The sequence below is a fragment of the Vanessa cardui genome, chromosome 1 (assembly GCF_905220365.1).
Source record: "Vanessa cardui chromosome 1, ilVanCard2.1, whole genome shotgun sequence".
Lineage (NCBI taxonomy): Eukaryota > Metazoa > Arthropoda > Insecta > Lepidoptera > Nymphalidae > Vanessa > Vanessa cardui.
In genome coordinates this window covers 7,229,833-7,351,728 of record NC_061123.1, presented here as the reverse complement: position 1 = coordinate 7,351,728, position 121,896 = coordinate 7,229,833, and the positions used below count along the sequence as shown (strand labels likewise).

At 32.3% G+C, this 121,896-nt stretch overlaps 6 protein-coding genes and 1 long non-coding RNA gene across 19 annotated transcripts; 4 read left to right on the top strand and 3 right to left on the bottom strand.

Moving 5' to 3' along the window:
* The first annotated feature begins 22,252 nt into the window (after positions 1-22,252).
* LOC124535139 (major facilitator superfamily domain-containing protein 12-like) lies at positions 22,253-59,013 on the top strand. 3 transcript variants are annotated; one of them, XM_047111340.1, is made up of 10 exons: positions 22,253-22,329; positions 54,149-54,318; positions 54,809-54,892; positions 55,380-55,602; positions 56,488-56,599; positions 56,681-56,880; positions 57,047-57,233; positions 57,346-57,457; positions 58,061-58,211; positions 58,807-59,013. In XM_047111340.1, exons 1-10 carry the CDS (start codon positions 22,313-22,315, stop codon positions 58,949-58,951), a joined length of 1,401 nt encoding a protein of 466 aa, XP_046967296.1. In that variant the 5' UTR covers positions 22,253-22,312; the 3' UTR covers positions 58,952-59,013. The 3 variants fall into 3 exon arrangements, with proteins under 3 accessions (XP_046967296.1, XP_046967374.1, XP_046967218.1); XM_047111418.1 differs by having other exon boundaries at positions 22,255-22,382; XM_047111262.1 differs by lacking the exon at positions 22,253-22,329 and adding an exon at positions 53,512-53,784.
* Positions 57,669-61,032, bottom strand: LOC124535063. Its single transcript, XM_047111139.1, has one exon. The coding sequence runs from the start codon at positions 60,726-60,728 to the stop codon at positions 59,013-59,015; it is 1,716 nt and encodes a 571-aa protein (XP_046967095.1). The 5' UTR covers positions 60,729-61,032; the 3' UTR covers positions 57,669-59,012.
* Positions 61,033-64,839: 3,807 nt separating this feature from the next.
* On the bottom strand, positions 64,840-66,022 carry LOC124535318. The gene has a single exon (XM_047111543.1). The coding sequence runs from the start codon at positions 65,842-65,844 to the stop codon at positions 65,074-65,076; it is 771 nt and encodes a 256-aa protein (XP_046967499.1). The 5' UTR covers positions 65,845-66,022; the 3' UTR covers positions 64,840-65,073.
* A 3,762-nt stretch (positions 66,023-69,784) lies between these two features.
* On the bottom strand, positions 69,785-75,771 carry LOC124530573 (CD2 antigen cytoplasmic tail-binding protein 2 homolog). Of its 3 annotated transcripts, none has more exons than XM_047104813.1 (4): positions 75,640-75,771; positions 71,627-71,798; positions 70,475-70,787; positions 69,785-70,396 (listed from the first exon to the last, which is right to left on the bottom strand). In XM_047104813.1, the coding sequence occupies exons 2-4, from the start codon at positions 71,636-71,638 to the stop codon at positions 69,903-69,905; spliced, it is 819 nt and encodes a 272-aa protein (XP_046960769.1). In that variant the 5' UTR covers positions 71,639-71,798; positions 75,640-75,771; the 3' UTR covers positions 69,785-69,902. The 3 variants fall into 3 exon arrangements, with proteins under 3 accessions (XP_046960769.1, XP_046960761.1, XP_046960752.1); XM_047104805.1 differs by lacking the exon at positions 75,640-75,771 and adding an exon at positions 73,709-73,833; XM_047104796.1 differs by lacking the exon at positions 75,640-75,771 and having other exon boundaries at positions 71,627-72,043.
* On the top strand, positions 73,893-74,424 carry LOC124530592. The gene is made up of 2 exons (XR_006966475.1): positions 73,893-74,066; positions 74,139-74,424. It is a non-coding gene; the product is annotated as an uncharacterized LOC124530592 (long non-coding RNA).
* Positions 75,772-80,332: 4,561 nt separating the features above from the next.
* Positions 80,333-93,287, top strand: LOC124533029 (chromodomain-helicase-DNA-binding protein 1). 8 transcript variants are annotated; one of them, XM_047108219.1, is made up of 24 exons: positions 80,333-80,750; positions 81,638-81,723; positions 81,804-82,154; positions 82,305-82,484; positions 85,670-85,845; positions 85,997-86,326; positions 86,407-86,657; positions 86,758-86,871; positions 86,971-87,135; positions 87,228-87,508; positions 87,618-87,975; positions 88,157-88,531; positions 88,620-88,871; positions 89,002-89,169; positions 89,283-89,403; positions 89,522-89,712; positions 89,799-89,970; positions 90,059-90,221; positions 90,297-90,669; positions 90,785-91,003; positions 91,089-91,391; positions 91,472-91,692; positions 91,858-92,253; positions 92,338-93,287. In XM_047108219.1, exons 1-24 carry the CDS (start codon positions 80,742-80,744, stop codon positions 92,543-92,545), a joined length of 5,463 nt encoding a protein of 1,820 aa, XP_046964175.1. In that variant the 5' UTR covers positions 80,333-80,741; the 3' UTR covers positions 92,546-93,287. The 8 variants fall into 8 exon arrangements, with proteins under 8 accessions (XP_046964175.1, XP_046964161.1, XP_046964168.1 ...); XM_047108205.1 differs by having other exon boundaries at positions 81,798-82,154; XM_047108212.1 differs by having other exon boundaries at positions 81,635-81,723.
* Positions 93,288-94,984: 1,697 nt separating this feature from the next.
* On the top strand, positions 94,985-102,810 carry LOC124533781 (agrin-like). 2 transcript variants are annotated; one of them, XM_047109296.1, is made up of 16 exons: positions 94,985-95,139; positions 95,444-95,580; positions 95,788-96,024; positions 96,108-96,323; positions 96,406-96,618; positions 97,053-97,265; positions 97,593-97,693; positions 98,276-98,390; positions 98,934-99,173; positions 99,531-99,862; positions 99,976-100,117; positions 100,276-100,536; positions 100,861-101,007; positions 101,080-101,343; positions 101,681-102,248; positions 102,344-102,810. In XM_047109296.1, exons 2-16 carry the CDS (start codon positions 95,511-95,513, stop codon positions 102,501-102,503), a joined length of 3,279 nt encoding a protein of 1,092 aa, XP_046965252.1. In that variant the 5' UTR covers positions 94,985-95,139; positions 95,444-95,510; the 3' UTR covers positions 102,504-102,810. The 2 variants fall into 2 exon arrangements, with proteins under 2 accessions (XP_046965252.1, XP_046965261.1); XM_047109305.1 differs by lacking the exon at positions 94,985-95,139 and adding an exon at positions 95,220-95,310.
* Positions 102,811-121,896: the final 19,086 nt, after the last annotated feature.

Below are 121,896 nucleotides of genomic sequence, written 5' to 3'. Positions count from 1 at the left end.
CTACTAACCTTGGTTTGCGCATGCTATTTAAGCGGTCAATTTAAAAAAACGTATAGTCTTTATGAATTATACACTTAAATACGGATTTTGTAACTTAGGTTATATTTGACGACTATTGATAGCTTACTATAAAGTAATATGATTTGACGTTTGATTTTACTCTGAAATATAAATCTGACTTGTGTCTCTCAAAGTTTTTATCATATTTACTCAAGTAATTCTAGAGAATAAACCAAAATAGAAGTGAATGACGTTTCAGCGTCGCCATTGTGTCAGTCGCTGTCACTCGTATAATAAGCCGGTCGAGCCGCTTATCTCGATTCTTGAGCCCAAACGTTACTTGTCTCTCGAAATGGTCAATAAAATATCATACCTTACAACGAGATAAGCTTCGCAAACTCTTAGTTATAGAAGGTTATGGGATATCTACGCAAATGAACCGCAGTTTACTGACAAAATAACCTTAAATTATTAATTAAAAATATGACTCGTTCTTTGGTTTATTGAAAAGCTTATAAGGGCGTGGCTTATCAGTTTCGAAGTCTTAGAATTAAATTCAAAATTAAATTCCCGGTCAAAGTTAAAATGTATTTTGTTCTTCTGTCTAAAATATCTCTGTAGCAGTCCAGAGAGCTTGGAAGTAAGTAATGTTGATACTCCCGTGTCTCGGAAAAAACTTAAAGAAATTGGTCGATTGCCTCTCTCTTTTGGTTGAATTATGAGAGCGACAGGAACAGATGATAGTTCTGGGTTTTCGCACACTACACAATTGTGTAGGTAGAATGATAACTCCTGAACAGTTGACTAGTCCTTGAGATTAAGCTCTGGCCGATAATCGGTCAGGACTTCATATTTATATATATATATAATAAGTTTTACTACTTTTAATAAAAAAAAAATATATTTCATGCAATCGTACAAAGTGGCAATGCGTATATTGCCAGATACAATACCATATTTGTGGTTGTGAAATATAATGTTGCTTAATAACTTCATGTGACACAGATATTGATTACGAGTTAAAATAACTGAATTAATGTTACTTGTTTTTTTATTAACCTAAATTATATAACGTTACATTACTAGTTGTAAAAAATAAATATCACGGTACTATATTAGTAGAATTACAAAACTAAAAACCAAACTGTTCTTATGTATACTTTCCAGTTATCCGTAATAATATTACAAATGCGAAAGTAGTTTTGTCGGTCTGTTTCACGCTTGACTGATTTCGATATAACTCGATGTGAAGATAGATTCAACCTCGAGGAAGGAAAAAGTCAATATCAGTCAGTCATAAAAACAATCTCTAAGTGATAACAATATAAAACATAAAATCTAAAGTTAAGAATTGTTATGAATAAATTTAAATCGTAACAAAAACGATCGCGACAACAATAAATAAGTACACTGTTTAATGCGAAAATGTCACCTAAATAATTTGCGCAAACCACTAATGCAATCAACTAAACAAAAACAAACCTCACCAATTAATACACTGTCCGAATTCAAGGTCTGTAAAATGAAAGGCCAATTATATTTTAATTGCAATATATTTTATAGATGTAATTGGGGATATAATTCATAAAAAAATTTGAAAAAAGAGCATGAGTATCGTAACTCATTATGATTTATTAACTTCTATTTTTTTTAATTATATAAAAGACAAAATTATAAAAGACTACAATTTTAAATGCATTCAATGTTCATATTCTTTTCATATCTATAAGTGTAGGTAAAAAAAAAGATTACAAAAAATGAACCTCCCGAGGTCATGAAAAATATTCTACACCCCCAAACACATCTACAAAAAGAGACAATATAAAAAAATAATCAAAATAACTTTTTTTATGGTATAGGTTGGCGGACGAGCATATGGGCCATCTGATGGTAAGTGGTTACCATCACCCATAGACAATGACGCTGTATATTAACTATTCCTTACATCGTCAAAGTGCCACCAACCTTAGGAACTAAGATATTATGTCCCTTGTGCCTGTAGTTACACTGGCTCACTCACCCTTCAAACCGGAACACAATACTGAGTACTGTTATTTGGCGGTAGAATAACTGATCAGTGGATGATACTTACCTAGACAGGCTTGCACAAAGCCCTACCACCGAGTAATTAACAAATAACTGCGTAATCATTTACAATATATGAGCCTGGAGTAAATGTATTAATATTGTTGTTAATATGTCATAGATTTCCTTGAACGATTACAATCACAACTGAGACCTTGAAGGGAGCCTAAGGCAGGAAATAACAGCTGATCAGGGCATGACAGATGAAGGGCAAAACAGAACATCAAATACGCCTGTCAATTTTACGTCAAGAGATATGATATAATTTAACATAGTAATTATAATTAAACGATTAATGTTATTTGTTGAAATGATACCTATATTTAATAAATAGAAGTCAATAATTTATAATATCAACTTAAAGTGAATTATATAAGCCTAAATTTTGATCCCTAATTTGTGAATACATATGTACAAGTGTCTATACGAGATATTGCATTTTTTTAAATATTTTTAAAACCTATTATACCTATATAATGTTACATTCAAAAAAGAGTTTTTAGTATCTTATACAATTTACTCGTTTACAATGAAAGTATAACAAGAATAAAAACACACAGTTTTCCAATTTCAAATCCACAAACAAAATAATCAATATTGGTTTGCACCAATTTGCTTTTGATTGCTTGTCTCTGTACTAATATTGTCGCTAACAATTTGCAATAATTGGTTTAGGACTAACATCAACAGTGAGGATTGAACGTTAAGGGTTTATGCCAAATTATAGTAATCATAAGCTACGGCGTACAGAAAACATGTCAAGAAAACAATTATAAATTTATTAACATACATTTTATAACTTTTTCGAGGCTTTGGTTTATTTTTGGTTTGGTTTTGGTTTATTTTATATACTAATTAAAGAACTTTAATACTTTAAATAAATTATATATGATTTAATACTTTAAATAAATTAGATATGATTGAGAATATGATTAATTTCTTCTGGAACTCAATAAAGGTAACTGGTATACCGCTTCCTGGTAAAAGTTAATAACGTAGTAACGTTTTCAGTAGAATTTATCCTTTGGTTTCTATGGAATATTTTCGAATGTCGTATATAAAAAAACAATAATAATATATGTGTGTCGGAATTCGGAGTATCTATGCTACTGTTATTGGTGAGGTAAAAACGTCAGCGGGATTGACGAATATATAAAAAGTCCCAATTACATATTTGTTGTATAGTTACTTGTTACATTTTGTGTGTTAACTCAAAATAAAACAATTATCTGAAATATTTACCTTACCATACATTAATTAAACAGATTAGATCCACAAACAATGAAACAATTAATGTTCAGTTACAGATACAAAGGCTCGACCAAAGAGATCGATTACAAGTGTAATGTTGCCAGATCGCCCTATACGAATTGAAAGTCACGGGCAAACCAACCCTGCCAGTTCTCTGTTTCTCATTTTGTAACGCTTATCTAATAATTAAACACATCAAATCAATAATATTTTGTTTACAAACGACTGCTTATTTATATTTCTGTATGTCCAAAGATAAAAATAAATGATAAAAAAAATTAAAATATACTTTCTTTAATATTTTTATGAGTTTTAACTGTCAACAAAACAAATTAATCAATAATAATTTACACAACAATCCGCCATGATGTGGCAAGAAATTCATTTTTTTTAAACGAAATATAATATCAACTGATTTTGGAACACACAGCCTAATTACAATGAGATTACAACACTGCGCGCTAATTGGTAAAATCAAATAGCGCTGAAATGCCGGTTACACACTCCCGTCCCTTATCACGAAATCACCCCCTTGCGATAGAGAACAGACTTCATACATCAAATATCTTTAAATAATAACTATTAATTATTTTATAATATGACAAGCTATATAACAGAACATGTAATATACTTTGTTTGTTCCAAGAATTCTTGGACAAACAATTAATATTCCAAATGAATGATTTCATAATAAAATTAAATTTCTATTACAAATATATTGGAAACAATACAGATTGTACGATATTATTGCTCACCTTCCAATTCGAAACCAATTGATAAGTAAAATTTAATCTATGTAATGGATTTTCAATTCACTGAACAAGTTTAATTTGCTTAATCAAGAGGAGGACGAATAAACTCTTGGTAAAAATATCGATCGTTTGAGAAACTTAAATTAATTAAAGTTTTAACCGCACTTCCTAAAAAAAAAAGCAATTCAAAATTTAGTGTATTATTAAGAACAAAATATCGATTTTAAAAGATCGATCCTGCTATGCTGCTTTACATTTATTATATTTAAGGTAGTCGATAAATGAAGGCTCAGTAACATCATATGTTCATATAATAATAATTATAAAGCCCTTTTTATTTGCTTAACCTTCTTAGAAAAGTAAAAGACATAGAATACATAAGGATACATACATTTACATTTTTTTTTCTCTTTAGACCTCCTGCCATAGTTTCCAGGTTTTCCTTGACTGTGCTTTTTTTTTGACCTGTGTTTTCAAGCATTTTTTTGAATTTTATCTTCCCATCTTTCTTTAAGGCGTCCACTGCTAGTAGGTAATGTGATCATATAGAGAAACATAAATACTCGAAACGTTTAAATTTTATTATTATTATGACAAACACAGATTTTAGTCTTAAAATATACAAAAATCGGTGTGATTCACTCTAAAAACATAGAGAGATTATTGTTACACTAATGTATGTTGGAATTTTAGTAAAACGTCAACTTTGTACATTTCGCCGCAACTTTTGCAAAGTATTCACCGTTCTACAAGACATTGTTCAAGAAAGACACGCAAAGAGCTCGAAAATCCGATAAGTTAAATGGCAAATTCACACAAAATAAACAACATTAATCTAGATAGATATTGTCTACCCGTACTTTAACATGCTTACTTTATACGTTCACATTAATCTGTCTCACCGAAAACTCACAAAAGTGTATACGGGCCCAATCGATGGATAACAATGAGGTTTCCTGTGGCCTGGTTGATACGTTCGTGATGTAATATTGAAAAAAACAAATTTAAAAAGTAAATAGCTCAAAGAAAGCTGTAACACGATTCTGAGTCGAAAATTACGTAATGTCCAAAATGTAAAAAAAGGTTGACAAGCAAAATTTCATGCACGAACAACACTAAACGAGTGCTTGGTATTGATTTAAAAGAAGTTTCCGTAGTTAGTCACGCGCCGAACAGTCATCTATCGTCTTGCCGTCACTTCGTTCTGTTAGTCTAATCACAAATTAAATATAACGTGACTTACATAAAACATATTTTATTTATGTAATGTCTAATTAATATATTAAAAGTTATTAACACTTGCGGAAGAATATAAATAAGAAACTAAACTAAGCCTAATAGCTATACGCTCTTTCTTCAGAAAAAAAATTCGCAACAAACAAAGTTTTTCGCTTCGTTTGTAACGATGAAAATAAAATCAGATAAGTGAAAAACAAGCCTGTTATCTTCAATTAGTTTCCGAAGAGAGCGGTCGGATCAGAATCATAAAGAGAAGCAATATAGGCAGGAGGCACTCAAACGGGATACTGTAAGGAAAATACTCCCCTGATAGTATAGCGGCATGTAGTGTCTTATCGCTCAATATATCTTGCTACCTTGGAAGTCAAGAAAACGGGGAACGTCGTAGACGGTACAGATAAGGGAGTTTTATGCACTTTATAAAAAGAAATTGCGAGAACGAGACGGGTAGAATGCTCGCATTCGACGACTATGTAGTCTCTGTTTGGTGTTGCATATTCTGTAGTAGGTCAGCTTAAAGAAACACGCTTGCGTTCCATCGGCGAACCGAGTTGTGGATAGCAGGACTGGATTTCTTATTGCTCAACCTCATCATGATCACTCGTATCGAAGATTGACATCGTTTAAAGAAAACAGTTAAGAAATTCCTAGACAATAACATAACATAAAGTCATTTGATTTGAATTTTACATCACTATCTATCGACTTTAAATATTTTAGTAGACTTAAAAAATCATTAAATTGGTACATCTAACAATTACTCGTATTTTAATTAATTCGACGTGCATGCCGTCACAACAAAATTTCCATTAGAAAATGACCAATTACTTTCGATTGTAATTTGTCAAATTGATAAAATTAAACGTTTATTACGATTTTATTTTAATTGACAGTGTAATCATTATAATAAAGAATTTAATTACATACATAAGTAGTAATATATATAAAGCATATTGTGTCACGTGTATTACACACCACTTTGTAAATGAATTTCTCCGCCATTTCGAAAGTTGTAAGTATGAGAATTTTGATTCGCAAGACTGAGTTGAGTCACGCGCGACATCTGTCGGTGTTACCACGTATTGTTACTAGGAGACATATTTTTTTGCTGATTCAAAGGAGCCAACTTTAATTCATTTCACGGTAAAACTGTGACTCATTGAAATTATGACTAATTCCACGCTATAGTGAGTAGTTCTACCTTATTTCTATAATTCTGATTTTGATAAAAACCATTGATATATCTACATATCATATGTATTGTTTTTCAGACTCCAGTAACGTGACATGACGGAGTTTGTCCAAATCCTTTTGAAGTTGTGAGTATTTTTTACATATCTTAGTGTTAACGCTTTCCTTATGCATTGTTGTGTTAATGCATTATTGCTTATGAGCCTCCAAATATTTTGTAAATAATTACTAAATAAACACCATAAAGTAAAGTAAAGTAAAGTAAAGTAAGCCTGTAAATTACCCACTGCTGGGCTAAGGCCTCGTCTTCCATTAAAGAGAGGGTTTGGAACATATTCCACCACGCTGTTCCAATGCGGGTTGGTGGAATGCAGAATTTCGATGATATGATGATGCAACCTGCATGTGTCTAATTTCCTCGCGATGTTTTCCTTCACCGCAGAGTTCGAGATGAATTATAAACACAAATTAAGCACATATATATAGTGGTGCTTGCCTGGGTTTGAACCCGAAATCATCGGTTAAGATGCACGCGCTCTAACCACTGGGCCTTGTCAGCTCTAAAACCATAAAATGTATACAAATTGAACCATAGCAATTTCAATATAGCAGGTTGTAGTGTATTTTATATTACAAGTAAAAACGTTCACGTAGCTTACCTTCAATAGTTTCTTATCCTGTTCTTAATAAGAAGTTAATGTTTATTAGTCAAATAAGGTTCAATTAGCTTAAGTAACTAGATTAATGACGTAAAACTGTAGCTATAAATTAATCAAAGTAGTCCTTAATTATCCGGTGAACTAGCACACAAAACGCGTGGAGACAAAACTAGCTTTTTATAAGTGTAACTAGTTGAACCGGCAGTTTTACTCGTGTTAATATTTATACAAATTTACGTAAACCAACACCCATTTTATTCCCTCGAGGGATGAATTAAAAAATAGTCCTTCCCCGGGACAAAATCTCCATAAAAAAAAAAACATTTCAATCGGTTCAAAGGCTTAAGCGTGAGGTAACAGACAGAGTTACTTTACTGATCCGACCTGGCTTCGCACGGCTGCAATCACTGATACCAAAATATACTTCTTCTACACTCTAAAATTATCCGTGATTCTTTACTATATTGTCCATGTACAACAATATGTACAAAAACCTTCCTCTCGAATCACTCCATCTTTTAATAAAAACCGCATCAAAATTCGTTGCGTAATTTTATAGATCTAAGCATACGTAAGAACTGACTACGGTAAGTAGTCTTACCACTTTGGTTTATACAATATAATAAAGTATTTTAAGGCATTTCTTCGCTCTGTAACATAAACCTTTTCATTATATAAATAAAAAAAAATCAGTTTGGACGACTTCTTGCTTACATAAAATAATGTGTATTTAAAAAATGCAATTTCGTGTTCTTTTTTAAATTGAATTAATAAATTCTATCAAACCCGCCATTGGCAATGACATATCATATGTCGTAAGTAAGACGAATCGTCGAGACCTCGACGAATCATAAATGATGAAACGTAATTTACATAATCTATTAATTATTCTTTTAACATCGATTATTGTGCATAGTTTAAAAGCAATCGACTAAAAATCAATAGTATTATTAAGCGAATTTAATTATCTCTACGGACCGAATAAAACTCGGTATTCGATTAGATCGAAAAAAGTAAAAATTTGTTAATAGAACGTACGATACGGTTTTCACTTCCAAAAGTCGCCAGAACTTATGTTCAATTTTCATTGTACGGGTAGCTTTAGCACGCACCGTGTGCGCGGGATGGCGGCGGCGACTAATTACTGACCCGAGGGGTTACGTCCGACCGGTATCGAAATCAGATTAGCGATTTATAATCGACTGCCTCTATTAAAGCTCTCATACGTTACACTTCCAATATTGGCCATTTTTAAACTTGTTTTTCTATCCAACGCAAACAAAGTAAATTATACTACTTCTGATTTTTTACTTGGTGGTAGGGCTTTGTGCAAGCCCGTCTGAGAAGGTACCACCCACTTATTCTACCGGCAAACAACAGTACTCAGTATTGTTGTGTTTCGGTTTGAAGGGTGAGTGAGCCACTGTAACTACAGGCACAAGGGGCATAATATCTTAGTTCCCAAGGTTAGTGGCGCATTGACGATGTAAGGAATAGTTAATATTTGTTACAGCGTCATTGTCTATGGTCCATCAGACCATATGCTCGTCCACCAACCTATAATATAAAAAAAAATGATTTAGCCACTATATTTAAATCCAATGAAATTTTGCCAAGCATTTTTGTTGAAGATGTTTTTAATACAGAAAATATACAATAAAATCTAGTTCATCGATTGAGACGGATTTAACAAACTTTTAATTGTAAGCTATGTGTTTTTATACGATTGTAGTAAAAAAGAAAATTACTCTTAGACTGTTCTAGATCCATCAAAAAGAATTCTGTAACGACCCGTATAATACTTTTACGAAACCGTTATCAAAGACATTGTTATCTCTGTTAATAGAACTAACTTAATCAAGAAAAATTTCATAAAAACCTTTCAAATAAAAATCTTATTTATAAGTCGTGCAGTCTTTTAAAATTCGAATTACTTGAGTTTTTCAACAAAATTGTATCTAATTAATCTTTTTTAGCGTTAACCAGTATCGCTCCGACTAATTTAAAGGGTAGTTAAATGCGAATATATGCGAATGGATAAAAAATGTAACATTGCCGATTGCCGCCATTGTCGGTCCCGAGTGTATTGTTAAAGTCCACGATCAGATTACATTTAACCTTTATTGTCCACTATTTCTGTCCAATGTGTTCGTGATACTGTCTGGCTAATTCTTTACAAAGTAAACAAACGCTTAACATCAACAAAATTATATACATCCTTAAGGATTTGTATACACGTACTATCTTAAAAAGTAAAGTAAAGTAGTAAAGTAACAGCCTGTACATTTCCCACTGCCGAGATAAGGCCTCCTCTTTCATTAAGGAGAGGTTTTGGAACATATTCCACCACGCTGTTCCAATGCGGGTTGGTGGAATGCACATGTGGCAGAATTTCTATGAAATTAAACACATGTAGGTTTCCTCACGATGCTTTCCTTCACTGCCGAGCACGAGATGAATTATAAATACAAATTAAGCACATATACACATATAGTAGTGCTTGCCTGGGTTTGAACCCGCAATCATCGGTTAAGATGCACGCGTTCTAACCACTGGGCCATATCAGCTCTCAGCATCCTCTTAAAAGTATTAGGTCTCATTTTTGCGAAGCTCATTTGTCTATTATCCGATATGACTTGCTTTAAATAGTCAGACGGTGCTTAAATGTATACCAATAGCCACGGCGGCGATGCGATCGTTTAACGGTATAGAAGTTGATGTGCTGCATCGTTTAGTGTTGAATTTTAAGTGGATACTAAAAAACCTTCTCAATGGAAAAATACACAGTGCCAGTTTATATAGTAAGCAGTAAAACGGTGTCAAACTCATGTTAAACGGCCACGTGTTTGTTGTCACCTTTGCTGAGGTATCTGTATACCCCTTAGGCAACATATCCAATGATCTTGTGGCGTCCGCTGAAAAGTCGGAAAGAGTACCGCTGGTTTTTTAGTGGGTATTTCGGTGTGCCGGGGCGCACTCCGCGTCTTAGGCACCGACGATTCCCACATACGCCCCACTTCACGTGGGGGAAACAAGTAGTTTTTCCAGAGAAAGACAAGGCAAGCATTTCAAGCACAACATCTATATTTAAAAAATTCTTTATGTATTCGTTTGTGAAATACGTATAACTTTAGGAAGAATTTTCGCAAATATTCCGTTTTAGGTTTCATCTCCTTTGCAAAAAATCTAATCTTTTTCTATTTACTGTGTTTAAATAATGTTTGAGGATATTCTACGCTAATTAGTTTCACAAGTAAAATAGTTTTACAGTTAATTGGTATTTGAAAATTAAAAATTTCTTGAAAATTTAATTTGACAATAAATAATATCACTGCAATGTTTAATTAATCAATATTCACACGTATAATACATAAAATTGTTCATTAGTAAATGTCCGCATTGCGCAAATATTTACTATCGGAATCATATCTATATGTTTTGAAATCTCGTAAAATTTAGAGCTTTGTAATAAAATACTCTTTGATAAAATAATAAATGTATGCACAGATCAAAAGAACGATAAAAACATAACGTAACTATGGGTACATATGTTAAATGTACTCATTTATAATCAAGAGACGTAGTTCTTCAAAATAACCAAATATATATTCGAATACATTATTTATATAATACAGTAAACATACGTGAGTAGAAATATAAAGTTCAATGAACTTTGTAACCAGACAATTGTTCGTTTTTTTATGTACATCTTGATGAAGTAAAGACAGGCTAAATAATTAACGGACCATGCAATCGGATGCTGGTTACTCGTCTTACTCAGTACTTAGGCTATAAAGAAACAATCTAAGAAGAACTAAAGCTTATCTTAATAGATAGAAGTGGCTTAATTAACATAAAGTGCACAAACGAAGGGGTTCTGTGACTTGTTTATCGGTTGCATAATAATCGCCAAGCGTTTGCACGAACTAATGAAGCTGTCTTAACAATTTCTGGCTCAAATTTACACAATTAAATTGAACGAAATGTAGGTACTTCAATATTTTTTCATTCGTCATCGTTCTATAGCTTTTAAACTTTTGGATTTTTGGTATTTGGGACATATTTCAAATTAATCAATTAATGAAGGAAAATAATACTTCATTTTAATTTTGTTATAGTGATTTTTATAAATATTAAAACAAATATAGTATACGAAAAAATTATTTTCCTATAACTTTTAAAGAAATATTTGTTATTATTTCTCTCGAATTAGAATATGCTACCTCGATAAGTAATCGAGAATGACAATTCTAGTGTTCAAATTACTGGGTCAAGCGAATGATCTTAAGTACTGGCAATTTGAACAAATCATCGTAACTAGGACACATTATTACATGATGACCGTGTCAGATGCGCAGAGTCACCTACATTTTAGATTTATAAACCGTTAGACAAATTACATCACTACGGTTGTATCAGGTAAGCGGTGCTGAGCATTAATTGAATCAAGAATGCAAAGTGACTTCGATTAGTTAAAACATTTTAATCCAATCAATTAATCTAATACGGCAAATGGATAATTGACTAATGTTGGTGCAAAAATACATCCACGTGCTATTTATACTTCTATAGTAATGTTATAAATGTGAAAGTGACTCTGTTTGTCTGTCGCTCATTAACAACCAAGCCGCTGAACTGAATTTGATAAAAATTGGTATGAAGTATACTTTAACTCCAAAAAAGGACATAGGCTACTTATTTTGCCTAACACGTGACAACCAATCCCTAAAATGCGGGCAATAATAGCTAGTTATGATATCATTGACTGCTAACTCCGTTGTAACACCACAAGACATCTGCAAGTAACGTGCGTGGCTCCTGTATCAGTTACTAGCAACGAGCAAAGATATGGTATAATGAAGGAGTAACATGCGCTATTTCGCTGTACATTAAGTACTAGATCTAGAAGATTGGAACAGAGCAATGACGCAATTATCTGCAAGAACTACACCCAAAAAGCTATACATACATTCAATAAAGTTGGAGTGTCCATTTGTAATATTAAAATACCCTATTTTTCTAAATGCATATCTGTAAATGGTACTACATATACCTGAATAGATATTTTTTCAATTTTTATCTGTCTGTTTGTACCGTCTAATCTTTGGACGGATTTTTATGAGACTTTCACTGGCAGAAAGCTGATGTAATGGGTAGTAATTGAAACTACAACAATAGTTTATTTGTTAAATTGAAACTCGCGCGAAGTCTCAGGCACAGTTAGTAAAGAATATAATAATTCAATATGGACGTAGTCGTGTCGTTGTTTCATTTATCTTAAGTATAAACTCATTGCGTTATTCTTGAGCTTCTGTAACTATACAATGGCCCTCATTACTGACCCAAGTATTAAGTATGGAAGGCGACAAACTTTAACAATGAACAGTTTTCCTCGCAGTACAGGTTGCTATTATAAAATGCATGAGCTACCTCAAATCCATAGAGAATTCATATGCAATTCGTCGAACGCAGATTGTTCGTGTTAGCTATATGAATATTAATTAGTAATGATATGGCTACTCCTGTGTCGCACATTCCAAATACGATGTCTCATGGCCTTTGTTTCGTGTCCTCCACAGCCTAACATGAACTCAATAGCCACTTCCTGGGCTTTAATTAACATTAGTTAAACGATTATGTGCATAAATAGCTGAAAAAAATACAGCGACGGAACCTGAATTTCGAATGCGATAGCGGTACTTAAGTGGTTCAGCTGTTTGAATATTTTAGTAATGCGACCTCATTATTACTTTTGAAGTGAAAGTTTAGGTATGTTTAATATTTTTTCCTAATTAAAACGACTGAATCAATACAACGTATACATATATGATATGTAGGTATGTATTGCCATCAGCAAGGCTACGTTCAATTCAATTGAACTCATGATTGCTGAATGGAATTACGTTGACGTACCGTATTCATGTTGCTTTTAAATAGTTTTTTTGGAACTGCCTTATGTAGTCTGTCTGTGTTGTGTGTGAGTTGGTGTCGCATCGGATTATGCGTGTGAGGAAAAAGAGAGTGCACCTATTGAATATAAACACATTTCGCATTTGTAATATATTTCTAAAATCAAAAGGAATACTTCATTATCATGGAAACTTAAAACGGTAACTCATTGGTAACATTAGGAGGTACACCAGACGAAATTCTACCCACATTTTTTTAATTAAATCATAAACCACTCAAAATAAAATATTACAGTGTACAAGATGCTTATGTAAACTATAGATAAATACAGTTTATGTTAAAAATAATGAATATACTTAAATTTTAAAGAAAATGATACAAAGCCTGGTTAAAGACTTAAGTTTAACAAAACTTATGTACGGATTTAAAGTTTACCGAGGATTTGGATTTAGCTTTGATTTTAACTTCGGATGAGTTTGGAGGTTCTTCGCAGTCTCTTCGTCGTCTGTGCTGTTAGTATTCCTAACTTTACATGGCACTTACTTAAGTACTGTATCAATTCCAATAAAAAAAACGGAATCAACTAATCCTTCGTGATATAAATAATACAGAAAAACAACACAATTAAATACCAATATATTTTTTAAATATTATTTTTAATACGTCTGTCGAAAGATCTTACTAATGTAAGATTGATATTTTATTAACAGTAATAAAACTAAGGTGATTTAAAACCTGACAATCCATCTTCTGATGAGACAGCAGTTTAGATAACGCAATATACAATCTTCACAAGAAAAAGTCCATTAACACTCAAGCTAAGTGAATATGATAAGAAAAACATGAGTCGTATTCAAATGATGAAGATTAACTAAGAATAAATCGATTATAGAAAATCAAAGATGCTTTCGGTTTCAACGTTCTATAAATAAAAACAATTTATTAAGTGTTGGCGTGTTTTACGATCATTTTTATTTACATTAAAAAAAAAGTTACAACATTTTACGTACACAAAATTAATTTGCATAAAAAATGAAGAGTTCATCAAACGTTCTATTGCAGGTGATTGGCCGGCGCCCTCGTAACACGCTAAAAGGACATCTAGCTAGACCTATGAGCTCTATCGGCAAAGCTAAACGTTTTCTATGCCCATTCTTTTCGTCCAATGACCCCTGTAAAAACAAAAGCCTAAATACATCGCCTAATCTAAAACGTAATTAATTAACACTTCGCAGTGTACCTTTGTATTATTTTAATTTTGTTTTCGTTTAAATGAACCTTAAATAACTGAAGTCAAATCAGAATTGCTACATTACATACATATACATGACGTACATTATATGTGTGAGTTCGAATTAATAAAAATAATTATATAGTTTTTGTATGTAGACATTGGCTAACTTTTAACGATTATACTTACATAAAATATAAATTAATTTTGTTGTAATAATCAGTTATTACAAATTAATATTTCCTTTGAATCTCAAACTAGACTTATTGGTATTTACAATGAATAGTAATATCAATCTTTGAAAATACTGCTAAACATTGACCCACATCACTCTAGTCAATAGTATTCAAATTAGGCGTCAGTTTCATAGCAAGAAAATATTTTTTTTTTGTACAGAGATATAAATATAGCATAACGCGTATGCACAACTAACTTTTTCGTGACTTAAAAAAATACAATAAATACTTGTAAAAGTTGAATTGCATAATAAAATTTAAAATAATGATTTAAGAAAAATTAAATAAATTTATTATAATTATATTAATACAAGCTATTCCTAGAGCATAGGAAATGTTGTTATACTTCTATGCTAATAAACCTTAGATATAAAGTATTAATAGATTATCTAAAAATTTGATTCCGCTAAAGCGATAATGAAAGCAAATTTATAGTTTATTTCGGTCTACACTGGTCTTATTGGACGTAAATTATAATTCGCATCTCGTAAGTAAGTATGGCGTCGATTTGATTGAAACGGGCATGGGGTCAGCTAACTGACAAGTCATGCAATATAATTATAAAACCTCTTTCTCATTGAGACATTGGCCAACCATGAATAGGATACTCTAAAGTATTTACTCGATTGAAATGTGTTTTCGTGTACATTGCAAGTTTATTAAACATTTTATTCAACTTTATACTTCAGCTAAATGCACAGTCTAAATTGCACGTTAAAAGCAATATCAAACGACTACAAGTTAAACTCTAGATTTTTTTGAAATTCAAATATTACTTCACTATGGTATGGATTAATTATTAAGTATGGAAAATTAATTAAGTACGGATTAACACGTGTTTTTAAAAAAAATCCCAAATAATAGTTACCAATTTTGTTTTAAAATTGTGCCGTAGAGTACTGATGCTCGTCTTGAGTTGACAACTAATGTAAATCTTCCTTAATATTTAATTTGTTATTATTGATTATATATTAATATATTATTTAAAATTTCATTGAAATTCATAATTTACAATCATATTATTTACAATCTGCTTGAGAGTATATGCTAAACAGATCTATGATTCTTTCCCATTGCAAACACAGGGCACAAAGGATATCACATCTACGTGAAGTAAACGCATAATCGTCAGTCAACGACGCCTATATAGCCCTCTTTCAAAAGGTCTATTGAGCTGAGAAGATGATATGTTTTAAATCCATTCAAACTGAAAAGTTTCAGAAAGATGAGAACCACGATTCTTAACCGACGAACACAAACAGCTATCTTTAGAAATTTTCCAACATATAATCATATATAATCTCTAAACGTTTCACGAAAGTGAGTTTTCCACGTGTGTATAATAAAGATATGTAGAAAAATAAAAGCTGTATAAATTATAATAGTTTAACATTTATTTGAAGAATTTTTTGATTTATAGAATGCATTCGATCCATTTGCCTTATTGATTTCCAAGAGAACAATACACGCTTAAAAGGAAACACTGCGGAACCAATTAATCGAGAAGATCTACGATTATTTCCTATAAGAAACTTTACAGACTATAAATTAAATTGTATATAAAGTATATAATTGAGACAAACAGAGTAAATTAGTGTAATAATGCTAAAGTAAACAATAAGATAACATTACAAACAAGTAATAACAAAAAAATATGTATACACGTTCAAAATATAACTATAAAAAATCCATTTGAGTAAGACTTTTTCCGTCTATTAACTATTTTCACAAGCTTATCTTAAATGATGAGATCTAGTTTCGGTCTTTTGGACGACTATTTCGCACAAATGATTCTTTTCGATCAGAGAAAGCTGCGACGGCCTGCCATCGGTCCCTTCCGACGCCATTTCAGGGATGTCGTAAAATCGAAACTTTATTGTAGAACCTTTTCCATGTAATCGTTCATCATATATTGTATATGCATTTAAACTGAAAATCATATAAGTGAACAGAAATATTTTACAGTATTATATGACATTTTTTTATCATACAGAGATGCACATATCAGACAAGTTGTAACATCAGATAAGTTGTAACAGATTGGTTTTAATTTTTTCCTAAACATTTTTTTGTCATGATGATATAACAAATGAATTTTGTCGATACTATATAGACTATAATGTGAAAGACTTATTGTTTTACTTAATCTCGTAAGATTATTTTCCAAAGCGATATTTGCAACTTTTCCAATATTTATAATCTCGATTTAAAAGTTTATTTCAATAAATATAATTTTAGTAAATAATTCAATTTTCCATGTTATCCGTAAATTAAATTAATAAATTACAAATCCGATTCAAATTACACTTTTGAAATTTTGACGTAAGCATTGTTCATCAGAGAATGTCAATAGAAAGACTGAAAAAGATATCGAACTTACTGCAAGCAAGGCTTGCGTTTGAACACAATTATACCTTATGCTAAGTACAGATGTAGTATAAAATGGAACGCGCTTGCGTATATATACCCATTCACTATTTAGTCACAAACGATAGTCTATGAATTTGTTGGCAATCTACGTATCAAAGATAAAGCATAAAATGAAATAGTGCCTATCGATCAATCAATGTTCTTAGAATGTTATGAACTGCAGTTCAGAAAATATTTACATTAATTTACATATATTTTCTTGATAAGTAAGCGAGAGGCGACGACAATAGTTAAAGGACCTCTATAGAAACTTTGACGATTATTTTAGAACGTTATTTATTTAAATAATGTTGGTAATGAATAACACGACCAATAAAAACATTTACAAATGGTTTATTTTTGTGAATAGCTTTTTAATTTTAACTCCTATGGTTCTGATCTGTAATGTACAGTTATATACAACTATTCTAGTTTCACAGAATTAAGTTTATAATCCTGTTATTGTAGTTAAATAGGGTCCTATCAATAATATTTAAGCACTATCAATGGAACTAGCATAGTGAGTAAAATTTGCTCACTGAATTACTATATTATGTTAGTACATACATATCTATCTTAAAATATCTGATATAAATTAATTTCACATAATTATAAAAGGAACCCAAAATTGTTGAAGGTAAAAATAAATTGCGGTAAGTTAAATTGTGTGTAATCGTTGGCAAAACTTCAGTGCGGTTAAAAACCTTCGCAATAATCATGCCGCAAATAAATACAGAAGGGATTAGTGCAGTGGGCTGTTATGTTGAACAAAGGGGTAGAGTAGAAGTGACCGGGCTGTCGCCCACGCAGACAATGCACTGTGCAGCGCGGTCAAGTTCGGTAATTCAGAGGCAGCGGGCCGCGACTGTGTCTATAACGACCGGTGTGTGACCTACCCGACCTAGCCATTTTAACCTCTCATTACCTTTTCAGTTAAAGTACACATTAATATATCGTTTCTTGGAATTTGCGTGAGATATGTTTATAAGGTGGGTTACTTGCAGTTTTGTGTCTTCTTTCGAATGTCAAATCATTGACGACAAAAGGAAAGAAATCGATATTTAACGAAAAGTCGGTTAAACATTATGTATCAATAAGGGCCTTAATGTTTTAGGCTAATTTAAGATACAGGTCTTGAATATTTATTATAATGTGTATATACTAACTGTATGGATGTAAAATTAAAATATTTATTACGTCTCTTGTTACGAAGTTTAATATAATTAACTCTCAAATATAATTTTAGATTTGATTGATTAAAATTCTGTCAAAATAAATACATGTAAATCTAAGATTTATCGTAGTTTAATTCAATTAAATTCCAATATGTACGTGTACGAAACCTTGTAACCAGCCATTGTTGCGCATGTTCAAAGATCATTATGCAAAACGAATAGCAGGCGTAAATAACGTTTCTAATTATTGTCATTGTAAAACAATACGATTCGATACAAAGTAAATACGAACATTACAATGTCAACGCGACAATTCAGTTCTCTGAGGAATAAAAGTTACTTTTGTTGTTTGTTATTTGTTGCTTTCACGATAACTTCGAAACATGAGTTGAAAATATTCTCTACATTGGCAATAACGAGAAATAAGACACATCGAAATGTTCGGTCGCCGTAAAGTCATTTCGAAACGCGGAAGGAACAAATTTTTAAATTCATAAAAATAAATAGGTTATATAGTCTGGCTCCTGCGTCGCTCGGAACGACTGCTGCTCGTTATTCCTGTTTAGACCATATCTAATTCACGACGTGCGACGGGAGCCAGATTGTCGCGATGTGCCGACGAGGAAATGTGAAAAGTTCGCGAGTTATCCGATATCTGCCGCACATCTGCTTAGAGAACGTGCCAGAGAGACTATTGTATATGTGATGAGATGACACTTATAAGTCTGCTCTGGTCTACTCGCCCGATTGCGACTCTTGACATTGTTTTTAAATTACACAAACGCTTTCATATTTATTAAGCCTGCAATGTAAATATAATCACTGTTTTTGTTTGCAGTCAAACTACTGGTACAATAAATTGACTATTTCTTGTTGAATAAAATTGACGTTACCACTTTAAATTTAAATAAAAATAAACAGCATTAGCTTTGTAACAATTTTATATATTATTTGTTTCCAAACATTCATTTAAAAGTTCAAACGGCCTAAAAACACGTCAGACACAAAAAATATAATAGTAACATTTTATAATAGCGTTAACGATAAATATAAGAAGATTTAATTACGTTTATAGATAAAAATATATATTTACATAATACATATATTAAAGCACTGTATTGAATGTCACAGACACTAAGTCATTATTAAAAAAAACTTCAGTTTACCTAAAAATAAGTACCTCAAGCGAAACAGTATTTATACGAAAATTAAAATATTTAAACATTTTTTTAAGAACTGAATACTGATAAAGAGTTAACGGGTGAACAACATTCAGTGTATTGGATCAAGTTTTTGTTAAATACCTTATACACATGGTTGAAATACTTGTTAAGAAAAAACGCCTCGTCTGGACTAAATTACCTTATACAGCCAAAGGTATTTATTACGCGAAAGCGACATCATTCATTTTGGTTAAGCCGAGTGTAATTGAACTCCTGTAGTTGTTTTATTAAACGATTCCATTTAATTTATTATACACTAGACTATGCCTCGAGCTTTTCGTCCCGTGGGTCTACATGCTGAACTGATGCTGCATAACCACGACCCGAGGCTAACCTAGCTATAAATAGAATCTTGTTATAACGTATAACTTGTCATATATTTAAAATAACATACATTCTATTTATAAACATTATTCAAATCACGTTTTGATACAGTACTATCTAAGGAAAGACTGAATTCCCATATGATATAATTGATTTGAATTATTTCGATCAGTCGCTTCCATTTCGCATCAAACGATGTAAATATTGGCATATGTGAGTGATATGGAGGTCGTAAGTCTAAAAAAGGTATTTTAGTTGTTTGAAGAAGTTAAATATATGAACTAGCAACAGCTGAATGTGGATCAGTCAAAAAATCTCAATCAATACTAACAAATTTTGCTTTATAATATATATGTAAATTAACATTCACATTGGATTCCATTTATTCGCACTTCAGTCGATACCAGTGTCAAATGTAAATTAGTCGTTATATCCCAATTTGTATAAAAAATAATAATAGTCTGTGTCTACTCGTAAACACTTCGCTTGAACAATCTTGAGCGTCGTGATAAGTAATAGATCGGGCTAATACACTTGATTGGAGGAATTAAGTGGGAATATAATTTAGAACTGACTGAACCAGTCTTAGTTCCTGAGTCAGCTCCAATTTGTCCACCCACCGTAAGATACATTTTGCAATTGAGTAGATTGTTCGCTTATGTTAGTTTCCTTTTTAGAGACAAAGAACTCGTCTATAGCTCCGTTAAAACCAGTACATTCTGTGACCATACTTGAATATTATTGCAATTTATTGTGGATTAGTATGGTAGCACTGTGTAGCGTTATTATTAAACTAATTATACAATTATTTTTCTTAATGAAAATATCTGTAACAATACATTATTTCTAGGATGATATATAAAAATGTTATTGTACTTTACTAACATACAATGTAGTTTAAATGGTGGAAAAGAGTAATTATAGAGTTTCTTGCGGGATCTTCTCAGTAGAAAGAACTGCTTTTATGAGCCTTGACTAAAGAGTATATTGTTCTTTTACGTACATGTACTAGGATGGATGTTACTATAAATCTAAACAGAAATCGAGGAATTATTATATTTAAAACATGTGCGGTAGATAAACCTACTGTCGTGTGTAATAATAATAACAAAATAATATAATAATAATAACACGTGTAAAGTAATAAAAAATAATTTTGTGTTCAGCACATCAAATTAGCTAACCTGATATTTTCTGATAATAAACTACACTTTGGCGTATTATAAATGATACTTTAACAGATCGATTGAATGCAATTGAGAAATGAGTGCAATCCGCGAGTATTATCACAGCTTCTTTAATGCCCCCTCATAGCTTACCTACATTGTGAAACGAAGCCTCACAATTTTAAATGCATAGTTGATAGCTTCATCTGTTTTTTTTTATTTGTATACTAAATAATTGTATTGTTCATTTATATATACATAACGTAAATTAACACTACAAGTATTTAGTACGAGCTTAGAGATTAATACGAGTATTTAGTAACTTGTCAGTTAATTTAATTCCATTTTAATTAATGTAGCAACATGGACATACCACTTTGTATATAACGTTTTAATAATAACTTACGCTGAATAATGATGAAAAAAAATTCCTAAATTTCACTATATAAACTGTGTTTTATTTTGTAGCGATTTTCGCTTTATTACAGATTAGACGAATTGATGATCACATTCGAATTCGTCACGAAATTACTTGAATTTGACATCTTAAACTACGAACCTTTTTGCTACAGACTATTTTTTATAAATATACATTTCATTATAACGTTCATAGTATAATAACTCTTTGTATACTGACTAAAAGAAAAACAATATTACAAAGTAGTAAATAGTCGGTCTTACTGCTAAATAGGAATTTCTACTAGACGATATAAATAGGGAAGAAGAAATATTGCTACAATAAAGACAAAAGAGGACGTTACATAGTGGCTATTTATAACAAATATTAACAAGATACACAAATATTAACAAGATATATAAACACGTAAAATATACTAATAAATAATCTATTTTTGCGTATAATATGGCATACTTAATTTAAGAATACATAACCAGACCATATATATATATATATATATATATATATATATATATATATATATATATATATATATATATATATATATATATATATATATGTGTGTTGAATTAAGAATTATATTAAATAAATAAATCAATATTTTGAGATCGTCTTATATAAGCCATGTATTCTATTGAACACTTATATTGACATTGAAAAATATAAAAAAAGGTTTTATTACTGAGCCTATTATATACTCTATGAAATTATTACGAATATGTACAATATTATAATTTAAAAATAATAGATATACTTAATGGGCAATTATCAACGCTATCTTCTGTATTTATAGTCATAAGTATCATATTATTCTGATTTCTTGTTATCCATTCACTTATCGATAACATCATACGGTATCTTTAAAAAAAAAAGCATTATTAATATTATCGTACGTTTATTTTCAATGATAAAATTAAAACATATTATTATACATTTAATTTTAAAAGATTGCTATCAAGTATTAGTATTAGGAAGATATGTATGTGCCAGTGGACGTGTAACAATTGCTTTCTTTCCAAGAAACGATATACAAGAACGAATAAATGCAGTGCTTTTTGTGGTGGGTGACTTTTTATTGATGAGAATGCAGACGAGCAAATGAGCTAAATAATGGTTTGTTGACTGGTCATTACTGACAATTAACTTTGTCAACGTCAGAAGTAGATATTGCAAATTCCGTTTAATGTAAAAGCACTGATAGCCACTGTTCTCCGCTGTGCAGCTATTACAAAACTGTTAATTTAGTTTTTTATTACAGTGAAAAATTATACCTGAGATATTTTATGGTATTTGGTAATAACTGTGGTATGTACACTACGAACATTTCTTGTTTAATATTTGTATTTAATGCAATACTATGCCACTTAACTTTTATTTCTTTCATTTTTACTGAAAAACTTGCGATAGCTATCTCAACAAATTTAATTCGCCATTACATACTAATTATATAATGCCTGTTCTAAATCAAAGTGGTTTATTTATCTTAAATTCTTATTCTATTGGAATAGGATATGAATAGATCCTTCATTGTTGGAAGAAACTCTTCGCTTTTTTAATGATTCCATCACAGTAAAAACATTCAATCTTAGTACCAAATCGACTTTATATTTAGTTCGCAATCAACAACAAATTACTCTATGTAGCTGAACAATTTATATGTCATTCTTATTTAACTTTTTGTTCTCAATTTAAAATAGATAATTAAGCGGGAAGATATTCGTTTAAAGTTTAATTATCATTATAGCATGATATGTACGGATACAATCTTTTAATAAGTATGGAGACTGCGATACGTTATTTTTTGTGACCCTTAGAATTAGAAAAGAAGGTACAAAAACGTGCGACGAAAGCAATACTATTGTTAGGAAGAAATAAATTCGACACTCAGTATCTAATAAGGCTCTTTAAAAACGAGTATCACGACACTTATATGACATGAAAGATAAAATATCGCAAATGTTCCCAAAAAAATACCTCGAAGAAAATCTTTATAAGATATATATTCAATAACAGTAAATAGGCATATCATGCTCGGTACATACATATTAATAATAATATAAGAACTATCAATATATCAATGTTAGTTCTTTATACATAATTACATAAACATTTATTTATTTATTTATCGGTCTGTATGCTCGCGATAAACTCCAAAACTGCTGAATGGTTTTCATGCAGTTTTCACTAATAGATTCATTCATAAGCAAGGTTTAAATATATCATCTATTATAGCTTTTGAATAAATATGTTGAATAACAACGTCAATTGTTAAACATGTCGGAAATAGCAACAAAAATATATATAAAAGGTAAAAATATAAAAAACTTATGTCCATCCGTGCGAAGCCGGAACGGTCTGCTAGTACGTTTACAATTTTTCTCTGTGAGCGTGTGTGTGAGCTTTATTTATTTTTCTTTTATAATGTGTCTATTATTATATTATATACAACCATTGTCGTTTGTATACGTATAATACTGTAAGGCGGCCAAGAAATCTGCGTTGGAAACCAAGAGCCCGACTTTATAGGCTTTTATGTTGCCAACACAAGCTGAGTGTCTCTATTTGTGAGACCATACTGCCTAGTTTCATGTAACTTTTTATTTATGTTTTATTTAGTTTCAATTGTTGTATATATTAAAAGGCTTAAGTATGTTTTCACCGACACTGTCAATAATAATTAGTATTATGACAGCACAAAAGTTTTCCTTTGTAATTAAAGCCATTTATTTATTATGCATATCTCATACATGATACTATAATTATTATCAATTGTTCTGCTTGTTTGTATATTACATGATAAATGGGTCATGTAATATACAAACAATCGTTTCGATGATTTTTTTATTTCCTTCTCATTTTGTTTAACAAAATATAAATTGATCAACAACGTAAGTGACCCATAAAATAACACTTGATACTAGAAATATCCTTTTTTTGTCATAAACATATTCAAAGTTAAAAAAAATAAGACGAAAATATTATACGGACATCCCTCAATATACGAAATGTGGAATTCCCACGATCTTATAAATAACTATTGGGATATTTACATTTTTATTGTGTCCAATAACAATTTATCTTTCGAATTGAAGTATTTTTACTTATAGAAATTTGACTTTCGTGATAGAGTAGTAGGAATCTCCATAGTCGTGGGGGTCGCTTATTGAGTAATCGATGTTCGTCACGATTCGCCCAATCAGCAACGACTCTCGACCTAGGGAATTCGTTTTTTTTTAATTGAAGCTTGAATTACTTTGTGTTGATGAAATTTAACAAGAATACTTAACATTTAGAAATTACTGGACGATATAACTATGACTTAAAATTTTATTTTCGACCTGTAGATATATTTTAAGATCGTTCATGAAAACCCTTTTATTTCTAGTAATAAAAAGTATCCTAGTTGCAACATAGGATAAAAGCCAAGTATCACGCTGTAAAGTTTAATGAGAATCCATTCGATGATAATGATAATCCTGGCCAATTTTGGCGGCCGCTCTCCGGGGAGAATAGCCAACTGCATGTTATAGTGATTAAAGTGTGTACGTATACTCAAGTAGTACTGTACTACTTCTTCACTTTTATAATAATTGGGACTGCAAATTTGACATTCGCCATCCCGGACATTGAATCTGCTTCCATAAAACTAACCACTAGATAAATGCAATATTTTGGAGACACCTTTTTTTCGATCTTTTTATTAAATATTTTTTAAAAGACAATTTTGTTGTATAAAAAATATCTTACATATTCTTAGTGGATTTATTGTTACTTATTATTAATACTACCTATTTTGAATTTGAGTTTGAAATAATAAAGAGACGCGACGTACATTAGAAAGAACATTTTGCAAGCAACGAATTATTCGTTTGAATTTATCTCTAAGTATATGTCCGCTGCAGACTATCAGGTGGCGGAATGATAATTCAGTGCCACCCCCGACCGAGCGAAAGCACATGTATTAGGGAATAGCTCTCGATGGTCTCGGGAATCTGCAGCTGAAAGCTCTAGTACTTTATGGCTGTGGTCAAAGCGCCGTGATTTCTTTTTCGCTAACGACCCGGGATGTTCCAGACGTGCAAGTCAATTGAATTAATTTACCACGCCAATATACGGAGAGACTACAAACACGGAGTTTACTTTTTTGATAATTGCTATTACTATGCTCGTACATTTATAGAATTTTATGGATCGATTTTTAAAATTTAAATGTTAAATGGTATCTCGGCGGGACTTTGAAAGCAATAACAGTTCGAGTGGATCATTTTTAGATTTATTTTTGCGTTGCCACCCGCGGTTTTCACTTCGTCTAATTCAGCATTTACAGTAGGGATAGTGTGGATAGAATCATAAAATGCTCTATAAAACTGCTCGTATGTCTATTCTTAAACGACCTACTTTATGAGCTCTATTTCAGATACGCTGCGATAGCCTTATTTTTAAAAAAAAGAATGTTAGTAATAATTTCTAAAGGTTACGCGAATTTTTCGACAACAGAATCAAGAGAAATTGTTGTCCGTTAATTTAGTTGTGGCCTTAATGGAATTAATTTCATTCATTTAAAACAAAAATTCGCCCATGAGCGCTCCGAAGGCACCCCAAGTCACGACACGGACCGGCTCCTCCGCTCCAGGGAGAGTTAACCTCGTTACTTGCGGGCACGATGCGCCGACTAGATTTTGCAAGCAAGCAATGGCTCAGTAATTCATTACCCACAACCCGCGCCGAGCGACTGATCATTTGTGCGCACTGCGCCCGCCGCACCACCACGTGATTACGAGCACACTCAATGGGAATAAATAGATTGCAATCTGCGCACCACAATCTCATTGAACACCGCTTTCCGTGCACATTACGACGTTTAAGTACAGACTTTATAAATACAGATCACAGCTGCTGTATCATTTCTCGAATAATGGCTATCGTAACATTGTCATTTAAATATCTACCTTTTTTACGTTTATATATTTTTGTCTGGATTTCTTGTTTTTCGTTAATTGCTGTAAATTGTAAAAAAAAAGAATAAAAAGAGTTCACGTCGCATGCAAATGACAGTGTATCGATTTGCGGTGCAGTTCGCAATCAGTCGCATTGACACAGGCGCCGCGCGCTGCGTCGCCTCCACTGTCGCGACTACATTTTTCATCCCCCTGACATCCGCTCTGTTAGCGTCAGCGCACTCGTAATTTATGCCAATGTAACTCATGCGACGGATAGAAATAGTGCTCACGTTATTGCTGATGAAGGGTTCTATCATCTATAGAATCGATTTTTTAAAATAAAATTTGCTTGATTTGCATACCAATAAAAATAGTTAAACATATCGAACGACTATACATATTGTAATATTGTTAGTAAATACATTATGTTTGAAAAGACAAAAGACAATTCATTGACATATATTAAATTCCAATAGATTATATATTGGCTATAAAAGGCAAGGCGGCATAAGTGCTTTCAAAAGTCATTGAATTTTACCCAAGAGTTAAAGTCTAGCACGCAGGTACTACTTAGTCCTGTCACGTCGATTACGTCAGGCCCTGAGTGCCTACAATATTTGATAAACGCACGTACGATCATAACTCAGGTATTAGAAGTTAATATAATAATAACACAATCAAATACTCCTGACATGTATAGAGGACTATTTTACGCGTACGTGGGCAACGCTTATTTCGTGAAATATTGCAATTGTCGTGCATAATTGATATGATGTGTTAGATTGAGAATAAATACACAACATGATATCATTTAAAAAATAAATCACATTTAATTGAATAACATCGTTAAAAAATAAAAAAGCAACATGCTCAAACAACTTTTCGTTTGATAGCTTGTATACATTTAAAATAAATACATCATTACAAATATGTATGTAGTGTATCATAAACATAGTATAGTATAATTTGCATGTTTTAATTGTTATGATTATTTTCGTAATTTAATAATACAAAGACAAATATATAAACGATGCTTTTTATTGTAACAAAAAAGCATCCAATATAATCGTAACGTGCTCTTTGTTGTGTATCTAAAATGTCCTCAATCTCATTTTAAATATTAACACTTATAATTAAACCTAACCTAAATTAAGTCCAAATTAAAACGTAGAAAAATCATTATTTATTAGTACATCTAAAAGTAAACTATTACATTGAAATTCAAATTTTCAAACAAATAAAAATTCAACTAAAAAATATATACTATTTTTTTGTGGAGCTTGTTTATTATTTATGTATACGTTTACAAATGTAACAGATAAATTAGATCATGGCAGATCGGAACAGAAAAATGAAATGAGTTTTTGTTTTAGCTATATTATTAAAAGTTGTTATATTTCTATTAATGAATGTACCTATATTTCAAGAATTAATGTTTCAGTTTATAGCTTCGAAGTCTTTAATAAGATTCCCTATTTTATTAAACGGTAATTGAAGACCTCGGCAAAGTTTACTCTCTATTTACAATTACTTTGATCGTTGCTTAATAACATAGAACTAAAATATAATTATGTTTATCTATATAAATATAATTATATTTATATAGATGTAATGTACAGTTCGATTTTTTGCACATCTTCAAATTATATCTCCTGAAAAACGAAGTTTAGCTGGAAGAGAACGTTTTTAGTATTAGACCGCTCTTTGTAAAATTACAATCAATCAATCCAATTTAAAGTAAAGTATTGTATGTAATGATAAATAAGAAAATATATTTAAGTGTCATTTCAATTATCAAAAAGCTGATGTCGGAGTAGCATTAAACGTGATTTTCTAAACATCTTCGCCTCGTCTAATTGAATTTTGAAGTTGTAATCCATAATAACGATGACAAAGATCTGGTCGTATTTTACGTTATGAATTACAATGCTATTAGATTTGACTGTGATTAATTACTTATTCCATTCTGACATTGTATTAAGTTCAGCGAAATAAGCGGAGTCACGTTACAGGGGATATACGGCGAGGGTGAGCTTGATGGAGAAGGCGAATAATGGTTCGTGATAGTTTTAATAGCACTTAATGCAAGTTGAGGCCAGAGCTTTGCAAATACAGCTAATATGTATGCACTGATGATTGACTAATTCAATTACATACATAGAATGGTTACGGTATAATACGACACAACTTAGATGTAGCATCGGCGAAATTCGTAAAACCGATCACATCCGAATTATGTACGGTATCCTAAATTATCAATATTTATTTCTTATGTGAATACAATATAATCTTTACAGAAACGTAGCAACTTGTAACATCATATGTCCTAATATAATCGTTAATTTGACACGTCGATTTACATGCACTTGCATCCTCAGGTTGAACTGACGCGAGAATCAACAGCGACGAATAGCGTGGAATGGCGCGAAAGGGAGCTATTTCTATAGGTCGTATAAATTGACAGTCATCGGTTTTGTTGAATTTACCAATGCTACATCTAAGTTGTGTCGTATTATACGACTCAATTCAAATTTATCATCGACAAATAAAAAAAAATTTAATCGTATATTTGGCGAATGTATTTGTTTACATGACATTGCAAAATATTACGTTTGTGTAAACATCATTTTCGCATAAATAAATATTGATGATTTCGAAGTCGGTTAATTCGGATGTGATCGGTTTCACGAATTTTACCGATGCTACATCTATGTTGTATACTTTATGGTTGACGATTTATGTAATAATACCATTTTACGTAAACACTCAATGAATTTAAGTTTTTCAAATTAATTCCATAATAACAGAATTATGTTCTCTTCGTTATGTTATATTTCACTTGTAATATAAACATTCACACAATGGCTAATCATTTAATTAAGCTGCAGCACTTAGCTAAGCTAATTATGCAAGCTGAAATAAATTTATCTCTAAATAATGTTTCTAGAATCAAAGTTTATTATTGATTATTTATAATTGACGACGCGTTCAATTATTGCCTTCATGATTACTATTTACAAAACCTTATTTACTATATAAATTCTATAACTATATATTTCATAATCCATCTCCACATTTCCTTGTTGCGATAACATGAAAATCCATTTATTAGAAGTTTGAATTTGTATTTCATTAATGCTTGTCAACATTCTATTAGTTTGCGAACTTTATAAGTAACCCTCTTTGAAACGTTTAATTTTAATCAATTATACTACATAAATTTTCGTTATTATAATAAATTATTTTTTAAATGTAATTATAATAAAAATAATTTTAATAAAATTAATGATAAACCCAAACTGTGCACAGACTGTAACTCGCCAAATGATCTTTAAGTTTAAAGTCTAAATAATATTTAAATAAAAAATCCATACAGATAGAGTAATAACAAATATATTTCGTATTTAATCTTAAATACATTTCGAAATCGACAATAAAATAACGGATGATAGCTAGCTTCACACAACATTGTACTTATGTTGCATACCTGTTATATAATAAATAACTGTCTTTTTGATTGGCAATTACCGCATATTTTTATGCTCGAGTTATACTTTTAATAACTCGCGTCCGTATTTTACAGCATTAACTTGTCAATTACAAAACATTCTATTGCGATATAACGATACAGCGGCGACGTTGAACAGAGAGCCGTCCGCATTATCACCGACATTAAAGTATCTACTATCTCATTACGAGATTGCATCACTTTACACGCTTCAGAACAAATTACATGGCACTGGGAGCTCCCGATTGATATAATATCCGCCATGTTTACGCGGCTTATTCAAACAATTGTCTTTCAATATAATATAGGCCTAACTGTTTAGTTCGTCTCGTGCCTAGATATAAAGTCGCTTAACCCGAGGATGAAAAGTCAAATCATCCGGATTCCAGACTTCAATTTCCAGAAGTTGGACGTGTTCATACTCCAGTGTTACGAAAGTAAGAGAAATCTTTATGAACGTATCGGATTTGCCGTCTCATATGAGATCTAATAGACTCACAGAATACCTGTGTTTGCGCACACAATTGTGCTCTATAATTTCCTTTTTCAATGTTTAGCCTTACTTTAGAATGGCTAGAAGTGAACAAATTAAACTATATCTATCGCGGTAAATTCGTTGGAGATCATTTGCTCAATTTCCTAAGCTACTAAACGAAACGAATTGTTTCAAATGTACATTTTACGAGATTGCTTAAGCTGCAGTTGTATTTCATTTATACGTTTCTTAATTTAAACGTTTTCAAGAGAAAATAAGGAAATAGATTATGCCTATCGAGGTTTCTGTGTTAATTAAAACCACGTCTAATGAATTGATTGCTCAAATTTGCATTTATAGTCTTCCATGCATGTTAAAGATCAAGACAAACAACAATACTGGCTACGATCGTAAAATGGTTACAAAAGTCAGCTTCATTGCTTATTGTTATTTTATTAACTTTAATCGCTTGTTTATTTAGTCGTATAAAACAAAACTGTATTTAAATTTATGACCTATAAATATGTGTTTGCTATTATTACTTGTTTGATTGTATCGATATTCAATGGATAATTAACTTAATTAACTTTAATAGTCCTATGATGAATTATAAATTTTAGTTTAAATATTTCTTCTTAATCAACAAGATATACCTATTTATATGTTCGCGTCTATAATATATGTATACTAAATATGTGTATAATATCACTGTTAACAGTGTATCATTAGGACTTTATTTAAATAAATATTAAAAAAATCATAATCAAATAAAATGTAACTTTAGTGCGTCCTAAGCAAGAACTGCCAACAACTTGAACCTTTTACCCGAATATCATAAAAAAATATTATAGACCGCGTCAAATGCGAGGTCGTTAACTTTTTAACAAGCTTACTTAAACGGGGTTGTGGGATGTACGTCAATAAACTTTTATAATTCAAACATATTTCTACTCTCCTATGACTTTAAAAACGATCTTTATTATACTTATATTTATACTTAAACATGCACATGTATAAATATCATGTAATAATTCCGTGTCTTAAAAAAGTTTTAGTAAATCAAATGATTGTGGTATTTGTGTGGCAACATAAAAATATTTTTATATTTTGATTTGATGATGAATTTATGATAGATAATGCAACGGATATCTCCATGTAAGCCAGCATTTCAGTTTTCGCTGAGCAATGTTATATTCGCAAACCGTAGCAGATTTTCTTTTATTAAATATTCTGATATGAAAAAATATGCGTTTGCTACATATTAACTCGCCCCAGTTTGTAAGAAATAACATAAAGCTATCTTTAGCAAAATTACATTAAGTGTATCGCTGAACGACCATATAACGTACATACATAATGAAAAAATACCGTTTTATGTCCGCATGTGTCGTAAAAATACTGTCTCGAAAATTATGAGAATTAAGAGAGTTTTATTTCCATAATAATACATGAACCTAAATACATAGAGTTTTATTTAAATTCGTTGAGAACCTGTAATTTACATAACACTTATCATTTCGATGTGAAATACGAGTATGTCCCGCTGTTCTCGTATAACGTAGCCGACTGATTATCAACTCTTTCACAACGACTCAAACTAATACCGAGGTTCGTTGTACACAAACAACTCTATGTAAATTAAAAGGTAGCGTTGAAGCGCTTGAGTTGAACTCGTAACGGTTTTTTCTAAATGATGCAACGAACATAATACGGTTTAAAAAATTCATTACTTAACATTCATAAAAATGATTATTATAATAGCCGAGCTGAGCTTTTTAAAAAACGCCACCGTATTTAATTATAATTTTTTTTTATCTTATTAAGTAGTTCTAAACTAAATGCATATAAAATGTCTAGAATGAACTATGTTTTTTTAACAAAACGAATGAGTAATAATTGTTTATATTATTATTAGATCAAATTAAACCTTTCACGAATATAAATATTAAAATTAAATTTGTTTAGTCGTACGAGTAGTATAGCAAACAACAATTCTTTAAGGGTACATATTGATGAAACATTGTTTTAAATGATTTGTAGAATAATATGTAATCAAATTTACGTTATCTGGTTATGTGAATACAGACAACAGATTTCAAGTGTTTCAAATAGTTATTTGATATCTCCCCAGGAGGAAGTACCGCCGTAATATCTAAGTACAAAATTGGCTGTTGATGATGCTATTGTAATCGAATCGTGAACTTTTTAGCCTTATCATCTTATTACGTGACTCTCCAAGTACTCGTTTTAGTCATATTCTAGTTGATCATGTTCATGATCTCTCTGATGACTATCCATATAAATTTAACTTACATAATCTTGGCTAGCCTTCATAAGCTTTAGGGTTAGCATGCATTTCACGACGACATTCTCTGATGTTGAGATTTGCTGAATGGCAGCCAATAATATCGACAGGTTTAATCCCGAAAAATCAGCAACAAAGATCCGCGTAATATCGTGCGACGCAGTATCGCTACCGGTTTTAGTTTCGTCTTTCTCATCTCTTAACGATATTGTTGTCACAAATATCCCACTCTAGACATCTAAAAAAAATAATTATGCTGTGGTAGCAGTGACTTCCAACTTCCGACACCAAATTATACTTATATGAAGGACCTAATTGTAGTCGGTCGGTAAACATAAAATTTATTTCAAGTACAAAAAAAATTATATCTATATAATGCTCGGATGCCTTCGCTACAGTCTTACATATTTTCGTTTTTTACTTTCCAGATAAACATTTACTATCGCTTCTAATGTAAGCTGTTCCTGACGTCATATGGCTTTTTATATACAGCTACTTTGTTACGGAACATTTTCATTATACGTAGAAAAAAAAACAAAGTGTAATAATAATGTTCCGCTAATTTAAGTTATATCATTACATTCGAGACACTTTATATAACTCCGCAGGACAGACAAAACTGAACTTTGATACACAATAATTAAGTCCATATTAGTTTGGGATATTTCAAAATCATCGAACTATTGGAAAGGGTAGCAGAGGTGTAGATCGGTTGTTTTTATTACATGTTAGGATCAGTTGATCGTAAAAGTATTGAATTCTAATTCAATAACTAATTAGCCGATATTGGCTCGAGTTTATTTTTAACAATTCGTCATTTAAAAAGAGAATATACAACAAACATGAATTTATTAATTATAAAATAATGCGCTTATTCTGTAACAAAAATAAATATACTCAACTTATATATTTACGGTTTAAATAAACTTTTTTTTGTGTAATTGATGTTAACATTTGTTAAACTTTTTATATTACGAAAACATTTTATTTCAAACCATGTTTTTAAACCCCAAATGTATGTGGGAATATATTAGGCCTTGTTAATTATTATGGGCCCGGGTAATGCTTGTAATTTGTACCGTCACCCTTAACTAAGTAGCTGCGGTGATGTACCGTGCAAATTAGCAAATAATTCCTGTAATGAAAATGCAATGTTCTACTTAAATTTATAACCTTCCCGCCATTAAGAACAATAATCATTACAAATACTTCATCCCTTCATCCACAGGAAGATTTGTAAATACGATTTGATTTTAAATTATATAGGTAGAATATAGCGTTCGAAAACGAAAAGCACTTAAGATAATTGTGTTATGAATTTTCGACGTTTATAATAAACCACTTTAATTTCGACGTTCTCTAAATAGAACCTTTTTACATTTCAAGCGTAATTCGTAAGAAATAATTTGTGAATGTAATTTTATTTTTGTCGTTTTGTGTTATAATAAAATTATATGTCTATATTAGCTAAAATAAATACGACTCATAAATTTTTCGTTTATTGAAATCAATAAAAAAGTTTAAATATTATATATTCCCTTTGGTATATCTCATTGCCTATTACCACAAACCTATATTGCTTATTTTCTAAGAGGTAATTTTTAGTCACCAAAATGATTGCACAAAATTGTGAAGTTTATTCGACTCGATTTAAGGAATATGCTTAAAATTACTGGTTGGCATTTATGTTGGCAGCATAAGTACCGTGTAATAAATGATTCAAGCTAAATTTGGCATTACTAATTTACCGTTCTTTTAATTAGTCTTAGTACATCTGTACAAGTTTTGGTGACGTTCGCGACAAAATTTTTAATTTTACCACGCTAAACTGTTATTTTCAACAGCGTAAATTCGGATTCAGCGAAGGTTGAAATATAACTAGATAACTTTGCTAGACTGTAACGTAGTTTTCAAGGCCAGTTCGTCCTTACATGAAGGCTAATTAGGCAACATATCTAAAGCAGATGCGGAATATGTTTTTATGTCAATATTTATATTATTACTATTTTCTGTGCTGATATTTAAGACTTTAATATCGACCTTTTTAATAATCATTGAGTTTGTTTAGCATAGTTCATTTGAAAACCACTTAAACATTAAGAAAATCAACGCGGGTGTACTTTATATGTTTACTTTATTTGTAACGAAAGTAACTATCACAACTCAAAAATGAAAGAAAATAAATCATAATGTTTTAATTTTATCTTAGCTTTTATTGACTTTATTCACTATGTTATGTGAAGGTTGATTCATAGCTTGTGATGTGAAATTAAATTAGAAGTATAACAGTTATATTCCAATCTATTCTTATTCGATGTCATTCTTAACAAACTGACAATACGTTATTTTTATAATATAATTAGCAAAAACAATTATTGCTTAAAGTTCCATAAAAATCATCCTAACATAGAACTATTAACATGGTTACCTAAAACGACTATATTTCTTAATTATGAGGTATTGCAGAAGTTGACCTAGCTACTAAAGTTTCATAGTACTTAAATAATAGTACAATTTTGTGTAATAATATGGCATTATTAGCATTCCTATCGTTTCTAAATGAAGGTTGACGCTCGTTAAACACTCAATAACACCGGCATTGACAGTCTTACTTACGTACTTACGTACTTAAATACAATTCGAGCTATTTACATCCACAATACTTACTTAACATCTTAATGTTTAATGACAAAGGAGTTCTTTATTAAACCAAAAGAAGTTCTTCATTAAACCATCATCCTCCTGCCCTTATCCCAATTTACTTGGGGTCGGCGCAGTCTTCTTCCATACTATCTGACGTCATCACAAAAGATTAAATCATATATTTCATGAAAATTGTTTTATTGTGATAATTTACAGTAGTAAACGGCATTTAGAAATTCATTAATATACTAGCGATATTCATTATGTTATACATTATAGTATTATGTAACTACATATTGTATTTTACTAACGAAGGTAAAATAAACTTCATATTATTATAGTCTTGTTATAAGGCTCGCGGGTACAGGAGCGGGCTTAAGCCAGTTTTTCTAGTATGGAATGCAGTTTAAAGCACCTGCCGTGTAACTAGTGATTAACACTAGAAGTTATACATTAGTTAATGGTATAAGTGTACGCTACAAAATTAAATAGGTCCCCAATAACTAATAATAAGTTCGCAAAAAAACAATTTTTATTTGCAAAATATCAAACATTTATATTATTCTTTCAATTTTCAAATTTGTAAAGTACCATTTTACATGATAAGGTACGGCATAAATGATAGTCAAATCGTCAAAATTCCTATTCTTTTAAATATAGTTTGAAGGTCATATAACATCAATGTCGAAGAATAAAGTTCGCGAAATCGTAAATAACGCACGATATGTTATTGTTAAACGCACCTTGAATAAAAATCGCGTGTATTTCGCTTTTATATTCAAAGAATAGCCGACACGAAAAGAGTTCATTGATATAAAAACAATCGCTTCAGAATATCCCAGAGAAACAATAAACGTTTTCTATACTATATTTTATAAGATTTAGGAATAATTATCGATAATAGTAATGATTTGGGCCGAGATTTCATAACATAGAATTAGTTAGTGCGAGTTGAGATGAACTGAACTATCATGTGACGTAAAAAATCGCGAATAACAAGGATCGCATTTGAGTAGCGTAGTGAAATAAAGTCCATAAGGTTCTCTTAAATACAGAAGAGATTTCGAACAGCTACTTCGTTTTTTACATCATCATAAGAGAAGAGGGAACTTTTGTTCAGAAGTGGATTTTTTTGGGTTTAAACGTTTTACTTTATTGCATAATGTTTGTACGAGGCCTAATCCAATTTACTGGAAAATATTTCATTTCACATCGCCTTATCTTTGTTGATAATATTTGCATGAGCGAATTGCAAACGTTTAACTATTTTCATTTCTATGCAAATGTTCTAATAAATTACGCATTGTTCTGTTTCATAACGTGGATCGTTTTGATTAACAACACTAGCTCACACGAACGATATATGGACCTTCATTCAGATAAACAATAGGCCTTTTTCTACGTTTTTTTACATTTCGGTTGGATACACAAGCCGTCGATAAAATAAACGCTCAAAAATCAACAAAATATTCGAGCGTTTCGAAGGATTAATGGGACAAAAAATATACAACCGTCGAAAGATTTAAGCGCTGTACCGTACTATACTATTGTTTTATTTCTTATTTTTAACCTACGTAACTTTTTTTTAATAGTTATAAAAGTAATTCGGTATTAGTTGCATAACATGATACATTTCTCTAAGGCTTATACAGTCCTGCTATCAGAAAAACAAAACTTGCAGAATAATGAGTATTAAGAGTTTATTATGAAATATTATGTACGTGAATAAAAGTGTCGAGAATACATAATACTTCAATTTCTTTGAAATTTTTCTTTTGACATTGAAAAGTTTATTGATGCCTCTTCAACTGAAAATTAACTGTTGATAAAAAAATCTAAAAAGAGTCATCAATCATATAGTTAGCAGCTAAAGCAAAACATCGTAAGGAAGCTCGCACTTTTCGAATGAAAATCTACAACATTTCTACCTACCGTTCGGCAAATTATATTGAGAAGGATGAATAAAAAAATTTAGGAGTAATTTTTATTTAATGAAATATCTACATCACTTTTTTTAAATGAAGGTAATTAATATTAACTATGAACGCTTACATATAACAACGATGGAAGCTTCTAATCATAATATTTGTTCTTGTTTATAATAAACTTTTATTTCTGTTTTATTCACCTTAAGCTTTTGGTTTATTGATAGCCAAATATAAATTTTCGGTCACTTTCTACAGATTTGATATGTATGTCACTATGCATTGAGTTCAACCACCAATTTATATCACCAAATAGGTATAGGTACTTTACTTCTCGTGTGTGTAATGGTTGTCGCTGTTTCAATTAGACTATTTTCTATTATTACCTGAGTTTGAACTCTGTCTAACACATCCCAGATGGAGGCCCGAACATCAAGGTTATATATAGACTATTATAAATAGAATGATGTTTATTTACTTCACAAAATTATTATCACTGTTCTTAGAAAAATATTTATAAACCTATGATAACATGCTTTTATAATTTCATCATCAATTTTCTCTCTATTAAATAAAGTAAATGTATTTAAGATATAAACGTGTTTAACAATTTAACGCTATTATTTCGTAAAATAAAATGTTTTAATTAAAGACCTTCAAACAACTCATTCCAATCTTCTCTAATTCGTGCCTCATATCCTTGGCTTCGGATGCAAATTACAATAATTGTCAAATTTGCTACGAACTCGAATCGTCTTCTAAGAAACCTACATTTAAATATTGAATCCATTACGTTAATTCGACGGAATATTTTATTGTGTTCTCTCAATAAAATTTGTGATATCCATTACGATATTGATTCCCTTTAGCCGGTATAATATAACAACAACCATATTCCTAGCATTATACGGGGCACATACAGATACATACATACATATTTGTTACGTGTTAAATTTACTAATTACTTAATTTTATTCAACTATAAACTTATACAAAAAAAGTAACATACGTAATATAGGAACTAATTAATATATATTTTTTTAATTCGTATTCGAAGGTTAGATTAGCAAATGAGGTACGACTTGCATGATGTTAAAATCTTACTTTGCTTATAGATATATAAACTATTTGTTACATTGCAAAAGCGACTCTATTTATATTATTTAAGCTGCAATGATCCTTTTTTATGTCATATGATTATTTGATAATATTAATTTTAACATTTTAAACTAAAAATCTATAAAAATTGCGACTACACATGATTTGATATTGGTGATATTGTTTAATTAGGTTGCTTATCAACAATTTCGTAACTCTGTGGTTCCCGATGCTACGATGAGAAATACCTTTGGAGAAATACCCTTGGCATTTTACTTGGCGTAACGAAGCATAGGAACAGCATGTCTGTGCTTTATGCAGGTGGGGTGGAGGAACTTCTTTGCGCCGATGGTTTAAAAAAAAAACAACATAGAGGTAGAGTTAACAGAATAGATGTTGTGTCAATTTTGACCAGTCAAATATTTAAGGCTAAGAAAAGCTTTCATCATTGACTATTTATTCATGATTTCGTATTAGTTGTGTCGAAAAAACTAATAATTACTCATCATTCAAACCGGACCACACCAATACGAAATGTTACAACTGGGCATTACAATAATGGTGAGTAGGTGGTACCCAGATGTATTAGTCATTAACTAGTCCATGTAACCTCCAATATGTCACCCTATAGGTCATCAATACATAGTATAAAACAAAGTCGTTTACAGATGTCTGCCCCTATGTATGATTAGATCTATAAAATTACGCAACGAATTTTGATACGTTTTTTTGATAGTTTGATTCGAGAGGTAGGTTTTTATATATAATACATGTACAAATTATACAGAAAGACAAATAATTTTAGGACCTTCTAATGTGATGTCGTAAATAAACATTCTGTACTAAGTATATTTGGTATCAATATTACACTCGTGCGAAGCCAGGGCTGGTTGCTAGTTAACCATAAAAATAAGAATAGGAAAAAGGACGATCTTTTCCGCTCGTGACAATAAGCTGCGATAATGCTTATACGTATTACCGAACGCCTCACCTTTTTTTCCTCATACGTTCTATTATAAAACTTTTAATATCACCGAAACTGGGAATTCGAACATGAAAACTCGTGTAAGAAAAGGACAATAACAATACGTAAATGTACCATTGCTGAGCAACGGTTTTCTCTCCTTATGATATTAATACTTACTACATTTTTTTATCTGATCTGTAACATTCTTGGCATAGAAAAAATAAAGAAACCCATAAAAAAATACTTTATTCTATATTTTTTAAGTATATAATTTGTAAAAATATACGTTTTTATATTGTTATAATGTACCTCAACCATCAAACCCTCATTTAGAGCTAAAATATCACATCTTTCACAATCTCTGTTCTTATAAAACCCTCACAGGGTTTATGGAGGATGGACCCACCGCGTATAAAACAGGTCAGACTCGTTCTAATAATAAACTGTTTAGAATCGGACTTTTATAGCTCTACTGTACGACAAGATATTTTTATAAGATTATTAGGTAATTACATTTTGTTTAGGTAAAAATACATGTTAAGTAACAGATATTATAAGGTAATGGTAAGTGGTCGTCTCGGATCTGACGTCACCAACGCGTCACTCGAGGTACTTGGCAACAGCTGATATTGCAAATGAAACAACCAGACTTGAGATGATACATCTGTTGTTTTATATTTATGTTCACTCATTTATAGCTATCATCCTAATTGAACATATTTACTTGATGGGCAAACAAGAAACAAAACTCAGACACCAAAGTAATATGGAAAAATAACTATTAATTTTAGTGTAACTTGCACCCTTCAGTTAGAAAAAGTACTTCATTTAATCCAGTACAAAAAACAGCCTACTGTTGTAACCGATGAGTGACGGCAGTAACTGTTGAAATAGAAAACAAATAAAACTAATGGTATTATTTTGAAAGTTATTCGCATTAGGCACACACCATTTAAGACGTGAAATTAAATGAAGCTGTTTGTAATTATGTCACGTTCGAAGACCCTCGTTTGAAGCTGTAATCATGTACGTATCGGTAATTACGAGCTGTATAACCAGGCAGTTATAAAAACATTATAATGTACTAACAGAATCTGCACATCGTCTGTTTTTTATAAACTGATTGCTTTATCTCTATCGAGATAATTTTCTGTTTCATACAAGTTTTATTTAACCGAAGTCAAACTTGCAACTTAATTTCAAAACATAAGAATTGCACATACTTTTTAAGTTTATCGTAGTATATCGTATAAAAAACTGGAAGGATTTTTACATATAATATTAATAATATTTCCATAATATCATATATCTAACTTTAACTTTTATATGTAATTAATTGATTAATACATATTGTTTATACACACGATTAACAAAAATTAAATAAGTCAGTATTCAGATTGAATTAATTATCGATTATTAGCATAATATTATTTCGTTTTGACATCATTTAAAGTAGTTAAAAAAAATCAATTGCATACCTTCTTATAAAATAAAAACTAGTGTTGCCATACAACTTTATTATAATTTTAAAAGACTCGAACAAGTTACGCTAATACGTTACGTTCATTTTAAATATAACTTCTATGCGATAGAGTACAGGGTGAAGTTTTAAATAATCATTTGTAAACAAGTATATATGTACAAGTACAAGTATATGTTTACATTGAATAAAGAAGTAACATTCGACAAGTCTACCCGTGACCACGAACGCTGTAAAGTGCTCGAAACGTCGGGATGTCCAAAATAATTAATATACGCGATTAAAATCCGTAATAACTAGTTTTATTTAAGAAGTAACATTTATAATGAGATTTGTAGAGATTCAAATGAATTGCAATTTTTAACAAGTTTTGCTTATTTGTTGTCTGTTTACCGCGTAGTTGTTTATTTCTGTCATAAAATGAATTCGTCAAATCTTATATCAAAGGAGGATAATTATACTAAGCCTAGTTTTGTTGATCTACTAATAGCAAACCGAAATTCAAATTATTTATTAGTAACTGAAGACTAACGAGAAGTCTAATTATTCAACAAGTCATACCTATTATTATCTTGTCAACACTAAAGTAAACCTATTAATTACATATTAAAAACATATTAATCTGAAGATATCAACATACATCTATATATAATGGAAGGCAAAGGGATCCACACTTATATTATAAAGTTGAAGAGTAATCTCAGGAACTACTGGTTCTTACTACTGGTTTAGGTGTTTTGTTTTTCATTTGTCGACGAAGATTTTATGTTTACCTAGCAAAAACAGTGGAATATTACGCCTTTTGAGAGCTTTGGATCCAAGAGCTTCGTAAACGATTTAATTTTCGCCAAAATGTGACATACATATAGGTATGTAGCATATCCGAACGAAGCCGGGACGAGCAACTATATTTTTTTAATATTCAGTTTAATAAGTTACCGTAACTACTTGTAATGTTCACATGTAAGGTCGATTTACCAAATAGATTAAATAGATATTATATTTAAATGTCAGCTCGCTGTGCACACACACCTTCTTCAACGCGCGTCCATTTTTATATAATTCTCTGTTCCCGCGCTTTTGCGACGTGTGTCACTTGAGATGACAGGTGCATAATTACACAGATAATATAAATGTATACAAATATAAATCCTAATATTCGTTAATATTTTAGTATAGATCTATGTATGTACACTACACTACTTATCATAATTAACACTTATAATGCTATAATATAACCACTAATGAGTAATATATTTGAAAATACTTGCAATATAATATAAGTACAGAAATTTGGTTTAGAAAAAAATAAATCAAAATCATAATATTCTTTATTCAGTAGACTTATAAAAGCAATTTTGAATCATTATGTTACAGTATTGAATTATAAGTAAAATTACCACCGATTCAGAAAAAAGATTCTATAGGTTGCCTAGAATCGTGATGAACTGGCATAAATCTAAGTACATTTTCCACCATATTAATTGCAATCTTTACAAATACTGTTTTACGTCGAACTTTATCTTTAAAACTAATACAATACCAAAAATTATTGTATAATACTTTAAAATTATTTATTACGTGATCAGATCAAAACCTGAAAGGTTATAGGACTATTCGAATTTGGCACACAGAACAGTTTATAAATTACAAGGAAAATAGACATAGGAAATAACTCATACTTTGAATTAATAGAAAATAGTAAAATATATTTTATTTATGATAAAACATTTCAAACTGTTCGGATTTTTTTCCACTAATTATATAAACGACACGCATTCTGTTAAAGTCTATTTTAGAATTTTGGATATTCATTTATAATTTATATATTATATTCATTTATTTAGAATAATAAATATTTCACCGAATATTTTACTTTAGTACATTTTAAAGTTAATGAATTTATTTTTATAACAATTCTGATTGTGCCGTTTATTTTCATTTGCAATTACTACGTATTTCCATTCGTTTTGTGACTTGACTTGTCAATAAGATAATACTTTCTGTATGACATTTAAGAGGTTTTTCTTTTACTTTCATGCATGATATTTTTAAATTTCAATGTCATAACAACGTACATAATCTTTAAAACCCTACTCTAAAAGCCATTGCTGAATTTAGCGTAGGTGTGCACTTAATGTGAAAATAATAAACATTAAACGAATAACATTATTTATTCTCCATCGAAACTTCGCAATTATTGAAAAGAATAGGAGTTTGTCAGTCACAATTTTCTTTAATTTTGTCAAGGTTTTAATTTTTTTTTTTCTTGTACAGCAGTAGTGTCGCTCTCTAACCGGCCAGTAACTTTCTTCCGCTCTGTAATATTAAACCTTTGTTAAATCACAACAATTTAGTGAATTGCAATCAAAAATCCTCTTAATTTTTTGCACAACTTTAGGTAGAGTTCTTCAAAATAAGACCGTAACCAATTTTCTATGTGCAAGTTATGTCCCATAATACCTGGGACAAAAATCGACTTTGTCAATATACATATAAAATACGTTCAAAAACGTTTTTATTTAAATCTTAAGGTACATATCTATCAGTTATTAAGCTGTTATCTTTATGTAACTTCTGTAAGAATGAAATGTCATATTTTTTAATAATAAACTGTATCAATCATGAATCTAATAATAATACATTTAAACTACCTGATGGTGAGTGCACCAAATTGTACCCCCATGATTAATGCGCCAACTGGCGTGTGCGTAGACATTCGTGGTTTGCTGCAGTCCCGATAATTATAATATCATCGTTCATTAATGCTGCCATGTATAAAACCGGTTTTAGAAATATATGCTTGTGTGAATTATATAGACTGTAATAAATATTATTTATATGTTATACGTATGCGTTCATACTAAATAAATGCTGCATAACAACATTATTTTAACAGCAAAATTATCACTAAAATTGGACATGTACGAGTACCAGAGATCTAAGCTGGTTGATAATTTGAAATACGAGTGACATACTTTCACGATCATCCCTGAACACTGAATGAATCATAAAAACAATTTAAGTCTGTTATAACACAGTAATTCTTGTCGATCTTTTCTGAGATCTATAAGCTATGTTATCGCGGCTTATATTTTACTTGTCAATCGCGTTGGATTGATTAGTCGACAGGAGTAAGTATAAAAAAGTTCCTGGATGTCCAAGATTATATCATATTGATTTCTTCAAATTCCCTTCAATGGCTTAGCCGTGAATGCGTGACAGACAGGCAGACAGACAAAGATATTTACGCGTTTATAATATTACTACAGACACATAAACTAAACTAAGTTAAATATATTTAAAAACTTTTCATTCTTCACAATCACAATTTAATTTAAACTTCGATAAAATTAATTAAACCACAACTATTTTTAATAGCTTTTTCTGCCATCTAGTAGTAAGTTCTTAAACTTTGGCGTTTGTAGGTATTTTACATAACTATAGTTCAAGATATATCGTAATACACAAATAATTTCATAGATGGCGTTGCTCGTAGCTTGCTCATTGTATTGTAACCATGAGTTAAATACACCTTATCATTACTAGATGGCGTTTGCTAAAGCTTTGCTGAATAATTCAATATAAAAAACTTTTATAAACCTGTAAAAGTTTTTTATACTTTCAATACAACTATACAACTTTGTTAGTCAGTTTATTTAGATGAAATCTTTCAAGCTGAATTAGAAAAGTCATCTCGATCTTCCCCACGAATCTGAAATTTTGACGAGAATGTATTTTTATAGTAATGAATTATGATATGCCTTGGTTTGATGTCTGTGATTCTCCAGATGAAGAAACTTCTCAAAGATTATCATATTGTATAAGTACTTCATTATGCCCAAGTTTAATGACCTAACTACCGCGTTTAGGGTTGGCTTGCGACGAACGAACTTCTCTACGACTAACTACTCATTGTGATAGTCCATTCTAAGTACTGCTACATAGAAGCTGCTAAATACAAGGTTGGCTCCTGATGATTGCACAGCGCCTCAACATTTAAAAAACACAAAATTACGTAGGCTTTTCTGAAATGTACAGAAAATGTAGGGGTTTATACCGTAGATCACGCCGTTTTCTATTTTGTCTTTTCGATATTAACCTAGCATATATTGCTATAAGTAAGATCAAGGTCTGTTTGTTGAAATTGTTGTAAATAAACAGGCTGGAGACCGGGCAACAATGATGCACAGATTTAAATACATGTCAAGCGAAAACTACTAAATGAATTAATGTGTTTGATATATTCCGACCTTTTTTTTAAAAACAAAAAAAAATTGAAATTTATACTTAGAACATTGTGGCAATTATGTATATATACGACATTTTTTTATATTACACAAAATTGTATAATGCAACTAAAGGATGAGTTTGGTTTACTTGAGAGCTCATTTCATCTTTTTTAGATCTATTAAATACAATATTGTTCACTTATTTAGCCCAAATTGACGCCTGTGGCTTCGCTAGTCTTGTAAGCCCTTGTATGTTCCCTTGCTTGCAGTTCAAGCTTTCTACGTACCAAAAACCATCAAACTATGTTCAACGGCTTTTACCGGGAAGCAACAACAGACAGTCCGAGTTATTTTTTATAATATTAGTATTGATGATATGTTTTTATTATACATATCTAATATCTATAGTCGTTTTTGAAATGGATCAAGCTACAGCTGTTACCAAAAAAATATGTAAGTAGGTATATAACTTTAAACTGCCTTTTTAACAAAAAGGGGCTGGCGGAGATGTACGAAAAAATAGTGCTACGAAAACCTAAAATTGAAAAAATACACTATTTTACATTTAACACATACACGTTAATCTACATATGTAGTACTTAATATTTAATATGAAATTTTCATAGTTTACGTTCATGCGTTCACCAATGACAAAACACACGTTATAATTTTTTAAATTATGGTATCGTCCCATTGAGCATTATTTTTCGTACGTATCAATATTTTTCACTATTACCATTTCCGAGCTAGAATAATGCAAGAATATTAATTAGAAACTAGAGCTTTGAACTTTGCCATTTCATAAAATAAATAACTTGAATAACTAAAAAAAATTAAAAAAATATACGTATCAGTGGCAACAAACAATTTAAACTATTATTTATCGTTCAAAAAGTTTTACTGCGTCTAATTTATTAGCCCTCGGATTTACTTGCCTTGTAAGGGTTGGTGTTCGTCCGTTGGTTTTGGGTATAAAAATGAAACTTATGTATCTTGGTTCCAGCTTGCTTTATATAAATTTTATCAAATTCAGTTCAACGGTTTGGCCGTGAAGCAACAGGCAGATACAAAAATAGACTGACCACAGATTTAATGAATGCACCGTATAGTTAAATAGTTGCTATTTCCATATTCGCATATTTGATAAGTTCAAATATTATGATATCTTTTAAAGCGAAAATGTTAAAAGTTGGGCATAAAAAGGTTAAATAAATATTTTATAAACATCCGTATGCAATTTATATGTGATTAGGTACTAGATTGCATTTTTGCGAGCATCTCCATTTACTTATCCGGGAAACTGGGCTAAGTACTACTATAGATTATTCTGAAGGTCTTTCTATATTATTAGATAAAAAACTTGAAAAAAATATTTTGTATTCTTGTTTATTTCATTTTACACAGAAATATTATATTAACATGTTTATGTATGGTCTGACAAAAAACTTAGTAGAGATTGATGGGAAAGGTGGCCCTCAAACACCACAGACTCACTACTGCTCTAAGAGGCGGCCAAACTCTTACAGCATTTGTTTTATGATGTTCATTGTAATTCTTGTTAAGCCCATTTGATGTAGAAATTGTGACTTTTTGTGCTTCATTTATCGATTTCATATTTTCAGATTCATTCTATACAAAACAAGTAAAAATTATTTTATTGCTTCCTAAAATAACATCATTTACCGAATTTTCATCTTTTTTAGTTTGTTTTAATTTTTGTTTAAATATTTTTCATCTGTACTGTTCCATCCAATTTGTTCTTTAACAACATGTATTTAGGGTATTCTGCATCCATCAAGACGTCAACCAACTAACCGTTCCCCGAAAAATACAATACAAAATCAATAACTGTAATAAAAATACAAAGTCCACGTGACTGCACAAAACGTTCATATTAGGGCATGAAATGGCTTCATTTAAATTACATTGGTTATTTTTCTTAGTAACCGCTACTTGAAAAATTTAAAGTAATATGAATATAATTACAGGGCCAATGTCTATGTGCGCTGGTACCCAGTTGCCACCTGGAGCCTCATTTGTCCGTCTACATACCCTTATATAAAAAAATACTAAAAACTAAGGAATTTTGGCGGCTCAGCCAAAATATGATAAAAAAATTGTTCATAACAATAATTTTTTCATGGAATATTTTTAATTACAATTGCTTCTAGATGGTCACTAAAATAGTAAAGATTTACAATGATTTTGTTCAGAAAAGATCTGAACAAAATCCCTGTTCAAATTGTCGAATTCTAGGGATCCTGCAGTGTCTCTCGTACAAATTTTAGTTCAAAATGCATCGTGATACAATATACATTTACTTCTACATTAAGGTCTTAAAAGAATCCCAAATTAATAAGTTTGCTATTTTTCCTGGAAAGGTAACACAATAACTATAGGATTTCCATAAAAAAAATATTTAATAAATGTTGTTTACATTTTGTCCCTACGATTTAATATCAGTATCCTGTGCGCTGTTGAATTAGAAAATATTCACTAGACTATTTGCCATGCGTCTGTCATCGTTCCGCTGAGTCGATAGTAACTACAAAATAGACAAAGAATGTAATCTAACTATTCTCACCTAACATGTAGTTTAGTAAGTACAGTGCGTTTGGCGAAGTGCGTCTGAAGAAGAAACTGCCAATGATGTCGTAGCATGTGGAGTTAATGTTACTAACCTAAGTTTAGTTCTATTCAAAATCTGGACTGGTGTGACACTTTTTATCGTTTCTAATAGTGAAATTGAAGAGATGAAAAAACTGATACCTTACACACTAAAAGACTCAAAGTCCATCATTCTGCAGTATCACGGCAAATATTTAAAGACGTCTTCGAAAGTGAGACGGAATCAAAGGATCAGGTAGATGATAAGAGCGCAGCAAGCGATCTTACTTTAAATTTGGAAAACCCAAAAATTTTAGCCACGATGCCTGATTAGTCAGTTGACTTGACTACTATCTTCCCAAAACTATCACAGGAGCCAGTAAGAGAATAAAGTAATTAACGAAAAGTTAAAGAAATCGAAAAACCAAAAACGGAAAAAAGAATAAGCGGCTAATAAAGCAAAAAATAAGAAAAATAAGTTAAATTCTAAAAAACTAACAGACTATGAGAGAGGGAAACTTTCAATACTCATTTTATGATTAATGTTCCCGTAGAAAGCTAGAAAATTAGTATCTAAGCCCTTTAAAACTACTCTTTGTTTTTAGAAAAGATACTTTGATTAAATCAAATTTATGTAAAGTGGCAATTTTTTAAATATTGTGAAATAAATTATTGATCGCGAGTGATATTTGTTGTTTTACTCAGCTTCCTGATGACACTCTCAGTTTCCTGTGGCTCGATTTTTTTTAAATGGTCAGAAATAAAAAACAATATTTAATATTTTGACTGTTCCCTTTAGGACAAGCTAAAAGACACTGTACTCTTATTATTCTTCTGAATTCCTCCACCCGAAGATATAAAAAATGTCAGGCCCAAATCAGACTCAAATTCTTTCATAATTTGTAGAACTACCCTTATATCTGTGAAAATTATGTATGTTAAAATAATTTTTGAGTAAAAAAAACGCCCAAAATGTAAATGAAGGTAAAAGAAAAATAAATAAAAAATAATTAAGTCACTTTGGGCCACGCCTTTCAAGAAGTATGACGAAGTTCCAACTCCAGCTCTACGGATGTTTAGTAAATATGAAAAATCGTAAATCGCCACACCTAATAAAAATTAAAAATTTAAATAAGGCTCGGGCAACTACCAGCACTAGTAGTTAGTCACTTTACTTCGGAAATTACGCCTAATACATAAACAATTGAGTATAAAAATAATAACAGATAAAAATGTGTTTTGTGTGTAATACTTATTTAATTCTAAAATTGAAGTGACCACCAAGCACCATAGTCATTCGTTCATTACTATTTATCGTCCGTGGCTTTGCTCGCTTTACGGTGTTAGGTTTTAGATTCCATGAAAGATCAACAGCAAACAGACAAAGGCTAATTTTTGCTTTTATAATACATAAATATTTAAAGTGGAACTACAAAACTATTCATAAGACTATTCCCAGACGATGCAATTCGTTACGAAAAAGGTTTTAATAAGTGCATAATTTTATTACAAATAGCTGCGATTCGCAGTTTCACCTGCTGTTAATAAAACCGGCACTGCAATGTTACATTTTTCCTGTTCTGTTATTGGTTATACTAGTATAGTCAATTAAAAAATAATTTTACAATTATAAAGAAATTGATAGGACTGTACATTTTTACATTATACACCAACATACAAGACTTCATTTGTATAGTCTTAGCCCATTTTCCGTCTGATCATTTGAACTAGCAAACTAAGAGTTTCTACGAATCTGACCGGAAGAACCAATACAACTCGTAGCGACACTCTATCATAAACGTAGGAGTATACTTAAATGGTAAGAAGTCAATTACGGAGGAGATTTTGTAGTTCAGAAGGTAGATTTAAGTTTTCCTTTTATTTACCTCTAAATTGGGCAATAAAATGATGATGAAAATGATGATTGTTCTAACGATTAAAATGAGAAAAATGATCGAGCTACAAATTTAACAAATTGATTCAAATAACAAAGAGAAAGATTTACGATAATTGTTACTATACTATGATTTCAACTTTGGCAAGGTACACCAACTTTAATAATAAGCTACTTGATTAAAACATTTATTCTATATCATAAAAAGTTTTTTTTTTTTAATAGAAGACGAAGTCAGAGCTAATGATTAGTTGTTAATTATAAGTAGATAAGAAGAGGCCCGTGCCCAACCGGTTTTCGAGGCCTCCACTATTTTGATTTTTAATGGATTATTTTGCATAAATTTAAACAAAAAAAAAACATTAACCGGCACGCGTATATTTTGACAGATAAAATATGACATCACATATAAGATAACATAATGTTTTTATTAAAATATCATTAATGATACTATGATACGAAAATATTTTGTTAACTTATACGTAACGGAACTTATACCTACAATGTTAAAAAAATAGTTTTATTCCCAGTGTCAGTTAAGTTGCCAGTTTACAATTTTGCGTTAATTTTCATAAAAGGATATTTCAGAAATGTAAGGAGGAGACTGGGGGCGAAAGTAACGACCTGTTGAAAGTAATAAATGCTTCGTTAAATTTTCTAATGACTAAAGCTATACTAACTATCGAGTAACAGCTTGTCATATTCCGTCGTTGGGATATTAAACTATAATATATGAGCAATTTTTAATACATTTACTGGGATTTAGGGGCAGGCAACCAGGGCAACTGGCCTGGGGCCTCCCTCCCACAACAGAGATTCCGACGAGTTAACAAATACCTAGATATAGTCAAAATATAATAATGGAATTTCTTAATGTTTTAAAGGTTACGGATACCAGTAAATAAATCAAAGCTTACTGATTGAAATTAAAACCAAGATCGCATTAATTAATAATATGATTTTTAGGGTCTCCACGCTTCTTTTGGTCTAGTGCCTCAACTGCTTTGTGGTCCGAGGACCTTTAAATCCGACTCTGCTTAGGTATTCCGTATCAACAACACTATTAGCTTGAATTTTTAATTTGATTGTATTATTTAGTTATGATTTTTGTGTTGTACGTTTTTCCGACTTTCCCTAATAATATACCACGACCAGGACGAAAGTAACTAGAATAAATATTTTTACTTGATCTTGTATTTTATCCTATATGTTTACTTTATTTATTTATTGACGCAATACTCCGCAATACTCCGCAATACTACGCACGGCACACTGTCGTACAGAATGATGCAGGTACTTACTGGACATGGATGCTTCGGTAAGTACCTGCACGGGATAGCGCGGCGGGAGGAGTCACCCTCCTGACACGAGTGTGGTGCGCCAGTGGACACGGCGTACCACACCCTGTACGAGTGTGCTGCGTGGGGGTCCCAGAGGCACCCTTGCGGCGACTATGGGCGGAGACCTTTCGCCACCGAGCATCATCAACGCCATGCTCGGTAGCGAGATGGGCTGGTCAGAGATGCACTTCTGCGAAAGTGTCATGTGGCAGAAGGAAGCCGCGGAGCGGGAGCGGGAAGAGAGTGCCGCCGCTGACTCGCTCCGCAGAAGACGACCGGGGAGGAGGAAAAGGCGCTACGCGCACCTTCTCCCACCGCCTCAATAGGCGCCGCAGGGACTAGGGGGGTCCCAGTACCCCGGGAATCACCCCTAGATGTAAGAGGCCCGCATAGGTGGGCCGACCGTCAGGGCGTCACGGTAGCATGCGTAAGCGATCCCGTGGCGTCCATCGAAAAACGCAGAGGGTACCGCTGGTTTTTTAGTGGGTAAACCCGGCGTACTTAGGCGCACTCGGCGTCCAGGACTCCGGGGAGTCCCACACACCCCCCCACTTTCCATCACGTGGGGGAAGCGCGTAATGCGTTTTTCCAGCGAGAAAAAAAAGTACATTACCTCCCCATTGATTACTCTATTTTGTCTTGCTAGTGGTGATTAGAAGTAAATGAATAGTATTTATATCATATTATATTTTTATTTTCTTTACAATATTATCTATATCGTATGAGCCATTTGGCTACCTGATAGTAACTGGTCACCACCACTCATGGAGAATGGCGTTGTAAGAAATATTAACCATTTCTTACATCACCAATGTGCCAACAACCTTGGGAACTAAGATGTTATGTCCCTTCTGTCTGTAGTTACACTGGCTCACTCACCCTTCAAACCGTAATACAATAACACTGAGTACCGCTGTTCGGCGGTAGAATACCTGATGAGTGGATGGTACCACGAAGACGAGCCTACAAAAATCCGTACCACAAAATCAAAATAAAATGCGATTACATGTTTGAAAATAAAAATACTATAAAATATTTCTATGAATATTTCATGAGTAAATGAGTTCAGAAGTATATTTTATGGGTTTATTTATATTATAAAAAATATGGTTATAACTATAAGCTACGGTATATAAGATGAAAATTAAAGAAAATTAAAAATGTTACTTTTGTGTTCGGTCTCCTCTACATTATGTAAATACAAACATGTAAATGTATAAGAATTAAGGAAGATCTAGAATGTAGGCGAAAACTAGTTCTTTATTAATGAGCTAAGAATCAAAGTAAATATACATACTTAATAACATTATAGTAACAACTTAGATGGCTTTTAACACTAATCATATAATAACCGCAAATCATCAAAAACCCTTACGAATAAACAAGTCTACAAAATAAATTATTATTAATTCATTATACAAAAAGCAATAAATATAAATTATCGTTAAATAAATATATCGATCGTTAGTAGTTAATTCGATTTACACTGTTCCCACTTATTATTTTTATTGGTATTTTTTAAAATATATTGTGATTCTTCTAAGCACGTCGTACGTAGTACGTCATAAGCATTTAATATTAAAATTACATGCAAACTTATGGTCAAGGTGGCCTTCATACAGAGAGGTGAATGAATTTTAAGATTCCTGCCAAAATATTTTTAAAGAGTCATTCATATGAATTAATCCAGAGTACATTATAATATATTATCGTACATAACAAATAACTTCGTAACCTTCAATCTCCGTGAACAACTTACTCTTGATGGCCTTGTAAAAGCCCGCTAAGCAGCAATGCTTTAGTATCGGATGAGTGAGCCAGTGTAACTACACAAAAAAGACATAGCATCTCAAGTTGGTGTCACATTAGTGATGTAAAGACTGGGGACTTAAATCTACGGGCAGTTATATCAGGTGCTCCATTTGGCCGTCAACGCACGCAATGACATAAAAAAAATACTGAAGCTTGTAGAAATGTAACATAGTAACACGCAAGTTATTATAAAATAATAATAACAAAACAAAGACTCACTTGTCTCTACCACAAATATGTAAAATAAAATTCGAATACCTACAGTATAACGTATTTAGGTCGCTGATACATAATCCCCGTAACTCGAGCGATTTAATGACACTCAATACGAGCGATGTCTATGACTATGATGAAAAAAAATCGACGAAATATTTAGACGTTCCTTTCATAAATCATTCACTTCAAAGTTGTTTTTTTTTTCGACTAAGATATGAAAATAGAAAATATTATTCTAATGTAATACAAAAGTAATAATGACTTCATAACATATTATTATATCTTTCCATAAAAGCTAGATCTTAAAAAAAAAAACAAATAAGTACATAAATATGAAAGTAGCAGGAAAGCAGAAATTCTTCTTATGATATCCTGGTAGAATATTTTTATTGATAGATATTATATCAACATGTAAATACATAAACAATAAAACCGGAGGAATATAAACATTTTTATATATTTTGTAGAAACAAATATTTAATTTCTAAATTTTAAATATTTACACTCAAAATAAAATAATTACATTTTCATTATTTAACGTAAAGAAATGGATCAAAGTGTAACGTACATTGTAATCAAACAATTTATCCCATTGAACGTTCTAAAGAGTCCATAGCTTTCAATAGCCAGAAATTGATTGAACGACAATTCAACAATAGATTAATTAAGCTTTACCGCAGATACAACTCAAATAACCGTACTTATATATCAAAGTATATTATACTAATATGCGGAACAACATTGTCTAATATATGTTAAATCTTTATTAAAAAAAATCGTATGTTGAACGGATAAGCCTACTAGTTAAACTCACATGACCGTAGGAATCCTTTCAAGCCGCACGCGTCGGTTTACCTGTGAAGTGTGATATTTGATACGACCAGTGTCCCCAATAAAGTGAAGTGAAAATGTTATTAGATTTGAATTAGTCGTAATAGAATAAACAAATACGTTTAAATTAAATGTATAATTATAATCAACGCAAACATGAATGGTACATACGGAGCAACGAAATCAAATGTTACAGTGAAAAATGATGTTCAAGACAATATTAATGAGGATATCGATAAAAGGTGATGTGTCCTCAGAAATCAACATAAACGACGGTATTTCCGCACAATTTGCAATTCAGACAATTTGTGACACGCTATTACTAAGCAGGACACAAAACGAACATTATCAGTCCTCATTACAGAAGATCAACCCATCCTGCTCTGCAATTTTAGCATTGTTACATAAAGCCTGAGTTACAATTTTTCCAAATGAAAAAAAAACCAAAGCAAAACACCACTATTGAATAGAATACTCACGATAAAATACTTAAAAATTGTCTATTAGTCTGCTCGTTGACAATCAAAAAACATTATGCGATTTTATTAAGTATTTATGTAAATATTTGGTTTTATTGATATTTTAAAGCTTTGTTTTTTCTTCTAGTATACCATACAAACGACGACGATGGTGGCGAATAAATCAGAACCTTTTATACGGGCTAGGTCATATGTACAATGATCTATGTGCAGCGATGTGGTTCTCCTACATGATGCTGTTCTTCCAGGCGGTACTTGAAATGAGGGCCGTTGTTGCCGGTGCCATGCTTCTGCTGGGTATTAATTACACTTGTCACTCGCTACTCTTAAATTTTGATGTCTTATATACCCATATCAAATTCACATTCTAAATTACATCACAAATCTATACATATAATAAAATTGGAGTGTCTGTTTGTAATATTTAAATAACAGCTTTTTATTAAAAGCATATATACAATTTTGGGATGTTGTTAAATTCAAACGCAATTTTATTATTATAAAATTCAAATGTTTACTCATATACAATATATTTCGTCATACATACAAGTATATCTCTATTAGTGCTCTTTAAATGCAGAATCCAAATTGCTTACAAATTTATTACAATGTCTATCTAATCCTGTATAATGTTTTACTTATTAATAGTTTGAATTTTAGTTTTCCAAGATACTTTAGTTAATTACTAAAACGCAAGCAATCGTAAATTTGTGATATAATTTTTGAAAAATATTTATTCGTCAGGATTTGATAAGTCTATAACATTTACAAACATCTGATACTACAGGTCAAGTCGTGGATGCGCTCGCTACGCCAATAGTTGGGATATTGGCGGACAAATATAGTACAAAGAAGGCTTGGCATTTAACAGGTACTGTATAATTGATTTACATAATATCACTACAATAGCTCTACTTCTACAGTTACAAACAACCGAATTAGCTAAACTGATGTATAATAAACAGGAGTAAATAGTAACCATAACTGATCTTCAATACGCCATCGACCCTGGGGACTAAAATTTTACCCTTGTGCCTATCGTTACATAGACTGGAGAGTATGTAACGACAGGCATAAGGACTGAAGTCTTACCTACTCATTCAAACGCGAGTACGACGAATTTGAATATGTATTGCTTTTTGACCTGGCTGATAAAATTCCCTTACAAGAGATGTTATAACAGTCAACCCTGGTTTTATCAACGTACATAATATATATTAAAAAACCTAATATCGTTTTAGGATCTATTGACCGGTGACAATTACATTTATGTTATGTCTCTGTATTATGTTATTTACGATCTTGTAATTTTAATGCACAATTGGCGTATTACATATTTAAATAATATATATTTACAGGGTGCCTATTAGTGACGTGCACATTTCCACTGCTATTCGTAAGATGTTGGAGCTGCTGGCCGAATAAAAACTACGAGTATTTGAAGTGGTGGATGCCTTTATACTACGCTATATTGATAACAATCTTTCAAATCGGCTGGGCTGTAGTTCAGATATCACATCTAGCAATAATACCATCTATCACTGACAACCTGCATGTACGATCCGAATTAACTTCTATAAGGTGAGTCTCTTTGTTTTAGAAGAAGTAATGTTGATAAAATTAATTCTATAACGCACCTCAATATAGCTTTCAATTCCCTTTTAGACCGAGTAGGCCAAGGAAGGGAACAATTGGAGAGAATTTTTTTAATAGTCTTCAAGAAGAAACCCTTCATTAGACACGTTTCAAAAGAAAGAATGTTCGTACTCGCAAAAATAAAAGCTTAATTTATATATCTTTGAAGTTTTCGAGTTCTATGGAACCGTTTACGAGTTTCAAGATGAATAAAAGTATAAGCCTTTCTCCATATAACGGTTATATGGGTGCCTAGTACACCGAAATATCTACTAAAATCCTAGCGGTACAAAATCCGTCTCTCGGGGACCACGGGCATCACGGGATCACTTGCACACGCTACCGTGACGTAGCTTCCATAGGCATATAGCAGCCATGTTTTCAAATTCGCCTATTGTCAAACGAATATATATTTCCAGATTTTAAACTACTTTTTACTTCAAAAAGTAATTTCAATGTTGTATTTAACAGCAAAATCTAAATATATAGCATCCTCGAATACAACAAAACTTCATTACTCATGTAACAATTAGTAAAAGGAGGTAATATAAACATAAATTTAAATATACCTACACATAATTTATATTTTTAACGTGGAAACGTTAATTTTTTTAGTACTTAAAACAATGGCTGTTTAATCGGACTGGATAGACTTTCAAACTAACATTCTAGTCTTTATAGAGGCTTGGACACCTCATACCTGCTCCGCCAGCGTTTTACCCCCATGGTCAATAAATCTCTAAACCTTATACTGAAATAGAGGGGAAGCCTTAACTCAGTAGTAGAACATTTTATTACTTAATTATTAAATGAACAAAAAAATTCTTTCAGATATATGGCTTCGGTTATATCAAGTCTTGCCGTCTATTTCATAACGTGGATTGTTTTGAGGGCAACAAACTACAGTACTTTTATTAGACCAACGGATGATTATAAATTTCGGGTATAGAAAGTCCATACAAATTAACTGCAATATTGTTTATCTTCATTTAAATTTATATTATATTAGATTATATTATTATAGGATGTATCACTAATCATATCTGGTATTGGAATACTATCATATATAACTTTCCACATTTGCTTCAAATTGAAACCGTACAAAGAACCTAAAACAAACGGACATGCAGGAGAATGCGGCGAAAACGAACCTCTTCACTTGTTAGCAAAGTCAAAAATAATGCATTTTTTACAAATGCCCTTACTATACCAGACCAGCTGTTTGTAAGTATTTAATTTAAAAAAAAATCACTAACCAAAAAACATATTTTTAGGTGTAGTATTTATATAACATGTATGTATTTAAATTAAAGATATGTAACTTTTTTAATGAAATATAAAATGAAATCAATGGATATCGCAATAAAATTTACCAAACTGAAATTTTCAGGTACGTATTTTCAAGATTGTACTGGGCCTTGAGCCTTGTGTACGTACCGCTTTTCCTCGAAGAACGATTATCAGTTAATCCAACTGAAGGTTCTGAATTAGTAGCCAGCGTACCGCTCGTTCTTTATATCTCTTCACTTGTCTTTTCATTTCTTTTGAAGAGTAATATTAACAAGATAGGACATCAGGTAATATAATATTTTTTCTGTACTTTTTCTAGTACTCAATCTGGATCATCATTTAAATATCGGTAATGTAGTTTGTTTTTATAATTTTTAAACATGCATCTCAATATTATAGGTGGCGTATTTTATAGGCAGCTTCCTTAGTCTAATTAGCTGCATGTGGATAGCCCTAGCTATTAGCCCAGAAGCAAATGTTGCACAAATATATTTAGTCGCAGCATTGATAGGTAAGTTAAATCTTCACAAATTTTTCTTAGCTTTCGACACCGGTAGGCCATATTATTTACAAATTAAATGATATTTCATTTATAAACAATTATTATTGTTTTTGATCTTCTGTTTCTACTCATATTATTTTATCAAGACGATATTATGTGTAGACAAAAATAGCTGCACTTATTTTATCAAGGAACTAAGTAAATAAAAACAGTAAACAAATCATATGATAAGAATATTATATTTGGCTTAATATTACTATAATTCAAATTACAAGTAATGTACTTTTGTCGTCATACGAAAATTAAACCAAAAACGAAGAGATACATTTCCACAGTTGCATTCTATTTTATATTATTTTCGTAATATTTTAAATGTCTAGTTACGATTATTGTAACTCATATGTACATACATGACAAGAATAACTGAATTACAATAATTATTTGCGAGATCTTACACACATTTGCCACTAACAGTTTTGTTATAATGTTTACCTACAGATACGAATACAGATATGTATATTAAAAAGAAATAAATGTATCCGAAACGAGAACACAATATTCAATTTTTGCCTGTTTATAATGTCTTTAATGAATTACAATCTTTTGTATCAGGAGCTGGAAGTGCAATAACCCTAGTATCGAGTCTGTGCGTAACCGCAGATTTAATAGGGCCTCATTCCCATCAGGGTGCTTTAATATATTCGATTGTTACATTCGCCGACAAATTAGTTACCGGAATAGCCGTAATGGCTATTGAAAACTAGTAAGTACAAAAAAAAATCTTTCTTTTCATAAATCAAGTTAATTTAAATTGTCTTAAAATAAATGAGATTTTTCCTAAGTAATAAATAAATAATTAATCAAATCCCATTTTAATAGACAAATTTTACGGTATGCACAGGAGACAATAATCATTTTCTTGATACCAAGTTTTTACAAGTTACCTGTTTTTGTACACACAATATTAGCATTAAGATATTTGTTCACTATACCTTTAAGATTTACAGTTATGACTTTTTATAAACATAATTGCAACTGAACAAATAAATTGGTTTTAAAAATGGCTATAGCAAAAAAGGCTGAGATTTGTTCTAGCTTTTATGGAATCCTTTTTAGTCTTTATCTCTAGTAACTAAGTTATTTTAAGATCCTCAGTTCAGCAGTTTTTGTAGGTACATGTATACAATTTTTACAAATAAATTTAAAAATATATGATTTAATCAATATATTTTCGCCATTGTTTGAATTTTTGATAAGGTTGCGTAAACCATGACTTAAAATAAGATCCATGTTTATTCTTTACAGTACTGCAGGCATTTGTATATGTTATTTCAATTAATATTTCTTTTTTTTTTCAGTAAATGCGACAATGCTATAAGCTGCCCCCAGTACTATAGAGGAGTATTGACCTATGCTTGTGGTGGCAGTGCTGTACTTGGCATATTATCCCTATCAATAACAATAATAAGTACCAAACACAGCAAAAGTAAACCTCAAACATAATTAGTTAAATTTAATTATTGTAACAATACACATAGTACAATAATAAAATAAAATACATTGTTTATACTGGTTTTATTGGATTTAGTTTAAACACATCTATAAATGGGTCATAAGCCAAACGAGAATGACTAAAAAGATTTACTTTTATATGTGTCTTTTGGCATTTTTGTTTGGCTCTTTTCAAAATTTGTAACTTTCTATTCCGAGTCTTATCAGACACAGGTCCATAAGCATACAAACAATATAATTTTTCACATTTTTTAAACAGTGTTGATGGATCACAAATATCAAATGAATTAGATGACATTTCACATATATTAATATTCTCTAATGTTTTACATTCACTCAATGATGAAAAAAGTAGCTTAAAATCAATTCTTTTGTCCACTAATCTTAAATTTTTAAGACTTCGACTGAAGGAAATATACCTTGATATTGCTGCATAGCATGGACATATGGGAGGTGCTTCTACATTTAGTGTGACAAGCCTATCACAGGAACTAAACAATATTTCAAAAAAATTAACACAGTATTTGACTTGTCCACACACACTCAAATAAGTTAATTTACTTAAATACGAACACTGTGAAGGAAATGATACACCACTTCTAATTTCACCATTAAATAGCAAACTTAATTGTACTTCACGCTTTTCTTCGAGCTGACTGTCATAATTTAAAATGCAATCTGGTTCAACAACTCTGCGTTTTTTATATGAAAATCCACACAATTCACTTCTGTATGCAGAGTCTGAATGAGTCGGAGTAGTATAGAACCAGTCATACTTCACAGGCACCGGTGTACTCCTTGATGAAATAAATGGACAGGGGAACAATGGTTTTAACTTTTTTGACAAATGTTCAAAGAAACTTTTGTCAAAATTTGTTGTACTTTTATTCCAAAGCATTACAATAACATTACCAAAAATAGATATGGAAAAATCTTGTATAAAATCTACATTTAAATCGAAATTATCAACAAAAAAATTTTTAAACATTGGTGTTGCATACAACGAGGTACTCTTTAAATTTAAACGAATTATAATAATTACTTCGTATTTTTGAAAATCCAACATGTTAAACAAAAGCATTTCATGCATAAATCCATAATACACACTTGAATTCTTTCCATCTAAAAAGTATATTGAGAACTGATCAAATTGCACTTTTTCCTCACTGTCTTCGTTTTCATAAGTAGTCATATCACATTCTATCACTGTATATTGCAAAGCTTTCAATCTGCTCTTGCATAAAATAAATAAAGGTAACTGTGAATATATTAAATTACTGAGATTTCCTACAAAATTAACAAAATCTAAATTTTTGAAAACTTCTTGACATTGTAATAATGAGTCCTTTAATAACCTAACCCGGGTAGTTTTACCAAACATAAAATTAATACTTATATTTTTTATACTGGGGCAATTTTGATAAAGCTCAACAAAGTCGAAAATGCTGATATTTGTATAAGAAACATTTAATGTTTTTAAGCTCTTCAGTTTATTCATAGCTGGCAGAAGTAAGTTTTTAGTTAAGTCAGATATTCCACACAGGTTCAACTCTTGAAGATGTCTTGAAATATCTTTAAAAAAGTTCAATTTAAGTGACTGCACTGTAGCCATCGTGTTTAGAGATAAATCACATGTTTTAACAACTCTGTATACACTAATTATATGACGAATACGAAAACAAGCCGTGTATAAATTGTACAAAGAAATTGTATCCAACTGTTTTATAATAATGATTAGAATCTCTTCAGGTAAATTCACTATATTCATATTTAAAATTTTCACGCTTTTCTCTTAAAAAACCACCAGACGAAAAACAGCAAATTTACTGTTATAACAATACTATAAGTATGGACGTTTTATCCTATATTTGTTATGAATTAGGATTTTCCTTCATAAATCTTAATATTTTATAGCTTTCATTTCATTATCATTTTTTGACATTGAAATACAAATTGTCAAACTCTGTACTCTATAGATTACTCTATCCTATTAACTTACTCTTTGGTTAAAACGCGTTTGCAGAAATAGTGGTTCTATTTGTCTATCGCGCCATAAAGTGGATTCGTTTATGTATTTTAGACATTTAATTTTATCACCAAGATTTTAAATATAACAAAAGTCATACTTGTTTCAGCTTTGGTATCGTTAATTACTTTTTTTTTTTTTTTTAAAAATGCTTTATTGCACAACACACGGAAAAAAAAAGGGGAAATATAAAACATAAAATAAGTACATGGTGCGCAAAGGCGGTCTTATCGCTTATAGCGATCTCTCACAGACAACCTTTGGTGATAGGAGCTTAGAACGAAAACAGGTAAGTGAAGAAAAATATATGAAAAAATGAGGAAAAGTACAATATAATAATATTTATACTAAGGTATAGTAATAAACTACACATAACTACATACCAATAATACATACATAGAAATATAATATATATTAAAATATACATACATATATACATAAATATAAACTACATATTATTACATACTTGCATACATTATTTAGATATGGATAGGTAATAGTTTCTCAAACGATGCTTAAATATTGCCAAGGATTTAGACTGCCGTATATCAGTGGGTAGTGCATTCCAGAGTTTGACGGTTTTCACGGTGAAAGAGTTGCTGTAGGTTTGTGTCCGACTGCAGGGTGTGACAAGTTTGTTGTCCTCACTAGAACGCAGGTTGTGTGTGCTATCAAACCCAAGAAATTTGAAGCGTTCTTTAAGGTAAGGTGGTGTATGCTCAACATATAAAATAGCATAGAGAAGAGATAAGGCGTGCAAGTTTCTTCGAAGCCTGATTGGCAGCCACTTCAACTGAGACCGATACTGCGAAACGTGATCATACTTACGCAGGCCAAATATGAATCTAATGGCCAAATTTTGCAGCCGTTCTAATTTATTCAGAAGGTCTTCAGTTAAATCAATGTAGCAGGCGTCGGCATAATCTAATATTGGAAAAAGAAATGCATTGGCTAAGCTGATCTTAGCCTTGATGGTTAGTAGATTTTTCCATCGCCTTAAAAAACCAATGATGGCATACATCTTACGACTCATTTCTGCAACCTGAGGTACCCAGGATAAGGAAGCATCCAGAAGTAGTCCAAGATTTCTAACTGTTTCTTGCAGCGGTAGTGTGTGGCCATCAAGCATGATTGGAGATAGGATTTTGTCTTTGACCCTCGACAGAAGCTTAGGACTGCCAAAAACAGCTACTTGCGACTTCCTTGGATTCAGTTGGAGACCGTAAGATCTACACCATTCACTGATCTTTACCAAATCATTATTCAAAGTTGCAACAGCCTCGTCGATACCGTCCAAGGGAGCGGTAACATATATTTGAAGATCATCAGCATATAGATGATAGGATGAAGAGATAAGTGTAGAGAGAGTATTAATGAAAATAGAAAAGAGAAGAGGAGAGAGTACACCACCTTGCGGGACACCGGAAGGGATATCTAAAAAAGGTGAAGACCTACTGTTTGCCGTTATGCATTGCTGTCGGTTGAACAGGTAAGAACGGAACCAATCAACAGCAATAGAACCTATGTTTAGAGATTCAAGGATTGCCAAGCATATGTCATAGTCGATAGTATTAAAAGCATTCGAAAAGTCAAGAAGAGCTAGTATAGTTACGCATTTGTTGTCAATTCCGTTACGTATATCGTCACATACTTTGGTGAGAGCTGTAACTGTACTATGGCCTTTTCTAAACCCAGATTGGAAAGGGCAGAGGATTTTATTTATAGAGAGGAATTGGCTTAGTTGAGAATGGACTACACGTTCTAGCACCTTCGAGAGAAAAGGAAGCACAGATATAGGTCTAAAATGAGAAGGTAACAAGGGATTGGAAACTTTAGGAATAGGAATCACTAGAGCTTTGCGCCAAATAGAAGGGAAAGTACCAGTTGACAGGGAGTAATTAAATATATGACATAAAATAGGTAAAATATTGTTGAGAGTAAGGAGAATAAGTTTTCGACTTATTTCATCACAGCCAGTTGAGTCTGATTTAATACTAAGGATGTGCTTCCTTAACTCGCTAATGGTGACAGAGCTGAATTCGAAAGGAGGGTTATCAGGAATAGGCAGTGTATGAAGAAAGTTGATTGTATTAAGTTTGTCACACATATTTATAGAAGAAGAAGAAAGAAAGTGTCTGTTAAGATCATCAAGTTCGATATTAAAAGAAATGGTTTCCCGCTGACGACCGATTCCCAGCGATTTCAAAAACCGCCAAACCTTGGATGTACCGCTATTATCAATAGCATTTGCAATAAACTTACGCTGAGCATCACGACAGAGTTTATTGCAACGATTTCGTAGATGTTTATATTTTTCCAAGTTGTCAGTAGTTGGATTTCTTTTATATTTGGCCTTCGCAGCATTACGCTTAGCCATGAGTGCTCTAATATCCTGAGTTAGCCAAGGAGCCGGTAAGTGCTTAAGCTTAATAGGTCTTAATGGGGCATGTACATCCAATAAATCGGTTAAGAGAGAATTAAATATGCTAATTTTTTCATCAATTGAGCTGGCATTATAAATAGCATTCCAGTCGATATTGTTTAAATCGCTCATGAAATTGGTGTTATTAAGCTTTTGAAAATTACGCCGCATCACTATAGTTGGCTTCGCTCGCGGAGGCCGAATTCTATAGGATAAATAAATTAAGTCGTGGTAGGAAAAGGCCTCTGCGGGAAACTGACCATGGACGTCAACATGACTGAGAGAGGAAACAAACATTAGGTCCAATAGTGAGGGAGAACAATTCGGAAAAAAATGAGTCGCATTCGTTGGAAGTACATTAAGGTTACAGCTATCGATTATATTCTTAAGTCGTCGGGCACGTTGGTCGTCTTTAATCAAGCAGGTGTTAAAATCACCCATAATTATGGTGTGATCGACAGAAGTTCTAAATTGATCTAATAACATTTCAAAATTATTAAAATAATTAATATTGAGTGACGGACTATAAAATACGCCCAGTAGTAGTTTGAGATGACCGAATAAGACCTCAATAAAGATGTGTTCCGATGACTCAGAGTATTGTGAAGGAGATTTACTTAAAATTGTAAAGGGGATATGACTGCGGAGGTATATTGCCACACCACCACCACCTTTACCTGTTCGGTCGTTCCGGATCAGATGGTAGCCAGGCAAACAGTAAGACGTCGAGGGTAAACTTGGTTTCAAAAAAGATTCGGATACAAGAATGGCATGAATATTTTTACTGTCGAAGGAGGACAGGAAATAAGGGTAGATGGAATACTCTGCGCATTTATATGCACTACATTAAAGTTTCTAGAAACACCGGAGAAAGTTGAGTCTAAAAGAGAATTAAGAGGAAGAGAAGCACTGTGAAAACTATCATCAGTAGATAATACTGAGTCACTAAGATAGATACTATTATCATTCGAGTCACTTACGCTGTGAACGCTTGAAATCATACTATTAATGTAAATACAAGTTAATATTATATATATGTAAGTAAAAATAATTAAATAGTATAATAATACCAAAATAAATCAAAATACTAGAATATTGAGTTCTAATAAGCTACTCCTCCATCCCGCCAGCCGTTTGTGAGTAAGCAATTACAAGGATATTTTTATCACAAATATAGTAAAACATAAGAACCGGATACAACATTAAAACAGAAATAAAAACAAGTTATAAATCAGTGTTTAGCAAAGCACCACACTAAGTAACCAATAAACAAAATAAAAATACGATTTAAATTCTAATAACATTAAATATAAAAAATAAACTAGTAAGTAGAGAGAAAAACATAAAAAAAAATTGAATTAAACTAAAAACAAAAAACTACCTCATAAAATCAAAATGCTAACTACATAGGCAGTAGTTAGTTTTATCAATGCAGTTACTAAACGCAGATCAAACGTCAGATTGTTGACAATTGACATTATACCTTCAGTCAACAACATAATATAATTATAACTGAACTGAATATAATAATACCGACATGTTAGCAAATTAACACTAATTTTATCCGAAATATAATTATAGTAACTAAACAAAAATAGATGACATAAATTAATAACAGAACAATCTAATGGAGCGACGACAAACTGCTACTAATAAAACGAAAACTTACTTTTTAACGGTTCTCTTACTTCGCATAACCTGAGTGGAGTTGGACGATTTTGAAATTGAGTCGACACCGACAGTACTGGTACCAGCAGCAGCAGCAAGATTAGTTGCCGAGGGCATGTAATTCGGCTTGCAATTGATTGAGTTAAGCTCTGCTGTTGTGACGATACGGTGACGCTTACCGTCAGACCCCGTAACGATAACAACTCCATCCTTCGTCCAGCATTTTGAAATTCCGAACTTCTGTCTTGCAGACATAAACAGGTCATGCCTTTCCTTGGTAAGGAACTCCGACAGAGTCACGCCTGTGCTTTTAAGGGACGTTTTTGAATACCAGATCTTGTTTCGAAGCACTACATCACGAAATTTTACAAGGATAGGTCGAGGCTTATCCCTAGAGGAATGACCTAATCGCTGACATCGACTGAGCTTCTCTATGGTAAATTCTGGTACCTTAAGATGGCCTGATATAACACCTGACACTATGACTGGCAAATTTTCTTTTTTGTCTTCAGGAACTCCGTGGAACAGAAGCATCTTCCTTCTACTTCGCATTTCCAGCTGATTGTACTGCTTCGATAATATTTCCACTTGCATCTGAAGGCCTTCTAATGCAGATAAAACAAAGACTCTGAAGGTGTTAAATTGAGCCGCAATGTTGGAGTTTGGACTAGTGGCTGGGATGGAACCCTGAAGAGATTTTTGAAACTCAGCCATCCGTGTGTTGAAGTGCTCAGTCAGGTCCTCAATTGAGTGCTTAATGGATTCCATAGTGAAGTTATTACTTTTCACTCAACTTGTTTAATGTTTTTGTTTTTTTGTTGATTATATTGGTGTTATGGAGATTAGCTGGCAGGTAGGAAACACATTTAGCACATATTAATTTGTATAATTATTATTTTGTAATTTAGATAATTAAAATTAACAAGAGCTCATATAAAAGCGTGTTGTCTTTTTTTTGTCACCTACCCGAAAAAATTACTTTTGGTATACGAAAAATTTGCTTATCAATACATAGTACAAAACAAAGTCGCTTCTCGCTGTTCGTCTGTTTTTGTTAGCTTCATGTCTTTAACGGTAACAGATTTTGATACGTTTTTTTAATGCGCATTAATACATACATATTATAGTAGAGAAATGACTAGCTACTCTCTCTTCGGGATGTTTTTAACAAAGTGGGAATACTCACTGTTGCGTCGCAATATATTTACAACAATATTATGTATATTCACAGTAACATTGATCACTTTGATAAAATCAGTGATAATCATTGTATGTGCACTAGGAGTAAGGATAAGCTTATAACGCCAAGTTTCCGACTCCGCAAAGTCCTTCTTGGGGCAAGGTATCCGTTTCTATAATAAAATTCCGCAGACTTTTTTAACTTTGCCGTTTAATAAATTCAAATCGTTTGTATAAAAATACATTGGTAGAAAAAGCATAAAAAAGCGTGGAGTTAATACCTGTTGACTTCCAAGCAGTATACATTAATTTAAATAATTGTATTTAATTAACATGACTTTGTATTTTATAAATGTTAAAAAAGAGTAACTACTGAGTTTCTTGCCGGTTCTTCTCGGTAGAATCTACTTTCCGAACCGGTGGCCGGTAGCTTCACTTAATTGTAAAATGACGATTCAAAAGTGCTTATAAAAGCCTACTTGAATAAAGTTTATTTTAATTTTGATGATTTTGATTTTAATGCTGATTATTTTAGAGTTTTCTAATGTAGGTACTATCGCAAATAAACCATTTGCAAATTCTGGCAGAATTCTACGAGATAGATCAAAATAATGTACTACCTAAGATCTAGTATATTTAGTATAAGCATTGCATTCGTTCGAAGCCTGGGCAGGTCGCTAATAACATACATTTAGAAGTGAAAAAGTGTTCAACAGCATCATTAAATAGATCTGTTCTCCAATTTAGTTCTCCATCGATTATTTTTGTTTGTCAGGCATGTGATGTTACTCCGTAACTGTAATCGAATGCAACAGATATCCGAAACATAAATCTATCCGAAAATATAGCCGAATCCGATATTATTTTAATTATAATTCAATTTTCGCATTTTTAGGTATTTTTTTTTTTGTTATTATTCTTAACAACAAAAAAATTGTTCACAAACAAACCATATTACCTTATAATATTCTCTTAAAAAACATCTAATATTCGTAACTAAAATTATTTGAAGTCATTTCGTATCCATAACTGTATCTGAAACCGGTAAAATATTATTCATAATCAGGATTCAAACTTGAACCCTAACGGAGGAAATAGGTTACATAGATATACAATTACATAAATATATAATATATACTTATCACCTGACGACCAACCCCTATTACATAAGGAAAGCCGAGGGCGAAAACTAATATCTATATAACTAACAAATTTCCCAACCAATCATTCACTTCAGTACTTACACCCCATAGACCGGGAGATGATAATGACATATATTAATTAAATATTTTTTCATTTGTACCAGTATGGCGGTTCTTCAGGGGTCTAATTACGTAAAGGCAAAAAGGAAAATGATGGTCATAGCGTTCGCACCGGCGGCACAATCGAATGGGCCTTAATCGAACGCGTCGGAAAAATAACGAGTGTCGAACTATTTGTTCCACAAAAATGCTTGTATTTTCAGATAGACGAAAAAAAAAAGAAGTAGGCGATAGCGTAATGCCATACTTCTCCGGTGTGGCTTACAGCCCGCCATACCGACGCGATTACATTAATTTTAATAAAACAATTCAACCATTTGTACCAGGCTAATTTTTGGATAGGAACCAGTGGGCATTACGCAATATTACACGGGTTCACCTGGTGTAAATCGTAATAGTACGCTGTTGCCAGTTAATAGGTTATTACGGCCAAAAGGGTCATAAAATTTAAGAAAATTGTCTATATTCAACTGCAGGAATCATTTCAACTTTTTACCACCTTTATTGTTTCTTTTTTTTTATTTAATTTACTACATCCACAAGCTCGCAGATGCCCGTGCCTTTTTTTTTACATTTTATACTAAACATCAGCAGATTTTCGCTGGATTTCATTCTTGTCGTCTTATTTATTGGGAGACGTGGCCCACACTGAATATATATACATAATCTATAATAAAAATATGTAGCAGTATATGTGTAATTCGTATTACCACAATCCAGCGGGTCCTGGTCCGCGCTTGATCAGAGAAAGCACAGGCTCGGCGACTCTGATGTCGCGTTTATGTATAGATAGATGTCTTGAGGCTGTGCTCTAGGATGGTCCTTTCTGAAGCACCCGCCGCTCGGCCAATGAATCTGCCGATAGCGTCGTCGCCATCGTCCGTGTAGTAGACACAGCTGTTAGTGTGCCTAGTAATGGAGAATTTTACTAGGTATGCCAAATAACTTGAATTTTTTTTCTCAGTAATACCTGTTTGTATACCTAGTAGTTTTGATTTTATAGACATTCAAAGTTTCGAAAAATATCGAGTCCCGCTAACAGCCGCGCTAGTGCTGTGACGTCATTTCACAACACGCCGCGCGGGAAGCGTTCCGCTTAGTATCACTTTTTATCATAACTCGGTTCCCTATCGAGATATGATTTTTTTTATGAAATACTTTTTTTGCTTTTTGTACGATCTACAATTAAGGTCCTATACCTATATCGATCATCGTTATCGAGATTTCGGTTCGGAAAGTAGATTCTACCGAGAAGAACCGGCAAGAAAATCAGTAGTTACTCTTTTTCAACATTTAAAAAATACAATCATATTAGTTAAATACAATTACATATATATGTATGTAATGTATCCTGCCTGGAAACAGGTATTAATTCCAAGCTTTTTTATCATCTACAAAATCTTGTATCGAATAATATGCCTTTTTAACCAAAGTATTTTTTATAAAAGATTTGAATTTACGAAACGGCAAAGATCCTTTTTTCTCGTGAAAGGTATCGAAAAATTACTGTAATGAAAATAGTAGTGTGTTCCGACCTATAAATTCGTAATAATTACTCATGGTCATTTTTGTGACACGTTTTTCGTCTTTTTCATTAACTCGCTAATAGAAAATTGACATTAGTTGGAGTTTTCTTTCAGAAAGGAATAAATTACCTCCATCGCCTCGTCTACTTTGTCGACCATAGGTCGTCCTTTGACTATTCCTCTCCTCAGGTAGTGCATGATATAGATGAGAAATACATGTTCGATGGTATCGAGCTCTGCGACGAGATACGAGTATATGTACTATGAATATAAATATTGTAATCAATCTAATCGCTTCATAGCTTTTATCAATTTTTTTCGCGTTTTAACATCTTTTGGATTTCGTATCGGTTCAATAAACCGGCGAAAGCTTGTTTCATAGCAAGGCAAAAAATGTCTTAATAATCTCACAGTTGTGGATTTTTGGACATCTAGGTGCTGCGGGTGAAACTTGGAATTTTGACAACATGTTCAAAGGTGAAATTCAGTAGCGGGTATTAATCCAAAAATCTCCATGGAAAAATCGCTGTGAAAAATTTTGTGGAAAGCCAAAGGATCAAACAGATCAACACTCTATGTTGGAATGACCTGGTAGTGCGAAGCACTAGCACAGAGGAGGTGGTGGTTAAGGATACTGGCAAGTACTGAGTAGTAATGTACCATAAACTTTTTTATGTTAACTAACTTATAGTTAAATGTAGAAATAACTTCTATATAATGGCAATAAAATAAAACATCACAGAACGTTTATTACATTTATTGTAAGTAAACAATAGTAACCAACAGAACAATTTTAGTTCCTTAAGTAATAAAATCTATAGAGCTATTTGCAAATCTGTAGTTCTGGGTAATGTATAAATTACATATATAGTTCAAAATCAATTCTATTTGAGCTATAAAATTGAGAATCTTCCCCATGTTTCCTAACCCAGACACCATTTTTGAAATAGCCTTCTGCGGACCATTTATTCATTTGTTCAGTTGAATGTGGGCCAGAAATTTCAGCACTATTCTCTTGTGTCCATTTAAATTCCCACTGTAATTTTTTTGATGTAGCATCATCAGTACTACTTTCACCAGTATCTTGAGGTTTACCACCAATGTTAAGTTTTTCTTTTTCATCAAAATCATCTGCATACATATCTAATTGGGGATCCTTATTCTTAGCTGTATCTTTTGCAATTATATCATTTATATTTTCATAAGTTTCTTGGTAAATATCCATGTTACCTTCTTTAGTCAAAATTTGATTTGCAAGTTCCGTAATTCTGGTAACAGTTTTACTACTCTCATCTACTATTCCTGCTTTCTTCCTTCTCCAACGTTCAGCACTAGAGATTTTAGAATTAGCACCTAAAACAAGATACAAAATTAAGTACTATAATTACATAAAATTAGATGTTTAACAATAATAATCCTTTCTTTTCTCACCCAGTCTTTGTAAGCATTTTGCAATACTTTCTTTTGGTTTCATAAATTGTAATATCTCCTTATAATTTTCAATGATATTATACTTCTCATTTGTTTCCTCCTCTTCTGAATCAGAATCTTCAAAATTACTGTTCGCTTTATCTTCTTTAAATATTTTGTATTTATCCTCTGGTCTTCCTTTAATTTTAACCCAATCAATATTATCTAACCAACCATCTCGGATCTCCTTTTCTTTTTTCCAGTGGTAGTGTCCTTGTGCATCAAAATGACCTTCCTCAAGTTCTTCTTTCATATTAAAAGGAGTTATAGTAACCTAAAAATGTATTCCATATTAACATTGCTTTTATTCTGATTTAGTTATTTTAATATAACAATAAAAACAAAAATATAAAAATTATCATACCCTGTAGAAACTATTCTGTACATGATTTACTTTTTAACAATCTTTCATACTCACATTTGCACTATTGTTGTATCAATAAAATAAAGATTTTTCAGTAATGTAAAGAAACCAATATTTTTCACCGTTATGCAAAATCTTAGTTTTATTGTCAAATGTAAGTTTGCACAGCAAACTTTTTTGCTTTATACAACTTATACTTTTTCCATGGGAACTTCACAAAAAAACTACATTTACACATTATAGCACTTCTGTAGCTCAAAATTTTGAAATGGTTTGTACATATAGTATGTTATCATTTAACTATGTCTTTAGATAATTACTAAAAAAGTATAATTAAACACTAAGTCCTCACACTAAGTACTCAAACACAAAGTTCATACCCTATTTTTATAGAAGTACCATAAACCACTCTTATTTGACTCTTTATTACTTTCATTACCTTCTTTAATGAAACACAGTCATGTTCATATTCAAATGACTGAACAAATAAGATTGTCAAAATTTGTATATTACCATACAATGCATTTTCTAATTAATATTTAAAACCTATTAAAAGAAAATACCAATGTTAATATTTCTATGAATAATAATATACATGTAAAATTATTTACTGATACAGGAAATTTCATTTTGTATTTGTCAATAGATTAATATTAAGTTAATAACCAATATTACACGACTTAGTATATAATTATACGTCTCTACTTATTATGTTTTTGATATAAGATGGCCTTAAAATGTTTACTCACTTCACCTTCCATTCCTGCAACTCCATCTTCTTCGCCTTCTATGTCATCCGCATTTAGAACATTTTGCTTTTCCTCTTCTGCTGCGCTATCTTCTTCGTCAGAATCTAATGAATGCTTCTTGCCTTCTTTAGATGCTTTTCTTACATTTTCTTCAAAAGCGACTGATGCTACTCTTTTGGACATTTTGAAACTTGTTAATGAATCTTTTAAAACAACTTGTTATTGTCAGGATGTTATAATTTATATATTTTGTTATAAATATGAATCAACAGTCGATCCGTAGGATTATTTTCGTTGAATCCTGATTTCCGAATCAATAATAATAATAATAATTAAATATATCACTTATCAGATACCACAGACTATAGAGTATAGACTACCGTCTAGCATAATTCCACAGACTACATATGAATACCTACCTACGTAATTTGTTATTCGACAGATTATAATTTATACTTTACATTTTACGTTAAGTTGTGGAGCTAAAGCATTAAATTAATGTATACAGGACTGATTTTCTTGTGTGTTTCAATTATAATATGATATTTGTCTCAGATTCGATTCGTACTAAAGAATTAACAACATTAAATGCTTAAATATATATATACAAATATGAACTAAAACTAGTTACTGTATAAATCTTGACCGCGTGGAATGTTGGCAAGAATGCTAGCAGCATTTCCCCGTTGAATCGCAATTCAAAAAACGAACCAGCCCTCCTGTCACCAGTGGAGGCAATGCCACTACTCCAAGGGCCAAGCGTTTCGACAGCAAATGGAACAAAAAAAGTAATTAGATATAATACACGAATATTTAGTTATTTTTTTGGCTTCAGCTTTTTCCGCAGCGGCACCGGCTCTTAACATTGTTTCTCGGATATGAGATGGGGCCAACGTGTCAACACATGTAGCGTCCCACACAAGGGCCCGACCTCGTTCCCAGGGAACCAATGTTAATCCATCAGGTCTCTTACCATCATCACGACTAATTCCACGAGGCTCAGTAAGAGCAGGAACGTCGATGGTGGCAAGAGCCCTTTTTATTATGTCATTAAGAGAACCGTGGCGGAAAAGCCTACCTGAACTCCTTGGGCAAGAGAGACCATGTAAACCGAAAGAGTCTACCTCCTTTCCACACGGGCATCTGTGTTCAGAACACAGAGGTGTTCCCAGTCGGAGACCAATCGATATGCGAAAACATTCATTATCTAAAAGTGTCCCAAGATTTTTAGAGGGTAATGAATTCAACCAGTGACTAGACTCTTTAGATGATAACGCTAGAAGCCTGGCACGGTCTTGAGCACTTGTTAAATTTTGTGTCAAACTGTGTAGTGTAGCGTGAACCAATGAAGAATCCCAAAGTTTTTGTTTTGTAACTTCCTTAGGGATATCATCATTAGGGCACTTTACCTTCCAGGTCTTTATCGCCTCAGTAACATTCATGATTTTTACAGATTTTGATTTTAAAATTTCTGAACAAAGGTCTGAAATGCTATGTACAGAAGAGAGAAAGGCCGGGAGGGCAACATTTAATATTTTTCTCACGCCGATGCCACCAAAAGGAATGGGAAGTGTAGCTTGAGTCCAAGAATATTCATATTCGTACTTGGTAGAAAAGAAATAGATCAACAGATAAACGTATATAGCAAGTATATAAGAATTGCGATTTAAAATTACCACGGTTTCCGTAAAATAGAGGACAGTTTCTTTTTTTAAATTGTACGGTTACCGAACGAATTCAAATATTGAATGAACGATATAATAGGTAATGAGATATTCTACAAAATTCTCTTACAAATTCATTTAAAATATTGGGTATATTTTGAAACACATTTGTATATAAACAATAACATTTAAAAATCAAACATACCGACTTATTTCGTGAATATTATATAATTTTATTAAAAAAAGCATTTTTTTAAAGAAATGATATTTCGTATTGTTTCTATGGTTATTAATTTTTTTTAATTTTATAGCTATCCAACCAACTGTTCAGCCAACGTGATGAATAAAATAAGAACGATTTGTAAATTGTTACATAATTAATGTTTTTATACATTTTGAGTATATAATCGATACTTACCAAACAGATTTACGTATCTATTCGATACTAATTTTAAAGTATTGAATGATGAGACTTTTATTTTCTTAATGGTGAGGGTAAAGACCTCTTTTATTAAATCTTTCCACGAAGATGCGCCCCACTATTTATCGCGAGCTGCGTGAAGTACAGACCGACGAATGTTAGTCTCCAGTCGACCATCGACCAATGGTGTACAGTGTACACGGCTAGTTTAATTTACGCTGCTGCGGATCTAGTCATTGGAAAGTTGCTTAATTATATGTATTACTTTTTTGTTTGAAATTTATTTATTTTTTATATTTACTAACAACAGTTTGAAATGTCTAGAAAAACAGAACAAACTGTTCTGAAAAGCCAGGTATGAACAGTAAACATAGGTTGAAATTTCGTTAATGTAATTTATATGGTTAATTAGAATTTATATTTCTAGGCAAAAGAAATAATCTCAAAAATATATGATTTTATGAAAAAAGAAGCAAATAATGATTACGCAGAAAAAATAACTGATGCACGCTGGAGGACCGCACAGGCTGTTGGAGTGTCTGAACGCACCGTCACCAGAATTTTGCGCGAAAGAAAGGTCCTTGTAATAGAGTCTAGTTCGAATGCGACGCATACAAACAACACAAACATTGAGAAAAATTATGAAGTTACATTGTCTCATTCAGAAGAAAATTCTTACTGATGTTTTATTTCAATAAATATTTTATTTTTATGATCATTAATAGGCTATTTTATTTTTATAATCCAATCTTTTCAATACTTAAATTTACTGTGTGTTCAAGTATAGTGGCATTATTGATGATAAATTACACTGCATATAATATGCAGAGCCCTATGGGCCTATCAAAAGCTGGTAATTTGTATATGTATATTATTATAGGAAAATAATGAAACAACATATTGCATATGGAATTAAATCATTATTAAGTATGCTCTACTACATAACATCGTATGTAGAAGTAGAGCATAATTCCAGTCAGTACTGCTACACTAGGAATATCTTCATTATAAAAACTAATGAGTGTGTGCTCACAGTATGAAGGTAGTAGTAGAACTCAAGGATTTCAAAGCACCTATTATTATTATACCTGAACCGACCCACTCACCCACCCACCTCCCACAGAGTGGGTCAGGTCACTGCGGATTGAATTCTAACAATGGTATCAATCATGGACTTCTGTTTGGAAATTAGTTCAGTAGTTTCATCTAAAGGTTGGGTTATTGCATCCCTGGTAAAGTAATAAAGTATTCTTTGTTTTCTCTTCGTAGGCAACATAATTGGTGGAAACCTTAAACATGCCCTTAACATCTTGAATCAACATGTAAAATTAGGTTTAGAGATAGAGATATCTGTAAACATGGCCTAGGTGAAGGTTCCTTATCGCATATTGTTTTCTTGCTCAATAATCCACTGTTCATTTGGTTCCATTAATATTAATTGTTAGTTGACTTTTATTTTCATAATTTACATGCACTTGAGCATATTAAAATTTTGTAAACAGGTTTGTGATTGTTAATGTTGTCATTGTATAATAATAAATACTTATTCCCTTATGTTTTGTTTTTCTTTATGTGGTGGGTTTAAAAAGAGTCTTTTATGCATTCAAAATTAAATTTACATTGGCAAAATAATCTATACCATATTTGCACAATTTGGAGTCGATGATAATTATGACTTTAGATTGGATTGTTATGGATTATTTTTCTTTATACATTAATAAAAGTGTTTAGTGAACCTGGAATGAATAATTTATTAGCAACGAAAATATACAGATCTAGAAGTGGCTATTAGTTTCTCTTTTTAAAATTTTCAAAAATTAAAATATATTTGATGGTTAATAAAAAAATTGATATAATAAAAGTTATGAACTAATTTTAAATCACAAAATAGATCATGTTAATACCAAAATGGAATGGTTTATACATACCTTTACTTTGTATAAATATTGTTTTTGTCCTATTAACATATCATCTAGTGATTGGCTGATTGGAAACTACAAAGGGAAACTATGTGAATCAGTGATGCCAGCATTTCTTCCCCAGTGTTTTCTCTTTGAATTTTTCACTTCATAAATTTATTTTCTTTCTAACCATTAAAAAAATATTTATAAAGATTTAAAAAAAATATTTATAAAATTTTCATACTACATACTTCATTTAATTTTTAATCACTAAAATGATGCGATTCTGAAAAGTGAAATTAACACACCAACTCTTGCCATAAAAATTTATTTCATGACATTTTTTCCTAGCGGTACATTAGGTTTATTAATTATTTAATATTCCTGAAAGAGCATTAAGTCTGATAAATAATCCCAATTTTTATTTATTATAACAATAACTATTTTAATAAAATATGTATTTAATTTTGTCAATAATGGTTATAGTCGAATCAATATACCTATAAGTTATACAGAAAATAAAATCGCCATGACATAACAGCGAGATAAATCAAATCATTAACTTTGTCTAAACTATTTTGGTATTTTGACAGATTACATTAATATTACTATAAATTTGGATTAATCTGCGCCCTGTCGGCACTACTTAAGTAAAATATTTTGCTTTTTCAAATGTTTGTTAACTGTTCTTTATACTTCACAATATTTTATTAGCTATATTATAATAGCTAAATTAATTATTTGTCATTATTAATAAGTAGTTCTCGTGCTTTTAATGACAAACATTTTAATGATATCTGACAACACCAAACGAAATTCCTTGAGGTTTTATGTTCCAAGTAATCAGTGACAAGAAAAAACATTAATGTTAAATAAGTCTTAATAACACCTACTATGATGTGATAATCCGTTATCCTTTTTAAGTATTTCTGATCAGCTTTTATAAAATTAAATAAGTGACACCTGACAGCACTTGACGATTTAAGCAAAAGACGCGTCAAATACATTGACTATACGTAGCAAGCTACATATACTAATTGTATACTAATACTGCCGTTTTGCCAGTATTTGCCTTTTTTTTTAGCTTTCGACATTATCAGTAGGTAGTCGTTTTTGAAGAGTGGCTGTATTTGACATTTGAGAGTATTGGGGTGTATTGAAAATTAATTTAATTATGGCAACTCCAAATGTCGAAATTGGCAACCTAAGAGATTTTGCAAGCACTGGGGTATTACCCTATACTTCTCATAATATTTTTTGTGTCACATTCAATTATTGAATTTAATTTAATTAGTACTCAAAAGATAATATGATCTAAAGATGCTTTTAAGAATAAGCCTGTAACTGCAAATTGACTACCTTTTTCGTTTTGTGGAATGCCTAAGTATTAACGATTTCTGACTTGCTGTTGGTATAAAAGCAAATTCTAATCAACATTTTAGATATTGGAAACATCGCAGGGACCGCAATGCCTACCAATGACCAATGCTTCATACAAAATTATAGTCTATCAAATAAATTTAATTACAATAAAAACAGTTAAAAAAATCATGTACCGTCTTAATGTATGCAAGATATCAGCGGGCATGGTGATTGTATTGAACTCAAGCCAAATAAGGATATGTAATATAAATAAATTAGTTAATCCAAAAATTAAGTTAAAATGTATGTATTTTTAGTTTGTATACTTTGTTAAATACAACGTTGAATTAAGTTAGCCAACTGGCTGCTGCTATATTAAAGTAATTTTCACCGCATTATGTGTACATGGCAGCATGTGTACTTTGAAGAGGACCACACTGGTGTGGATTGAAAATTTGCAATTTTGCACTACCGGAAGTTTTATGTTTGGTAACGGTGAGAACGGCGGTTTTCTGAATAAATATAATACGATAAATGAAATGAAAGTTCAAGTAGTTTATATCAAATTTAAAAACTCTACCACTTTTACGAGCTTTAATACTACTTACGTTAATAACAAAATACAATATTGATAATTTGTTTTCGTAATGATTGATTAAAAAAAAAATTGGAATACAATTTATTTATGTGAGCCATTCTAATGACTAATGGCAGTATTATGTTATTAACTTTTTAACATAATATTAAGAACTTTTTTTTTAAAAATAATACAGACATATTTCGTACATTAATTCAGTACTTAGGATCTATTTACAAATTCGCTATATTTGAATCTGATCAGTGAAGTAGTTTGTGTTCGCTTTTGTTGCATCATTGTAATATTTCGCAGGTTCGGTTAGTTCCTTATAAACTTTATTCTGTTTTTTAAGCATGTTGCGTGTGTGAAGGTGAATTAAATTTTTTATAGTTAAAGTTTATATAGATAAGTAATGCAAGAAGCAATACTTTATACAGCTATGTGTAATTTTTACATTCAAATAAACAAAACTTTCATAGTTTACAGGTAATATAGTAGAAACTGCCAATCATAGAGTATAGTAGGTAATACAGAAAGAAGATATGTCAACAATTTATGTCATGTCAAACTTAAAAATCAATAAACGTGTTCTTTGATATTTAAATTTATTTGTTTTTTTTTTTAGTGAAATAATGACAAGGTATCGTTCAGATGAGCCTCGTTTTACTACATTTCCGATCGATATATTTTTATCAGTGATGAATTAATGAATTAAGTTTGAATATCACACTTGGGTGACCTTGTAATAATGAAGAAATAATATGAAAATGTCTTTTAAAGAAAATTTATAATTTTAGCAGGCCCGTCTCCATTTTGAAGAGTATCTTAGAAGATTACTCCACCACTTTTTATTCTGTAATCTGTGCTTGAAATTTATTGGATTAATTTATTGGACATCTGTTCAAAGATGTCCAATAAATTATAAAATTGCTTGGGATATTAAATATATAATAAAATAATATTTATGTGATCTTTTATATATATGTATAAAAGCGAAATACCATTCACTGATTAATCATAAAATTTCAAAAACTTATCACCAACAAGTAAGAAATTTGGCAGGTAGTTTTTTATAGGGAGTAGACATTCGCTAAGAACAGACTTTACGAAAATCTATGCCTAAGGGAGTAACGAGGGTATTTTTTATGTTATAGAGGGCAAACGAGGCGGAGGCTCACCTGATGGAAAGTGATTACCATCGCCCATGGACACCACCGGCGAAAGTTGGTTGCACAAAGTGATTGTGCGAGGCAGAAAAAGGCGTTAAAAATTTGTGTTATGTAAATTTCGAGCTGGTAATGCCGCTGCTTTAGCTACTATTTATATTATATATTTAAAAAAAGCCTTATTATTACCGTTTTAGTAAGAATTTGTAAAATTCATTATACAAAACGCTCTTCCATGGAATACAACTTCGTTCTAATTTTGTGATTAGTCTAAATTAATAATTTTACTACCCATTATATTATTTCTAACTGCCTATTGTTTTGTAGCGAGTTAATAACACATCGATTTTTTCAACACATCACATTACTATCTTCTTAGAAATTTCCACATTCTGTATATTTTCTACAAGAAAATACATAATCAGAGCTAAAATAAATAAATGCTGGAATACGAAGATAGTGTAGTAGATCTGGTGCCGTATCCTCTATTTACTTGTGATATATCAGGGCTTGAAAATAATACTATTGCAATATTCGCTGATGACACAGCTGTTGTGGTCACAGGTATAACTCATGCGGCAGCAGTGAAAAATGGCCAGGAAGGCATTAATACGATGGTTGGACAAGAAAATAGTGTATTGAAATAAATGAATTATCAGTAACATCATCTTCATCATCATCTATCATCGGGTATACATAAATAATTACACTATATACCATGGTAAATACGAAAATAATGCTAAATACTTTGACATTGCTCTAGATGTAAAATTTCACTGGAATGCTCGTTTAAAAAGAACAAGCATAAAAAGCTACTATACAAGCAGATTCTTATGCAAGTATTGACCTACGTTACCCAGCTTTGGGGCTGTACCCAAATAATTCAAAGGTTCCAAAATAAACTTAAATGCTCTATAATATTATATACAAGAAATGACGACTTGCATTGTGAAAATGTCGATTTTCATCAAAGTAGAATTTGTAAGATAATAATCCGCAGAATAAATCACTTTAAGAAGATTATAAAAGGTTTGAACATTTTGCGTTAGCTTATATCAATATAAAGTTGTGAGACAATACAAATAAAATCGCTTTAAAAAATCACTTCTCCTTAATAGAGTCAACAAGAAAAGTGTTAATGGATGCATTCTTATGTTTATAATTATTCTATTTAACAATTTAAGTTATAGAAAAATATTCAATAGTCCTTAGGCTAGATGTTACATACTGATGCTACATACGTGTTACAATGAATATTTTATTCTTTAGGTGTTTCATTCAATAAAAATATATTTCATTAATTTTTTTGTCAAAATATGCTAATTTTGTTTGAAATAAATATCAATAATCAATTTCGCTTTTTTTCGCTTCGATTTTATTAACATTTATCCTTTTATAATTATTTCAACTATATATTTACAGGTAATAAGTATTAAGAGCTTTTTCTTCTACAATTATTTTTTCTTTTCTGTGCAGAGTTTAGTATATTTGATGTACTTGTTGACTTCAAATTATGAATAATATTTGAAATTAAATTTGTTAGCGGAAATTGCGTCAATTTTATTTAATGTAGGCTGGTCACATTGTCATTCATTTTTTCTAAAATTTCGTGTCAGGGCTCTTGCTGTGGCAATATGGCTGTAGCTTTCGAGTTTTACTGGTAGTGCGCGGTGCTCTAATCATTTTCAATATAGAACGAAGTATTTCCGACGGATCAAAAGTTTCATTTTTAATTTTTTAGTGATTACTGTATCTGTTTACTTTGTTTTTACCCAAGTTGTGTAAGGATTTTCTAAATTTTTCAATCCGTCGTCACCAGAATTCACGCGACGACAAAATGGCGTCGCTTGACAAGATTTTGCAGCGAATTATATTTTTCAATTTTATTGGCTTATCATAAAATAATTTAAAAAAATGTCACAACAAGTGTTTCAATGTTTTTATATTAAATGAATTGAATACATTTTATTTATTTCTGTCCGCAATTATTTAAGATACAGTGCATTCAATAGAATTTCAACAAAATGCTCTTGGTAAGTGTTTTAAAAGCTTTTTTGCCTTTAATTTAGTATATATTAATATATCAGCAGTATTTTCGGGTTTTTAATAGTACGAGAATGTTCTAGAAGCTGTGGGTGTGGCCGTAAAAAACGAAGAATATTTGAGACGTAATAGTGAATAAATCGTTTTCTACGATTGTTTACAATAGTTTTTCGTGTTTTTATGTATTAAAACTTGTTTGTTCCACAAAATAATCCGTTTTCACTGCTTCTTTGTTACGTAATCTTACCTAAGAGGCCAAGAAAAATGATTTTGGAAAGGGACCCATTTTTGCAATTTGGCTTTGAAAATTGGTCTTACCAAGTACTACTGATGTAGGCAGATGCAGTTGAGGTTATGTTTTAATATATTTTTCTTTATTTTAGTGATTAGGCTATTTTGAAGTGAATTACATAATTGTTCATTCCTATGTTTTAAAATTATTAATTTTTAAGAAATTACTTTAAAAAAAAGGTGAAAATGTTGTATAGGTGTTTTATTATTAACTTGATTACTCGAACAATGAATAGAAAATGCTGGTGGTATAGATTCCTTGTTGTATGTCTTAATTTACAAGGTGGAATATCCTTGCACTTAACTTTTATTATTAATAATTATTGGTAAATTGACCCCCCCACTTCCATACATATTCTCACTTGTGTAGTGAGTAAATCACCTGATTTTCTATATGTTGCTTACATATTTGTAATCATGATAATGTGTACTTTTGTTTTATTTTTTATAATAAATTATATTTTTATTCATTTGTCAATTCATTATTAATTACAGTGTCGCTTTCAGTATGTCTTTATTACTATTTTGTTTATCAGTGCTTTATAAATAATTGAATAGTTTAACATGTGTTGTGTTGTTCCAGAAGGGCTCAATGAATGAATCTGGGAGTGATTCTATGAGTGAGAAAGGAGAGAAGAGTGATTCTAGTGGTTCAGGCTCTGGTAGTGACAGGTGTGTATTATTTTTAGTTACTCCAGATTAATTATGTGAATGTTTATTCAATAATAAAATAAATTCCTCACCAGCGACAGTGGTTCTAGTTCCTCTGGATCTGGATCAGCTGGCAGATCAGGATCTGAGAAGTCTTCTAATGCAGACCGATCACATCTTAGCGATGACACAAAATCTTCACCAAAGCATAGTATCGCTAATTCTTCCAAATCAGATCATCACACCGATAAAGATTCTTCAGATGATTCAATATCAAAACGAAAGTCGAGAAATAATCATGGAAAGGTAAAATCAGATCTGTGGGAAGATAATCCTGATATTTATGGTATAAGGAGATCAGCCCGATCAAGAAAAGAACCAGATCGACTGAAACTTGCTGATAGTGACTCAAGTGAGCGAGGACGAAGTCATAGAAAAAGTAGAAAAAAAAGGTAAACAAACAATTTTAGATTGTGTTTGGAATTATAACTCTCTATATTTGATGCCCACTAAGTAATCAGTTAGCATAATTTAAGGTTTTGAATTAATTTAACCTGAATTTTAATCATAGCCAATCTTTTAAATATTATTTTATTTTATAGCAACTCATGGAATTCAGATACCTCCGATAGTGATAGTGATATGAAGGGTTCCCCACCTCCACCCTCTAAAAGACCAGGCCAAAGAAGTGTACCTCTAAGGAAAAAGAAACCATCGAGAAGAAGAAGATTTACCAGTGATGAAGATGAAAGTACAGAAGCATCTGATGAAGAAACTAGGAGGTAATGTAGAGGTTTGAAATCAAGTTACTATTTTTTTAAAGTATTGTTTAGTAACAATTGTAATAAGAAAGTATTATTAATAATGCTTTATTATTTGACATTTATTGAAAAGATGTGAATTATACCATTGAAAAATCAACATTGAATTAAATCCTTGGTTGTAGAACTCCATCTGGGTAAGCACCCATCTTAAAAACTTATATTGTTGTGCTCCAGTTGGAAAAGTGAGTGAGCTAGTTTAACTAAAGGCATGATGCATAAAACATCTTAGTATCTAATGTTTCTGCTGTAATGGTGCTGTGAGGGAAAGGAGGGATGATTAGTGTTATCGAACCAATGTCTATGTGCAGTGGTGCGCACTTATCATTGTGTTTTTTCCATTATCATCAAGTGTATCATTGGTTAATTTTTTACTCTTTGTTGTGATGTATTAATTTTTTGTATAATTGAAGATGTTCATTCAACTAGTTGGAGCTTTTTTTAGTGTTTCATTACAGACTTTATTTTATGAAAGTCTTAAACTAGTGAGGCTAATAACATAAATTGATGCTAGACAGGTAATTGCCATGTTTTACATATAACCTTTCTGATCCTATTTCAATTCCTTTAACTTTGTTTAAATTCAAATTAAACCAACATTTGTTAAAGTTTAAGTCTGACAAGTAAAACTTCAAACATTTTTTTGCTCAAAGAAGACTCACTTTATTTTTAATATTTTATCAATCAAAACATACCTGTAGAAGCTTAGAAAAATTGTTACAAGTTTTTTGTAAATGTTTAATTGTGCATATTTATTGCACATTTTACATGCCTTTTTTATTGTTATTTAACCCTTGTGGTGGTGGTGGCAATAAAATATCTAATCAAAAAAAATGTATTGAAGAATTGCTTTAAGAGAAGAAATAGTATCTAGAGTTTTAGCATTTGTCGTGTCTACACGATCAGAAAACATTCCGATAGTCGCCACAACTAGTATCGGAATACTTGGCATCTCGAGCATCGTTCTTTTCCTCAGTCAATTGGAAGGTAAAGCCAAATTGGCATAAAAAAATGTTGGTGTGCCCAGCAAGGCAAGACACTATTTCACGTCGGCCCATCGACTAAAACCTCGACCCCATATAGAATACTGCTCTTTGGACGGGTTCTCCCCAGTACCAGCTCCTTCGGTTTGACCGTATCCAACGCAGAGCGGCTTCGAATTATCGATGATCAAGCCCTTATCGATTTACTTGATCCTTTGTCTTTGCTTAAAGATGTTGGATCACTCTGATCTTTTACTGAATTTTTCACGAGAAATATTCCGAGGAGTTGTTCGGATTAATACCGGCTGCTGAATTCAACCTTTGGATATCTCGTCAAAATTCAAACCACCTTGATGTCCAAAAATCCTCAACAACGCGATTTTTAAGTCATCTTCCGCCTCGCATCCACTTTGTGGAACCAGTTTTCGATTTTTCCGAACCGATTCGACTTGAGAACTTTTAAGAAAAGAGCATACTCTTTTCTTTAAAGGCCGGCAACGCTCCTGTAAGCCCCCCTGGTGTTGCAGATGTCCATGGGCAGTGGTAATCACTTTCAATCAGGTGAGCCTCCTGCTAGTTTGCCTCCCCTATATCATAAAAAAGATAATTGATTAAAATAATTATTATAATAAGGATTTAAAATAGATAAAGACCAATATATGGCCGTATAAAAATGCAAATGGATTAACAAACACAACTTTTTTTTCATGAATTGCCTTTTTATAGAGAAAATAGATAAATTTTATAACCAAATAATAAATACAAATTATTTGTACTTGTATGTTGAATATACTCATTATTACTTATTTATACCTATAACTCATAAGGCTGAGCTGGAACGCTTTATAGGTGAAGTGAACTGAGAGTAAAATTTTCGGTATGAAAAGTAGTTCACAAGAGACTCAAAAACGAATGATGTAAATCATCTTCATCGTCAGTCATCTTTAAGAAATTTCACTTCTAAAAATTGGTGCATCACGAGCATTTATTTTAAATATTCTGATTAGTTAATTGATTTAGCAATAATATTATCCGTATTAACTACTTCACTAATTATTATTGTTGATAAGAAAATACTTCGTTTTTGTGCAGTCGTATGTTTTATCGAATCCTTTAATATCGGAATTCGTAGTCAGATGATCTTTGTGTTATCTGTTAACAACTCTTCTCCTGTATTGAAAGAGCAGAACGTAAGCAATTTTCTGAGATAAACAAGCGTCTTGTGCGTGTCTACTGCTCAGTCAATTGCTGACTACTTCAGAGCGGCAAATTTACATGATGCGAATTCTATCTTTATAATGTCGTCTTATGTGTGTAGAATTTGATCTTTCTTTTTTTTTCACAACCGAAATCGAAGTTAGACTTTGATCATTGGAATTTATCTTCTCGATGTTCGGTTGAGATGCATTGTCGCTTCGTTGAAAATATTTGATCTACCTACACAATCGAAATGTTATTAGCTCTTTTTTCAAGTCAATGGAACATACTTATACATGAAATACATTCAAAAAGCAGCCTCAGAGTCAAAATTGTGGTCTGTTTTGACTTATTATTAGGATTGCACTTGATGATTTTTTATCCTGTATGTATGAATATGAAAAACATGAATTGTGTATATCTGTGGGTGGAATAAAAATTTCTCAATATCTTTATAAATAAAGTATTTTTAAGTATTTGTATTAATGTGCCAAAAAATGCATATTTCCTTTTTTTATGGTATGTATCGGATATCTGCTTTGTGAGAATAATTTTATTAATGGTTACAAATAAGAATCATTTAATTAGGTACATTATTGTCGTGAACATCGTGGCGCCATTTTAACTTTGGAATTAATACAAGATGGCGGCCAAGGACATACAAGATTTCATGCGTAAATGCGTTCAGTTTTAGTGTTAAATTTACTTGAAATCATCTTTATTATAAGAAATATTTGAATGATAATTTCTTAGCCAGTATATATGCGAATGTTTTTATATCTTTTTTAGAAATAATTATTATGGCTTTTAAAACTCCAATAAATATACTACAATATTTTTTTTTTGTCAGAAATGTGTCACTTCCTGATCCGTCTTGTTAGAGGTCATAGAAAATGATAAGTGTATGCGAATAATCATTTTTCAATTTTTAATTTTAGAAGTAACACCATTTTTTTTTGTTTATAGTCGCACAGCGACACGGCGTACTGGAGCTGCTGTCAGTTACAAAGAAGCCAGCGATGAACAAACTGACTCTTCAGACTTATTGGAAGTTGAAGGGGAGGGAGAAGTCGAACCTGAACCTGAAGACCACAGTGAAACTATTGAAAGGGTTCTTGGACATAGGCGAGGAAAGAAAGGAGGTAAATTGTCAACTTAAATTCGTAAATTTTAGTTTAATAATAATATTTAATCTTGTCACAAGGTGTCTTTATATTATAAATTATTTTGTTACTTTCATTGTTGTGGAATGTAGTATTAAATTTTAGCTAATGTCTTCTTATCATTGTCCAGTCACTGGAAATGTGACTACAGTTTACTATATAGAAGAGCATGGAGATCCCAATGAAGGTTGTAATCCTGACGATGAAGAAGCAACTGAACCTCAGTACCTGATTAAATGGAAAGGATGGTCTCATATACATAATACATGGGAGTCAGAGAAGACAATTAGTGAACAAAAAGTGAAAGGTCTTAAAAAGTTAGAAAACTACATAAAGAAAGAAGCAGACCTTTCATGGTGGAGGCAGCAAGCAGGTCCTGAAGATATTGATTATTTCGAATGTCAATCTGAATTACAGCAAGAATTGGTCAAGACTTACAATTTTGTAGAAAGGATATTTGGTAAATATACCTGTAATTGTTAAAAATTTCATTGTTTACTATTATAAGTTTAATATCTGATTAAATCAACATGTTTTTAGCTGAACAAACGAGAGAGTTAGAAGGTGGTGGCACAGCTCATGAATACTTTTGCAAATGGGAGTCATTACCATATGCAGATTCAACTTGGGAAGATTCTTCTCTCATAGAAAAAAGATGGCCCGCAGAAGTTGAAACATTTAAAAGTAGAGAAGCTGCGAAAACTACGCCGTCAAGACATTGTCCTGTTTTAAAACGACGGCCGAAATTCCACCAAGTAAAAGAACAACCCGAGTATATGGGAAAAGATCAGGTAGTTATTAAAATAACAAAACGAAACAATTTAATTCCTCAACCATTTATTTCGTTATTTTGTTTTACTTATTAAAAAGATTTAAATTATTTGTTCCCAGACTTTTATATTAAGAGATTACCAAATGGATGGATTAAATTGGTTGATACATTCCTGGTGTAAAGACAATTCTGTCATATTAGCTGATGAAATGGGTTTAGGTAAAACAATACAGGTAAATAATTTTGATTTATTTATATTTTATATTATAATATATAAATTATATCAATAGTCTAAAGAATAGTTAAAATATTTATATTTGTCTTTGTTTCAGACTATATGTTTCTTATATTATCTATTTAAATCCCAACAACTGTATGGCCCATTCCTTTGTGTGGTCCCTCTAAGTACAATGACAGCATGGCAAAGAGAATTTACGCAATGGGCACCTGATATTAATGTTGTGACTTATATTGGTGATGTAACAAGTAGAAATATTGTAAGTAATTCTAAAGTATTTTATAATATTTCATTAGACAACATATACAGACCATAATTTATAAATAAAATAAAAATACTCTTAAATTACAGATCAGGCAGTTTGAATGGAGTTTTGCCAGTTCAAAAAGATTAAAATTTAATGCAATATTAACAACCTATGAGATTTTATTAAAAGATAGACAGTTTCTGAGGTCTTTTAGCTGGGCTTGTCTGTTAGTTGATGAAGCACACAGGTTAAAAAATGATGATTCACTTTTGTATAAAGCTTTGAAGGAGTTTGATACAAATCATAGGTTACTGGTTACTGGAACACCATTACAGAATTCCTTAAAGGAACTATGGGCACTTCTACATTTTATAATGCCATACAAGTAAGAAAATTTAAATTATATAATCTAATTTATTCATGTATTGTATTTTTCATTATTTTGTACAAAATGTCAGTTATGTGTAGGTCTAAGACTGTTATTTTATTTTTAGATTTGAATCTTGGGAGGAATTTGAAAAAGATCACGAAGATGCCGCAACTAAAGGCTATGAAAAATTACACAAACAATTGGAACCTTTTATATTGAGAAGACAAAAAAAAGATGTGGAGAAATCTTTACCTGCAAAAGTAGAACAAATCTTGAGGGTAGAAATGACTTCCATACAAAAACAATACTACAAATGGATTCTTACAAAAAACTATAGCGCATTGCGGAAAGGTGTAAAGGGGTCAATAAATACATTTATAAATATTGTGATAGAACTAAAAAAGTGTTGTAATCATGCGCTCTTGACAAAACCGGAAGATTTTGAATCGAGAGCATCGCTTGCAACTACAGATGCTGTTGAGGTATATAACTTTTTGTTTTATTTTTATATGCAATTCCTATATGTAGTTATCTATAAATTGATGCCTGTTATTTATAATATACTTGGAAACCTAATTGATGAAATCTCCTATACGAGTTTGGATGGTCAATAAATGATAAAAAGTTTCTTGTTCATGTTCCTTTAAATATATTTTGTTTTAGAAACTTCTAAGAGGCTCTGGGAAACTGCTATTATTAGATAAATTATTGTGCAGGCTAAAAGAAACTGGCCATAGAGTGCTTATATTCTCACAAATGGTAAGAATGTTGGATATACTTGCTGAATATTTACAAAGGCGACATTTTCCATTTCAACGCCTGGATGGAAGCATTAAAGGAGAAATAAGAAAGCAGGCTCTTGATCACTTTAATGCTGAAGGCTCACAAGATTTTTGTTTTTTGCTATCTACAAGAGCAGGTGGCCTCGGTATTAACTTGGCTACTGCAGATACTGTGATAATATTTGACTCTGATTGGAATCCACAAAATGACCTTCAAGCACAAGCTCGCGCTCATCGTATAGGACAAAAAAATCAGGTAATTATTGTTTCAACTTATATTCATGATGTTTTTTATTAGAAAGTGCAGTTTTTAGCAATATTAATTTGTAACATTAATTTCGTAGGTCAATATTTATCGATTGGTAACTGCAAGGTCAGTAGAGGAAGATATAGTAGAAAGAGCTAAAAGAAAAATGGTTCTTGACCATTTAGTAATTCAGAGAATGGATACTACGGGCCGAACTGTCCTTAACAAACGTGATGCCTCAGGCACGAGTGCAAATAACCCTTTTAACAAGGAAGACTTGAATGCAATTTTGAAATTTGGTGCAGAAGAATTATTTAAAGATGATGATGAAAATGATGAGGATCCTGTCGTAAGTATTAAATATATTCCTGATTTGATAGTATGTTATATTGTCAATCTTCTATTTTTAATAATATTAATTTAATTAATAAAATTAATTATTTTTATTAATTTTAATAATATTTTTACTTTATTTTTAGTGTGATATAGATGAAATTTTGCAAAGAGCAGAAACTAGAGATGAGGGCCCTGCAATGGCAGGTGATGAACTACTTTCAGCATTTAAAGTAGCTAGTTTTGCATTTGATGAAGAAAAGGCTGTAATGGAAGTGAAAAAAGAAAGTAATGAAGAGGAAGGCAAAGATTGGGTATGTGAATCATTATTTCCGTTCATTGATTTATTCAATGAACATTCATTTACATGTGTAGTACGTTTTCTACTTTTTATATTATTTAAATTAACCGGATTTTTTTTTAATAGGATGACATTATACCGGAAAATGTAAGGAAAACTATAGCTGAGCAAGAAAAAAATAAGGAAATGGAGGATTTGTACTTACCACCTAGAAGAAAGAACATGCAGCAAAACAATGCTGATGATAGTAAGTATATAGGACGAAATTATATTTATGGGAATATTGATCTAATGTTTCATTGAAATTAAACTTGCGAGTGTTATGCATTACCGTGGTCATTAAGTTATCTGTGATATTGCAATAGAAGGTGGCCGCAAACGTCGTGGTCGCAGTGGTGGGGACGGCGGTGACGGTGGCGATGGGGCGGATGGCGAAGGAGATGTCGACAGTGACATATCTGACGCCGATGTAAGCGCGGACGACGACCGACCTAGGAAACGAGGACGTCCTCCTGCATCGCACAGGGAAAAGATAAAGGGATTTACGGATCAGGAGGTAAGATGATAGCTATTTCTCCTACTTATATTTACTCCTTTCAGTAGAAGGATTATTAATTACAAGCATTTATGGTATCATTTTAGATTCGTAGGTTTGTGAAAAGCTTTAAGAAGTTCTCTGCACCTTTAAAGCACCTTGATAGCATAGCTTGTGATGCTGAACTACAGGAAAAACCATTAGCGGACCTCAAAAAATTGGGAGAAATTCTTCAAGAGAGATGCAAAGCAGTTTTAAATGATACAACAGAATCTACTAGTATGTTTAATGTTCTTATTATTTATTAATATATAAAATTGACAATTATGTATATTATAAATATGTGGTTCATACTTGGTAATTTTAGACGAGCATAATGATGGGCGTAAAAATGCAAGAAAGACTTTTAAGCTTGGTGGTGTTCCTGTTAACGCAAAAACGATGGCAGCCTGTCAGGACGAGCTCGCGCCCTTAGATGATTTCTTACCACAAACTAAAGAAGAAAGACTGAAATGGCAATTAGATTTCAGGTAATGTTTTGATAAACGTGATTCCAGAATAATAAAAAAATAACATTATTTATCATTTTATATTTATAATTTTAGGACAAGACCTGCTAATTTCGATATTGAATGGGGAGTTGAGGATGATTCTAAGTTATTAGCTGGTATTTATCAGTATGGAATGGGTTCTTGGGAAGCGATAAAAATGGACTCTTCATTTGTTATTGGTGACAAAATTCTTACTAACGAAGACAAGAAGCCCCAGGCGAAACATTTACAATCAAGAGCAGAATACTTATTAAAACTAATCAAAAAGCTACTTGATCAAAAAAATGGAAAACAAAAACAAAGAAAACCAAGAATGAAGAAAGGTGCTAAAGAACCTGTAACAAAAGACACTGTTGATGAAGAGATGAGTTCAGGCAATGAAAGCAAAAAAGGGAATAAAAATGCAAAAAATGATAAAGGAGAAAAGGTTTGTGTATATATTTTAAATTTTGTATGTAAGTTTACATTCAACTTACAAGAAAATTTTAAGTAGATTAATGTTACATAATTTCTTATAATATTTCTTACCTATATTATTTTAGGGAAAGTCTAAACTTGAAGATATTTTAACGCATGATGAAACATCCAATGACAGAAAAGAAAAGGACAGGAAACGCACACGAAAAGAGGGTAAAGATCGACCCAAAAATGATAAAATTAAGGGTCGCAAAAAGCCAGCTGGACCTATGCATTTTACTGCTAATAATGAACCAAGAGCCTTAGAAGTTTTAGGTGATTTAGATCCATCGGTATTTGAAGAAGTATGTTTGATTTTATTCCATAGAGATCTTATTAATTTGGTATCAATTTTTATGTGATGATTATTTATTAAAAATATAATTTCAGTGTAAAGAAAAAATGAGACCAGTGAAGAAAGCTCTTCGTGCCCTTGATAACCCAGATCAAACTCTCTCAGAAACAGAACAGGTATCCCGAACAAGAGCTTGTCTAACACAAATAGGAAATCAAATAGATATATGTTTATCTGAATATCCAGATCCTGAAAAAAAAGTAGAATGGAGGAGTAATCTCTGGTATTTTGTGTCAAAATTTACAAATTTTGATGCTAAACAGTTATACAGGTTATATAAATATGGTCTTAAGAAAAATGTAGATGGTAAAAAAGATGGAAAACACAAAGAAAATAAGGTATTATTTTAAAATAGTTTCAACTAAATTAAATTTTGAAAAGTCTTTTTTATGTTTAATATTTTATTGTCCTATTTTAGTTAAATGCTAAAAACAATATAAACAGCTCAAATAATCATGTGAAACTATATAAAAAAGAGGCCAAACACGATGAAAATAATCGAAAAGAGAAAAGAACAAAGATTGAAAAGGACAAAATAGATAAAAATAATGAAAAGATACCCCATGCATCCGGTGTAAAAAGGAAACTAGAGGAGGGAGAGTGTGATCCAGAACCAAATGAAAACAAACGACATGAGAGGTAAGTGAGCACTGATATATTTTATCATATTTCCTCATAGTTAAACATTGAACTCATTCAGGTGCACAGTTTCCTCGCTTTGTCGTTGCAGAACCTCTTTATTTCATAACTTTTTATCATCGCTAACTTTTCCTTTCATCACCATTGCTTCTTCCATACCTGCAGACATAAACACAAACAAAAGGAACGCAGAGATAGGGAAGGGAGCCTGAAGCGGGACGATTTGATGTACAGAGATCGGAGCCGGACGGAACGAGAGAGAGAGCGAGACCGAGAGCGAGACCGTGAACGCGATCGTGATAGAGATCGAGATCGAGACAGGGAGAGAGATCGAGATCGAGATCGCGATCGTGACCGGGATCGGGATCGCTCTCGTACGCGAAGGGACAGCGGCGGTGTGGGCCCGCCACGTGTGCGTCCGCCCTATGCGCCTCACGCGCATGGCGACCACGCTGCGCACCCGTCGCATCCGGCACACCCTGCTTGGACGCCGCCCGCTTATCCGGGTCCTCGTCAGTACCGTGGTGGCGAACGCAACGCTCGGCCACATGATAAGAGACGGTACACATATTGTTATGATAGTTATAACCATTTACATTCGTACAGAATATTATTTATTTTATTAAAATTTTTCTTGATAATTAGGTTTGGAGGATATGCAGCAATGGGTGGTCCATACAGTGGATATTACGAGGGTACGGCGATGGCAGGAGGAATGGGTTTTCCTCCTGTACGTCCATACCCGGATGATTGGCGTGGTTATACACCACAGTCGGACTATCCATACGACGAGCGAGATTATGAGCGCGAAGTCTATAGAAGAGATTATGATCGGCGGGCGCCACCGACTTAGCAAGCTCATCGATTGAGCTGTGAATGTTCTCTGTAAATATAGTAATAACGATAAAAATAAATATGTAAATAGTCAATAGATATAGATCTCTTTCCGTGGACGCTGATTTAGACGTAAAGTGTAAGTGACAAATAGTGCTGTGGTTTTTATCTATGTGATAAGCGAAGAGCATCATCGATTTTGACTTGAGACATTTAATATTGTAACCGTGTTTTGTAAGTGAGACTGTATAGTAAATTTATTTATTTCCAAGTCTGTCGATTATTTGTTAGTGTACAGTTTTAGACAATATTATTTTTACATTGTTTCAATTTGTTGCCAATTTTACCGGTTTTAAATAGTAATATCTTAATCTACTATTTCTTGATTTTCTATTAATTTAATGCCAATTTTAGGTATTTATTTGTCTACGACAGGTGATATGCGTATATGATAGTCAATGTACAAAATTCTACAATTATTAGCCGATTTGCATATAAATAAAATCATGTGCAGTTCAGAACTTGTGTATAGCTTAGAATGGCACATCAATATTGTCATTGCATTTTGGCAGTGTATAGGAAAGAGTTTCATTGTATTTCCTTTCTCATTAAACATGCATTTCTGAGTCCAAGCGGGATTCGTACAGTCCTATTTTTATACATATGTAAAGTCTTATTCTCTGTTACATGCAATTGAGTGTAATAAGAGTGGAAGCGTCTTGGTATAAACCATGATAAATAAACATATTATTAAAAGTTGATTTATGTCTATTAATTCTGCCCTTACCTTGTGATATTTAATTGTTATACGTGACTCGCAGCTGTTTCGTCTACTTAATTATTCATGGTTTAGAAAATAAACATCAACATCATACAATACAGGATAAAATTAAAGTTATACCATGTGGTAATTGTCTTTTTTGTTTTTGTTTAAGGAAATATATGTACAAATACAAGAAGTGAGTGATATTATGTATGTCTAAAATATAAAAAATAAGAATCACCTGGAGAAAATAAATTATTGCAAAGTTGCAGTTAATTTATGAAATATATTGTTTAAGGCAGACGCCGACCAATCGACGTAACAAAATCGGTTTGATATTTTCCTTTTTTAACTAACTAGCGATCCGCCCCGGCTTCGCATTGGAATAATGCTATGGCATCACAGAAGAAACTTCTAAATTTATAAGGCTTTCTTAGTAAATTGTCCATGTATTATATAAAAAATATCTCTTGAATCAATCTACCTATTAAAAATAACCGCTGCAAAAATTGTGTAATTTTAAAGATTTAAGCAAACATAGGGACGGTCATAAAAAGTCGCTTACCGACTTTTTTATACTATGTAATTATAATCATAGGAAGTGCGAATAACAGATAGTCTTTGTAGTCGTATTAAAAAATTGGAAGTAAACAGAAAGTCACATAGTTATAACAGGTCTGTTATAAAAATATATATTTTAATTGAGATAAAAAAGCATTAGCTTTTTAGTATAGTGAGCTGCAAATGATCACGGCTATTTATATATTATTAGTCTGTGATTTGTTATAATCACATTTATAATTAGTCCAAAGTAGAGGTCTTTCTGCAACGTAGGATTCGATACAAGGCTAACTATGCTTGTACGGTTTTTGCTTATATATTCTCATATTCAACTGCCTATGTAAGTCCGTAAATCCGTATTGATACACAGCCGGTTCTCTCCCGTTGTGTCGGATCGCGTTTTATCAGATTATGAGTGAGATATGTACCTGTGTCAGTGCACAAACTTGTGCACTGTATTGTACTTAGTCGTTGAGCCTTAAAATTCGTCACTGTAGCCAAAAATTGGGCCAGGGTGGCTGTATTTGCTATTTTAGGCTAGCAACACTTCAATGGATATTTAATTTTCCTTGATTACTTTGTGCTATGTTGTATTACTGTGATATTGCTGACTTTTATCTGTTGGCATGTTTAATTTTGTTTCATTTATTCATTAGTGTTCTTTGACGGGCATGAAGTATGAGTAAATTAGATTATTGTAAGCTTTTGACCGATATATATTATTTTAGAAATATGATTTTCATGACTTTTAAAATGAGTGATGAGTTTTAAAAGAAATCATGTCCCAAACTTGGATAAGGCCTTCCTTTCTTTTATGAAGAATGTTAGGACGCGATTGGATATGTTTCGAAATTGCAATAATAAGTACACTAGAGTACTAAGTATTAGTACTCATCACTAGACGAAAAAATATAAATATTAAAATACAAATTAAGATCGTTTTTTATATGCAGATGTATGCAGGGTCACAGATTTAATCATTAATGATTTGAACACGACTAAGTAATAAACGTATATTCTTGTATTATGTATAAAATATTCCGATTTTAAAATGTTCATTCACAAAGCTTGAAGCTATTTATAGATTAAGTTATTCTCAATGAACAACGCAGGTACCATTGCGCATGTCCTTAGTCCAGCCACCCAAAGGTTTCGTACTTCAGTAGAGTGTTTTCAACCTAGTCGAATTATTATGATAATCACATTTAAAATGTAGACAGTAAAGAATAAACTTTGATTGGTAAATACTGAAAATTTTATGATCAAGTAGTTAGCCCGTGTACCAGGATGTAAGTAGTTCATTCAATTTCAATTTTGTATTCCGTAATTAGATTAATCACGAATCGTGTCACTTATAGCTAATAATATTGATTCTGGAAGATTATAATAAGCAATTTTAAGTACTAGAAAATATTTTTAACTAGACGATGGTGAAGTTATTTTTAAATATTCCTAAGCAGGTAGGTACATACATATTTATATTGTTTAAAATAATAAGATTATTAAATAAAATAAAATAATCATGAAGTCGTATATTATTAGTTAATTTATTGTTTGAAATACATAATTTATTGATTCTCATATCCTTTTTAGATTTCTTAGGATGGCGTTAATCATCGGGTGACGTGTAAATGGTCAGAAGAGATAAATCAAAGTGACTATGCTGGCGCCTTCGGTCACACTATCGCTTGTGGTGGCAACAGCGTATGCTTGCTATTTATTTCCTAGTGGTAGGTGTTGAAGAATATATTGGATACAATATGTATTCATATTCTAATATTTAGACCACATTGTTGTAAGTATTAAAAATAAGATTAAAACCCTACAAGGAACTATGCGTTCTATAAAACAATGTGACGTACACATTTAGCAAAATATAATTTTATAGTAGATTAAAGTTTCCATTGTTGCAGCTAATTGATGTCATATTGTGTCAGACGTGCCGGATCCGTGTCGAGGAGTTACGTGCGGTCCTGGAGAGCAGTGTAGACCCTCTTCAGATGGAAAATCTTACAAATGCGAGTGTCCATCTTCATGCCCGAGCTATGGAGACCACGAAGGTTCTCGGCCACTTTGCGCCAGCGACGCGCGGGACTATCCAGGAATTTGTGAAATGCGACGGGCTGCCTGCGAAGCAAACACGAATATAACTTTCAAGTATTATGGAAAATGTGGTAAGAAATAATGCTTATCTTCTGCACTTTAAAATATTGCTTTAATTTTAACCGATACAAACTGATTTTAATTCTTTCACCAGATCCTTGTGCCGGTGTAACCTGTCCGGATCCAGAAGTTTGTCAATTGGATGATAGACGTCAGCCCTTATGTCGTTGTGCGGAACCATGCTCACTCGAGTTCTCTCCTGTTTGCGCGTCTGATGGAAAGACCTATTCAAACGAATGTCAAATGCATAGGGAATCTTGTCGTGCAAGAAAACAGTTAAAGATTATATTTAAAGGACAGTGTAGTTCTGGTAACCTTTATATTTTTAAATTATAATTTAATCATTTTTATGAGCAGCAAAGGAGGTATTATGTTTTATTTAACTTTTACAGGAGTAAATCCTTGTGCAGAAGTAGAGTGTCGTCACGGGGCAGAGTGTCGCGTGGAAGGAAGCGGTGCGGTGTGCGCGTGCCCGCCGCCGTGTGAGCCGGTCCTGCGACCTGTGTGCGGGTCGGATGCGCGCACTCATGACAGCGAGTGTGAGTTGAGACGAGTGGCGTGTCTTTTGGGGAGAGAATTGAAGGTTGTTCACGCCGGTGCTTGTGGTGAGTTTTTGTTCATTGATTGATTTCTTTATTAAAATAATTTTCACTTATTATCAAACACGTGGCCACTAATATTCGGGATTTTCGAGCAGTTTTTCAGTTTTCTAGAATCTCGGACCCCACTTAAACCAATTGTTCCTGCGTTTAATTTATTTCACATTATCGGTCTATGAATTATGGAAATAGAATATTAACATGCTTAGGAGATTAATCTTTGGGATTTACCACTGTGGTGAAAATTAATTATAAGGATATTACCATATTATAGTATTTTAATAATTAATTTTATTTTTACAAAATGCATTGAACTAATACAACCACAATATTGTGATGCAATTTAGCAATAAATCATTTTTGCCGGCTTCAAGATGAAGTTCATTATTTTTTTGTTTTTCAAGCAGTCTCGATACAAATCTAATTAATTCTGGAACCAGGATCTAATGGAGTGTGCGCGGGGCGCGTGTGTCCGCACGGAGGCGAGTGCGTGTCTACGGGCGGGCGCGGCGTTTGTCGCTGTCCGCGATGCTCAAACGAGTTCGCCCCAGTGTGCGGCTCTGATGGCATATCTTACGGCAATCGTTGTAAGCTGCAACTCGAGGCCTGTCGGCATCGCCGGCACGTACAAGTGCTGTACGACGGACCCTGCAGTTAGTATTCAAAATATTACCCACTAAAATATATAGCAAAGGTTATATGTGTACGAATGAGTTTCTTTGGTTTTAATTTCGAAATACAGTAAATTACTATTTGTCGAAATAAACAGAAATGAAAGCTGGACTAGTAGTGGCTGATTTTACAAAGAAACGTTGTTATATTTGTATAATATGTATTAATCATATGTTTTGATTATTTACTTTTATGTATAGGCTAACTAAGCAAAGACTAAGAAGAGTAATGAGTATACAGTAATCATAATTATCTGTAATTATTTTTTTCACGTTCACTTTCATTCAATGTATGGTATGTATTTATAGACGGATGTGAAAATAAGAAATGTGAATATTATGCAGTCTGTGAAAGTGACGGGGTTTCTGAAGCAAGTTGCGTTTGCCCTAAGCACTGTGAAGATGGAACTGTAAGTAAAAAAAATGCCATACTTATATATGTATATTAGTTAATATATAATATAGGTACTATATGTATATTAGTTAATATAGTTATATTAGTTATTATAGTATTTGCGGAGTTTCTTTCGCCGGTTCTTCTCAGGTCAGGGTATTTTCTTTTCCGAACCGGTGGTAGTGTTTCAATTGACCATCAATAAGAAAGTGTAATGCTTCTATATTGAATAAAGTCATTTGAGTTTGAGTTGAGTTTTGAGTTCGAGTTCATAATACTTTTAAGATTTGATTAGTTTTTAACAAGGTCTAATAGGTTTTTATTAAGAATAAAAAGTTTTAAATTAATTTATTATTAAAATATGTACCCACTCGTTAAGAGTTTAACACATTTATTTTTCTCATGAAATTATAAAAGTAATGTGTCTTAACCAAAAAATTAAGGTGCCACATTTAGATTAAACACAATCCAAACAATACAATCATATATCAATCGCAAAGCAACATGTCTTTGGAGATTTAGTTAACGATATTATTCACTTTCATCCACTTTGCGTGTCGTAGATACTAAATCATAACATTTTCGTGTTTATTTTCAGGAAACAGAAGAGATTTGCGGAAACGATAATCAAACTTATAGTAGTGTTTGTGCACTTCGAGACGTAGCTTGCCGGGAGAAGAAACGACTTCACCTCAAGCATATGGGATCTTGTGGTGAGTTGGGATTGGGTAACATAATCATTATAATGACACTTTCATTATGAGTTCAAAATTGTTTTATTTGTACATTAAAGGCTCGCACAAACTATAGCCGCGGCGGGCCTCAACGCATCGCATTGCAAAATTGGACCAAAGCACATAGCAGGCGCATCGGGCCGCACTGCGACCTAATATCTTATAATCAGTCAGGTTTTGGCAATCTAAGAAGATGGATAGTTCTGACGAACTGCACTCATTCAGCCGTCTACTTGTTGCGTCGGCTAAAGCACACTGAGACGGGCCGCATTGCAACACATGACATCGCCGCAAAAATACGCCTGGCTAGTGATGCGCCAATGCGTTGCGATGCGGCCCGTTGCGGCCAGCCTGAGGTGTGCGATAGCCCATACGAAATGTATGAAACTGATTCAGGAGAATTTTTGTTATGCGTTGCGGGCCGCCTCGGTGTGCGCCTATCTTTATAAAATTAAATAAGACTAAATTAACTTAAACAATAGTCAAAGGCAAAAATAATAAGTCAACCTATTATTCGAATAGAATCTTGCGGCGGCGTCCAATGCCCGAACGGCATGTGGTGCTCACGCGGCAAGTGCACGTGCGCGACCACGTGCGCCGACGCGCCGCGAGAGCCCGTCTGCGCCGACTCGCACCGCACCTTCCCCAACGAGTGCTCTCTGCACAGGGTCGCCTGCGAAGCGCGCATGCGCGGCGACGCCGCCCCACAAGTGGCCTACTACGGCGAGTGCACGGATTCCCACGATGGCAACCTCACTGCAGGCGAGTGATCAGAGAAAGCTATTTACATATGTTGCAAAGAGCTTTGTTCGTTAATGCATGTTACAATTACTAATGCACCTAAATCCTATGGTAATTATAAATAAATAAATAAATAAATATGAGACAACTTCACATACATTGCTCTGATCCCAATGTAAGTAGCTAAAGCACTTGTGTTATGGAAAATCAGAAGCAACGACGGTACCACAAACACCCAGACCCAAGACAACATAGAAAACTAATGATAATCTACATTGACTCCGCCGGGAATCGAACCCAGGACCTCGAATTATGTATTAATAATTAAGTTGAATAGTCGTAGTTAGACTGATTGCTTAAGGTTTTTATTAATTGTAGGTACAAACAGATCAGGCAAGCTATTAGATAACGGTAACGATATTCGGGTGCTGGACGGAGCTGGTGAGACGGAGAGCTCAAGCGCCGCCACGGGCACGGCCGTGTGCGCGCGCGTGCAGTGCGCGTACGACGCCACGTGCGCGGTGGACGCGAGCGGACAGCCGCGCTGCGCGTGTCTCTTTGACTGCGCGGCGGCCGCGGCGGCTGCGTCTGCGCCCGTGTGTGCGTCTGACATGCGCATGTACCCCACGCTCTGCCACATGAAATTGGAATCGTGTCGACGGCAGGAAGACTTGAGGCTCCGACCTCTAGCTTTGTGTAGAGGATTGGAGGTGAGACTTCTGTAACTATGTTACGATGTCAGTTTGAGTTAGAGCCTACTCCTGGATGTAATGTACGTCCATTATTTTGTATGACATTTAAAAATAAATAATTATTGTTATAGTTTCGGCCCTGTGGAGACGACGAGCCTCTCACGGACGCCGAGGGTCGTCCAATGGACTGTGGTGGGGGTCCCCATCGTAAGGACTGTCCGATTGGCAGCTATTGTCATCACACTGCTAAAGCTGCACGTTGCTGTAGAAAAGGTATGTTTAACATATAACTCGAGTATGGAAATCATATGTAGGTAGGAAGATATAATTAAAGCTACTGAATTATTGAAAGCCACCAATGCAATTTGAAAAGGATAATTACTATTGAAAACCTAATGGACTGTAAGACTGTAAGGTTTAATTGATTGCAGATAAGTCGATCGTAGAAAAAAAAGATTGTCAAGAGTCTTGGTATGGATGTTGTGGAGATGGAGTTACGCCGGCAAGAGGCCCAGGGGGCGCCGGATGTCCCTCACAGTGTGGGTGTCACAGGCTGGGATCAGTGTTAGAGCAGTGCGACGAAAGTGGACAATGTCAGTGCAGGCCAGGCGTGGGCGGCCAGAAGTGTGATCGCTGTGAACCAGGCTATTGGGGCTTGCCACGGATTGGAACGGGACACGCTGGATGTATACGTAAGTAATAAAAGAAAATTATACTTACATTTGAATTATAAAGTTAGTTTATGTATATACTCATTAATCTCAGTAACTGCCGGTCAGATTTGTATAGTTATTTTTATAGTCCGTTTATTTAGTTAGGTCCGTGAGATTATTTCTATTATAAAACAATAAGAACCAGAATCTTGTCCTTTAATTTATTATTTAGTTAACTTGTTTCAATAACTAACAAGTATAGAAAGAACGATCATTGTCTAATACGTTTTTGAAATTTGGTAAAGTATTTTTTATCTGAGTTATAGAGTTATAAAAAGATTGAAAATTTGTTTTATTATGAAGCATGCGGTTGCTCGGCCTTTGGGTCAGTGCGTGAGGATTGTGAACAAATGACGGGTCGCTGCGTGTGCAAGTCTGGTATTCAAGGACAGAAGTGTACCGTTTGCTCTAATCATGAACACACTCTCGGTCCCAACGGCTGTTTTGATCGTGAGTATGATCTTTTATTTATATTCGAGTAAAGTATATATAACATGAAAATAATAACGTTTTTATTAACAGCGGAATCGACGCAGCTGCCTGCAACAGATTGCGAACACATGACATGCTATTTCGGTGCATACTGCGTTATACGCAGTGGGCTCGCTACGTGCGAGTGTGGGGCTCCGGAGTGCACGGCTGCCGAGGCTCCTCCGGTCTGTGGCAGCGATGGGCGGACCTATCTTTCGACATGTCACCTGCGAGCGCACGCGTGTCGGACACAGTCTGATGTCGTAGTGCAAGCGTTTGGGCCTTGTGGAGAGGAAGCCCCGACTGTCAGGCGAGGTAGTCGCTCGGCTGACACTCGCTCGAACCCCTCACGTAATTCGAGAGAAAAAGAACACTCTGTAGGTGACTCGGAACGCACCTATCGAACCAATTCCATACACTTCACAGACGCTTCGGTAGACACGAGTGATAGTGGCAAACCAGACAGTCCCGAACCTGAGATGACGTGCATTGACATTCTACCGCCTCTTGATTACCGCTAGTACAAAGACAGCTAGAATAATGTAGTTGCACAAATCTGTAGTTGACACTAAAGTTTTCACCTTAAAATTATTGTACTCTGTATTTTAATCAATTCACCTATTCCATCTATTAAAAACTCAATTATTCGCAGAGAAAATTCGTATTTCACACATTAACTCGAGGGAGAACGAAGAGGATAGCGGTTGTAATAAGAACCTATCTAAAAATATTCATTTCGAAAATGAATCTGAGGAGGAGCAATATATAACAAATGAGGTAGAGGAAAATTATCCAATTTATGAAGAGTACATCGAAGGCCCTGAAAGCGAAATATATACAGCGCCATTATTCGACGGACTCGCTCGTATGACGGCAAGGACACGATTGCCCGCTAAACGATTCGATATTTGGGCCGAAGTGTCGGCTGTGTGTGGAAGGGGCGCTTTAATAAGTGCGTCAGGTGTGAGAGATTATTTATGGCTCGGGCTCGTGGATAACCGTGCTGTTTTGCGGTGGGACGCGGGAAGCGGACCTTTAGAATTACATTCAGGGAAAGTCAAAGTCGACGTCAAAACTAAAATATCAGCAAGAAGGTACAAAAAAGATGCAATGTTAAAATTGGGGTCAACGACTGCTAGGGGTTCCACGCATGGGCGAATGAGCTCGCTCGATGTCGACCCTTATATTTACGTCGGCCACCCACCTGGGAACATTACGAAGTAAGTAGTTATATAGTTAGCAATGTTTAATTCAGATAAGATAGTAGATTGTCAATATATTTCGCGATATCTGATACGTGTATGATTATCGGAAGGTTATCGGGCACTCACGCACTGCACGGGTTCGTGGGTTGCGTACATCGCTTACGTGTGAGCGGTCGCGACGTCATCCCCCCCTCGAGGGGACTGTCCGTCACCGCTCAAGGCCTCCGACCTTGCACTCCATACAACCTCGCTCAGATCGAATGTCCTTGAAGTAACTGTACACATTTAACAAAACCGGTTTGATTAGAACGTAATTAATCAGATATTCACAAGATTAATTTAATATTATTTGAAAATAATTCTAAATGTTATATATTGACGCATATCTATATGTAATGTTATGTCATGTTAATGTAATAATTGTCGAGATAGTCTGTTGAAAAATATAATCGATAAAACGGTCTTCAAAATTAAAGATACTTATTTCTAAATGTAAATGTCCCTCGAGGCGATCATTTGCAATTGTTAGCTTTTACGTGATTAATAACTACTTTTAATGCATTACCAGTTAATTATGTTTATAGCTAATAAAATGCCTCAATTTTTATTAATGGCAAATGAGAATCGTTTTTAATATCGATGGACTATAATCGATGTGCCGTAGTTAATTATTATGTTTTTCGTTTGTAGTTTTATGTGATATTCTAAGTCAAATTAATGTAACTTCTTCTAAAAAATATCATTAGAGTTATAAGTAGGCGTAAAAGGAACCATTAAAAACATTTAATACATGTGTATTTGTTTCAACGAGCAGAAACAATTAGACAAAGCAATCTTCATGAGTTCGTTGTAAATATTCATGACTAAACGAATATATTAGTTTATCTATTCCAATCTGTTCTATTGCTTTGTTCATTCCATATTTTAAGTACAACTATTTACTGAAAATTTAATTTTAAACAATGTTATTTTGTAAGGCAAACTAGATTAATCACGTAATCAATTACAAGTATGTTATAAGATCGTCTCGAGGTCCACGAAAAAATAAGTAATAAAAATAAAGTTAAGCAACAATATAAAACTATTTTTATAAAAAAGGAATGTGGAATTTCCGCGAAATGTAAAAACAGAAGACATTTTTTATAAAAAGGTTGCATTTTCGCAAATTAACGAGATATTAGATCTCCGGACGTATAAGACCTATTTTGAATTGTGCCCATGTTTATCATAAACGTGTTGTTTTTTTCAAAGCTTTTCCGATAAGATTTATTGTTTTTTTTAATAAGAAACCTATAGCCAGCTCCTGATGTATATCATTGATCCGTTCTGATCACTGTATTTATATCGCCGGCGCCGTATCATGATCGCATGATACGCTGCTATGATACGCGGTCCTGATACGCCGATTTGCTCCGTTCTATGTTGAAACCTTTTAGGTATCGCTTTCGTTGCATTTTATAAAATAATTGGATAACGAAATGTATTAAAATTGTTCGACGTCTAATAAGATAAGCATGTATTTTGCTAACCCAGTCACAAAATTTATTGTAATAGGAATCTGAATCAAGAGGCCTGATAATAATTTTGGGAGATTAAATTTATTTAATATGTTATGTCTGAACGAGAGCTGACACAGTGTGCTGGATACGATCATGGTATAATACAGAGTAAACTGAAATACTTTCGCAATGAGAGACGCAGTCTGATACCGTACGAACAACGAGTGTCACTGAGATCGATTTTGGGTAATGTTACATATCTGGTCTCGGTTTTGGAAGAATTATTTCATTCTAAAATTATAATATATATAATAATTTATTTTCTCCACAATTTGAGGGATGCGTGTGTTTGCTACTCGATAATTGTTAATACGACTGAATTGAGCTGAATTGAAATCTCTAAACCCTAAACTTATCAATGTGCCAACAGATTAAAATCGATTTTTAATCGTTCTTACAAAAGAACATATCACATTTCACTTTTGTGTAATGTTTACTAATAACTCCATCAGTGTACATTATTCAGATTCTTTGACCGACCGCTTCTGTGGTTTCCGAAACGGCCTATTTAAGCACGAAAACAAATGTAGCTATGTCGGAAGCTAATAAAGTCATCTCCTGCACATAAATAAGACAAAGAGTGAAACAAAAAGATTATGCAACTGGTAATTGTATTTTTAAAACAATAATAAATGTATTTTGACGTGTGCTTAGAAATGAGGGACCTCTTAGGATAGTCATAAGGTTTGGACATTCATTATCTTTCTCAAAACATCTGATTGTTATATCGTGAATTAACTCAGATATATTTAATAATAATTAAGTAATAAATGAAAAAAAGTCTTAAATGAAATATTTTGTCTGCTATAAACTTATGTATCGTAAAACTCAATTGTGATATTGTTTCAATCAAACATAAGCATATCTCTCAAAATATTCTTTATAAATAAGATATTGTGTGTTATCTAATTGTATATCAAATTTCTTCAACTTCGTAGACTGTTTTGACAATTTTGTAAATACATTTTCCAATAATATTAAATAAATATTATTGAACGCATTTTTTTTTCATTTAAAATACCTAAACTTCAATTTTTCGTTACACCTATATGTATAGATTTCAATGTAACTAAATTATAATTAGATTAGAACACATTAATTTTTAATTTGTAGTCTAGGACATCAGGAATACAATTTAAAGATTTATGGTTTCAGTAATTTTAGGAACATGATAACTACCTCTAAATACGCTGAAGTGGTTTAAAAATTGTATGAGAATTGTTACCAAAATACGTTAAAGTTTAGCGTATATATTTAAGCATACAGTAGTACAGGTAACCAAACAAATAATCTTTAAAATTATTTTTGAAATATCTTTCTTAAAAGCAATTAAAGTTGCAGTCTAGAATAGATGTAAATATTCTCATCTGGATAACAGCCTTATTCGTATCTATGATGGTTTGAGATCACATTCCATCACAGTGTTCTGTGTTTGGATTTTTATTTTAAATTTCTTCTGAAACACCCACAACCCACAAGCAGATTTTCACACGATGATTACTTTCTCCGATAATCATGACATGAATAATAATCACTCAAAGATTCTGATAAACACCAGGATTAGAATCCGCAACCCTTGATTAAGATTCACGTGTTTTGTTTACGACAAACTGGCGGTCCATAATAATGAGTAGAAAATATTTATGCATTAAAATATTTGATGATATTTTGTTCTCTATGGTAAATATCCTGGAAGAAGCTTTATGGTTGGTGTAATTTATACAGATCTACAATAATATATTAATGGATATTAGATTTATATTTTTTATAAATATATATTGTCTATGTAGTTAAGCATCTGTCATCTCGAGTGACACACATCGCATAAGCGCGGGAAAATAAGATATATATAAAAATGGGCGCACGGTGTAAACGGTTTGTGTGCATAGCGAGCTAATATTTAAATATAATATAATATCTATATAATTATTAATTGGTTATTCGAGCCTACATGTGAATATTACACAGTGCAAAGTAATATTTCCCATAAATGTAATTATGTGAAAATTTAATTTAGATTTCAAATTTTCATTTACGAAGTGAATACGGAATAGGGTGGTCAAGTGTCATATTTGTACGCGTTGCTTAGCAATTTTAAACAGTAATAATAATAACTCAGCCTTATTCGAGTCTTCGAGGTGTGAATATACTGCATATTAGAATATTAAATATACATATATAAGCTGAGATGGCCCAGTGGTTGGAACGCGTGTACCTTAACCGATGATTGCGGGTTCAAACCCCACTCAAGCACCACTATATATATGTGCTTAATGTGTGTTTATAATTCATCTCGTGCTCGGCGGTGAAGGAAAACATCGTGAGGAAACCTGCATGTGTCTTATTTCATCGAAATTCTGCCACATTTGAATTCCACCAACCCGCATTGGAACAACGTGGTGGAATATGTTCCAAACCCTCTCCACAATGGAAAAGGAGGCCTTAGCCCAGCAGTGGGAAATTTACAGGCTGTTACTTTACTTTACTTTATCTCGGCATGAGGGATACATTTGACAATTTGATTCAATATGTGCTCTACAAGCTGAAATATGTACAAGAGTGACACAAACGGACAATTTATCTATCACGGGCATATGGAATAACCTGCACTAGTTGCTTTAAATTTTATTAAAATATTTCAATTTAAAAAATGAACGAAGCCTGGAATTAAATCTCGTATAAAATATAAAGTTCGAAAGTCGTTTTCCTCACTTTTCAACGGCAGCCCATTATTCCTTATCTACATTTCGTCCCCACTTCTCCTTTATAATCCTTCTTATCGCTCTCTACTTCATAAAAGGCCAGGCTTCAAATTTCGCCCATTATTCCTCTGAAAACTAAAAGCTAGTCGTAAAAGTTTTTACGAGTATCTTTTCGTATTAATTTTATTTCCGTTTAATGCTTCACTGATATAATGTTCCCATTCAATGTTTTTTTAATATATATTACGAGCCTATAATGCCTCAATTTCAGTTTTGGCTTCGTATGATCACATTTTTCGTGAAGAATAACACTACTTTTGAAAATAAAGATGTTTTTTCTTTTCGTGAAACTTTTTGTGCTATAAGTATTATTTTTAATTTGGTATTTTATCATTTGAAGACTGTCTAACAAATATAATTGAACCAATTAATAAAAAAAGTTTGTACACATATGTATGTATCACACTTCTACTTCCCACACGGAATAAATTGTTAGTTAACTCATTATGTTAGAGTTGGTGTAGTCTCGCTTTCTGTCATTGATTTTCCATTCGAAATAAGAAAGCATAGCATAGCTTTAACTCACAATTCCTTCAACAACGTACCTAGTAGAAGCTTTAAAAAATAAATATTCATATTCATGAATGACTTACCAAGAAAACGGAAGAGATAAAAATAAGAATATTGTGCTAATTTAAGACAAGGAAATATATTTTGTAATCGTGGTCTGTTAGATACACAGATTGTACTTTGAAGATTTTAATATAATGTGGAGCAATATGTCAATTACGGCTAAAATAACGTTAGAAATTAATTTAATCATAGCTCGTTTGTCTGGTATTCGTGCTCTTATGACTGTCTAATAAGATAAAAGCGTATATGTACATCAGAAGTTTGTGTTCCCCTTGAAAGCGTTTTGTACGTTATTAATCTATTTTCTTTATCCTGTAAGCATGATGAATAATTTATTTCATATTTGTAGCTCTTATTGAGTTTTTACAAGCTTCTACTAACAATTGAATTGTAAGCAAAAACTTCAAAAACAGGTACAGTTAGATTTTAAATACTATCAATGTTTTGAATATTCATGTTTTATAGGTGGTAGGGCTTTGTGCAAGCCCGTCTGGGTAGGTACCACCCACTCATCAGTTATTCTACCGCCAAACAGCAGTACTCAGTATTGTTGTGTTCCGGTCTGAAGGGTGAGTGAGCCAGTGTAACTACAGGCACAAGGGACATAACATCTTAGTTCCCAAGGTTGGTGGCACATTGACGATGTAAGGAATAGTTAATAATTCTTACAGCGTTAATGTCTATGGGCGATGGTGACCACTTACTATCAGGTGGCCCATATGCTCGTCCGCCAACCTATACCATAAAAAAAAAAAAGGTAAATTCTCACAGAAACGAAAATTCTGGTTTAATAAATAAACCAATTTGCTCCAGTGCTGTAATGTCTACTGTTTGACTTTTTCTTTCATCTACAATGTATAAGAGAGGAATATTTAATTACTAAGTCACGAGGTGACACAAGATTAAGTAGTACTTGAAAAAATATGGGTCACTCGTCGCGGTCAGGATTTGCCTGATCTGCATGAGATTCCTGCGCCTACCTCCATTTTCCTTTTCAACCGACTTCAAAAAGGAGGAGGTTATCAATTCGTCTGTATTTTTTTTTTTTTTTTTTTTTATGTTTGTTACCTCATAACTTTTTACTGGGTGGACCGATTTTGATAATTTTTTTTTGTTTGAAAGGTAGTGCTTCCCGTGGGGTCCCATTTTTTTTAAATTTTTTTCCGATGATGGTATCCGTATGAAAACGACATAAGTCTTAAATTTGCATTATGTATATGCGCGACAAATAGGTGAATAACTGAAAATTACGTTAACCAATTTTGATAATTCTTTTTTTATTATAAAATATATACTTCAAGGGTAATTTGGTGAAACTTTGGTAAGGTTCTGAGCACAGGATCCATGACAAAGTAGCGGAACGGAAGGGAGCGGAACAATTCTGAGGAGCACGTTAGCGATATTCTGTCGAATCTTTTATTTATAGGTTATTTGGATATTTGAGTCACCTTCCGTAATGTGGTTATGTTTATGTAATTATCATTGTCGAATATTATAATCAACTAGCTACCCACCCCGGCTTCGCACGGGTGCAATACTGATACTAAATATACTACAGAATTTGTTTATTTACGACATCACATCGCAAACTTCTAAAATTATCAGTGTTTCTTTACTATATTGTTCATGTATTATATACACAAACATTCCTCTTGAATCACACTATCTTTAAAAAAAAATCTCATCAAAATCCGTTGCATAGATTTAAAGATATAGGGACAGAGAAAGCGACTTTGTTTTATACTATGTAGTGATGGAACTCCTATACAGCTCACAGTTAGGGTGCGATATGGGGCAGAATTTCTTACTATCTTTAATCGTTTTTGTGTATGTGATGTGATGTCATATGATGTACGAAATATAGTTGGTCTTTTTCAAAGTTTTTTTGCTGAGGTCGATTACAGCTCTTTCGAGGGATCCTTGTGGTTTACGCCGCATGACGTATTAAATTCGCATTTTCGAAAGTCTATTTTTGCTTTATTCGCAAGTTTCCTTTGAAATTGTCCTCGAAGTAGTTTCTGACTCATATAAACGAAACGCTTAATCTATCCATATTAAAAGAAAATAGTTAGTCAACATCAGTTTCACTTAAAATCAAAAAATAAATAAAATTTTAACAAAAAGAAAAACCGACTTCAAACAAAACACTATTTTAAAACAAATAAAAATGCACTAAAAATAATAAAAATAATTGCATATTTTACATATTTTTTAGAGTCCTCCTAGGTAAAATGAAATGAAAAATATAAGACTACTTAAAAGTCGATTTACGATTATATAATGTAGTTATAATTATTGTTATATTTGGAGTCGGTGTCAGCCAATAAAACCCTACAGTATATCTATCAAAAACAATACGAGAATACTTTAACAAATATGTTTTTTACAAATTACCTTTTCTTTTGATTGTTGGGGCAAGGGCACCGTAGCTGACACCGGCTCCAAATATACCAATAATTATAACTACATTATATAATCGTAAATCGACTTTTAAGTAGTCTTATATTTTTCATTTCATTTTACCTAGGAAGTCTCTAAAAAATATGTAAAATATGCAATTATTTTTATTATTTTTAGTGCATTTTTATTTGTTTTAAAATAGTGTTTTGTTTGAAGTCGGTTTTTCTTTTTGTTAAAATTTTATTTATATTGTATTTTATTGGACTGTATAATTTAAAATAAACGGATTATCATTTTTTTTTTAATTTATATAAATTTTGTTTTGGTTACAAAAACTCTCTTTCGTGTTTCGTATTGTTAACAAATCAATTTCAACGTCGCAAGCCAAAGCTACAGTATATTTAAAAAAGATGGCGTTGGAAATGAAATATATACCCTCTTCTCTCGATTTTATGGCTAAGCTTTGGATATATGTATGTATGAACAGGGTTTTTACGGTATGTTTTTCTGTAAAGAGCTGCATAATATGATAAAAATATATTTTTTAAATAGGGACATGTTGGAACATGCATATTGGTATGAAAATGATTTTTGATTAATTCTTGTAGGTCTTTGTATCTAGTGTTCTTTAAATGACCGTCAATTGATTGCTCCTACGAATTACCTTAGACTGAGCATAGTAGAACGAACAAGATTTTTTTAACAGAAAATTATTTCTTTTCTTACATTTTTTGTGACAACTATATATGTATAAACCCTAGGATGAAATGGCAATTGCCTGATTCGTATTATTGAAACCACTAGCCGAGCAATTTTCTTCTTTTCTGGCTTCGACAATATGTACTACATTGTGAAAATTTAAAGTTTACAAAAGTAGCAAAAGTTACCAGTTAACCTACAAAATGATTCTCAAGTTAGGGTTGAATTACTTACCAGCTCTTGTATACATTCAAAAAAACGTTGGGCAAACGTTGCGTAAAACACTTAGTTTACTATAGTCAGGGAGAATTACATTAAAATTAATGCATGTTTAACCGATATATATCTGGTGAGAAGTGATTATCTGATCTTTGTATGATAAGACAAATATAAATAACAGTAGTGTTTTCGAACTCCGTAGAGATTTAAAATATTTCCTTTAAATAGGGTAACAGATTGTTGATGTTTAGATTTAATAATTTCAAAATGATTGTGCATAAAATGGCGCAACAGGCTACATAGCGAGTAATCTTTCATGTCACCGCTACCCGAAAGATCTCATAGATTTCTCTCCTGGCGCAGAATTAGCGCGAAAGCCACGGCAATTATTTACGAGGTTTTCGCAGCAAAATTACAGTTCGCTGCGCTACCGCTGTTTTACATTTATTTGCGGGTTATTATGCTCGAGCGGGAAGAGATTATTTCAAAACATAAACGTTGGGACCCTCATGCATCACGCGGTCCACATCGGTGACAGTTGCAAAAGTAATCATAGAATACGTGTTGAAAATTATATCCTCTTCACGCTTAGAGAGGACATATACGAGTAGCTCATTTATAATGCACACATAGAATGCAAGTTTGGATTTGTCCCAGTAATTCATTTATTATTAACTTCAATTTATCAATTACTTTATGAGTATTTTACTAGGACGATAAGAATGAAGGGGTTGTGACGCCCATACATATATTTAAATGGTAGTAGTGAATATAGCCTGTCAGCAATAATAAACGAGAGCCATTACTTCGTTGGAAATGTGTCGTTTCATGAAAAGCGAATGATCAAGTGTCAAATAGCGACTATTAAATTTGGATAACGCAGCTTACGTTTATATTTCGCACGTAATCCCCTCGTCGTGTAAAATACGGGCCGTCAGTAAATATTAAAGTCCGGTATAATTTCGCCTCTGTCAATGTCATAAATATTGTCCAGAGATTTTCATATTAATTGCAACTCTTCTAGAGCGCCTTTGTAGGCATGAATTTTAATTTAATGACCCTTACGTGCGTATCGACCTGGTTATTCTGAAGTTTATTTTTAGCACTGCTATTATATTACTGTTCGTTTAAGCATCGAACTTATGGCAAGCATTTATTATTACATATTTGTAAACTAAGTAGCCGCTGTAGATCATATTATTACATAACATTGTCTGCCAGTAAAAACGTCGGCAAGTGCTCCGAAAGGCAACCACAAATTGATTTTTGATGTCGCCTCTTAAATTGCCATCATTTTGCCGCGTGTTCTCATTCACTGAAAAAAAAAAGTAATTGGGTTATTTATTTTTGATAGTAAATTATAATATCAACTGGTTTAACTAATAAGGTATAACGAATATTCGTTAAAAAACTTTAAATAATTTATTTCCAAATTTATTATTGACGATTAATTATAAGTTTTTTTTTTAATTACTACTATCCAAATTGAAACCCAACCAAATTGGCATACCGAGCCGAGTACTCTCAAAGGGAGCACGTATCTCTTGGCGACGCGTGCCACATTTACTCATACATGTAACTATTTTCTAAGTAAACTGTCTCTCGGTACAGATATAGTGCGACTTAAGACGTTTTGATCTGAAGTACTAATGTTTCCTTTTATGCTGACAAATACGGTTTAACCGACTCAAAAAAATATGTTCTCGAACATTATATTTATTAAGTAACTAGCGGCCCGTCCCGGCTCCGCACGGGTGGACATAAGTTTTTTTTTAATATTTTGACCTTTTAGCTGAGCTGAGATGGCCCAGTGGTTAGAACGCGTGTAGAATCTTAACCGATGATTTCGGGTTCAAACCCAGGCGAGCACCACTATATACATGTGCTTAATTTGTGTTTATAATTCATCTCGTGCTCGGCGGTGAACAAAAACATCGTGAGGAGATGTGTCTGCATGTGTCTAATTTCATCGAAATTCTGCCACATGTGCATTCCACCAACCCGCATTGGGACAGCGTGGTGGAATATGTTCCAAAACCCTCTCCTTAATGGAAGAGGAGGCCTTAGCCCAGCAGTGGGAAATTTTCGGACGTTATTTGTTACTTTACTTTTTTTTTTATTTATATATTTCGCCGTGTTGCTTTTTTCCAACATGTATAATAAATATTGTTCTATTTCAAGTTATTTATGCAAAAACCTTAATAAATATCTCTAAATATTTCTTATGAATCCCTCTGTCTATTCGTGAAAACCGCATGAAAATCCGTTCTGTAGTTTGGAGTTTCTCGCAAACATAAAGACAGACGGACAGACGATTTAATTTATCAACTACTAATTTAAAAAAGTGCTTTTCATTTATTGTATTCAATATATTATTATGAACTCATAGGTAAACTATTTGTAGAATTTTGTATTTTTCTTTGTAGAATTTTCGTATCAACGCTCGTTAGGCAAGTTTTAGTTTTAAAGGCTACAACATTTGATATTAAAATTACTCAAGAAATCGTACGCTACATAAAATTGGTTGGTGTTTGGATTATTTTATATGCTTTATAATAATGCGTTATAATCGACTTTAATATATTATTTCAAAGATTTTGTTTTTTTATGTATTAACTGTGTGTATACCGAATTATTACAATTGATTTACTTTTAACAAATATGCGTATTTTATGTAATTTATAATGTCTTTAACTTATGAAAGGAGCTAAATTTTGATGTACTCATATTATGTTTTGTTCTTGTATAGCGAATATGATACTAGTTTTATGCTCAATCAGTATGTTAATATGTGGGGTAGGTGAACGATCTGTTCTGAGTGGGTGCGAGAAACTGCGGCGCGACAGCCTCCGGCGCGTACTGCGCCCGTGCGCACGCTCCCATCTCTATAGTATTCCCAGTCAAACCTATCATACAAGTGACGTGAATGAATGCGAACTGAAACTGCAAGTCATTCTTACTGATATTTTTAATATCTCGTTTTATATTAGTTCTCTATGGTTTTATTTTAATCATGCGGGTTGCGGCAACTCTAATATTGTTGGCACTCTCGGTGGACATCGTCAACACGGACGTGCAATTATCGGAGCTCGTAAGGGCACCCAGACGTCAGCGACGCACATCTGTTTGTAACACGAACGTTACATACGACAAGGTTTTATTAAAGCGAGTGACCTTGGCTTCGAAATACATATTTACGGGTAAAGTGTACGGTGTTTTTTCTAATAATAACACACGGATATACAGGGTGTGTATTCGTAGAGTGTTGAAAGGTAATTTCGACGATATCGGTGTCAATGTTCAATTACAAAGAGCGGAATCGATGCGATTCAGTGATGCTACAGTTCTAGTACAAACGTCAAAAGCTTTTAAGTGTCGGCCGTTACGTGTGCAAACCTATGCTATATTTTTGACTGAAAAAAAACGCAGTGACACTCCGTTACGTTTAAATTTGATTATGGAACCTGTATTGCTGACTCTACATAATATCGATATAATTGAAGCGGCCATTAAAGGTAAGTCAGTTTTATTAACATGCCATTATAAATTTGTCACCCTAGTTACAGCAAGTCTAATCGTAAAACCGTCACAATAAATAATGTATAATAAAATGATATATATTTAGATTATTTTACATAAACATATTTATTACACTAAAATATTTTTAGCGAAATCCAAACAATTTTACACTACAAAATGATTTTAAATTTTATATTAAACATTTTTATTGTTGGTAATTTGTAAATACAAAATCAACGTTGACGCCTTACACACGAGTTTGTTGGTAGTTAATTGAACTTTAGCGTTTTGGGGAAAACATCCAGACCTGAGAAGCAGTAGGGAAAGAAATTGAACGGTTTTTTTATGTATATATAATGACAGCTTACAATTTTTAATCCCAAATTATGCTTTCATATAGAAACAAACTGTCAATATCAACGATATAGTTGTTCTACTTAATTAACATCAATTCTCTTGTAAGACGGTACGTAATTGCCCAACGAAAGACTAACGGATTCTATGCAAACGAGTACGCATGATAAGTTACTTATTGGAGTACGAAATGTAAATGCTCGGCGTAGGTCTTAATCAAAGGACAAGCTGACAAAAGCTTTGAGTTGAATTTATTGCTTATATTAAACTATTTGATAAGTTTTATCTCACAAGATATAATATTATAAATATACGAGTATAATCTTCAATCAAATATAATGTTGATCGCGGTGTGTTTTTGCTGTCAAACATATTAATAATCATTGCTTTAAAAATACATGAAATGACAGTTTTAAATTTAAATAAATGTTTGCGACCCAAAATTAAAATGAAGTGAATTGTGATCTTAGGCGAATTGTAGCAAGTATGTTCTTAGCATTTGTTTTTATTATTTAATAACTCTGCAAGAATGGCATACATAATTAATACTTGGCTAGAATCTTACTAAGCTAGAATATAATGGAAGAAAAATACTAATTTCTATTGATATAATATGTCAATATTAATATTAAAAAGCGCGAGATATTGTATATCACTTCACCTTGGGAACCTTCAAGAATTGAACGTACTCCTTCCTTAAAGGATGCCCCCCAAGCCCCCTGGTGTTGCAGATGTCCATGGGCGGTTGTAGTCACATAAGGTAACTGATGGTAGGTGGTCATTCATCCGCCAATAACAATATATCTTATATCGCCAATGCGCCACTGATCTTCGCAACTAAAACGTATATATTTTGTGCCTATAGTTACTCATCCTTCTAACCGGATCACAGCGATACTTATTGGTGTTTGGCTGTTGAATATTTGTTGAGTGGGTGTTATGTACCACAAAGTAGAGTAACCATAAATGTCCGCCAAACTGGTAATCTATGAGAGACCGAGCCTTTTGAATCGTTTAAATTGTGCGCAAATAAAACCGCAGAGTATCACTGGCATGTATTATAAAATATGTATTACAAACAAATTGGTAATCAAAGTTTCTTTGGACAAGTTTTTGGTACGTATTTGTAGGTGTGATTAAATTATCTCGTACTCCCAAGACATGATATTGTTATATGATGGGTATTGTTTAGTTATTAAAAAAAAGTCTTAAAGTAATTCCGATACTTTTTTTTAATGTAAATACTCAATGATGGTAAACCAAATAATAACCGGTGTAAGTGAATAGCCATTATCCCCAGATCTTGCCTGGAATGTATCCTTGTAAGCTTGATCTTGTTTATTGCATTACCTAAATACAATCGATTTCATATTACATTCAATACAAATACTACAATAGCTTAAATATTGTACTATTATAGTTAAGTATTGTATATCATATTTGAACTAAAATATATGTTTGCCAAGTTTTGTTACGTTTTTCACAATCGTTGATGAGTTTACTAAAAGATCGGTAAGGAGAAGGCAGATAAAATCCTGCGTTTTTTACACGTACTTTCATTACACTGTATTTTGAATCCGTCTAATATATTTTTTCATGAAATAAGTTGTGTTATACTCGAAAAAGGTCATTTACTTTGTATATTACAGAAATAGCAAAGGCACGTCACAAGACTGATAGGGATGAATCAAGGCAATGAGACAAGAGGACGAGCTATAAGTTAAACTGTACACGAAATTCCATGTGTAGAAACCCTCATCAAGATAGTGATGATGAGGAAATTAAATCACACAACACCTAACGTTGAGAGGAAAGGAGCAAACGAATATTGATGATAATCATTTACTTAGCCATGAAAACTATATTACATTATATTACATTTTGTAGTGTGGGTGGTTGACTCATAATCAAAGCCCTTACAATAATGGAATTATGCTATCAGCTAAAGCCACAGATTAATTTAAAAACATATTTAAGAACCTTTGCCCAAAACACATCATTTATATATCTAATGTATTCAAAGTCAATTTTTAAAAGTGTTTTAGTAAAACTCAGCAATGAAAGTCGGTAAAATAGTACCATACTGTGTTTTTGTTACCTCTTCATTTCTAACATGTAGTTTATTTCTGGTAAACTAATAAAACATAAGGAATATATTGTTCGTTTGTTTAACTGATCTTAAACTCCGAGTTCTAATCATAATAAATAGTATTTCTTAAATCTACTGCAAATGTAAACTGCTATTCAAGTTTGCGATTTGGACAAGGAGTCTACTAGAGAGAGTATTAAAAAACTTTCCCAAGAATACACGAGTAAAACAGGCAAGCGGCGAGTTTCGTAAGATATATTGGCACTGTAGGCTCGCTATACTAGTTGAGATATATTAAAATATATATAAATAGTTATATTTTATTCTTATTATAACAATATGCAGCTAGGAATTATATGCCCTTTACACACAACGGAGTGGAGAGCTTTGGTAGAGAAGAAGCATGACGGTATAAGAGAACGTCCGTGACAGACTTGTAACTTCTTACACTTTCGATTAACTTACATATATCTGAAGTGAAATAAAACCATTATAGAAAGCTGTAAAAGTATTGAAATTCCATATTTTTTACGAAAACATCTGAAACATAAATATGTACTGAAAGATACAGATGATATCGACTTGATGGTAATAGAATCTGACGTGTAGTACCATCGTTAACTACTAAAGATTCAAAATTCGAATTAGCATTTTATTCTGTTAATAGAAAACAAATCGAATGTATATTGAAGTTTACCACGCCGGATTTCGTTCGGAATGAGAGGCGAATGGTTAAAGCGTGTTAAAAAAATAGAATACCCGCAGGTTAATAGCGTTAGTGGGTGCGTTAGTTAGAGCAGTTTTTAGTTTTATACATTGCAAATGGCTACGTCGATGTAGCCGTCAATTTTTTACATACAAATTCAACAAGAGTATTAAAAATTAACATGTACAAAGGCGGCTTTATTTTCCTACTTATAGAAGATATTCGAACTTCTACTAAGAACATTTACGGTAAACGCAAATAGATGCAGTTAATTTAACTAGAGTCTATAGGTATTGCGTAAACAAGTAGGCGGCAATTAGTCGGGGCGGGGAGTCAGTCAGTGGTCTCATGACGGGTACTGATTGCGCTCGAGAAAGCCAACATTGAATATTGCTGCTTTAAATGATTTGCGTAATATTGCTTTCGAATAGACGGCACAGCTAGCGACCTTCATTTGACAAGTTGCGGAAATATTTAACTATAACATACTTTTGACGTTTCAATTGTCAATTGTTGTTTTGTGTTATACATGTAAGTCTTTTATTTAATTGTTTTGGTCTATTTCACGAGAAATTTACTAACTAATCTGTGTCCCACTGGCATAAATTAAAACCTTTACAGAAATAAAAATTAATATTAATATTTCGTATATATTATTTGATAAATTATTAAAATATGTAATAATTTACATGTTTGACTTGAATTGATTTTATCCGTTTCGTGAGAAAATTTACATGTGAATCCACCAACCCGCATTGAGGTAGCATGGATTAATATACTCCTAACCTTCTCCTAAAGAGGGAGAAGAGGCCTTAGTTCAGCAGTGGGAAATTTACAATTTGTACATGTTGATATTTGAGTAACACGGTTTTAATTAATATTATTTAAGAAATTAAATACGAGTTTAGTGTAGTCAACGACCATTTTCAGGTTTGAGACGTTTTTCGCCGAACTGTTGGTAGTGTTATGACAATCGAAATGAAAGTATTACTTCTACATTGAATGAGGATTGATTTCAATATTACATAATAATTAATCGTACTTGTTAACGTAAGTCTGACTACATATTACGGTTTTATAGCTAATGAAAATATGAAAGTAGAAAGCCGGCTATTCGTCTATACTCTTAAGCCTTCCGCAAAAACTGCGTATATTTATATATGAATGTTCTGTGTTTGTTCTATATTTAAAATTGTGAATATTAACTAACTATTTTTGTGAAAAAATATGAGAAAATGTGACCTTTCCTTTGATTTTTTTAAATAATTCTATATAAATGTTAGAAAATACAACAATCCTTAGCTTGACTCAACTGTACTTTTATTCTCTGTATTATTAGTATCATATTGATAAAATTTAAAAGTAAAATGAATATAAGAGCATAATTTTTATTAGTAATCATTGCATATTTATCTACATCTCGTATAATTTTCATTTATTGTAGTAATGAGATGTAATCGACATCCCTGTCGACTCACTACACAACGAATGGCCTTAGACAAATGTATTCCATTTGAGCTGAAAGGATTTCTATAGTGAATCATTGATAACGTGATATATCCATTTCATATGTCATTTCTACATATTTTATTGTCTCTCCCTCTCCATGTCTATATATTATCTACCTTTTTCGTAAAGTAAGGTAAACTCCCATTAAATGTGTCGTTTCTGGGTTCAAACCCCTTCTTTTTTTATGAAAAGTCAAGTTTTGTTTAATAATTATTACTACATATTATAAAACGAAGTCCCCCGGCTGCTTCTGTCTGTCTGTATATTCGCGATAAACTCAAAAACTACTGAATGGATTTTCATGATTTAATAAGGTTTTTGTGTAAATAAGTTATAAGGATATATAAGGAAATAGAATGACAATTGTTCAACATGTCGGAAAAAAGCAACAAAAATATAAATAACAGGTAAAAATATTGAAAAAAAAACTTAAGTCTACCCGTGCGAAGGCGGGATGGGCCGCTAATATATGTATATATTTGATATCGACCATTAGATTTTAGGATTTTTACTCCGGTTGGAGGAATATTTCACGTATCAATAAATTTTCACATTTGATTAATTAACTTGTTACTTTTTTAAGAAATATTAGATTTTCTGGAAATTGTTACAATTAGTACCAATCTCCTCACCCTCCATATGGATCATTTTGGATGTCACGATTGTATTGAAAACTATATTAACAAAACGACATAAAGATAGAATGAGAGAAAAGATGAACATTTTAAAAAGAATAAATTAGTTAGTATGTGTTAGAATATCAGTAATATATAGTCCCAATTTCAGAGTCTTAGTATGATGATGATAATGATAATAAATTAGGTATTATTATGATGTCAGATTATTGACGACATTAAAAATAAACAATAATATTAGAAGGCATAACATTTAGATGTCGTCGTGTGTTATTGCAATATTCAGCCACACATCTGTTTACTTTCGCGTTATAACTTAGATACACATAAGCACATGTACATACACAGCAATATTAAATTTTCTACTTTCATGTCTCCAGAAAGTTCCCTCATGTTTTGAAGTTTCGTGTACCTGTGAGCCGCGCCACGGGATATTAATTTCATGAAAACTCACAGTGAACGCTGAAATTCTGACAACTGGAAGAATTGTTATGCTTAATATTATTAGCATTCCGGAATACAATAATGGCTAAGAATACAAATGTTATGAAATTAGCTAATAAATTCTTTTCTCTTGGTGGTAGGGTTTTGTGTCTGGGTAGGTACCACCCACTCAGTTATTCTACCGCCAAATAACAGTACTCATAATTGTTGTGTTCCGGTTTGAAGGATGAGTGAGCCAGTGTAACTACAGGCACAAGGGATATAACATCTTAGTTCCCAAAGTTGGTGGCACATTGACGATGTAAGGAATATTTAGTTAATTATATATACATATATATTATATATCGTTAATTTCTTACAGCTTCATTGTCTATGGGTGATGGTTACCACTTACCATCATGTGGCCAAATGGGCCATGGGCTCTTCCGCCAACCTATACCATAAAAAATATATATATAATTATCTCTACGAACGGAATCTTTATAAGATGTGTTATGTGTTTATGTGTAATGTATCTTTATAAGACTGTAGTGAGATACTTGTCCGTCTGTAACAGCCTAATTTCTCCAAAACCAAATAAGCCGAAAATAATAATAAAACCAGGACCTTACATGATAATTCTAAGTATGTAAATTCCCACGGGAACGGAATGGTATGGAACCCTCTTCATGCGAGTCCAACTCACAGTTGTTTCAAGTATCATGATTGCTTTCTTTTATTAATTGGATTTTATTTATACTAAATAATGTTTAATTTAATCGCAGTTAAGTATACAAGAAATGATAATTGTCGAATATAGTATAAGGTATGACTGACACGTTGAAACACCTCATATCTAGTTGCTAGATATGAGGTGTCCGATTCAGAAGTCCTGGGTTCTAACACCGGGTGTCTTTTATCGTCGGGTGATTCTCAATTAAAGCCCGAAGTTTTCCATTCGGAGGGGTATATACTGCTATGACTTGGAAATCACGTAATGCTGTTGTTCTTGTGCCTGAAAGACATATTTAAGCACTGTAATATGTCCTCATATATGGCTCATCTTTGAGTTTGGCCGCCCTTAACCAAATCAGTAATAACGACATGAATATAATGCAGAAGCACATATATCCAGGAACTTAAGTTTAACCGAAAGTTATCGTCGTATTATTATATAAATAAATTTTTTTGTCAACTTTGATACTTTTGACGTAAGTTTAAAACTTACGTCAAAAGTATCAAAGTTGACAAAAAAATTTAAGCGATTCTGACGATTCTGGTTTAGATGTCTGCTGTCAAATGCCATCTAATATTCGTAGACTTGTAGTTTGTAAATATGAAGTGACACGTTACTTATCTTATTCTTTAAAAATACCCGAAAAAAGCACATGGACCACACGCAAAGGCATGTGTAGACACTTATTCCACTATTGCGAAGCGGTGAGAGATAGCCAGTATTATATACCTACGTGTATAGGTGTATATTGTATGCATTTAAATTATGAAGATGAATATATGTATTAAATGTATTGTATTTACTATCAACGTGTTTAAAAATATTTATTGATCGCTTCGATGTCCTGATTACGAGGTATATTAATTTGTAATTTATAAGGTTTTAAAGCCGCAGTTGCATCCTGTACGCAATAAAAAAGTTAAGCTCAATAAAACATTCCCATTTCAATAAATGTTTCCTACAGGTCTATTTACGTTTATGGCGCGATCATCGTGAAGAATAAACTGGAGTTCTGACAATGACTTATTTGCTGAGTTATAAAAACGCGAGTCAAGAGCGTTTTATGTTTATTTCGTTCTTATATTTCACACGTCGTTTCTGAGATTATAAGAAAACGTTAAATTAGACGCGTTCGTGTTTTATGCTTACGGAATAATGTCGTTTGACTTGACGACAGGCGATATGACAATTTGTTACCCGTACCAAATTCTTTATACATAAACTTTAATACAAATCTCTGACAAATTGTACATAATATTATATTTAAAGAACTTTTATAGCAAATATTCATGTAAAATATTCATGTAATAAGGAATCTTATCAAAAGCAAGATTATTTTTTAAATTTAAAATATTTTTAGGGCCAAATGTAAAATTTCAATTTCTAATACGATACCAAGTTACAACAAACTTAGCACTAAAATGAAAAGATAATCAAAATATTAGTAGAAAGTAGAGAGCTCAATGTCTAAACTTCACAG

Coding starts and splice junctions, on each gene's coding strand:
- LOC124535139 (XM_047111262.1), top strand. CDS start 53,699: ATGAATGGTACATACGGAGCAACGAAATCAAATGTTACAGTGAAAAAT. Junction 53,785..54,148: donor AATGAGGATATCGATAAAAG/GTGATGTGTCCT, acceptor TTTTTCTTCTAG/TATACCATACAAACGACGAC. Junction 55,603..56,487: donor TCCGAATTAACTTCTATAAG/GTGAGTCTCTTT, acceptor AAATTCTTTCAG/ATATATGGCTTCGGTTATAT.
- LOC124535063 (XM_047111139.1), bottom strand. CDS start 60,728: ATGAATATAGTGAATTTACCTGAAGAGATTCTAATCATTATTATAAAA.
- LOC124535318 (XM_047111543.1), bottom strand. CDS start 65,844: ATGGAATCCATTAAGCACTCAATTGAGGACCTGACTGAGCACTTCAAC.
- LOC124530573 (XM_047104796.1), bottom strand. CDS start 71,809: ATGTCCAAAAGAGTAGCATCAGTCGCTTTTGAAGAAAATGTAAGAAAA. Junction 70,788..71,626: donor TTGCAGGAATGGAAGGTGAA/GTGAGTAAACAT, acceptor ATACATTTTTAG/GTTACTATAACTCCTTTTAA. Junction 70,397..70,474: donor AAAATGCTTACAAAGACTGG/GTGAGAAAAGAA, acceptor ATCTTGTTTTAG/GTGCTAATTCTAAAATCTCT.
- LOC124533029 (XM_047108197.1), top strand. Junction 87,136..87,227: donor ATGTAACAAGTAGAAATATT/GTAAGTAATTCT, acceptor CTTAAATTACAG/ATCAGGCAGTTTGAATGGAG. Junction 89,971..90,058: donor TGATACAACAGAATCTACTA/GTATGTTTAATG, acceptor TGGTAATTTTAG/ACGAGCATAATGATGGGCGT.
- LOC124533781 (XM_047109296.1), top strand. CDS start 95,511: ATGCTGGCGCCTTCGGTCACACTATCGCTTGTGGTGGCAACAGCGTAT. Junction 97,266..97,592: donor GCTGTACGACGGACCCTGCA/GTTAGTATTCAA, acceptor ATGTATTTATAG/ACGGATGTGAAAATAAGAAA. Junction 98,391..98,933: donor CAAGCATATGGGATCTTGTG/GTGAGTTGGGAT, acceptor TTATTCGAATAG/AATCTTGCGGCGGCGTCCAA.